Genomic DNA, 144,179 nt, shown 5'->3' with positions numbered 1-144,179 from the left:
AAGACGGGCAGTGGGGTGTGGTTAGACTCAGCTGTAGAGTGGGTGGAGCGGGGGTGTGGCTCAGGGAACAGTGCCAGAATGATGTCTAATCAGTCTCAGCTGGGGCTGAGGGTTAATCAGCCTCAGCTTGGGTTAATCGGTTTGTCTCTTCTCAATAAAGAGCAGGAGGGACTGAGAGGCGAGAGGAAAGAGCGAGGAGCGTCACCGAGCCTGTATGTGTGTTTGTTGATAATAAAAGCATTTTGGAACTACCTCAAGCTGTGTGCTGCCTCTGTGCAAGTCCGGGACTCACCGGGTAACAGGGAAACCTGTTACACATATATGTTGTTGATCATCTTTATAATTAAATGTATGAGTTGCATTATCAGTGCAGCACAAGAAAACACACACACACACAAATCATATCTATATTCTCAGAAATGCTTGATTGTGTGTGTATGTACAATTTTTTTTTTTCACAGTTTTTTTGTGTTGTTTTTTGTGTTTTGTCACCACTTGTGAGACTCCAGTTGTGCCATTCCCCCCTTCCATCCTTGCTCCCAGTTGCTCATGATTTTATTTATTGCTTTATAAACACACACACACACACACATTATGGCCTCAACAGAATAGTTGTCAAAGAGGAACTTGATTACTTCATTCTTAGCACACAACCTGGTCATTACTTAGCCAGTTTCCAACCGTTTAGTGCTTTTATTCAACAGAATCAATATTACAAATGACCTTATGGTTATTAAATCACTTTGTATTAAGTCACAATACATAAATGCAAAAATAAACTTTTAGGTTGTACAAATTTTCTATTATATAAGCTCTGTGTTCTTTGGCCTGATGTTTTTAGTCCAGTATGTATGCCTCTCACTCAGAGCAGCTCTTCTCATTTCTACTTGACACACTTTAAGCTACGGTTGCAAGGAATATGGCGAGCTGTGAGTATGTGTTTACTTGCCATACCTGTGCGTATATCAACTTGTAGATATATAGGCCTCGGACTCGTTTACACATATACCGAGATCCCTTCTCTGTTATCTTTCCCAACCGTTCTGCACACACCCAACACCTCGTTACAGGGGGCCTCTGGAACTGTCATCAGCTGACCGCAAGGAAGACTTCATTTCTGGCTTTGCTATCGGGCAATCGCTTGACTTCCTGGCTCTCACTTGGTTCACACCAGACAACACATCTACCTATGTTGCTATCTCCTTTGCCTTCTCCTTCAGCCACACAACCAGACCCACTGGTATAGGATTACTCATCTCACCCAAATGGTGTTTTTCTCTCTACCCGCTTCCACTTTTTACCCCACTGACTTTTGAGTTTCATGCTGTGACTCATCCGGTTCAACTTCCTACTGATGTCTACAGGAAAGCACCCAAGAGTGCATGTCTATGTGTGTGTGGAATAGGGTTGGGTTGGCTGAAAAAGGAGGGGAAGGAAGGGGAATACAAAAAGCAGTGTAGAGACCCCCGTAGAGGAATATAAGTACGGCAGAGGACATGGGCACAGAAGAGGAATGAAGCAGAGAAGAGCAAAGGATGAAAGAGGAGATGAAGAGAGATTATGCAAACAATCCATAGATTCTTACCGTGTGTGCTTGTTGGACAAAAAGAAGCTCAGGCTGGGCCAGTTGATAAAGTTTCAACTCCTGCTCCAACACTGTCTATGCTGTCGTTTACAGCCATCGGTGTCTCAAAGATGTTAAAAAAATTCACTGGAAAAGATCAAAGTTCAATACAATAATGTTTATTGTTTAAACAAATAATTAAACCCTGGCATTGTTGGAGCAACACTGTCTTATGTAGTTGTTCCCTCCGAGGCCAACGCTAGTCCTTTTTTAAAACTCCTCCTTCTGCGGTGGAGATATGTTTTGGCATTACTTGTGGTTCCACCCACTATACTTCTCAAATATTACAAAATAAAAATAAAAACAAGGTGGGTGAGTTTCACTGCCTGCCTGGCATTGTTGGAGCAACACTGTCTTATATAGTTTTTCCGTCCCAGACTAAAGCTAGTGTAAAAGTTCAGAGAATCTCGAGCTGCCTGGTGCTTAGAAGAAGAAGCTCCGAAACCAGAGATATATAATAATCATTATTTAATCATAACAAACAAGAGTCATCAGTATACATACATGGTCCTGGCCCGGACGCGCTCACGTGATTCCGGGCTGACTTAGGCAGCAGTTTCTGTCTGGCGTCATCCCAAAACCAAACCATATACATTGCTTTTAAAGTCCAACAGCATTGCTATCATTGCCAAATGTATTGTAATATCTACAAAGTAACACCAAATGTTTAGTATGCCAGCATTAAAAGCAGTTTTCCCTAAACAGTTATTTCACCTAGGTCCTAAAATGGCCTTGTGTAATTAGATACAGTATATTATCATAAATAAAATATAGCTCTGTGAACATGTAGATCAATTCACTGATGGACAAACTAACTTGTTGCTTTGTCTTTAGGCTTTCTCTTCCCTTTTCTCTTCCTCCCTGCCTGGACAACATGCAACATGAATGTACTGTTTTTACTTCATATGCATTTACTGTAGTTAATGCAATACCTTATTTCAACTGAAACACCTTATCATGTTGCTTCACTATATTTTAATCATATACTTATAGTTCATACATGTGTAAATAGGCTATGCATTTACTGAATTAAAATAATTTCAGCTTACCTGTTTGTGTGTATGTGGGCGTGTCCCATATCCATGTATGTACGTGCTGATCTGGAGACAGTTTGGTAGAATTTGGGTATAAATAAATTATTTCATTTAAAATATGGATTTTTATTTAAAGATATTCATGTAATTTGCATGTGTCGTATCTTTTAAACGGCTGTGATGTTGAAGAATGAGGATGAAGGAATCTCCGCGGACACTGTTCTTTTCCGTTATAATAGAGTTTATTACAGAGAGGAATCACAGGTCAGGACGAGCGTCTAGATCGCTCGGAGAAGCTTCTCGGCCAAATGGAAGATCTGACTTGAGACGTCACGGCAGCTCAGTTATATAGGCCGCAAACTGGAGACCGTCGCCCAGGGGCCCCCAATCTGAACACGTCCCTTCCAGACAATGGGAGGAGTACCATATTCGGACATAGCAGCGGAGGTCACACCGAGGCCTCTTAACAGGTGCCCTCCGGCCACAGGGACAGACCCCTCTCCAACAGGTCAAAGGGCATTCTTTTTAGGGACCACTGACCAGAAACACATGTGCATTGGTATGTGGGAAATCGATCTTTTAAGGCAGCTGAGAATACACCACACATGCAAAATAGGTCTACCCGAACCAGCGGACAAAAAATTCAACCCGCCCTAACACTTCAAAAGTAGCCCAATTCCGCGGGAAAACCGCGGACCTTGCAGCACTGCACCTGAGGGTTAGTTCCATTCGCCAGTTCAAAGAATGCCTCCAATCGATAAGCTAGCGGGGTCAAAGCTCACACTTCCGGTCAAGGACAGGAAGTTCCCCTTCAGAATAAAACCTATTATCCTGCCTTCAGAATAAAAGCAACATCTCAGGTTTCAATCGACATCCCTTTTAACTATTGTCTAAACAATAAAACATCATTCATTCTCATGCATCATACAATTAATCATTACATTTGTCATCAACAAACAGAATAATAAAACAGTGATCTCCTCTTATGCTTTATAATACATTCCTCAGAATATTCCTCAAATTAATTATCATAACTTTCTTTATGTATTAATTTAAAACATAACATCTCTTATCTACATGTGCAAGTGTAAATAAAATCCACTACAACTCAACACTAGTCCTTTTTTTAAACTCCTCCTTCTGCGGTGGAGATATGTTTTGGCATTACTTGTGGTTCCACCCACTTACTTCATACTTTACATATCCAAATATCCAGTTTCACTGACAGTTCACATGCCTTTGTTAAACACATTTGATAGTGCTGCCCAGGCGAAATAAATAATACTTTTTTTGTATTTAAAATATACTGACATTTTAAATATACTATCAAATAATTGTACTTTCTGCAAATATATAAAAAGTATACAAAAGTCACGCTTTCACCTATTATAGAAATTCGTTATTGAGCCAGTTGTTTCAACAGTTTCCAACCGTTTAGTGCTTTTATTCAACAGAATCAATATTACAAATTACCTTTTGGTTATTAAATCACTTCGTATTAAGTCACAATACATACATGCAATATCAACTTTTAGGTTGTACTGTCTTTTCTATTATATAATCTCTGTGTTCTTTGGCCTGATCTTTTTAGTCCAGTGTGTATGCATCTCACTCAAGGCAGCTCTTCTGGGATCTCAGCTCTACTTGACACACTTTAAGCTACGGTTGGAGTGCATACACACACACATCGTATCTATATTCTCAAAAAAGCAATATTTGAGTGTAATTAGTAAGTAAACTTATTCATGCTATTATTTTAATATATTAATTGTATTATTATTTTGGAATGTGTTTAAAGGTATTCTTTTAAATTATTATTGATTATGTGTATTAGAATGATGCACCGATAGCCCCTTTGTAACCTTTCCAATTGTTTAAATGATCAGTCTTAGTATTACTAGATCTCAGTGTCACGGGAGAACAGGGTTAGGACCCAAGAGCAGACCACAGGAGACAGGATAGGGATAAGGAACTTTATTCCGTAAGGTTGGCACAGCTAATCACAGTGTGAGTCCCGAGGCACAACACCGGAGGCAGGCGAGTCGCGGCGTGAGTCCCGAGGATCGACGTCGGAGGTTGGCACAGCTAATCACGGTGTGAGTCCCGAGGCACAACACCGGAGGCAGGCAGAAGAGAGCAGGTACTCTGCGAACAAGGAGAGAGAGAGTTACCGAGCGTAACGAGCCAGTGGACAATCTCATGGAGCGGCAGTGGGAACTACCGGGGCAGAAGACGTAACAGACTGACAACCCAGGCCTGCACGACCAGGGTTGATATGGAGCCGGTGACGATCCAAACGGGAACAGCTGTGCACCACTCGGGGGAGTGGCCACGGGCAGCGTCTGGGAGGTACACACCCACACAACGAGCACAAGGCAAAAACACAAACAGGGGATGACAGACACATGAGGTAAGGAGACTTGGGAGAACAGAGGTAAACACACACTGGGTCAGACAGGGATCCTGACACTCAGTGCTGCATTCGACACAGTCGACCATAACATACTGCTAGACAGACTAAAAGTCTGGGTAGGACTCTCTGGCGCAGCACTTAACTGGTTTGAATCCTACTTGAAGGACCGACAATACTTGTTGTCTGTAGCTAATTACCAGTGGTGTATAAAGTACCCCAAAACAATACTTGAGTACAAGTAAAGATGCCTTACTGGAAAATGACTCCAGTAAAACTGAAAGTTACCTATGAGACTACTTGAGTAAAAGTCTTAAAGTTTCTGATATTAAATGTTCTTAAGTATTGAAAGTAAAAGTACAAGTAAATGCTGTTAATAAAAAAGCAAAGGGTCAGAATTTTGAGAATTAGAAGGGCCTTAAGTGCTGTCGCCACCATGACCAAGGACAAGGAAATAATTGGGTTGGCGGTGATCCATCCAGGAACAACAATGTTCAACATAATATATTGTACGTAAGTATACTTTTGCATCTACATAATAATTTTCAGAAAAGCAATATGACACTATGAAGGAGTTGTAACAGTGCGTTTATAAGTATGCTCATTCCGACTAGTGGATGTAGAGGGCAATGCATAATGTTGTGTTCAGTAAAAAATATCAACTTGATGTATCAGGTCAGTGTTTTGAGAAAGACACCTGTCTTGTAAACTCCTATGGGCCTGATTTGAACACAATAGGCAAAGGTTTTGCTCAAGCTGAATGTGCAATTGGGCGACTGCTACGATCATAACTCGATCTGAACATACACAAAATGACTCAAATATCAAGCATGATCAATACTAAAGCAGCACAGAAAGTAACAACCGAGCCATTACTTGAAACTGACAACTGTCCTGTCCATTTTTGTGCTGAAGACTAGTCTTGTGATGCTAAATAGACTTTCACAGGCCGCTGAGGCAGTGTTACGCCCGGCCTAGGGGAGCCGGAACGTAGCATACGGACAGGTCTCCCCACCTCCCAAATTAGGACCAATGCTGCAGTTTGTAAGGTACAAAAGTAGTTGATTGTGTCATAATTTCTTCAGGGTGAGCATGTCCCAAAATAACAAACAAAAGAATCTGCGCAAGTCACCTAACTTTCCTAGACCACAAAAGAAAGTACAGGTGTCTTACCAATCTCCTTACCCGAAAAACAGGAGAAAACAGGGTCAAACAAATAGGGCTTCTCACCCTATCTAACCCCACCACCCAAGAACAAGTGTTGTGCAGCAAGGCCCTGTTCGAAGCTGGGGAGAGAGAGCTGGCCCCCACAGGTTCCCTCTTAAAGAACTGCCGTAAAATCACCTGCAATTAGAAGAAGGCACAAGGCAAGGCACAAAACAAAGCAAAACATGTCATAGCATTATTATTATTATTCATAGCATGAATATTATTTGATTTACGATAGCTAGCAAACGTTAGCCTAACATACACCATGTATAGCTAAATTAGAAGATCAGACACATGTCTCCCTATCCCGCCAGAAATGTACTCCAATCTGGTGTTGGTCTTTGTCACCACTGTTTGTTGCTGGAGTAGCAGGTGCTTCCATTTCTGCTTCCATCAGGAAATCAGTCATCAACTCATGTAGTCGCTCGCTAGCTAAGTTAGCATCCTGGGCATCACTTGGAATAAAAGAGCAGCTTGTTTGCAATTGCACAATAACGTGATTAACCAATTATTTCACTTGCAAGCTAGGACCACTGATTCGTCAAACCTGCTCGCTTGGAGTATGCGTTCCATCATACTCCCCGACGTTGGTCTCATGATAAAAGATTTTCTAAAGATAGATTTGATTTTGTAGCGAGTCACAAAGGTTTCAGGAGAAATATATCCAAGTAAAATGATCAGTTTTCTTTGCAAAATGTAGTGAAGTAAATGTGAAAGTCAACAGAAATACAATAGTAAAGTACAGATATCTAAAAAAACGGCTTAAGTACAGTAACAAAGTATTTCTACTTCGTTACTATACACCACTGCTAATTACACATCAGAGATGACGTGGTGTTCCCCAAGGTTCAATACTGGGGCCTCTTCTGTTCAACATCTACATGCTTCCACTGGCTCAGATTACGAAGAAACAAAGTGTGTTATCATAATTATGCAGACAACGCACAAATCTATATAACTATTTCACTAGGGGACTATACTCCCATACTTGCACTGGATGTGCCAGAATGTTCTTCAATTAAATAAAGATAAAACAGAAGTAATTGTTTTTGGTCCCAAGGACGAACAATTGAAAGTCAGCGCTCAGCTTCCATCACTGATGTTAAAAACCACAAACCAAGCCAGAAATCTAGGTATAGTTATAGATTCAGACCTCAACATGAACAGTCATATCAGGACAATTACAAAATCAGCCTACTATCACCTGAAGAATATATCAAGGATTAGAGGATTTATGTCTCAACAGGATTTTGGAGAAACTTTGTAATAGTGTTGTTGTGATGACGTCACCAAGGTGCTCACGGACTCGTAGGTAAGAGAACAATAAAGATGGACGCACTGCGCCCGAAGAGTCAATCTGGTATTAAGTGTTTTACTTAAACAACTCACTGTCAGTACACACATAAAATACTACAGTCCATGCATTTATCTTCAGTAGACTTGATTACTGTAACGGTGTGTTTACAGGCCTCTGTAAAAGGTCAATCAGGGAACTGCAGCTGATTCAGAACGCTGCAGCTCGAGTACTCCAAGAAAGTGGATCAAGTAGACCAAGAAAGTGGATCACATCACTCCAGTTCTGAGGTCTTTGCACTGGCTTCCTGTCCAACAAATAATTTACTTTAAAATCCTGCTGCTGGTTTATAAAGCATGAATGGTTTAGGGCCTAAATACATTTGTGATCTGCTGCTACCTTATGAACCATCCCGACCCCTTAGGTTGTCTGGGACTGGTCTACTTTCTGTTACAAGCATCAGAACTAAACATGGAGAAGCAGCATTCAGTTTTTCTGCTCCACATATCTGGAACAAGGACCTGAAAAGCTGAGACCCTCAGCTCGTTTAAATCCAGACTGAAGACTTTTCTGTTTGCTGTTGCCTTTAATCTCACTACTGTATTTTATTTATTTAACTGCACTGCAACGTTTATTGTATTTCTTGCTTTTTTTAAATTGTTTTAATGAATGTTCTTAATTGTTTTTAAATCTTGTTTTATTTTGCATTTTGTTTTGATGCTTTTAATGGTTTTATGTGAAGCACTTTGAATTGCATTAATGTTGATGAGTTTTAATGCTTTTACTATCAAACTAATCTTTAAGTTGATCTTCAAGTTTTAAGAAAATAGTAACAGGCAGGTACTAATGGCTGAAAAGGTGCAAGCGTAAGCCAGAGCTCATTACATTAGACCTACCCTTATTACAAAACACACAAATGTCATCTTTCTTTTCCCTTTTTCTACTAAAAACAACAAACATATTTTCTGAATTGTTCTCTTTGTGTTGACACAAACTATCCAAACAGTGTTTTGTTCCTATTTCCTGTATTTCAAGTTGCATGTCTCTCCTGTTGTTTGGCAACAAAGCTAAATCTATTTTAGCCGGGCGCTATAAAGGGAAGCAGCACATGAAGCTTCTGTAGAGACTGTTACACTAGGAAGGCTAGCTGGATGCAGTCGTGCTAATGCCGTATTGTGCTTTCCATCCTTGCTTTTTAAATCAACGGGGACAGATCCAGCATTGACAGATATGGGAGTAAGGGACATAAAGCACTTGTCGGAAAAATTAAGGAAATTAAGAACACCAGGACACACATGGATAAATCCGTCAAGCAGCCAAATTAGGCAACGTGAACGTCGCTACTCAGCTGGACAACGGACACAGGATTGCTATGAAAAAACACAATGAGGAAGTGGATAAAAACAGGCACACTTTAACCCTAACAAGGTTCATAGGGGCATCTTAATATATAAACATGTTCTATTAGATTATATATATATATATATATATATATATATATATATATATATATATATATATGATATATATCATATGATATTTATATTTTATAATATATTTATGATATTTACATTATATGATATTTATGATATTTATATTGTATATTATATTTACATTATATGGTATTTATATATCATATTAAACAGAATATTATTATAATATATATATATATATATATATATATATATATACTGAATTGTATGAATAAGATCCTTATTATGTCAGTGTTGGAATAAATGTTAAATATTTAACTAGTAGTAATGCGTGTTTGATACTTTTTTTTGCATTGAGCCGCAAGGCAGTGATATTGAGTATATTCATGTGGTGCAAAGTAACTTTACTTACACAAGTACAATTTTGAGGTACTTTACCTGAGTATACTTAATACTTCAGAAGTAAATAATGTACTTAATTTTCTCTACTACATTTCAATAAGGAGAGACTTAGACTTAGAATTTAACAACAATTTATTACAATTGCATCACATTTGAATAGTGCACTCCATCCTGAAAATAGGATAATCAAGGAGTAGTGATGCTGAGCTCTGATAAGGCAGAATCCTCCCTGGAGTCCAGACACTGGTGGTGGTGTTGAAGAAGAGAGTTGCTGAAATCCGATGAAGAATTAGGAGCAGGACTGATGCTGATTGGAAGGTGTCTGGGGTGGAGGAGGGTCGCAACTGTTTTGAGCTGAAATGACAACTGACAGCAGCATAGAGGATAATCTATTTCAAAGCTCCAACAGCAAAATGCTGTATTAACAATCTAACCATTTCAAATCTAATAATTTAAATCAGTCACACATTTCTCTGTAGAGCGAGTGCTTTTGCATATGATACTTGAAGTTTATTTTTGATGTTGATACTTCAGTACTTTTCATTAAATCTGAGTTTGAATTCAGGACTTATTTTACTTTGTGGTGCCTCTAGGTAAAGTTTAAGGACAACCAGTATACAAAATAATCAGTTTAACAAAAGCATTTGACTGTTCTCTCATACACAAAGAAAATCATGCACCTCAGAAAAGCCTGGAATACTTTTAAAGAAAAATATTTTGATTATGTTCATGTTTTTAAATGATATGTTGTTAAATTAGGAGGTTAGTTATAGTTGTTACAGTTAAAGTTGTTTAGATGTATTAAAGAAGAATTAGAACACAGCTTCTGCTAATATCTGCAGTTCAAAACATAACAAAACAGCAATAAATCTGAGCCTACAGAGATTCAGAATACAGTCTGCTACTGGGGATGTTTTTGAGATACATTCAAAGCCTCTCCCTCCATATCACTCCTGGAGATACTCATCCTCTCTGGAAGTTAATAAAGCAAAGTCAGGACAAAATGTTGTTTGCAGGACGTACACAGAGTCCGCTCCACACCGGGGAAGCGTCGCCCTGCTGCGGATTGTGTTGGCCCTGGACCCAGCTGATGCCAACGGCTCCCAGGACGATACTCGCCACACCGAGGCCCACCTCCACCACGGACAGCAGGAGCAGGCTCCACAGGATCTTGCGGCTGGAGCACATCCTGCCCCGGGCATCTCTCCAACTCCAGCAGGAGGAGGACAGGGGGCGAGAAGGGGAGTCCGCTTCCCGGTGCTCCGAGGGCGGCGTCAAATCAGACAGACAAGCTTAAATACAATGCAATACAATAAAATGACAAAATAAGCCAGAAATTGATTTGAAGCATGTGCAACACCTCAACCCTTCACGGAGTATGGGGCCAGAAACGTAATAGATATCACTGGATTGGGATGATAAAACCACAAGCAACTGCAAAGTAGCCACATGCAGCTTTTACAGATCAGGACTGCTGTTACGCCCCCTGACTTAACCCCGCCCCCCTCTTCCCAGAAGAGGACTGTCTATCTGGTTCAGGTCTGGCACGCCTAGAGCACCGCCACCTGAGAGAAACCACTCAATCAGTGGGCTGGATATAACGTTATATACTCCCAGATCCAGTGCTCCCCTCTCTCGTTTCCTCTCCGAGCTGTGAACGGTCGGACTTGTTGTGTTATGGTGCCTGAGTGCAGGCTACCGTTTACATCTTTTTGGGGGAAGCTGTAGTGGTTCTCTGTCATTTTTTATTTTCTGTTTTCTCCTGTTTTGTGGCTAGACAGGGAGCTCAGTGATGTTTTTCTTTTTGCTATGGTAGGCCAGTTTGCTCTTATGTTCTAGTTAGTGTGGAGGTTTTCGTTTATTGTTTTGGCCGTAGAGACCCTGATGCCTTTTGCTTCCGTTTTAGTAGTTTTACCTTTTGTTCATCCTTATGGTTTGTTCACACCAAATACTTTACTCGTGTCAGTTTACTCGCCAGACAAGTTGTGTTAATTTCCATCTTTCGCAACCATTAGGTTGTGTGGCTTGTCTCCATAAAACAGTTATCATTTCCGCCATCCACCACGGAAGAAATAACCACTAGTTCTGCTTTATACTTGTTGTGGACATCCCATAAACGTCGGAACATCTAACGCCCTTGTGTCTGGGTTCATAACATCATCCCTAGGCAGGCCCGGGGTGGGTAATCGGGAGAATCGGGAGAGTTCCGGGTGGGCCGCTTCACTTCTGGGCCGGTCGAGAATTTTATTTGTTGACATTTGTCACGTTAGTTCATCTTCTCTTAAAGTGGGCTACACATGTTCCGCATTCTGACACCGCAGCCTCTGCATGGGTTGTACTATGCGAGGAAGTTCACCCCTCCCAAATAGAGTTGGTTCGGTCCATCATGGAACCAACCAACTCTATTTTGGAGGGGAGAACTTCCTCGCATGGTACAACCGGTGTACCATGCGAGGACATTCTCCCATCCCAAATAGAGTTGGTTCGGTCCGTAGCCTGTCTTTTCCAAAAAGTTGTGGGCCGGCCCGACCGCAGCGATACGCGCCAGGGAGGATGGACGGGAGGAAGAGGGCAGGAGGGGCTAAAAAAGCCAGGTTGAAAAAAAGAAAGGCATTGGAGGAGGATGCTGCCAAATGTGCCAAGCTTACTGATTTATTTTCAAGAGGACAAACACAAGTGGCAACTGGTAAAGAGAGACAAAGGCCTAATGATTAGCAACGTAACTATTCGGCTAACGTTGTAGCCTTGATAGCGTTGTAGCGTTGTCAACCTATTCCCAAGCAAAATATTAAATTGAATTAAAATATTAGCCTTTTTATATCACCCAAAATATGGCAATCCATAGACTTTGCATATACTATGTAAATATTGATATATAATATTGATATTGATATTGAAGTATGCAGTAATATGACTTCGGAGCAGCAGATAAGACTGTCTCCTGCTGAAAATGATGAGCCCGACATTTGCAATGAGGAGGCCATGACTACAGGGACAGGTAGAGAGGATAACAGAGGAAACAATATGAATTAAAGTTATATATTGTAAGAAAGAGCACTATATGACAGTACTTGATGAACCAATATGTATTGTTTGCTCGGAAGTGGGTGTAGTAAAGGAGTAAATCACCACTATATAATACTCATGCAGAAAATTTATAATTATTTATTTCTGCTTTTGTTAAGTTATCAACCTATCCTTGTGGAATATTTTTTGTTAACTTCTCATCTTAAGTGGATTATTATTGTGGTATTTAACCTTTACATTATTTGTTGGACCATTGTATTAATTTAAAAAAAATACAGGATAGTAAGAGCTGAACTGTTGCTTCATTTATCCAATTTCCACTACCATGGAAAAAGTGGGCTGGTCTTGAGCCTGAAATTCCCGGGCTGAAAAGTGGCCCCACTCCGGCCCTGTCCCTAGGCTCACACAGCTCAGTGAATTTCACCGACTACGTCTCAATAATTTCCGCTCCCAGTGCTACTAGAGCAGCAGCAGCCCAGGCGGGCGGAGCATCTCAATGCTGATTGGCTTTAAGTTTCTCCAAAGTTTAAATATTTCACTATCGCGCCGCCCGGCGAAATTCGCAACCATTCGCGTTTGTGCATTGACTTTGCATGGGATATACTCGTGCGAAAAATTCGAAACGCGTTTCGTGTGAACGCCCCATTAAACTGTCAATAAATGATATTTATTGCTGCTTATGTATTTCACCCGCTTTATTGTTTTCCTTCCTTGTGCCACCTTTGCCGTGGTTCTTTTTTATACACGTATATTATGCCCTGTGTACCCCTAGGCACCCTCGATGGGTCGGAATATAAGTGGGGCCTAGTACGGGATTATGGCTGTTTAGTGTGGAATGCTTTGTGAACAATCAGACCTTTAGAACAGTTTGACAGCAATAGGAAAGATGACCTATTTGCAATTGTTGCACATTATGACATTCCTCTATCTAGGTCTTTGATTAAACAGTTAAAATATATAGTTGATGGGGGGGGGGGGGAGTGTTTCCCTAGCAGGTTCAGAGCAGCAGATGACTGAGGCAGCTTCTACAAGGATGACATACGTAGTAGGTACCCCTGAGGATGTATCGTGGCCCCATGCTTGAAAAAAAAACATTGAAAGAAAAACACCTATCAATGCCACGGTTTGAGCCATTCTCGATTCATCTATTTGCAATGAACAAACAGGGAACAACTGTTAAGAGGACCTCTGTGAGTGAGAGATGATTACATGACAGGGTTATGAAAGAAAGTGTATAGGAGGTTATCAAAATTGTGACATTAATAACATTAACAAAATCAGCCTACCAGCACCTCTAAAGCTCACCAATTTGTAGACATGCTAGCTATTTCTCCCTTTTTCCATTCTTTAAGCTAAGCTAACTGTCTACTACAGAGACAATACATTCCCAAACTAAAACAATTCCATGGCTTTATAGTCGATCACAACTACTTAAAACAGAATACAGTGTGCAGAATCCTCAAGTATCTATCTGCATGCGTGAGCCGCTATCAAATTATGTTCTTAATGCTGTTTTCTAAAGTACCACTCATAAAGGTCGTGAACTACATGGTAATCCTTGTCTCTTGACATGTGGTCACAGGCGAGGCAGATTGGATGAATGAATTCATTCTTGGTTGACAGCAGATGAGGGGTGGCTGTGAAGAACTTCCTCCACTCAAAGTAACGTGCGTACGCCTCGTCATTCATGTTCAGCAGAAAGTCTGCCAGTGACTTTGCATCAGGGAAATCATTTATGTGAATGAAGGCTTCGGCAGGAAGGAACTGCTCGTAGTTTTCTCTTGGCGGACCCAAAACTACTGGGACCGTCCCTGCCACCAGGGGCCCGTTAACCTTCTCTGTGATGTAGTCTCTGTGGATTGAGTTCTCAAATGAGAGGTAAAACTTACAGCTAGCAATGGTGGCATAATAGTCATCATAACTCAAACGGTGCCCTGTATAGGCTGTACCAAACAGTTGGATCTTGATGTGTTTGGATAGTTCACGATAATATCGTTCTCTCACACCTGTTCCAGTTCCAGGGTTTTTGTTACTAACAATCCAGCACACTAGTTTGTCTTTCTTGGGCAGAACAAAGTCATCTTTATTTTCTGTCTTTCTGATCGTGAGCTCATTCCTCACGGTGATGTCAGCATCTCTTCTATAGCTCAGCGTTAAGTTGAACAGGTTGTTCAGACTCGGTGTCCTCCATGTGTTCGTCGGCGATTCCACATGGAACCAAATCCACTTCTGAAAAGCTGGACGGGGGTCCTTCGGCATTGTATGCAAAGACCGCTGTATATTTTTCTGGTAGAAAATGACTCCCTCTGCTTTACTGTAGAGAGATCTATTATCTGTCAGAACACAGCTATCAATGTGGAAGTATGTTGAGCAGACATTGAAATCAAACTTAATACCGAGAGGCCAGAACCACACCAGAACTATGGGCTTTTCATGTGGATGCTTGACCTGATGATATTCCTCTTGAGATAATGTAGTGGGGCAAACAGGAGAGGGAGGCTCAAAATACAAAGCAAATGCCAGAATGGAGCCTATGAGGCAAATAGCGGCTGTATTTCTTAAGCACAATGTTTTCTTGGAAGCCGGTGTCGTCATCTGTAGAAGTAGAGAATGAAGCATACAATTAGATAACTACCTCAGGAGTTGCAGCAAATGGAGTTAAAGATCATCCATCCAAAAGATTAACAACTGTGGAAAAACAAACAGCATTAATCTTGTTGCCAAGTTGAAGGTAAAAGCTTCTGCAGGCTGATTTCATCTAGCATTCATAGCTATACCTACAGAAAATAATGAGCAGAAAAGGACACCTGTTGCTGGCTTTGTAGGAAAACGCCCCGCACCTCCCATTGTGCATTTCAGCATGAAACATCAATTCAAAGCTGAAAGTTCTGTATTTTAATCTTATCAAACAATTAATTCTAACAATTATTCAGCATTTCAAATAACCTTTTAAAGCAACATGTAACCCTCTGATATATTGTTGTCTTGTTTCGATTAGCTCAGGTCAAGCAGCAAGTTGTATAGCCAATCCTGTACTGCCAACACAGATAAATATCCGAGTTAGATCGGGTTACTTCATGTTGACATTTGCATTCCATTCTGCTGGACGGCAGGGTAAATGTGACTGAGGGTACATCCGCAGTCTCTTAATTGCATCCCTGTTTAATAAACTTTTAGGTTGTACTAATTTTTCAATTACATACGCTCTGTGTTCTTTGGCCTGATCATTTTAGTCCAGTATGTATGCCTCTCACTCAGGGCAGCCCTTCTGAAATCTCAGCTCTAATTGACACACTTTAAGCTACGGTTGAAGGGTGTATGGCGAGCTGGTCAGCAATTGCCACCCTGAATTTCAAACACACACACACACACACACACTGCTTTGCTGTTAAAAATGAGTTTGGATTATTCATCACTGATTACCTTTTTTCTTTCTTTTTTTCTTTCTTTTTCTTTCTGTCAAGAAGTGAGAGTAAGAGGTTGTATTTCACTTCCTACTGATGTCTACAGGAAAGCGCCCGACAGAGCTTGTATAGACAAGCTCTGTCGGGCGCTTTCCTGTAGACATCAATAGTTGTGGAATAAGATTGACTGAAAAAAGGAGAGGAAGGAAGGGGAATTTAAAAAAATCAGTGTAGAGACAACGGTAGAGGAATAGAAAGATGACAAGAGGAAGAAGAGAATGAAGCATAGAAGAGCAAATAATGAAAGAGGAGGAGGAGACAAAGATATTATGCAAACAATCCATAGATTCTTACCGTGTGTGCTTGTTGGACAAAAAGAAGCTCAGGCTGGGCCAGTTGATAAAGTCTCAACTCCTGCTCCAACACAATGTTTATTACTTAAGCAAATAATCAAACCCAGACATTGTTGGAGCAACACTGTCCTTTAGAGTTTAGTCCTTTTTTAAGACTCCTACTATTGTGGTTCCACCCACTATTTATACTTCTCAAATACTAAAAATAAATACAAAAACAAGTTGGGTGAGTTTCACTGCCTGCCTTGTAATTAACATGCCTTTGTTAACCCTTGTGTGGTGTTCATATTTTTGTTATTCAGCCATTGATTGTAGTTCTGGTGGACCCGCTGCATTTTTATTAATTCACACACAATTTTATATTAAAATACTCAACAGATGTTACATCACTTTATTTTTATAAAATACAATAAAAAAAGCAATGCTCCCTGCCACAGATTCACCCATCCCTGTGTAGTGTTCTTATGACTACCACATTCTTGCCATTCTTTGGCACGTCAATAAAAGCTGTGAAGAGTTGACCGACCTGTTCTGTGTAGTCAGCAGTTGGGGAGGGACCTCAGACTGTTTTTTCCAGATTGTTCCTACCATGATCAGCTTCCTCTTTAGGAGCTCCTGTCCCAGCTTTTGCGAGTTAAACAAATTGACGGAGTAAAGGTACACAAAACATGCAATGCACACTTTCTATATAAGTATAGGCCCAGACAGGAGGACAGAGTAAAGGTACACAGGACCTAAAATTCCCAAACTCTTATGAGTCCTATGAGTCCAAACATCCTGTATGTAATATACACGTTTTTTTTTGATGAACAATTTAAAACGGATCACATAGACCCGCAATCCCGACCACCGGTGACTCTGTGAGAATCATTTTCTTTGACTTCTCCAGTGCATCCAACCACTGCTGCTGAGTGAGAAGCTGTGGGTGGTGGGGGTCAACGCGTCCACTGTTTCCTGGATCACTGACTACATCACAGGCAGACCACAAGTTTGTCCGACTTGGCCGTGTGCTGTCTGAAACGGTGGTCAGTGATGTTGGAGCCCGGCTCCATCAATGGTGGCAAACAGGACTATCTGGAAAAGGTGGTGGAGAGGAGGACACTGAAGAAATTATTGTCATTATTGGATACCCCGGATCACCCTCTTCACCACCTACTACAAGGACAAATACAGGAGAACATTCCTGCCAACTGCAATAAGACTGTACAATAAATCACCTCTGGCCAGATCCTCCTCAAATTGAACAACATCAATAACCCTTGCACTGCTTCACTTTATATACGTTCTATACACTTTGCATTTTAATTTTATTTATTGTTAACTTTTCCTTTTATTATTTAAATTATTAAATGTAATATGCCCTGCTATTTTATTTTATTGTATATATTGTAAACATGCTTGCTGCTGCAACAAAGACATTTCCCCCTGGGGATGAATAAAGTATATCTAATCTAATAATCTAATCTAATCATACGTCTTTATACGAGTATCCACTCCTCTCTTTCTAGTAAACCAGATTGCTTTAGATTTCCCCACCGAAAACTTTAATCCCCATGCATAAGACCATCATTCTACTTCATTCACAGCCTTGTACCTTCCCTTTAATATGGTCTATGCTCTTCCCCCTCTTCCACAATGCTCCATCATCGGCAAATAGGGATCGTCCCATATCAACCTGAACTCGAAATCCACTTTGATGAGGTGTTGTCAATCTCCTGGTCTCCATATAAAAAGTGAATCTGTCTGTTATCATTCTCTCCATAATTTTACCCACATGGGATGTTAGTGCTATGGCTATAATTTGTTGGGTTTGATGAGTCTTTGCCTGGTTTCCTGGTTGGGATAATCACAGCCTTGTTCCATGAACTAGATCCCCACTTCCCAAACTTTATTATAAAATGATAACTATATTGCCATTGCTAACCTACCTAAATGCTTCAGCATTATATAACATATTTCAAATCCTTGCCTGGTGATGTCAAACCGGCTCTTTCTATCGCTCTTTTAACCTCTTCCAAGGTAAATGGTGTATCCATTGGACTGATAGTGTCTCTTCTTTGCAGAATACCAGAATGAGCTGACCGTGTCCTTTCCCTTCCTTTCTTACCTTCTGCTGTCAGGTTGGACGAGCTGTGGATTTCTGTTAATGCTTTTGCCATCATCTCTGCTCTCTCCCCATCTGTCGCTGCTGTTTCCTCCCCTTTCTTCAATACTAGATACTGCCATACTCTTCTTATTCCTCTCATGCTTCTAATCATCCCCCAAATCTCTCCCACATGTATTAATCTCCCAATTCTGCTACAGTAAATCTGCCAGCTTTCTCTTTATGCTCTTGTTGTGTATGATTGTGTGTAAAAGCTTGAACCCTTTAAGCATCGAGCAATAATTTAAGCATGAATGAAACCAATATTTAACTGGCACCAGGGGCATCTAGCAGACCAAATTACTCTGTGCTTCTTAACGTCTAATGGACAAACACATTTAGTCACAAGACAAACAAACAAAAGCTTGAGTCTTTACTATATCCTTCATATATGTGAGCCACAACTTCCATTTAGTAATTAATATAAGATAAACAACAACCAGTATAAAAAATAATCAGTTTAATAGGCTAATTTGACCAAAAGCATTTTACTGTGCTCTCACACACACTAAGAAAATCATGCACCATAGAAAAGCCTGGAATACTTTTAAAGAAAATGTTTTGATTATTTTCATGTTTTTAAATGATATGTTGTTGAATTTGGAGGTTAGTTATAGTTGTTACAGTTTTAGATGTATTATTAAAGCCTGTATATGAAACTCACTTTATTAAAGAAATGAATTAGAACACAGCTTCTGCTAATATCTGCAGTGCAAAACATAACAAAACAGCAATAAATCTGAGCCTACAGAGATTCAGAATACAGTCTGCTACTGGGGATGTTTTTGAGATACATTCAACGCTGGATAAGTAACATTGTCCCCCTGAGTTGTATCTGTGCCTCTCCCTCCACATCACTCCTGGAGATATGCATCCTCTCTGGAAGTTAATAAAGCAAAGTCAGGACAAAATGTTGTTTGCAGGACGTACACAGAGTCCGCTCCACACCGGGGAAGCGTCGCCCTGATGTTGCGTCTTGTGTTGGCCCCGGACCCAGCTGATGCCACACCGAGGCCCACCTCCACCACGGACAGCAGGAGCAGGCTCCACAGGATCTTGCGGCTGGAGCACATCCTGCCCCGGGCATCTCTCCAACTCCAGCAGGAGGAGGAGAGGGGTTGTTTTGGCCGTAGAGACTCTGATGCCTTTTGCTTCCGTTTTAGTAGTTTTACCTTTTGTTTGATAATCTATTTCAAAGCTCCATCAGCAAAATGCTGTATTAACAATCTCTCTCTGCTCTGGTCCAACATTTCATGGACCCGGGGTTGGTAACCAGTGCCCAGATTCCAGTGGAGACTCTAGCAAGCCCGCTAGTGGTCAATGCCCTGGATGGCAGCTTCCTGGCCAGGGTCACCGCTTCAGCTGATCCTGTCCGGGAACCACAGAGAGAGACTCCGGTTCTATGTCTTTTCATCTCCTCAAAACCCTCTAGTTCTGGGCCACCCATGGCTCACCACCCATAACCCACAAATCAACTGGGGAGCGGGTAGGATTTCTTCCTGGAGCCCCTACTGTCATGCCAGCTGCCTGAGATCTGCACTACCCCCTGGGGAACCTCATGCCTCCTTCCGACCTCACCTCCGTTCCCTCCGCCTACCACGACATCGGGGAGGTTTTCAGCAAGTCGCAGGCTCTCTCCTTGCCGCCTCACCGTCCCTACGACTGCGCTATTGACCTCCAAACTGGCGCGTCATTCCCTTCCAGTCGGTTGTACAACCTGTCCAGACCAGAGAAGGTCTCCATGGAGGAGTACATATCGCAATCCTTGAAGGCTGGAATAATTCGGCCCTCCTCGTCACCACTCGGAGCTGGGTTCTTCTTTGTCGCGAAAGAAGGACAAGACTCTCCGGCCCTGCATTGACTATCGGGGGCTGAATAGCATCACCACCCGGAACAAATCCCCCCTGCCACTGATCAACTCAGCGTTTGAACCTCTGGCTGGGGCCACGATCTTCACCAAGCTCGACCTCCGCAACGCGTACCACCTGGTGCGGATCCGGCCGGGGGACGAGTGGAAGACGGGGTTCAACACCCCCCTCGGCCACTTCGAGTATCTGGTCATGCCATTTGGACTCACTAACGCCCCTGCTGTGTTCCAGGCGTTGGTGAATGACGTTCGCTGCAATTTCTTGAATCGTTTTGTGTTCATTTACCTTGATGACATTCTCATCTATTCCGCAGATCTTCTGGAGCACCAGCGTCATGTGCGAATGGTCCTCCAACGCCTACTGGAGAACAAGCTGTTTGTTAAGGCAGAGAAATGTGAGTTCCACGTAACCTCTGTTCGGTTCCTGGTGTTCATCATTGAGACGGGGCAGGTGAGGGCTGATCCGGAGAAGGTCAAGGCGGTAACGGAGTGGCCGACCCCCGCCTCTAGGAAACAGCTACAGCAGTTCTTGGGGTTTGCTAACTTCTATCGCCGTTTTATCAGGAACTACAGCAAGCTTGCAGCCCCCCTCACGAGACTCACCTCCACCAAGACCAGGTTCTCATGGACGCCGGAAGCCAGTCTGGCATTTGGACTCCTTAAGGAGCGGTTCAGCTCCGCCCCCATCCTGATCCAGCCCGATGACACCCGACAGTTCGTCGTCGAGGTGGATGCCTCGGACACAGGCGTGGGGGCTATCCTGTCACAGCGCTCGAACTCTGACTCCAAGCTTCGCCCTTGCGCATACTTTTCGCGCCGCTTGACCCCAGCGGAGGGGAATTACGATGTCGGAAACCGGGAGCTGTTGGCTATTAAATTAGCTTTGGAGGAGTGGAGACACTGGCTGGAGGGGTCCGCTCATCCGTTCGTGGTCTGGACAGACCATACAAATTTGGAGTATATTCGGACGGCCAAGAGGTTAAACTCTCGCCAAGCGCGGTGGTCGCTATTCTTTGGACGTTTCGACTTCTCTGTCCAGGGAACAAGAATACCAAGCCCGACGCTCTCTCTCGCCAGTTCTCACCCGAGGACCACTTCCCCTGTCCTGGTACCATTCTCCCGGCAACCTGTTTGGCAGCTTCTCTCACGTGGGAGATTGAGGCGGTGGTGCAAGATGCTCTCCGGACCCTGCCAGACCCCGGTGGCGGGCCTCCCGGCCGTCTCATTATTCCCCCACCTGCACGTTCCCAAGTGCTCCAATGGGCTCATAACTCCCGTTTCTCCTGTCACCCAGGCATCAGGCGCACCATCAACATGCTCCGGCGGACCTTTTGGTGGAAGTCGCTGGAGGCGGACACCAGAGAATATGTCCTGGCCTGCTCTACCTGTTCCCGCAACAAGTCGTCACATCGACCCTCGTCCGGGCTGCTGCAACCACTCCCGGTGCCACATCGTCCCTGGTCTCACATCGCCTTGGACTTTGTCACAGGCCTGCCACCCTCACAGGGGAACACGGTCATCGTCACGGTGGTAGACCGCTTTTCCAAAGCTGCCCACTTCCTCGCGCTGCCCAAGCTTCCCTCTGCCCGGGAGACGGCGGATATGGTGGTCAACCATGTGTTCCGGTTGCATAGGATTCCGGCGGACATCGTGTCGGACCGTGGTCCCCAATTCACTTCCCAGGTCTGGAGAGCCTTCGGCCAGGCTCTGGGCGCAACAATTAGCCTGTCCTCCGGATTTAACCCCCAGTCTAACGGGCAGACTGAGAGGCTAAACCAGGAGCTCGAGGCCTCCCTCCGCTGCATGGCCGCATCAAACCCTTCTAGCAGTACTTACCTGTCCTGGATAAAGTACGCCCACAACTCCCTTACTTCTTCGGCCACTGGTCACTCGCCATTCGAGGTCTCTCTGGGATACCAGCCCCCCTGTTCCCTGCTCAGGAGGCGGAGACAGCCGTTCCCTCGGTGCAGCTCCACATCCGTCGCTGTAGGAGGATGTGGAAGGATACCAGAGCCGCTCTTCTCCGTACGGCGGAGCAAAATAAACGGGTGGCAGATCGGCGCCGCATTCCGGCTCCTTCCTACCAGGTCGGTCAACGGGTGTGGCTCTCGGCGAAGGATATCCCGCTAAAGACCGAATCCCGGAAGCTGTCCCCCCGGTTCATCGGCCCATTTGAGATCCAGGCCATTATTAATCCATCTGCGGTTCGACTGAAACTCCCCTCATCTTTGAAGGTCCATCCGACATTCCATGTCTCTTTGATCCACCAGTACTCTGTGCCCTCCGGCCATACCCCTTCCGCCCGCCCGACTCATCAACGGGGGCCCGGTTCACACGGTCAGGAGACTTGTGGATGCTCGCCGGTGGGGGCGGGGCTTCCAATTCCTTGTAGACTGGGAGGGATACAGTCCAGAGGAACGCTCATGGGTGCCCCGTTCGAGAATCGTGGACCCCACTCTAATCCAGGATTTTCGGCGGCTACATCCGGAGAAGATGGGCAGGGCGGCGGGAGGCGCCCGTTGAGGGGGGGTACTGTCAGGATCCCTGTCTGACCCATTGTGTGTTTACCTCTGTTCTCCCAAGTCTCCTTACCTCATGTGTCTGTCATCCCCTGTTTGTGTTTTTGCCTTGTGCTCGTTGTGTGGGTGTGTACCTTCAGACGCTGCCCGTGGCCACTCCCCCGAGTGGTGCACAGCTGTTCCCGTTTGGATCATCACCGGCTCCATATCAACCCTGGTCGTGCAGGCCTGGGTTGTCAGTCTGTTACGTCTTCTGCCCCGGTAGTTCCCACTGCCTCTCCATGAGATTGTCCACTGGCTCGTTACGCTTGGTAACTCTCTCTCTCCTTGTTCGCAGAGTACCTGCTCTCTTCTGCCTGCCTCCGGTGTTGTGCCTCGGGACTCACACCGTGATTAGCTGTACCAACCTCCGACGTCGATCCTCGGGACTCACGCCGCGACCCGCCTGCCTCCGGTGTTGTGCCTCGGGACTCACACCGTGATTAGCTGTGCCTACCTCCGACGTCGATCCTCGGGACTCACGTCGGAATTGCTAAAACATCCTTACGGAATAAAGTTCCTTATCCCTATCCTGTCTCCTGTGGTCTGCTCTTGGGTCCTAACCCTGTTCTCCCGTGACACATGGAACCAAATCCACTTGAGCAGACATTGAAATCAAACTTAATACCGAGAGGCCAGAACCACACCAGAACTATGGGCTTTTCATGTGGATGCTTGACCTGATGATATTCCTCTTGAGATAATGTAGTGGGGCAAACAGGAGATGGAGGCTCAAAATACAAAGCAAATGCCAGAATGGAGCCAATGAGGCAAATAGCGGCTGTAATTCTTAAGCACAATGTTTTCTTGGAAGCCGGTGTCGTCATCTGTAGAAGTAGAGAATGAAGCATACAATTAGATAACTACCTCAGGAGTTGCAGCAAATGGAGTTAAAGATCATCCATCCAAAAGATTAACAACTGTGGAAAAATAAACAGCATTAATCTTGTTGCCAAGTTGAAGGTAAAAGCTTCTGCAGGCTGATTTCATCTAGCATTCATAGCTATACCTACAGAAAATAATGAGCAGAAAAGGACACCTGTTGCTGGCTTTGTAGGAAAACGCCCCGCACCTCCCATTGTGCATTTCAGCATGAAACATCAATTCAAAGCTGAAAGTTCTGTATTTTAATCTTATCAAACAATTAATTCTAACAATTATTCAGCATTTCAAATAACCTTTTAAAGCAACATGTAACCCTCTGATATATTGTTGTCTTGTTTCGATTAGCTCAGGTCAAGCAGCAAGTTGTATAGCCAATCCCGTACTGCCAACACAGATAAATATCCGAGTTAGATCGGGTTACTTCCTGTTGACATTTGCATTCCATTCTGCTGGACGGCAGGGTAAATGTGACTGAGGGTACATCCGCAGTCTCTTAATTGCATCCCTGTTTCCCTCAGTTGGGTCTTAGTCCTTCCAACCAGAGATACATAGAGAGATGCAAGGAAACCATGCGAGAGAGGAAATATGTTTTAAGAGAAATGAGATGTCCTTTCCTCTAAAGCAAGCGTGTCAAGTTCATTTTCACACTGGGCCACATCAGCATTGTGGTTGCCCTCAAAGGGCCGGTTGAACTAACACTAACTACTCCCTCAAATTTTTTTATATAACTCTCTTTGCATTTGACTTTTTATTCAAGTGTACAAATATGTTGCATGCATTTCTATAAATGTAAAATTATATGTAAGCAAATGTATATGTTATTAAATAAATAATGATGCCGCATGCCATGCCCCCCTCGACATGACAATTCCAAGAGAAAGAAAGAAAGCCCACAAGAGGCTGAGGAAATATATCCAGAAACCCAGGAGGGACCCACCAAAGAGCAGAGGATGATGCTGATGGAAGTACTCAAGCTGAGAAACAACGCAGCAAGAGATAAACAGAAGGAAAAAGGATGGTTCACGTCAGCCTGTAACGGAAATCTACAGAACCAGTGAAGCCATAGTGGAGGCGAGAATGCTACTGCATGGCATGGCAATTAATGAAGCCAACAACGCACGCAAGTGCCCAGAGGTGAAGACCCCGCTGGAAGGAGAAACACCCCCTCTGCCATCGGTCCCAGTTCCCAGTTTTTTCCATTGAATGGTATATTTGACACTGAACTAGTTCATCTTTATCTCAGTGAGTGTCCAAAAGAGCATAAAATATCACTATGATCCTGAAATTCTGTCTCTTGTGTTATCATATACTGAATGAAGCAAAACTACAGAGCAAAATCACACTCTGATTGAACCATCTATGAACTGTCAGAAACAATGGATATCAGGGGCCCCAAGAAAAATTTGCACACATTCACAATTGTGACACTTCCCTTGGGGCTTAGCCCCCCCTTTCTTGGAATCCTACAAACGCCCCTGCCTGCTCACATACCTTTAGCATGCACTGCTAGGAAGCTTGTGCGATTTCTTCAGCCAGAATGAAGCTTGCTTTCACAGCAGCAGCATTTCTGGCTGTATATTCTGCAGCGATTGCAGTCTGCCTTTTAATTCTTGGACAGTTTATGTTTTAGCAAGGGTCAGAAGGCAGAAGTTGAAGCGGCTCCAGAGTCCTGAGTGTTTCTCTGTTGCCAGCACTCCACTTCCCTTAGTGGACTGAAAAGGAGACTTCACACTGGGCACAAAGCTGCCCCTTCCTATCATCTCTACATCGTCCCATGTTGTCTCCATAGCACCCATGCCATAACCATTGTTCTACCATATTATCGTCCCTGTTGGAAGTGTGCAGTCTCACATTTCCTCAGTGTGCAAAAAAAAAAAAGAGAAACAAATGCTATTGTCACTCACACATTCTCAGTCACACTGAACAATTTTCTAGCATTAACTTTGTATATGATTTGCATTATCAGTGCAGCACAAGAAAACAAACACACACACACACACACACACACACATCTTATCTATATTCTCAGAAAAGGTTGATAGTGTGGGTATGTACAATTTTGAGTTTTTTAGTGTTTTGAGTCCCACTTCCCACCTCTCTCCCACAATACTCCAGATGGTGGGTGACCACCCCCCCCCCCCCCCCCCCCCCCCCCCCTGTGAGACTCCAGTTGTGCCATTCCCATCTCCCTCACATCCTTGCTCACCGTTGCTCATGATTGTATTCATTGCTTTAGACACACAGACATATTGGGATTACATTAATGAATTACTCTTATTCTCTTTTGTTGCACTTGTCGTAGCTTGGTGAGTGTGGTGGTTGTTGGCTCTCCGCTGCTATGTGTTGTGAAACACCATGCACCATACACTATGCACCATACACCATGCACCATGCACCATGCAAAACGCAAGACATAGCTAAAATAAAACAAGTGCACAAGAATTTGGTGAAGAACATAAATAATCACACACATACTGCGTTGTGATTACATTTATGGTTTATGGTTTTTTGCCTGCTCGGAGAGACGGACAGCGTTGTGGTGCATGAAAGCTTCACGAGTAAAAACACCTGTGACCTCTGGCTTAAAAAGAAGGATCAGGCTCAATATTGCTTAATACCGATCAGTTATTAATGCCTTTATTTACCCCTGATACCGATCTTTGAGATTGGATCAACGTCCATAAACAATAATGAAGCTGTATTGTTCTAAGACTGTATGCAAATACAAAATGAATGCTTAGTTAAAATCTACAAAATAGTTTCACTTTGTTATTTTTAAACCTTTGCCTTTGCTTTGTTGAAAATAAGCCTTCTCCCAGTTTAACGTTCTGCTGGAGACAGCAGCAGGTTTTTCTCCAGAATTATTCTGTATGTTGCTGCATTCATTTTAACCTCTAACTTCAGAGCGTTCATAGATCTGCTGCAGAAAAGCATGCCGCATAACACTGCCAGGACCAGACATTTAGTAAGATGGTGGAAAAGATCCATGTTGGTCTCACCAGACCATGGAAACTTTTTCCACTATTTTTTACAGGTATTTGCTCAATGGCCATATTTTTGAGGATTGCTGTAGACACTTTTTTTCCCCAATTCATCCTCTTGAGTGACTTGACAATTTGGCCCTTTTCAAAAGCACTTTGGAAACATAAAATATGTTACATCACAGGAGGAAAAACACAGGTGAGAATGTCTGCTGTGAAAAAGGCAAGCAGTTGACTACTTTATCAATGCTGTCATTTCACATTAATTTTGTATTTGAGTTGAATAATATTTGAGTCTATGAGTTTATGCCCAGGGCAAAGACTGCAACATGACAGTAGAAGAGATGTATTATGCTGACTGGTATATTGTGACAGTTGAACTAATAATTGCACAGGTGTGAGGAAGTTGAATTTATATTTTTATAAAGTTTTTGTACTGTTTATGTATTGGTGAGTGAATAGGTGTCCCTGTTTGAACCATTTAGGTCAGATAATCATCAAACACTTCATTCACATCATTAATTCAGTTTGGCAAAGTGTAATGCACGGAAGTAGTTGTCCAACGGTCGTTGCTGCTGTTGGTTTAAACAAAACCTGACTTAATAAACTTTTAGGTTGTACTAATTTTTCAATTACATAAGCTCTGTGTTCTTTGGCCTGATCATTTTAGTCCAGTATGTATGCCTCTCACTCAGGGCAGCCCTTCTGAAATCTCAGCTCTAATTGACACACTTTAAGCTACGGTTGTCTATGCTGTCATTTACAGCTATCGGTGTCTCAAAGATGTTAAAAGATCAGAGTTCAATACAATAATGTTTATTGTTTAAGCAAACAATTAAACCCAGACATTGTTGGAGCAACACTGTCTTATATAGTTTTTTTCCATCTGAGGCCAAAGCTAGTCCTCTTTTAAGACTCCTCCTTATGAGGTGGAGATACGTTTTGCATTATTTGTGGTTCATATTTTACATATAAAAATAAAAAACAGGTTGGTGAGTTTCACTGACCGTTCACATGCCTTTGTTAAACACATTTGATAGTGCTGCCCAGGCGAAAAAATATATATACTTTTTGTATTTAAAATATACTGACATTTTAATTAGTAAATTGCAAATATACTATCAAATAATTGTACTTTCTGCAAATATAAAAAAGTATACAAAAAGTGAAAGTTATGTGCAATTACTTAAATGTACTTCTTTAAACTTTGTTTTCAAACTTATTTTTTTGTATATTTCAAAATGTATGCTCTAAATTCCCATTGAAACAATGAATTTAAAGCACATTTTTTAAATATATTTTAAATATACCACATTTTGTGTATATTATATTTTAAAACACACACAAATCATATCTATATTCTCAGAAAATCTTGATAGTGTGTGTATGTACAATTTTGAGTTTTTTTGCGACCACCCCACTTGTGAGACTCTAGTTGTGCCATTCCCCCCTCCCTCACATCCTTGCTCCCAGTTGCTCATGATTTTATTAATTGCTTTAGGTTCTCACACACACACACACACACATTATGGCCTCAACATAATAGTTGTCAAAGAGGAACTTAATTACGTCATTCTTAGCACACAACCTGGCCGTTATTGAGCCAGTTGTTTCAACAGTTTACAACCGATTAGTGCTTTTATTCAACAGAATCAATATTACAAATTACCTTTTGGTTATTAAATCACTTCATATTAAGTCACAATACATAAATGCAAAATCCACTTTTAGGTTTTACTATTATTTCTATTATATAATCTCTGTGTTCTTTGGCCTGATCTTTTTAGTCCAGTGTGTATGCTTCTCACTCAAGGCAGCTCTTCTGGGATCTCAGCTCTACTTGACACACTTTAAGCTACGGTTGGAGTGCATACACACACAAATCATATCTATATTCTCAGAAAAGCAATATTTGAGTGTGATTATTAAGTTAACTTATTCATGTTATTATTTCAATATATTAATGGTATTATTATTTTGGAATGTGTTTAAAGGTATTACTGTGAATATGCACCAAAAGCACATTTAAAAAATATATATTTTGATATCTTGCTGTTTTAGTATATCTTATTCATGCTTATATTTCAGTACATTATGTGTACATTTCTTGAGAACCTTTTTAATTATGATTGATTATGTATATTAGAATGATGCACCGATAGCGCCTTTGTAACCTTTCCAATTGTTTAAATGAACAAAATTCTATTAAGTACACAAATAGCTACACTGTAAAATGTAATTGATGAACTTACTTTAAAAAAAATATAGTGAGCTTAACTCATTTCTGCTTTCTTTGTTGACCATACTTAAATAAACTTGGTAAAGAATACATTCTGGTGAGTAAAGTTATTAAACTTATCTCAAGTGACCTTTATTTAAAAGAATGAAAAATTATCGGCCAAATTTCAAACCTCCCATTTTTAAGTAAAATAATGGGAAAAGTGGTTTTTCAACAGCTGAACAACTTCTTGGCCGAAAATAACAGTTTTGATGTCTTCCAATCTGGCTTTCGTCAGCACCACAGTACTGATACTGCTCTTGTTAAGGTTTTCAACGACATCCACTTAAACACAGACAGTGGCAGAACTTCAGTCTTAGTATTACTAGATCTCAGTGCTGCATTCGACAGTCGACCATGACATACTGCTACTGGTTTGAATCCTACTTGAAGGACCGACAATACTTTTTGTCTGTAGCTAATTCACATCAGAGCTGACGAGTATGACATGTGGTATTCCCTAAGTTCAATACTGGGGCCTCTTCTGTTCAACATACATGCTTCCACTGGCTCAGATTATAAGGAAACAAAGTGTGTTATCATAATTATGCAGACGACACACAAATCCATATAACTATATCACCAGGGGACTATAATCCCATACATGCACTGGATGTGCCAGATTAAATAAATGAAATAAAGATAAAACAGAAGTAATTGTTTTTGGTCCTAAGGAGGAACGATTGAAAGTCAGCGCTCAGCTTCAATCGCTGATGTTAAAAAACACAAACCAAGCCAGAAATCTAGGTGTAGTTATGGATTCAGACCTCAACCTGAACCGTCATATCAAGACAATTACCAAATCATCTTATTATCACCTGACAAATATATCAAGGATTAGAGGATTTATGTCTCAACAGGATTTGGAGAAACTTGTTTTAGCTTCAGTAGACTTGACTACTGTAACGGTGTGTTTACAGGCCTCTGTAAAAAGTCAATCCGGAAGCTACAGCTGATTCAGAACGCTGCAGCTCAAGTACTCCATAAGACCAAGAAAGTGGATCACATTACTCCAGTTTTGAGGTATTTGCACTGGCTTCCTGTCCAACAAAGAATTGACTTTAAATTTTTCGATTTCTGAAAATGAACTATCCCTGGAATCGTTAAAGCCAATATAATCGAGCTTTAAAATGCAAAAGAAGATTGACAGCACTTTGAGCCAATAGGCTTTAGATAGGCGTCGTCATTGGTGAAGTGTATGATCCTCTCAACTTCCACAATAATTTGAATGACACAGGATGTCAGTTTAACATGAATCATTGAGGATATAATTGGATGTGATTGGTTGAAAATGAGGGCGACATCTGATTGGCTACACCATGTTGAAAAAAACGCATTTGAGAATCCAGCCACAGCAGGGGAGTCTCAAAAAACACACACAAACATGTGGAGCGATCCACAAACAAATGCGGTGCGATCCACAAACAAATACATACAAATCCACAAACAAATATAAAAATCCACATAGAAATGCAGAAATATATTTGTGATTTTTCTTTTACAATTATATATATCGTAATTTATTTTTGTGTGCATTGGAATATATTTGTGAATCATTGTGTGTGCATTTGTGAGTCTAATTTATTTGTAAATCCTTTTGTGTGCATTTGTAAATCAAATATATTTGTGAATTGTTCTGTGCGCATTTGTGAATCTTTGTGTTTGCATTTGTGACTCTCTGTGTGCATTTGCTGATCTGACCCCATATGACTCCGCTACAGACATCTGAGAGCTTGAAACATGCCAATGTCCAATACTGTTAGTGGTTACAGAAATCATGATTTAAAGTGAATCTCTAAAGTGAATGACTTTTGTTTTCAAAGTGCCACCACAAGAGGGCCCTGTCACACAGCCAGAGCCTGTCAATATCCACAATAAGACTATTAGTGCAACAGAAGCTCCATCTCCATCTAGTGGTTGAATGTCTCATCTTAAATCAATTATTGTATGTTTAAATTAAAGGAATGTATTCATACATTCCTTTAATTTAAAAAAAAAAGGGTTATCAAGCGGAATTAGATGTGATGTGGTTTTTGCTTCAAGGCTGCAACTAGCAATACGTTTAATAATAAAATTAAAGAAGATCTGTGAGCCCATATGAGTTCTTAAATGTTGTGTTTTGCACAGGTTGAAACACATTCAAATATATTCCATTTACAATAATATAAAACAAAGAAAAGCAGCAAATCCGCACATTTGAGAATCCAGACGTAGAGAAACTGATACATTGTTGGTTATTGTCAGATATTTCTGAAACAAATTTGCCTGCCCAAAAATACACAAAACATCACAATGCTACAAACAAAACTGGAGGTCCATTTAATACATTTGGGATTCATTGCTTTCTTTCACAGGGAGAATCTCTTGGAGAACTGTATAAAGGTAAAACTAGATCCACATCGACCAGCTCAAACAGCAAAATGCTGTATTAACAATCTAATCACGTCAAATATAATAATTTAAATCAGTGAGAAGGGTTATTTTTTCTTTAGAACGAGTGTACTTTTGATGATACTTTTCATTAAATCTGAGTTTGAATGCAGAACTTGTTCTTGTAAGGTGGTTTTACATTGTTGTATTGGTAGTTTGGAGTACTTCTTCCACCAATGAGTGCAGTTCATTCTTGGTCATTAAAACATTTTTCTGAGTGCATAGTGAGAAATAAACTGAGCTTGGGTATTATTTGTACAGTATGAAGCAGATGGGAGGCTGATTTAGCTGAAAATCATGAGTGTGTGCGTTCACTCCAAAGGTGAAAAGTTTGCCTTGATGTTTTCATTCTCCACCTCCGAGCCCCGACCACAGCAGCAGCCCACTGAATAACACAGAAACTAGTTCACCCAGGAAGGAAACTCCCTGCTTTCCCAAATGACGTCAGTCCAAAGTCCACTACAGCAGCTGTGTGTTTGTGTGAATGTTTTAATTAGAAATATGGAGGAAATAGGGGGACTGAGTCAATAGACACACATTAGCTGGCTCCCTCAAGTGTACCGCGAAAAAATCAAAGGCTGACATTCACAGTTTCAATAAAAACAATCCCTCCTCTCTTTTTTTCTCACAGCAGATCCTCGAGTATTTGTAGCTCTCCTTCCCGTTTGAAGAAGATCAAGGAACTGCTGGATATGTGAACTATACATGAGTAGTAAGGATGATACATCCATGAATGACGCATAAGGAAGGGAAGGGACACACACCATCAACCCTATAGGACATGCTGTTGCCTCCTGTTACACTTATGAAATGCAAAGTTTTTAGTTTTAAGAGGCTTAAGAGTTTCTTAAGCGGGGGTGAAAATGTTGGAAAGACAGAGATGTAGGAAAAATATTCTCCAAATGCTTAATGACAGTTAGTTAATGAAATGCAACAAATTAGAGCGTGCAGGGATAATGTTTGTGGTCAATCTCAATTATAGATGCGCTCACATTTCCTAACGCTATAACACTAGAAATTAAAGTGATCACAACCCTTAAGATATTTGGCAACTGGAGAAATGCAACTGTGTTTGCTGGTTTACAGATTTAGATGCAAACGGCGCTACGTGTGTAGACTGGCCAGCAATCACATTCATTTGGTAGAACGTTACTCTAAGCAAATTATACATTGCATTCAATTTACAGACATTCAAAACAGAATAGAATAGATAAAATCCAGAAAAAGAGCCTGCTTCTGATTGCTAGGAGAAGGAAGAGGCCTATTGTGGGAAGTAGAAGTGGGGCAAGGACTTTCCTTGGTGTTGATTTGAACGGAGGGGATTTGAGTTGCAGCTCTGCCACTTAGTGGCATTAGTTCACATCACATAAGGAGATTAGCATAGTTGAAAGAGTAACTTAAGTAATGATTAATAAAGTAAAACTACTGAAAAAAGGAAATCATGCATAGATATCTGTGGGCAGAGGCACTCCTACCTTATGAACTATGCAAACTGACCTGACATTTCTTATCAGCCAGTAAGAAATGCTTTTGAACTTGCGATCTGCATCATTAAAAACTAGCTTTGAAAAAAATGTGAAACTCTGAGACTGCTATCTTTGACGATACTCAGGTTATTGTTGCCAGTGTCCTTGGCATAAGCTAGCTTTCATGTGAATTAACTGGAATGCCTTCTGGGAAGGAAGAAGGAAAAGGGATGGGAAGTGAACTAGAAAAGTGATGCTGATGATAATTTAATGAATTTCCCCAATCAAACATTAACAGTGACACCGCTGTCTAACAATCAAAAACTTGATGGTCAGATATGAGTTGGTCATAGATTTATTTCCTTGCATCTTTAACAAGGCAACAAAATATGTATCCTTCTCTTCTACCATTACTGATTATTTTCTTTTTGTTTACATTAATTACATAATTTAGCTTGTGTCCAAATTACCACAATACACACTGTAACCACCTATTACTGCTGGTCTAATCTGTAATTGTGTTGCATTCGGGGAATACTTCATGGCCCTGAGTTAGAAGTGGAAAAAATGGCTACATTGAGGTAACATTTATCATCTGCATCAGAACTCCCTTGCTGCATTGATAGCGGGTGAATTACCTAGAAATCAGAGTGCTGGGCCATCACACACCGCTCAGTTGTGTCAGGGAAATATAAGCTGGGTGGAGGTTCAGAGAAGCCGGTGGTGAAGTGGGTGTGTATGTGTGGAATGGACTGCAAACTGAACCACAGGATGGTATATCATTGTTCCTCCTCCCTGTTGGAACCATGCAGTCCAAAATGTGTTATTCCCCTGAATATAGACACTGTGGCTAGAAGTCCTTGAGACCAGTGACCTCTCTCCCTCCCTCGCTCTCTCTTTCATTCTCGTGGTGAGGCTGGCACTGAGCCGGAGAGCAGCTCTGTGGGCCATGATAGAATTACAGTTGCAAAGTGCACAGCAGCTGGCACTAGGGATGTGGGAGAGAAAAACAGGGACTCTCCAAGACTCCCTAGTGTGCTGAAAAGGTCGCAATGAGAAGAATAGATAACCAGGCTTTCTTCTTGTATTTCACTTTCACATTTCAAGGACAAATGACTGAGTGTTTCTGAAATGTGCCACAAAGGTTACAGTAATAGGTGGTCATCCTACATGGTTTCAATGGGGGAGGAATGCAGAGTGTTTAAAGGAAGATTTGGCTATTTAATTTAACTCTATGTATAAGGGCGACTGTGGGTCAGTGGTTAGCAGGTCCGAATGTAACATGATTGTAAGTTGCTTTGGATAAAAGTGTCAGCTAAATGAAATGTAATGTAAATGTAATGTAATGTTCATATTTGGATTGTCAAAATGTGTTCAGATGTCTTTCAGTAGAATGTTTACATTCCAAAGCAATCTCATAGAAACTTTTGTTGAAATGGCAATAAAGTCGGCTTTGGAAAGATCTTTTTTTCTGAAAGAGGTGTGCTCTGCCACCTAAAGTTCAGTTCACTCATCACAACGAGCCCATGACAACAGTTGTAGGGCTGTCCTCAACAAAAGACATTCTTGGTCAAAGAATCACAGAGAATCACCACTTTAAATGTTGTGTTCACCAGAGACGTGCTGATAAGTTTCTTATAAATAAGGATGCATGAAAGAAAAGCATAAAACGTCTAAAAGTCGTATTTAATTTTTCCCGACCAAGACCAAAGAGGTGAAGTGGCACTCACGGAGTTCCACAAGGTTCTGTGCTTGGACCAATTTTATTGACCTTTATATATGGTTCCTTTGGGCAACATTATCAGGAAACACTCCATAAACTTTCATTGTTATGCAGATGATACTCAATTATATCTATCGATCAAACCAGAGGAGACCAACCAGCTCGCTAAACTTCAAGAATGTCTTAAAGACATAAAAACATGTATGACCTGCAACTTCCTTATATTAAACTCAGACAAAACTGAAGTTATTTTACTCGGCCCTGAACACCTCATAGATCAATTATCTGGTGATGTGGTTTCTGTAGATGTCATTGCCCTGGCATCCAACACCACTGTAAAGAATCTCGGTGTTATCTTTGACCGAGACTTGTCCTTTAACTCCCACGTTAAGCAAATCTCAAGGATTGCATTTTTTATTCTACGTAACATTTCAAAAATCAGGCACATCTTGTCTCAAAAAGATGCAGAAAAACTGGTTCACGCCTTTGTTACTTCTAGACTAGATTACTGCAACTCCTTATTATCAGGCTGCTCTAATAAGTCTCTTAAGTCCCTCCAGTTGATCCAGAATGCTGCAGCTCGTGTACTCACAACAACTAAGAAAATAGATCACATTACTCCTGTATTAGCTGCTCTGCACTGGCTCCCTGTAAAATCAAGAATAACATTTAAAATTCTTCTCCTCACCTACAAAGCCTTGATTGGTGATGCACCATCATATCTTAAGGAACGTGTAGTACCATATTTCCCCACTAGAGAGCTGCGCTCACTAAATGCGGGGCTACTTGTGGTTCCTAGAGTCCTAAAAATTAGGATGGGAGCCAGAACCTTCAGTTATCAAGCTCCTCTTTTATGGAACAAGCTTCCACTTTCAGTCCGGGAGGCAGACACAGTCACCTCATTCAAGAATAGACTTAAGACTTTCCTCTTTAATAGTGCTTATAGTTAGGGCTGAATCAGGTTTGCCCTGGCCCATCCCCTAGATATGCTGCTATAGGCTTATAGGCTGCTGGGGGATGTTTTAGGATACACTGAGCACCTATCTCCTCTTCTCTCTCTACTTATGGATACATTTACATCTCTCCACTGCACCTTACTAACTCCCCGGAGTCTTTGTGACTTCACATCTCATAGAGTCCATTGGAACTGGCTGTGTCTGATGCCTCCTGCCTGGTGAGCCGACTTCCTGCCATGGCCCCTGCTGATGCGCCTCGCACACCCTCCTCTCTACCCCCTTCTGTTTCATGGATTAGAGGTCCATTCATACATTGTCATATTCATTGAATGTGTTTATGTAACTCTGTAATGCTGTTCATTCTGTACACATGACATCTATTGCTTCTGTCCATCTGGGGAGAGGGATCCTCCTCTGTTGCTCTCCTGAAGGTTTCTTCCCCTTTTTCACCGTGAAAGGTTATTTTTGGGGAGTTTTTCCTGATCCGATGTGAGGTCCTGGGACAGGGACAGGGGCGGACTGGCCATCGGGGATACCAGGGAAACCCCCGGTAGGCCGACGTGGGTTGGGCCGACCCACCTCCATCACCAACCGGCCCCCCCTCTGACATCGCCGGCCCGGACTACATTCTATGCTTCGTAGAACACGTTAAATTTACTCTAATACCTAAAGTCTGTAATCACTGACTGACATTTATACTGCTCCTGGCGACCTGTATTCACACTCACGGTTTGGATGTTGCTTGAAATGTTCAGGTTAGCTGGCCAATCACAGGGAAGCAGCGTGCTGGTTGGGAGGGTTGAGCCCTGTGATTGGGGGAGTAGGGTGGTAGGCGGGAGGTGTACCAACAAAGTGACTGTGTTGTGTTGTTGTTATGACGAGAGTGAGCGAAGCAACGTGAGCTAGTTAGCGATTCAGGTTAGCCACTGTTAGCGAAGTACCTTCGCTACTGTGAGCTCCTGTGAACCGGCAAGCTAAAGAAACCAACGTCTGCGAGTCGTTCCTGTGGACGTTAGAGTATCATGTAGCCAATATGTGTCAAGACTAAGAGGCTCAGACGCACAGACTGATGTATCCGGGCATTTTTCAAAATAAAACATGCGTGGGTACATATTTCCTTTTCAAAATAAAACGTCTTAAAATATATCAAGAACAGGCTCAGGAGCTCACTCTCTCAACAGCACCTGGAGGCTTTTGTGTTGATGGCTACTCAGACAGATGTTTTGCAGATGCTGGGCAGTGAGAAAATCTTGTTGCAGAAAACAGTGTTGCAGAAAAGAGTGAGCTGCTGCAAAAACTACTCATGGAGTGAAGTAATAATAACACATGAGTATACTGATATTGTTTGTTACTTCCATGTGACTATAATGCACTTGGGCCGGCAGAGTTAGTTTAGGTTCTGTTTGTTAACTTATTGTTTTGTTATGCACCTTCAACACCCATACACACACATACACACAATCACACACCAAGCATGCAACACCACTGATACCACTGATGTTCACACCCCATCGTATGTTCTGTTCTACAATATAGTTAATACTAATCCTACCCTCTGATTCCAGTTTCTTTATTGTGTGGTCTTTCTCTGCTGACATGCATTCCTTAAAGCTCTGTAGTTACAGTATAACCATCTGATACTAGCCCAGAGTTAAGCATATTCATCTAGCAAACTATACCGTGTAGTGTTACAATAGCCAGTATCATTTTATTCCATTTGTCCATCCAGGCAAATAGGTGGAGCCAAATGTTATAAAAAACAAAACATATATGATTTCTTTGTAATCGTCCAAAATAATGTTAAGTGTATGGGTATATTTACAAGTGGGGCAACGCGTCGTGTATTGAGTAGGCCGGTCTGACAGGAATTCCCGGGCCACTTTTTTCCCCCCAGTCCGCCCCTGGACAGGGATGTCGTATGTGTACAGAATGTAAAGCCCTCTGAGGCAAATTTGTAATTTGTGATATTGGGCTATACAAAACAAACTGAATTGAATTGAATTTAAAGTGCTGGAGTACCGTTTAACTGAGGGTCCACTTATTAGTGTTCTGCATAGCTTGCAACTCAGTCTTGTGGTCTTTCGCAGTTTGCTCAGTTGTCATCAATAGACATCATTTATAAACGTGGTCACATTATAACAGGTGATCATTACTCCTATCTCTGTTTAAAGATGAATATGAATATTGTCCTGTCTCTTTCTTTAGTCATCAGCTGGCATTTGGTCAATGATCTTTGATGCTTGACAGTCAATGATTTTTCTATTTTGTTTTGGTGTTCACAGAGAGCTGATTATCTCCGTTATCTGTGTTTGCTCATCTCTTGTTCAGATATACTGTTTTACCAATGTAGTGTTCCCCACAGATGTCACGTGTCTTTAGGTTTGTGGTAAGAGTTGGCTTCTTGTGACTGAAAGACACAGCCAATACTGGAAGTCCCACATGCGTGACTAAGGTCATGTGATAACTAAAGAAGAGATTGCTTGTGGCCTGGCAACTCCAGACCAACAAGAGCCTGGCACAATGTTGTTGTTTTGTGTATGGATGAAAGAAGCAAGATACAAAGTGTTCATTAGTGAGCATTAGAGGTGCTGGTAAGTGGATTTTGTTATCTAAGGATCAAGCCATAATAATTATTTCCCTCTGTTTCCAGTTTTTTTGCTAGTTAGACAGTTAAGAATCTAACTCTCTACATGAAAACGAATTAGCATATTTCCCCGAGCTATTTCCCTGAGATAAACCTGAAGTGTTTCAAACTAATTTCATGAGATCCTGAAAAGAATCAAGTCCTTTAGGAGACTAGTCATTGAAATTGAATTTTCTCCAAACTAAAAGGCAGTACAAACTAAATAAAAATAGGTCACTGTGGTCTTGGAGTGTCTGTTATGTTCTGACAAGTCAGGCTCGTGGTTGAGTGAAGCGTAGGTGTCTGCATGTTTCTGTGCGTGCATGCATGACCACAAGGCCAATGATGTTCAACGTAAATGTCAGCACTGACCGGTAAGAACCACGGGGTTTCCTTGGTTATGCTCTGTACGCAGCAAACGGATGTTTTCCGGAATTCAAGTGTGTTCCATTATTCCAACCATGAAACCGCAAAGGAAATATTTGATCCTGTTTGTTCCCATTCTCTGATATACATCTAAATTCAAACATCTTAAACGTGTTTTTCCATACATAAAATACGGCCAGGGCATAACTTTTCAAGTTTCTCATAATGGCCGACAGTTAAACAAATGTAAAACATTTGTAAGTAAAACATAAACGCGTGTCATGTTTGTAGTCCTCAGGAAAGTTGTAGATGGAGAAGGAAGTTGGACAAGTTGCATGAATGTTTTTGTAACAGTAAGTTACAGGGTGTATGGTATATTGTGGTCTCCATATGGAAAAACACTAGGATGAGAGAGTCTGGAATTTTTTATTTATTATGATTGTATTAAAGTAACCCTGACATTTTGTGTTGATATTTATAAATTATACCTAAAAAGAGGTTACACTACTGTCAGTGTTGCTCTCACTGCCACTTATTATTTCACTGATATAATGACTGAATGTTTTTCAGTAAAGCACAAAAACATCTAGATTCAACACAGACAACTTAAGTCAGTGCTCAGAGGTCTTGTGACTTTTGCTATCAGCCTCAAGTTCAATCTTTTGTATCCAATGTATAATCTTTAGCAGTATTTTCATGTTTGGAATGATTGAGTTATGTACTTTTATGGTATACATCTCATAGAAACCACTAGGCCACAATATGCCAACGATTATTAATCATCTAACATTACATTTTAAGGTGAACAGACACTCTATGAATGTGTTCCAGTTCAACACATTATATTGATAAAGCCTTTATTGTTAATGTAATTTAAAAATGTAATTGTCTTGAATTTGCTGAACGAGTATCTACATACAGTACCTTGCAGTATTTTGCACATTTGCTCTCCTCATTTATGTTTCTCTGTAGATGCACCGTTCTGCACTGAAGGTCAACAAATACATTATTCATAAAGAACAGATGCACATTTATTTCCCAAAAGATAAACAACCAGCACAGCAACACACCATGTTTTTTTTTGTTTTTTTAGATAAGGAGCACACATCTTACTTTATATGCAAGAGAGAACATGTTCACTGTTGTTGTCACTGTAGATTTATCCACCACAACAAAACAAAACAAACGCTGAAATGTTCTGACATGTTCCTTCGTTATGATAGACATGGGCATAGTCTATTTTGAGTTGACCTAATAATAGCATTATGGTACCAAATATAATCACTTGGGCATACAATCTGCAGGTAAACATCCCCAATAAATGCTAGAGATGCATTGGATTTTTTTTTTTTCAGTTCCAATCCGATTTCAATACCTGAATTTGGATAGCTGCTAATATAATATAGTACAATAAATTATAGATTTATATTATTTAGATTTATAGAATTAAAAAGAAATATATTAGAATTATATATATCATATATCAGAGCTCTTTTTTCATTAAATGTATTCCAAAGCAATGTATTTGAACACTATGTTAAGTAGGTGAGTGTAAATTGCCATTGCAACTCCTTTAATATTTTGAAAGACTTGAACAAACCAAGTACACAGAAATTATAAAAGACTATATTTCTATCCATGAGTTCAAACGTAATTTAGGAGAGGAATGGCACATTTAAAACTCCTTCATAAGGTTTTCAAAGTGAATATTTGATTTATAGTGCAAGAACTGTGTAGGTAAATAAATGTCTAAACCATCAAAAAAAAAACTGAAATAAGTTAGAAACAACAATGTGCGTGACATGTGCTTCTTAAGTCTGCTTGTTACAAAATGGTGTGTGCTGTCCAGACCAGATGTTTTTATACACGCAAATCCATTTTGATCAATGTGTCAGACCTTGAATAGAGGAAGAGGTGAGCAGTTTTGGTTACCATGCAGAGTTAGACATCAGCTGGAATAGCGATATGACAAGCTTGATTATTAATACCTGCTTAAAATAGTCAAAGTGTAATGGTAAATGGTAAAAGCATCTGAACAGGATTAGCTCCATTGGTGGTTTCAAACTATTCTCTTGCTGATTTGGGTTTCCAGCTAACTCATTGGCTTCTCTTTTGCAGCGTTTAACAAGCCGCAAGACCATCACTGAGATAAAACAAACGGCAGCCCGGCCGGTTGAGTTAGTTAGGAAGACCGTTACAATAAAAATAATACTAATGTGTTGTTCATGTTTATCTCCTGTTCTGAGTTTGGAGCTGCCACTTGACCTCCATGCTAAAGACTTTAGTGTAGCTAACTAACACCATCGTTATTACATATTTGATACAAGGACCCCCCTCCCCCCCACACCTATCAACCTCTGTGACTCCCTCGTCGAAGCCGTCGAGTCCTTCCGCTTCTGGGCTAAGCCGTAACCCGGGAGCTCAAATTGGATTGGATCTGTCCCATAAGTGCACAATGTACTACTGTTTGAGCAAATTAGCTACAAACTACAGATCCCAGCTGCAAATTGTTAAGCCTATTTTATGAAAGATATTTCTGTGACCCATTTTAAGAGATTTACATTTTCAATAACAAATAAGTGTCACGAAAGTCAGAAAGAGAAAATTGCAACTTATCCCATGATGACATTTTCCTCAATCAAAGATTTACTCATCATATCAGCTTAGATCTCAAAGTCACACAAACATTTGACCTCATCTTTAAAGTCAAGACATTAATCTAGAACAGTATTTGAAGAATAAGAATCACAAACAGATTACCACCTCACTAAGGTTTCCTACGCTTTGGGGATATAGTCCACACAACAACCGGTAGATTGTTGTCACTGTGACATTTAAAATAGTGAAGTGGTGACAACAGAAACACGAGGACTCAGACCAGACAATGTGACTATCTGTAATAATTTGTCCCTAACTATTACCTCAACTATTTCAGTTCTACGTTGAGTTTCCACGGAGGACAATCTTTAAATCTAATTTATAAATACACACAAGCAACAAAAACAGGAACGTAGAGAGTTCCTCTGTGCTATGTTTGCACTTTCATGATGTCATAAAGTGAAATGTCTATGTCTGTGGTTAGAGAATGAATAATAATTATAGTCAAATTAAAATCTCTATTACCTCATTCCTGATTTGGGATGCGCAGTTCAGAGGTCCCGCTTAAACTGGGAGGTAAATGTACTGCATGTGGGAGGGAAACTCTGCTTTGGGGGAATTCACTAAATGCCAGTTTTACATATAGCATGGCAGGGGAACTCAGATTGATGTGTTTATAACTAGATCATGATGAAATGCACTTCTTTAGGAGATGGAATTATAGCTTTCAATAAATGACATTGTGACACAAAGAAAAGTTTGAAACTTGGACATGTACACAACATGAACTCCACACCGACTGCAGCCACTCACACACTTATTACAGCAAAGGAGAGACTGCAGTTTTTACACACCGCGAAGATCGTAGACGTTGAGGTTAGTGCAGCCAGTGTGTCGTACTTACCTGAAGTCCGCCGTAATCTGCTCCTCCTTCAACTTCTCTAGGCCTAATAAAAAGGTCCCAGCGCTCCTCAAATTTGTGACGTTTCGAGCTGATTGAGGCTCAATGGAGATAAATTCCTTGGTGAACGTAGAAGTTTCCGCTGAAGGCCCCAGCATGTTAGCATGTCAGCATGTTAGCATGTCAGCATGTTAGCATGTCAGCATGTCAGCATGTCAGCATATCAGCATGTCAGCATGTTAGCATGTCAGCATTTCAGCATGTCAGCATTTCAGCATGTCAGCATGTCAGCATGTCAGCATGTCAGCATGTCAGCTAGACCCAGCGTGCCACAGCTCCCAAACATAGTGGTGGCAAGGTAGTCCTTAAAATCTGTCATTAATGAAGATAGATCGGCCTACAACTTTTATTAACTATGTCAATGTACAACAATGTTAATTATATTCACAACCCACGGTGATTCTTCTTTCCAGGTCCCTGCACTCCTGCGACCTGCAGATTCTTCTCTGCTTCAGCTGCTGGTTTATCTCCTTTTATTATGTTCAATCACACAGTTCATCACTTTCTGACTTTTATTTTGACTATGTAACGGATACGACTTGAAATGTAGAGAAGTAGTCTACAGCAGGTGTGATACATCCAGGCTTAGAAGACTAGTTAAAGTAAATCTATATTTTAAAAATGAATACTACCAATGTACAAGTGGGCATAAACAAACATACTTCCACCGTTGTGCATTGGGAATCCCCACTAGTTCCCACATGATATTGGACTCCTACTGTGTGTGGTAGAAAGGAAAATGTTTGAGATACACTTCCAAGAGTACAATCTGTGAGATGACTCAACTGTTGAAGGGGCAATTTGGAAAGAAGGTTGTGCAGGTGTGAGAGGGGGAGTTGTGGTTCGAATGTGGACAGGAAGATTGTCTGTGTTTGTGTGTGGTTGGAGGGTGATGAGACCAGACCAGCGTGATGGAAAGCCCAGCCGACTGCTAACACAAACACACCACGGGAGAGAAAGAGAAAGTGGGTGGAGGGGTCAGGGAGGTTAAAAAGGTGGGGGAGGAATGAAAGAGAAGAAGAGTGTTTTATGTCAGCTTTACAAAGATGACAGTTGTCCTTAAGATGCTGATGTTGACCAGTATTGACAGGGTCGAGGGAGTGTTTACATTAAAGTCCATTATCAAGTTTGCTCAATAGGGTACAGATCCTGTCCCCCCCCCCCCCCTCCCCCCCCCCCCCGTCCCCCCGTCCCCCCGTCCCCCCCTCTCCCTTGAGTGGAGGGACTTGGAACCTGCACTTTAGGGACATTTCACACACTTAAAAAACAGCGTGGTGTGTGTTTGCGTCATTACCATAATTGAGAGTGACTGGTAAGAGGGCACGGACGGGGAGGTGTTGGCACTCCCCCTCCAAAATAAATCCTGTTTGACAAATTATGTGGATGAAGAGAAGATGCGTGGCTGGCTTAGCCCCAGGCCCCTGAACAACAGATGGGGTTAAACAGACTCAATACAGGACTTGTGTGAGTGTGTGTACTTACTATTGTGCATTGGTTGGCACACTCACAATCACTGTTTACACTGCATGCCAAGGAAAATATATCCACTTTATGTGTAAGACCTCTGCCGGAGACAAGCGTTTCATGCCAAAGATGGTAGGCTATTGTGCCTTTTGCGCAGATCTGTTTTCCTCCAGCTTAAAATATTGAGTTGTTTAGTAAGTCTTTGGCTGGTGCTCAGCGGAGCAGCCGGCGAGGCGAGGTTACTCAATGTCATTGGAATCTGTGCACAATGGACTCAAACCCCCTCCTCCTCCTTAGCACTAGCCTGTGAACCCCTCTCTGCTAGAGCTCTGGCTTTATCCCCCCCCCCCCCCCCCCCCCTTTACCCCATCATCAACACACAGTTAAGGTCCCCACAAACAGGAGCCCTCAGTATTGAATGGCTCCCTGTAGAAGCAATATAAACATCAGTGTGTTCACTACAAGGCCATGGATCACTTGGAATGCACCCCACCACAACTCCTTGTAGTAAACACTTTATGTCTCTCTTCCTTTTCTCTCTCTCCTTATTTGTCTCTCTCTCTCTCTCTCTTTCTCTCTCTCTCTCTCTCTCTCTCTCTCTCTCTCTCTCTCTCTCTCGCTCTCTCTCTCTCTCTCTCTCTCTCTCTCTCAGAGAGGAAGAGAGAGAGAGAGAGAGAGAGAGAGAGAGAGAGAGAGAGAGAGAGAGAGAGAGAGAGAGCGTCGTTTCCATGGTACCGCCTGCCTGAGTCAGTCCAGCGGTTAAAACACGGTCACTCTCTTGGCTTTCGTGTGGGATGTTCAGTCAGCATGTTGTTGCGCACCGGCTAAACGCTGCGCTGGTACTCGTGCGGACAACTCAGTTCCGCTCCGCTCCGTCCCGGGATGAGACTTCGCCATCAGCCGTGAATCGAGGACCATAGTGGAAGCACGCGGGGATACGTTTGCACACCTGCGGCCGGATGGAAATAGATGGAGGGACTTGCGCCGCAGCCGCCGTCGCCGCACTCGATCGATTACTCCACCTCCGCTCGTGGTCCACGGGGGAACGCGCGTGTAAGCTGATTTAACCCTGGTGATGTGAATACCTCTCCGGGATTAGAAGGTTATTGGGTGAACGACAATGCCCCGCGAATCGGTCCGGCACTCCCGGCTATTGTTCGTTCGGCTGTGGACGCATGGTGCCCGGTCTCCCCGGGTTCATCTCCAGTAGCTGTACATCCTCCTGTGCCCCCCTCGCTGCTTCGCTCCGGTCGTCCCCCCCCGGTGTGGATAGGATAATATGACTTCCTGGTTCCGTACATACGGCAGCGTCCCTCTGTGTCTCCTGCTGTGCTGCGTGGTTGTTGCTGTCAACTCAGAATCCTCCAGCGCCGGTGAGTGGAGGCTCATTAGGGCCAATTACCTACATCACAACCCAGCCATTAGCCTGCCTCTTGTGTCATGTCAAGACATCGGCTCCCGTGCTGTGCTCTCCGCAGGGCGCAGATGGGTTCCCAAATGTTTCATGTGAGCAAGCCACTTTATGAATGATATTCCCACGCAGCTTTCATGGGGGAAGACTATGGACCTTTATAGCAGACAGACATATACCTATTCATTTGTGAAGGGAAACCTCTAAAGCCACAACCACAAACAGTTGCATTTGTCACAGTGTCTCTCCATCAAAACTTATAATTTGTGTTGCATTCACACGATTAGTCCTCGCTGTGCGTCTGTGTGTGTGGGTGTGGGAAATGATCCCTTGCACCACTCCAACATCTCAAGCACCTGTTCCCACACTCACAGCCATTTCCCCACAACATGGCTTGCTGATGGGTATTAGAATCACATGAGATGCTAAGTGGTGGCTCCGTCATCAGAAGTGTGTATGAGATCTCTCCATAAGGGCTCGACTGCATCGCTAATGAGTGTTTTATATGCTAAACATACTCTCCTCTTCATCTCATGTCTCCTCCGTCTCTCTCTCTCTTTTTCTCATTCTCTCTCTTTCTCTATTTCTCTCTCGTTCTCTCTCTCTCTTTGCAGGTGACAGTGTGTGTTGGTCTCCTAGTGTCACTTCTTGTGCAGAGTGCATCAGACGTGGACCACAGTGTGCCTGGTGCTTCCAGGAGGTAGGAATGTACATACAAAATGCATGTTGGAGTGTGACATGGAGGGGGAAAAGGTGAATGTGGCAGCATTCCTCAGATGACACACACAGGAGCGTTGATGCCATCCACAGATGCGAATATAATGTGTATGTGTGGGCTTAGTGGGCTGCTCTATGACCTGTGTGCATGTTTGAGTGTGTCTGTGTGTGTGTGTGTGTGTGTGTGAATGTTTCCATGTGTGCTTTCTCATGCCGCAGCAGAGAAACAGACCCTTTCTATCCATTTGTTTAGTCTAGGCGCTCACATATATCACTTCACTTTTTCTCAAAGTTTGCAGTTTGTGTTTGTCCGTATCTGCTTTCTGGGTGTCAGTCTGTCTTGTAAAGAGTTCATCCCGAATCAACCTTAAGAAACTGTAAAGCCTTCCAGCACCACACCAGTCACAAAATACACGCGCACACACACACGCACACAAATTGTACCATCTAGACCAGACTGTCAACATGTGTGTGTTTACAGACTTCAGGTGCTTTCTCACCCATGTGAGGCCGAATCTTAACTGACATACTTAAATGGGGCTGGGCTCGCTGGTGTGTGAAAGCATTCAAACGCCACATTTCTAACCTCCTACACATACACACACAAAAAACGTCATACTTGGACAAGCACTGAATAATAAGTGCAGTGCTTGTAAACATGCATTTAGTTTCAGGAGAAGAGGCCAACTCTGTCAAGAAAGTCCGGGGAAGTCACCATGCAACTTTCTGGTATTCAAATTATAGCGACAGGGACATGGTCACACAATCAGCTGCAGTTGTTTATTGTAGACTGTTTTGCTTATCTGCCACAGTATTTCTGTTTTAAAAGTAGCAGTAACGTCAATTAATTGCCCCATTCCTTATTTGCGTGATCTATTTGGTTGATCGAGGCGTGATCATCAGACTCATTCCAATCAGGCCCATGATGTGCTGTGAATACACGTATTTAATGATCACATTTATTTTTTTCAGTGAGTCATGTGTTTGTGAGCATGTTTCTCACCGAGGAAAGTACCAAAGGTCACTAATCCACTCCAAAGCTGCAATGCATGACGCTGTTGTACTGTACTGTACTGTGGGAGGCAGCGGAGTGGTTAGATACAGCAACATGTATTAAATGAAGCCATGATTAAATAATATACTGAAAAAGAAAAAAAAGCCAATTGCAGCCTTTACTCTTTTCTATCAGAGTTGCTACTTTTATTTAGCTCTGTGATCAGATTTGGAGATATTAGATCTCAACACAAACAGGACACTTCTTCCTGATAGACTAAACTGATGAGTAACTTCAGAATCACATAATTATATGGTAATAGTTATCATGTCAGTATAGGCGTATACCTACATCACAGATCAATACAAACATCATCAAAATGACTGAAACGAAACCAAGGCGAATTATTATTTTTGAAACTGGTTTAAAAAATACCATGTGTGAAATGAACCAGCATGTTTCGTCACATTTACCATACAGCAAAATCAGGAGGTGGGTGAGATAACTAGTGCATTACACACTGTACTCTGGTGTGTTTGTGTGTGTACTTTTATATTTGTGAATGGATGTAGTCGGCAAGGTTAGAAGAGGAATGGAGGGTAAATAAGGACTACAGGATATATTTGGCAGCATTAGTGCATCTTGCCCACCGGGTCACAGAGGATAATGTGATGTTCAACTTGACCCACTTTATTGCGTCACTTGTTCTCATTACTGAAATGCGATTATCGTGATACCATCTTAAAATACGTCTTAGTTGTACAACTGTAAGCTTTTTCTCCTGTGTCTTGTTTATAATTTATTTGTGTTGGGAAAACTGCAAATAAAATATATTGAAAGAAGGACAGTTTTCAAAAGTCACCATTTCCCTTCTTGACCTTGTGTGACCTCTAGGACTTTCTGGATGGGGCGGTGACGAGCCAGCGCTGCGACCTGCCAGTGAAGCTGTTTAGAAGAGGCTGTGAATGGGAGTTCATGGAGCAGTCAGAGATCACGGTGGAGGTCGACGCCACTGTCAGCAGCACACAAGTGTCCCCACAAGACATCAGCATCACCCTCAGACCAGGTAGACAAAGGGCGACTCTGAGTGTAAAATGGTGTATCTCTGATTTGCACTGTTTTCTTATGGTCTAAGTGTGTGACGAAGCAGCTGAGGTAAAGTTTTTAATGTGTGTGTCTGCCTAGGTTCAGAGACCAGCGTCGTAGTGGCTGTGAAGCAGCTGGAGCGTTATCCAGTAGATCTGTACTACCTGGTTGATGTATCAGCATCTATGCAGGAAAACCTTGATCATGTAGGTGTTCATCAGTGCTGGAGCTTTCCACTATTTGTTTCTAAATGAAAGACTGTATTTCCAAAGGTTTAAACTAAATTATTGTTCATCACAAACATTTTTTGGGGGGTGACTTTGGCTCAGGGTCATCCTGCAATCAGAGGATCAGTGGAATACATGGAATAACATGGAATACACTGCAGAAATGTCAGAGCTCAGACTCATTTATTTAAATGTTGTAACATATTTGAATGAATCTCTTTGAAGAAAGAAAGTGTTTTCTTCTCTTGACCTTTATCTTATTCTGTCTCACCCTGTCTCACCTCTCCATGCTTTTCAACTTCTCCCCCTCGCCGTCCTTTACTCGCCCTCGGCCTTCCCATTCTGTGTCCATCTACCTCGGCATGTTTTCTGTGGTCCAGTTGAAGACAGTGGGTGTGGCGCTGTCTCTTCGTATGACGGAGCACTCCTCGGACCTCTGGCTGGGTTTCGGCTCGTTTGTGGACAAACCTGTTTCCCCTTACATCAATGTCCACCCCTCCAAGATCAACAACCCCTGCAGGTAAGACAGACCATTTGATGGTTTGATTATTGATTGCTACAAAAGAAAAGTAGTGTTAATGCACTCTATATAGCTCATTTTGTGAATGTTCTTGCTATGTATAAAATAGTGTGTCCTTAGCTAACGTTTTCTTCTTTTATTGAGACAAGAAAAGTGGTATTTAAAAATACATACAAGCAAGCTGCTCCCATTAGTTGCTCCCATTGTGACTGAGAGACTCGGCAGTTGTTAGGGGGCAACTTTGTTGTGACAATAAGCTGTGCTGTGAGACAGACTTTTGACATGAATTTGTCCTGAGATTACGTTCCTTGAATGTTGCAATTAAAAAACCTTCTTTGCCGTCTCCGCCTCTCACCAGTGATTATGAGATCCGCTGTCGTCCAGCCCACGGCTTCCACCACGTCCTGAGTATGACCGGTAATATGAGCGAGTTCACGCGTGTCATCAAGCGCCAGCGCATCTCCGGAAACATGGACACACCTGAGGGAGGACTGGATGCTATGCTGCAAGCTGCTGTCTGCCAGGTGTGTATATACAGGAGCTGGAAAGTCAGGTTCACAAGAGCGACTTGTGTGTGCAACAAAGAGAAACAGAGTTAGCTAAACATTTGTTATGGTTGGTCATTTTATGTTTCCTTGAGAATCTAGGAAATGTTCATAAAAATGAGGCATTAACCCAAATTTGGTTGTAAGACTGCACGCTGGTGAAAGAAGCATTTATTCTGGGAGAATGGTGGCACTCTGACTCCGCATTGGATATTACCACTGGAATCCCACTAAGTAATGACACCACTGCTGGGGTATGGCAGACACACACACACACACACACACACACACACACACACACACACACACACACACACACATACACACATAGAGCTGCAGGAGGGCTGTGAATCACACCTTGCAGGGGGCCCTGAGTAACCAGCCTGCAGGGAAACACCATGGTGATCATCACTTTAGAAATAGACTCTCCATTATATCCTACTTATGAACTCACTGGGTTTCCTTAAATACACATGTGCACACACATACTCACATAAACCCATTTCTCACACTATCTATGACAAGTCACTGACATCAAGAGGGAGTCTATGACTGGTGGAGGAACTGCTGCTGTGTTTCCTTTAGCAGGGCATTACAGAAAAAGCTGATCACCACGGGAACTAAGTTAGCGCAGATGATTCAAATGTTTGAATTCTGTAAAAAATATAAGGCATGCACATTATTTCCAGTCTGTGTAAATTGAGTTGAGTCATGATGTAAAGGGGTACAAATGAGAGAATCTATAAAACTACACAGAATACACATGGTTTAATCACATTACACAATGTCCTGACTCCTCTCCGTCTCTCCTTTAGAGATCTGTGGGTTGGCGACCGGAGGCCAAGCGCCTGCTGCTCCTGATGACCGACCAGCCGTCTCACCTCGCCCTGGACAGTCGGCTGGCAGGGATTGTGACGCCACATGACGGCCTGTGTCACCTGGAAAACAATGTCTACACAGGAAGCACTAGGATGGTGAGAGCAGAAGGAAACGCATGTTGGGAAGACAGACTTAGAAGAGCTGAACCTTGAAATTAAATTAATTTGTGTACAGATTAAACAAACAAGATATACTGTGTTAATTTGTGAATTTTATTGACATATTGTATTACCTTTGGCTGGCTGTTTTCAGTCTCTGTGCTAAGCTGCTGCTGACAGTAGCTTCATATTTACTGTATAGAGAAATCATCTTTGTAGCTTGGGAATAAAACAAATATGTTTATTTCCCTAAATGTCAAACTACATGCAGGAAAACAGCATTTAGTCTGATGGCGGTCTTCTTTTCAGGACCATCCCAGTGTGGGTCAGTTGTCTGATAAGCTGCTTGAAAACCATATATACTCCATCTTCGCTGTGGAGAAGCAGCAGTACCAGTGGTACAAGGTAATCTCTTCCACACATGTGCACACAACTGCATACATTATATAAGTGGAAGAACAAATGTTGCCACACCGTTTTTAGGCTAGAGAGGCTTCCGTAAGGGGGAATCTATATGAATGTACCTTCTTCTCCCTTTTCTTTTTTAGGAGTTGGTACGTTTCCTACCTGGCTCCTACCTGGGAAAGTTAGGCCTCTTCCAGGCCCCAAACCTTATAGAGCTGGTTGTGGACGCATACAAGGTAAAGAGCACTCACTTTCTCTGCAATCTATTTGTCATTTGTGTCCTCCCTCTGTATATTATTCATCCTTTAGACAACAACAAGAATAAGGACAGGGACATGTGAAAAGTTGGAGAGACGAGAGCAGCAGCACAGCGTGAGCTGAATATCTGAGCCCACACAGCATCAGTTCAGAAGTATTTGTCCGCTGATCTGCTGACGCAACATGAACTCAGCTCAGAGCACTAAAAGCACATTCCTGTTTGCAGCAAAATAAATAGCCTGAAAATAAGTGATGCTACAGAAAGTGTGTACTTGTATATTCATCCAGGAGACTTAGGTTTAGAAGTGCACAAAAAGAACAGGCACAAACTGTAAGAACTTAAATTCTTAAGTTGGAGATGATTGGAGAGGTTTTTGATCACCGAAGTCCGAAAGAAACAGAGAAACATGGATGAGAACAGGAGGTTAAGGAAGGGTAAGGCGTGTGTGTGTGTGTGTGTGTGTGTGTGTGTGTGTGTGTGTGTGTGTGTGTGTGTGTGTGTGTGTGTGTGTGCGTGCGTGTGTGTGTGTGATACTAAGGGTTTTTTCAGTTGGAAGCAGTCTAAACTATAATCTGGCCTCAGGCAGAGTGCTCTATTGTTTGCTTCAAGAATCTGCCAAATCCAAAAATCCGGGTGCACAGCCATGCAAACGTGCAAACACCCACACACACACACACACACACACACACACACACACATGCATACACAAGCAGCAGAGCCGAACAGAAGCTGGCATTATAATAGCTATCAGATCCCCACGGAAACCATAAGTCCTAATCATGGACGAATACAAAGATGCTATTTTTGGCCCCATTTTGTTTCCCCCCTGTATTTTACAAAGAAAGAAAGAAAGGAGGGCATTCTGGGGACATGTGACAACTTTGATTAATCACACTTCTCCCTCTTTGTATCTCTTCCTCCCTCATTACCGTTCACTCACACAGATTATATTCATTAAATCTTAAAACTGTCACGCTTTTTCCCACTCTCTTTTGTCGTAACCCACATTCCCTTGCAACCAGCATAATACATTGAATTCCTTGATATCAGGCAGTAAAGTTAATGTCTCTTCTTATCTGTCTCCGCATGCCATCCAGAGGTTGTTGTCAGAGGTGTCCGTATCAGTGTCAGTGGAGGACAAGGCAGTCAGCAGGTACTGGGTGTCTGTGTCTCCTCTCTGTCCCAATGGATCCACGGCAAAGGACCAGAGTTGCTCGGGGGTGCAGCCTGGACAGATGGTAAACACACAAGCGTACCTTCAGCTAAACAACAAAAGCAAAGTTCATATATGGTTAAAACAATGCTAATAATTTAGCTAAATATTACTTGCTTTTATAAGAAAATCCTTGATTTAAGCTCTGGGATATGCCATAGGAAATGTATTGGTTGTATTGGATTACTTTGACACATACAAACACACTCACACACGTCACTGAGAGCTAAAGATTTGGTGAACAATCAAAACAAGAGTTGAGCGGATTACAGGCTGTGGGTTTAACAGGAAAACATTGCCATGTGATTCTGTGACATATTTGTCCTAACATTCTTACCTTGCCCAATATGAGAGACATTAAGCAAACAAATAGGACATTTATACATCCACTGTTTTCATACCTGTTACATTTATCCAGAAAGAACCATTTTAAATAGTCTGCATCTCTTCAGTTGAGCTTTTCTGCTGCAGTAGTATTGCAGTAGACTACTTTAAAGAAAAGTTAAACTATAACAAACAAAGAACCCCCCTTTTGGTACTAATTATAACATTTTCATTACATTTGGACATTTTCTTCCTGTTCACTCCCTAAACTGCAGATAAGACTCCGCTTCCCAGTAACCTTTTGGGGCTCTTAACTTTATTCCAAGATACTTAATGATTGCTCTATAGTTACTTCATTGTGCTAATAAATCCAGCCCTTTAATCCATGGGTGGATTAAAGTGAATTATGGAAAGTACCCACATTTACCAGAATGTTATTCCAGTAAAAGACCTGCCTGTAAAAAACAGAATTATGAATATGAAGCGTCACTCTTAGAATCCAGTTCCTGGTTCTGGATGTTGGATAAGTAACCAGGAAGTATTTAAGTCTCATCAAAGATTGCCAACATTATACTAAAAAAGGTGGCTCATTTTAGATTCACAGACTTTCATGGGGAAAAATAGTTTTTTACAGCCAGCTGCATACAGTATATCTGGATCTGTGGAGGATCTCTAAAGCAACAGCAGACACTTGAGAAAGAAATGGTTGTTGAATAGTCAATGATTAATTTGTTTTGTTGGTTTACCAGCCACGGCAGCATCGCAATTGTGCCAGATTCAGTCAGAAAACTTAAAAAATGTGTAGTTGAGCTCTAAATTAACATCAAGTTTGAAGATGGATGTGGTCCTAACAAGGGTGCCAGAAAATAGTTTTTAATTTGTCTTGCCTTACTTTAATAGTTGTCACAATTTACCCTTTCTATACAACATAGAAAGCTATTTCTATTGATTATTTTCTTCACAAATTTAATTTTCAGTATGTCAAGACTTGGTGATTGCAGGCTGTATTTAGGCACAGCAGTGGTCATAAAGTAAAATATTGGACACATTTAAATTTTGACGGAAAGTCAGGGGATCACAAAGGTGTTCTATTAATGTCTGTACCACATGTCATGGCAATCCATCCAATAGATGTTGAGATATGTCAGTCTTGACCAAAGTGGTGATTAACCTTTTGTTCTTCTCATGCAGGTTTACTTCAATATCACTATCAGAATGCACTCTTGTCCTGAGGATGCTGAAGATGAAGATGTAACAGTATTGGTTCGACCTGTGGGATATAACGAATCCACTGTCATTAGGATCCACTCAAAATGCGGCTGCAGTTGTGGACCAACGAGGCGCTGCAATGACGCCAGCCAATGCAGAGGAAGCTCCTATCAGGAGCAGAGGCCGGATCACAGACTAATTATGGACTCAAACTGGAATTGCAAAGCGGATGGGTCTGATGTGGACTGCAGTGGTCGGGGAGTGTGTGGTTGTGGGAGGTGTCTGTGTGAGCAGACCAGGCTTGGCACAGTATATGGGAAATACTGCGAGATAGATGACTTCTCCTGCTCGTACGAAGGGGGACTGCTATGTGGAGGTAAACTTAAAAATTCTGTATAATGAACATCTAGTTCCTAAAAAAAATTCAGACTGCAATTTTTCTGTTCGGTCCCGTCTCTATCTGTCTTTCTCAGGGCGTGGTGTGTGTGTGTCAGGTGAGTGTGTGTGTGAGGACGACTGGACTGGTGATAGCTGTGGTTGTCCTGTCTCCAAGGCAACCTGCCAATCAGCCAACGGCTTGCTGTGCAGCGGGCGGGGCAGATGTGTGTGTGGCATGTGTGTGTGTGACGACCCCTGGCCCTCCGGAGACTTCTGTGAGAGATGTCCTGCTTGCCAAAGCACCTGCCAATCATACTGGTACGTGTCGTTTTGTATTGATGGGAGCTTCTACTGAACTATTTGTAGCTGTAGTTGAAGCTGACGCTGTTGAACTCTCTCTCTCTCTCAGGAAGTGTGTGGACTGCCACTTGTCTCACGGCCTCACACAAAAAGAGGCTGGACATTGCAACAACACATGTGCACCCCAGGTGGGCTACATGGATGTTGTGTCAGGTACAGCTGCTCTGAAGGCATTTTTCCACACAAGCTTTGCACCATTTGTAGTTTGGAGGATCTGAGGAATCAGATTACAGACTATGATGCATTTGAATTGTGTTTAATTCAACTGTCTGGGCTTCCTTCTTCAATATTCAGCCTCCCGTTTGCCTTTTGAATTAGAACTGAAAGAGTAACTTAACACAAGGTCAGAGAGTTTGTTGTAAATGTAGGTCAATATCGTGAGTCACCGGTTTGAACCAGTACAAGACACATTCTGGTGAATTAAAAAGAAGTAACCAGTGCCAACGCTGTCACAGTGTGAATGATAGCATCACCCTACGGTGCTAAATCCAACTTATATTGCATTAGTAATAAGCATAATTATCTAAATAATATAATGTGTGTCAGCAAAAACAAGATATCAGCTGTTGTTTAGTTGCTCTTTAAAGCTGTATTAATTGATTATTTGTGCACGCTTGTGGGCAGCACAACATGTAAACACTAACATATTAAGCCAAACAAGTTGTCAATCATTCCTATTTACAAATACAGCACACACACCCAGAGCAACATTGGCATTGATCTTGAGTCGTGTTTCTGACTCCAATATTTCTTCACCCTGAAGCTCTGTTTTGCTCTCCACCAACTCGTGAACAACATATTTGGCTTTAATGCTCCATTATGTTGACTAGCACGTCCCTAACTGCGTGTGTCTGCTGTTTGGTGCTGGACAGGTTGTATACAGTGGGTTAACGGAAAATGGGTTAAAAAGAAAAACAAAACAGTGAGCTAAATGAGCCAAGAAAAGGTGCAGTAAGGGCAATTGTAGAGTTGGGTGACAGTTTTGTGGATTTGTTATTACCAGGGATACGTTTCACATTACACATGGTAATTTGATCCCTTGTTATAGAAGTATAGAAATATTGATTGATGCAGATTTTAGGTGAAAACTAAAGAGCTTTAAAACACAGCAGATTTCTGGTAATGCTACTCTCCCTAAGTCTTTTGTTTTCAGTAATCCTGGAGGATTTTCACTTGGTCTTGGAGTTTAATATGTCTGGACTGAATAACTTCTTACTTCAACTCTCTATATATTTTCAGGCCAAGCAGGGGAGATGTGGATTCAGTGTATGTACATCAGTAATGACAGCTGTCGCTATCGGTTTCAAACAAGCTCACAGTCTGGTCAGACTCAGCTTCACATTAGCACAAGACCAGGTATAATGTCAACACACACACACATACACACATCTCACACATACACACATGCCTTCATTCGAGGTCACTTCCGTTGCTACCATTGCTGTTCTACTGCACCCTGATGTATTTGAGTCAGCAAGCCTGCTGTCAGTTTTACAGCTGTATTTTACATTTCCCCTCAGTTCCCAGTGCTCCTTCTTAATTTCCACACACACATACAAATGCGCACACATGCACACCCACACACACACACACACACACACACACACACACACACACACACACACACACTATAAAAGCCACTAATTCACACATAACCTGAGTTACACACACACACATTATTGCACATTCAAGTATTACAGTTCATCCCCGCCTTCCCGTTTTTGGAACAGCACCGTTCATTGTGTGTCCCCTCTCTTATCCCCTCCCCCCAACGGGACACTCTCTTCCGGCTCACGCCCACTCCTCCCGGGTCCAGCAGGAGCCAGGTCTCCATGGTAACCCTGTTACAAAATGTCATAGCACTCTTTGGGCTCTTTGTGTAGCGCGATGAGGCCGTCATCCACACATGCTCCCCAGCAGATTCACAGCCAGCTGACTGTTCAGTGCAGCAACACTGGCACAGCTGCCACTGACCGAGCCGTATAAGTGTGTGTGTTTGTTTGTATGGAAAGTAATGAAGTATATTACTCAAGCATAACTTTGAGGTATTTACATTTTGCATGAGTATTTCCATTTCAACTTTTTTCTTACCCATGATAAAGAAAGGCATGTGTGTGTCCACAGAGTGTGCCAGCAACAGCCGGCTGGTAGGGACATTCCTGAGTGTGTGTGCTCTGACAGTGCTGTGCGGGCTGGTGGTGGTGGCCGTGTCCCGGCTGCTGCTCCAGAAGAGAGGCTTGTCACCAGGGGGCGCTACTCAGGACAGACCGTATCACTGCACTGGAAAGGTTCGCTCTCTAAACTCAAGTATGCTTGAGGCACTCATCAGCACAGCGGGGTTTTGATTGAGATGTCTCTGGAGACTTCAGAAGTATTAGGGACCCTTTAATTCTACAGGACATGTTTGTTCCTGTGTTCTGTCCGCTTTAACTTGGAGTAAGAATTCTGCTGTCAGAGGTACAGCTGTATTTTACATTTACTCTCAACTCCCTGCTCGCCATCTACAGTGTCCAGATGTAAGACTTCACAATGATGTACAGCACCTTTGAGAAGAAGAAAACAATGGAAATTACAACAGCGGAGCTTTCTGGAGATATGTATGCCTAAACTGGTGTGAACGCGTTTGGAAACCTCTTGTTTATCGTTCACAACAGATCATACATTAGCTGGGGGTTTTGTAAGTATGTAAACCTGAACATACTTCCTCAAAGACTACATGATATAAAAAATGATTACTCTCCACTTTTTGAGTTGAACATTTATGAAATCCACCGAAAACCAGCTGCTATTTGATATGTCTTTACTAGTGTCATGGACAACACCACAATCTATTAAAACAGTTCTATAAAGTATTCTATGATAACTTTACCCATATAAAGGATTACATTTCAGGATATATTAGCATATGCAATTAATTTGATCTCTCGTGTCCAAACATCTATAGCAATACACCACTTAACTGTGTTCAACACTAAATTGAGTATCATGTTTTGGTTTGAGTGTGTCCGTGTATTTCCAGGATGCATGCATGTGTGAGTGTGTGTGCGTGTGTGTGTGTGTGTGTATCCAGGATGCATGCATGTGTGTGTGAGTGTGTGTGTGTGTGTGTATATCCAGGATGCATGCATGCATGTGTGAGTGTGTGTGTATATCCAGGATGCATGCATGTGTGTGTGAGTGTGTGTGTATATCCATGATGCATGCATGTGTGTGAGTGTGTGTGTGTGTGTATATCCAGGATGCATGCATGCGTGAGTGTGTGTGTGTGTATCCAGGATGCATGCATGCAAGTGTGTGTGTATATCCAGGATGCATGCATGTGTGAGTGTGTGTGTGTGTATATCCAGGATGCATGCATGTGTGTGTGTGTGTGTGAGTGTGTGTGTGTGTGTGTGTATCCAGGATGCATGCATGCATGAGTGTGTGTGCGTGTATATCCAGGATGTATGTGTGCGTGATGCTATTACTGACGGCATCTTTTTCACTATTCAGGACCTGTCATTCATCCCAACCACCAATGAGAAGACGGTTACCTACAGGAGGGACCGTCCACCTGACCGCCCTATGGAGATGCACATCCAGGTTCCCAAGATGCCCCTCGGTGACCCCTGGCAGTGCTAGGTCAAGGTCGGAAGAAAGTCAGTAGAGACATAAAGAAGAAGAGTCAAGTAAAGACTTCTTTTCTGTCTCTAAATCTTCAACCAGCTGCACATGGAGACTGATAATGATGAACTAAACTATGAAATTCCATGGGATCACATTTGTTAAATGAACTGACCAAACTCCCATCGAATGTGTGACTAATGAGGCCAGTATCCTGGGAAAGCGAGATGAAACAAAGAGCACATGTCCCCCACCCCCTCTTCCTCTGCAGCAGCAGGGAGGCTGCTTCTTCCACAGGGTGATCATTCCTCGCTTGTTAGCCAAGCAGCATATACTGCTCTAAGTGTGTGTGTGTGTGTGTGTGTGTGTGTGTGTGTGTGTGTGTGTGTGTGTGTGTGTGTGTGTGTGTGTGTGTGTGTGTGTGTGTGCGTGTGTGTGTGTGTGTGTGTGTGTGTAAGAGAGAGAGAGAGTGTGTTTGGCAGGTAGGTGCATTTATGCTCTACACAGGCTTTCTATTTATGATTTTATATGTTTCTGCGATTATGTGACACTACAAATCTCCAAGTGAACTATCTCCCCGCTGTCTTAGTCTGCCCTCCTGTGGCCAGCTTGAGGTACAACATCGTGTCTCCAATAATACTGTCAACACATTACTGACCTCAGCTGTACTGCCTCAGGATTTAAGTCACAAAGCACACCAATGACGCTGTATGCCTCTTTTTATATTTCATCTGTGGCATACCTTGTATTTGCTTTTTGTTAACCGATCAACTGCATTGCAAATTATTGTTACTTTATGGCATTTCTCTATTATGATACATTAGGATATAGTTTCATGTGTTATTGATAATCTGGTTAGACTTGCACTAGAACAGTCGTTTGCATTATACTACTGAAAACTGTGGGGTCTGCTGTGATGGTGGGTTTAAATGATTGGTTTGTTATATATTGGGCATTAGAAGGCGACTACACATTAAGTTTATTTAAAGCTATGTAACAAATCCACAACACTGGAATAACAATGAACTGAAAAATCCAATTTAAAAAAAATGCAACATACTGACAATTAATGGCAACAGCGTCATCAAACTCTTGTGCATGTGGCCTCTCTAACAGAGACATACCTGTGACTGCTGATCAACCCAGTGCCATTACTGAAGAGTTTAGACTCAACAAATCAGCTCTGGAGGTACTGAGATCAGAGGTGGAATTATAGCCCTCATGCTATAATTGAGTGCTGGTTGCATCTTGTAAGACTTTCGCTTGCCCAATCCTGTTTACAGCAAACGCTGCTCTCTTTTACTGTAAGTCAGGAACGCTAATTATTATTTATTGTGATTTATCAGTTTTTTTTATTTGTAATGTTGTGCTATTTTATGATAAGGCTACCTGTTTTACAGGAAGTGAGTACTGTTTGTGTTTATGAAGAGTGGTCTCTATCTCTAAACATGAGACTAATTCAGCAATAAGGTTATAATCATCTCATCTAACCGGACACTGAGTTCGGAATAACAACAGCACTTTTCTGTGTAGTTTTGCTGTCAATTAATGTGACTAGTTGTTTGGCATTAATGTTTTCATCACAATAAAATGTGCAAGATTTTTTAAATCATTTCTCGAGTAATTTAGCTTTTCTGTAACAACAGATTGTATATAAAGTAGTGGTTATTAATTAGTGTGGTGAAACGTGACCATATGTATTATATATATAAGGCAGTAACTATCAGATTTAACAACAAGCCTATATTTTTAAATGAATACAGAGTCAATGTTTTCAGATAAATTGAACGTACAGCTTTGTGCAGATCCTGAAAATATGTATTTTTTGAGATGTAACAAAATGTACACAACATCAAGGTGTGACCAACGCATGTGGTCCAAAAAAAACTGGTGACTGTATAAACTGAACACTAGGTGGAGTTGCTCACTATGAGATTAGTGTTACTGAAAACTGTAAATATTATAGATATAATTATGAACATTGTTTCTTCAACATTGCAGTTCAGACTTGAAGTCTTGTCAGCCTCAGTTATACTTATATATGAAATATGACCTGTCTGACAATGTCTGATATAAGACCAAAAATCAATTAATCAAATCAACAGTCAGTTTTAGAAATACGCTGAATGGATCAACTTCAGGATCCTGAAATATAAATGATTGAGTAGTTTGATTAATTCGAGCAGTTAATTTATGTGTATGTGTTCCCTGGTTTTTAGTAAAGTTAGTTATTAGATATTAGTTATATGCTGTTTATGTATGTTTTTTGTATTTCTCAGACAGAAATATGTTATTTACTGCAGTAAATAACATATTTCTGAACAGGTTTAACGAGCAACGATATATGTCCCAAATGGTTCTGTTTTATTGAGTTATAAATTATAATCATGGCTTACAAGAAAAGGAAAATCATAACAATTTACTTACATAATTGAAAACGATATGGCATTACCTTAAATTAAAATTAATTAATGAAAAATGAAAAGGCGCGTTTATGGCAAGAAATAACCCAAATACTGATATGACAGGCCACTTGTTTTGGGAATAAATTAAGCGCATATAACGTCTTCAAATAAAACAAGTCTGATAAGCTGTAGAGTACAACTTTATTTTTTTAAGAAGGCTACAAATAAGATGAGGTAAGGACACAGAGTTCATCCACAGCTGAAGTTCATCATAAAGTGCCATTTCAATGTTTAAGTGTCCAAGACAACACACTCCATACAGGCTGATATATAGTGTTATCAAACGCCCACGTGTTGCTTTGTAAATTATTTCACGGCCCTCTGTCCCTCGGCGGTTTGGACAGTCTGACGCACCTGTACCCCGGGAGACTGGCTCGGGCTACCGGTGAGGCTATTGTCCGTGTCGCTGCTCCCTTTACCGAGTCCCGGTTCCGCGCCATCCTCTGAGCCCTCCGCGCTGTGCGTCCTCGCGTGCTTGTTGAGGTGGTCGGAGCGCATAAACCGTTTGTGGCAAGTTGAGCACTCGAATCGCTTCTCCCCGGTGTGCGTGCGTAAATGCCGCTGGAGCTCGTCGGAGCGCGTGAAGCGTTTCCCGCAGAAGAGCCAGTTGCAGACGAATGGCCTCTCCCCGGTGTGCCAGCGCAGGTGAGCCTTCAGGTGAGAGGTCTTGCCGTAAACCTTACCACAACCCGGGATGTGGCAGCTGTGCAAGCCCCTCCGCCGCGGACTCGTGCCCCCCTGGCCAAGGCTCTCCGCCTCCTGGCAGTTCGGACAGTCGCACGTGGCTCTGCCGGAGTAGCGCCTTGAGGAGGAGCGGGAGGATGCGGGCAGAGAAACCACGGGGGTTCCTGTCAGGACAGGTGCCCCCGTCGTTGTAGACTCTGCATAGGGAGCATGCACAGGTGGCCTAAAGCCGTCAAACAGGTGCTGAGTGGCGGGGTGCAGGTGCTGAGAGGCCCCGGGGCTGAAGGCGGAGCTGTAGTCAGTGCTGTAGCCGTTCAGAGGAGAGGGTAACCCGGCCGGGGTCTGTGTGTCCACCCAGCTGTTCCCCATGTCCCACCAAGCAGCAGACCCGTTACTGACATCTCCAACTGGCTTGAACCATGATTCGTAGGGATGCGCGTGCATCCTCGGATAAATTCCGGCTATGCTTTCCACCGAGGACGGGAATTTGGTCAGAAACATAGACCGCTGTGTGTGCGAAGGATCGGGAGCACAGTTTTCTGATGGCACGGAGGTCTGGTACATCGAAATGTCATTTCCAAAAGGTGAGTTGGCAGTGGTCACTGAGAAAGCGCTAGAGGTCTCCGTCAAACCCGTCCCGTTACTCCTGGAGGGAACCCCGAGAGGGGTGAAGCAAGCCCCAAGGTTGCTGGTACCCGGGGCGCCTCGCTTCCACGGGTGAAACCCCTTCACGTATCCCGGAACACCGTCGGAAAGACCAGGGGAGCACGAGGGGCTGGACTCACCGATTCTGCTGCAGGTGGCAGCCAACATTGCCAGCGGTGTGCTTCCGAGCCGGGGCTCCTCCTGTGGAGAACACACAGACATTTAGGCCGCAACTCCAGTCATGGCCAAACATGGTGTGCGTAAAGACGCGCACAAGAGTAGATGCGTCTAGTGTTAGTCACTCGATCTGCGTAACATGTTTAGTCTCGCAGATTAAAGATTACAGTCATGTGAATTAATAATGTGGCATAGTTTACGTTTTACCAACCGTGCGCCTCTGGCCTCATAATACAAATAACAGTTAAAATGGATATAAATGTTATACTTCACTTCACCGTCATTAGATTAATGACATTATAAAACTGTTTATATGTGTCTGTTCCTCTTCCTTTTAAAATAATTTACACTTCACTTTAATTTACTTTCACTTCACGATCAGTAAAAACAACAAACTGAAGAATGAAAATAACTGCTGTCGGGTATAGACCAGTGATATTATCAGTGGAATATTACTGGTTAATAAAGCGACCCATACCGGACTGAAATGGTTAACGTGAGAAGTTAAATGGGTTCCCGGAATACCACAAAAAACACTGAGCCATTTAAGGAAATGATAACAACATATAATCAATGCTTTAGAGATAACTCGGATAAAGATGTACAGAGAGAAGCAAACTTACCCCCAGCAGTGTAGCAGCCATGGTCTGTGCTGTGTGTTGTGTGTGCTCGCAGCGACTAAACGTGAGGAGTCTGCGTTTCCTCTCCGACTGCTTCAGTAGTTGTGACTTCTTCGGTCTTTGAAGTGCCGCGGAGAGTCCGAGGACCAATCAGAGACCGGCTCAGACTGTCACGAAACATCAGGTCGTCGTAAATTTGAAAAGTGAGGTCCCGCGACTCCAGCGTGCTCCAAACTGCAGAGGGAGAATATGAAAAGAAAACATGAATAAATTCAGTTTGACTACACACCAGTAACACTAACTCACTCCTTTTACTTCAAACAGCCATGTGACTGAGCTTGTACAGGTGTCACAATGTGTTATTACACATGGTAGCAGTATTAATTAGCAGTTATCCAGTGTTTGTTTATTAAATCTAGTATTTTTGTATTTATACAGAGCTCAAACATTAAAATGCTCCATTAGAAACAAGGAAAAGTGAGAGGGGGGTGATGCCCCCACAAGACCATGGAGACCCAGATCACAGTGGTAACCAATTCAATTTCAAATTTGAACACTTTTTGTGAATAATACCTCAAATTTAACCCCCCAAAAAGAGAATTGAAAACCACAAAAGCAACAGCACTTTGTGGACAGTGTAGACAAGCACCTATTGGTATGTTAGGTAAGGTTAACCTTGAATGTTTCAGACAGGAAGCCTTTGTTTCAGCTAGCCTGATGTTTTTACTGATGTTGTGAAGCCATACAGAGGGAGAGGCTGATGAATGAGAGGCAGGCCCGGTCCATCCCATCCTGTCCCTGGGGCGTGTCAGCCCTGGGGCAGGGAGGGGAGGACACCACCACTGCCTCCACAATTTCATCTCATTCAACACAAAACAAATGTTGTCTTTATCTTCTTTTTTTTAAACACCTCTTCCTGTGCTTTCCTCAATTCTATAGATCATTTAAATACTTGTCCTGCATGGCTCAGACTTAAGCTGTATGCACTGTGAGGGAGAGCTTGAATGTAAACAGGTACATATGTATTCCTATACTTAAATTATGGGTGATTGACCATTATGATGACGCACTAGAAATAACCCAGAATGATCTTCAGCTTCTTAATTTATGAGCAAAGCCACAGAGGGCGCATTTCATTTTAATTTCAAATTTAATAAAACAGCAGGATTTAATCCATTTCCTTCATTTGTTTGGTATTAACTGCTTCCCTGCCCTTTTTTTTCATCTCTCTTGTTCTATCAACCTGAATGAAGTCCGCTGGACACACATAGACGGTAAAGTTAATCACATTCCTCATCCACTCAACCCCCCAACACGTGCACACACACATCGTTTACACTGGGTGATTGATAGTGCGCAAGCTTAATTTTGGTGATGCTTTGCAAAGACACATTTCACTCCATCAGCAACATTTTACACTATTCTTTAAAAATGTTGTAGGAAACCATTTGAAAAATGTATAAAGATGGGTAAGAGTGGGTCATTATGTTGAAAACACATGGAGGTACCTCTAATGTCTGATGTACTGTATATACAAATACACATGTTAATAAGGTGCAGGTTATTTTAATAAGTTCACCTTTGTTTGTGAGCATTAAAAGTGGCGATTGCCTCAGAAAGTTAAACCAAGAGAGCTGTGCTTTGAGATAGCCATGACTATACTGAAGCTAAAAGTATATGTACTTATTATCGTGTTTTTTATAGATATTATTCATGGCCATGTTGTTCCACATGGCCAAATGAGGCATTAGTTAAATCAAATTATGATGGAGAAAAAACAACAGCAACTAAACACCTTTTAAAGCTATTTAAAACTATTTTAACAAGTGGAATGCGTCTGATTTGCTGTGGCTATACCTTTAAATCTACATGATCGAATGTATTAAGGTGTAAATTAATCTATTGTATTTATTTCAATATTAATTTAACAATGGAGGGATATAGACACATATATTATGAGATATAGACTATAAGCAATCAAAACAAGCTGAAGATCATTTAGTTTAGAAGATGCTGAATTTTCCACTAGAATTATGTGAATGATATCCAACTGCAAACTTCAGTATCTGCATGTTGTTGTTCAGCCTGTGAAGGTATAAAATGAGGCCATGACAACCTTTTTATCTGACATGTAGATGTTGCCTTTGTGATGTCCACTGCAGTTATATGTTTCCATACAATTGATTTCCGAGATTTCTCTGGGATTCTTTGAAAACATGGCCTATTAAGAATATATTTGGGTGTCATTTTTGGTAGGCCGCGCACACTAATACACACGTCCCATAGGACCATTCAAAATCACAGGTTCCCACGCTGGCCCTTGCTTTCCCCCACAGCCTGAGGCATGGCCGTATGCACAGGTGGAGTTTACAGTAGGCCATCTTGCCGTCCTCACGAGCCACCCAAACAGCTGTCCCTCTTTTAAATGCATTCTTTTCCCACACTGAAAGTGTGTGTGTGTGTGTGTGTGTGTGTGTGTGTGTGTGTGTGTGTGTGTGTGTGTGTGTGTGCGTGTGTGTGTGTGTGTGTGTTAAAGGCCCCCAATGAAACCCTGTCTGAGCCCCAACCTGTTCCTTTAGCGATGATAATGACCACATTATCACGCGCCATCGGACGTCAACAAAAAAAGATTGTCGTGTGCTTTCCAATCACTTTGTGTGCACTGAGGCAGAAAAAGCAGAGAGAAAAGAGTGAAATAAAGATCTGGCACTTCTCGGGGAGAGGGATGGGTGAAGTATTTTATTCCTCCTTGGTGTTTTCCTCAACTCCTCTTTTGTTGGCGGAGTATAGTCACAGTGATCCAGAGGGCAGGGCGGCCATCTTGGTCAGCTGCCCTGCTGGGACAATTAGCAGGAGAATCAGAGTCAAAAGACCAGCTGCGAAACATGACACAAAAAAATAGTCATTACAGTCAGTCATTTGTATAAAACAAAGGAAGAAAAAAACAAAAACAATAACATGGTGCATTTGTGACACTGATGTTGGTGCTTAATGTGAAGATTGACACTGCTCAAACTTCCAAGTGATTTAAAAAACTGTTTTCATGCCGTCTAAATCGACTGAAACATCCCCTTCTCTCTCCTCAGCTTTGTTGCATCTCATTTCCCTTTTTTGTTTTTCAAATGTTAAATGAATATCATGAGGCCTGTGATCTTTGGTTGCCAGAAATGTTGGTGATCTAAGAACACACTCAACCAAAATCTATTTATCTTTTAATGACTTGCTAATCCACTCGGATAGTGGCTGCTGTACATCTGTGTCTTTACAGATGTGCATATGTGTGAAATGTAATGTGCACTTTTGTTTAAATGTTCATTTCACATTTTATTAAGCTGTCTAATACATTGTATGTTTCTGTTGTATGTGAAGTGTCATTAGGAATAGCAGGTACAGGTTCATGACAAGAGAGATGATATTGTGAATATTAAATTGGACTGAAATTAATTATCACATTTGTTATTATCATGTCTAATAACAGTGTTTACTTACTTTTGAAAACAGACACAGACATCATAAAATATGACCACAGTATTAAAAGGGCCAGAGGAGAACACGTTTTGTCTGTTTATTTTCAATTTATCCTTGCCACAGAGGAGTATCTCAGATTGACCCATATTTATCTTTCGATGCACTTTAAAGTCAACCCGTATAACAAATTGAGAGAGGAAAAAGTCATCCAGGTGAGCCGTGTGCCAGGATGTGCCTGAAGCAGCTCCTCCCCGGCTTCCTGTAATTACTGCATGGAGAGGGCACGTCCGCCGTCTGTCAGCGCGGCGCTGATGGAAGACTGTGGCAGTGGAGCAGGGAAAACGTGTTTGAGTTGCTGTGATGAAAACTTTCACATAAGCAATTTACAAGATCCCATTTCATCGCACTTACAATAAAGGATCAATAAGCCACTTTTATCTACTGCAAACACATAAACTCCCTCTCTGTCTTTTGCTGTATGCATCTTGTGAACACTGTCTTGCACGTTCTCACATCAAATAAGCTTTTCTGCGCGCACGCAGAAACACACGCACACACACACGCACAAATGCACACACACACACACACACGCAGGGGTCAGAAAGAGCATCTCTCATCAGTCTATCTATGCAGCAGACTGAGGGAATCCTGGCCAATGTAATTACACTGTTGAAGCACTTCATTCACATTCATGTATACAGAACATCTACATACACCAGTAGACACGCGCATTCATGAAATGAAGGGGGGGGGAGAGGTGGAGGAGGATGGATTCATGGGTGAGTGGAGGAGAGGCCTGTGTTTGTTAGGCACAAGTTTGGGCTGAAGGTGAATTGAAATTGTACTTCATGAGTAGCATCTCTCTTTGTTCCAAGCACGCACACGCACACACACACACACACACACGCACACACACTTAGGGTTGATGGATGCCCAGGGTTTGTTAAGTCATACATCACAGAGGTCATTTAAGCTGCCAACACATCTGCTGTCTCTGCCCTCAGAAAGAGAGGAAGAGGTGGAGAGAGTGGAAAGATTTATAAAGGCAAGGGGGAGAATTATGCAGGGTGAGAGAGAATGAGACTGTGATTAGTAACTGGAGTGGATGAATAGTGCGCACACACACACACACGCGCACACACACACGCACACACACACACACACACGCACACACACACACACACACACACACACACACTCGCACTGTAAAATGGTATCTTTGCCGAAGCTGCTTGCGCTTGTTTCTTCGCTCTACCATCAACTTTTGTCCTGTCTCTGTTAACTACTGACAATAAAGTTGCTGATTCATGGCGAGCAGCCTTTCTGCTCGCCAACACATTAACGAGATGCGTCTGAAGGAAGAAGGTTCTCATTGATTTCTTCAAATGTTGTTGACGTTTGTTAGGTGGCTTTATCTCTGATGTTTCAAACGGAGCGTGTTGATTGCAGATCAATAGCTTTTAGCTCACGCTGACTTACATAACTGCCTCTTTGACAGTGTCTCCTCTGTTACTCAACCTGCAGCTGCCTTTAGGTCTCTACCGAAATAAGGAATATTCTACTTTACTTCATGAAATAGATGAGAAAGAGGGAACGCAAATCAAGACTCTGGCTTTACATTTTACTCTTTCAAAGTTCAGAATAAAGTATAGAATAAAAACTCAAAAGGTCCAGAAATTGCAAATAAAAGTTATTTAGTGTATGTATGTGAATGAAGCATTATGTCGGAAAGTTTAACTCATTTTGATGCTGGCTAGCTAGCTAGCTTGCCAATTCCACCGTGCTTTTCATGCCTATTTGAGGTAATGCAGTGAAGACTTTCAAATCAATCTGCACTCAAGCCATGAAACTAGAATGTAACTGTCAGAAATCCATGCAGACTTGTGGTGCAGTGGGACAGGTTTGACAACTCAAGCAACTTTCTGTTAGGTTATTGTTATACCTAACAGAAAAGAATGGAAACCAATTATTGTATAGCATGATAAGATAAGTAGATCAAAAAGTCTCTAACTGTAAAACAGGCATTGGTCCACAAGATCATTAATTACACTTAATATGTGGTTTCATGTGCTTACTCTTTTTGAGTACTAAGAAAACTAATACTTGTATTGTGAAGCACTTTGTTACATTGTGCTCTTAAGATGGAGCTATTTAAATAAACATACTTATTTAGTCAAATTTGTCAAGAAAACGTTTGGTGTATTTCAGGAGGTAACTATCCAATGTTATTGGTGAGAAATAAAACAATGGCACTAATGGTATTTAAATTAAATGTTAGCATCAGGACAACTAGGCCAATGGAAAGTTGTTTGGGATCCTTTTTCGTGACTCACAAATTAAATGCATCCATGTGACTATGCAACTGTCAGGTGACGTGGTATTAAACAATGTCTTATTAAAGAGTGAAAAGAGACATACAGGGTGGAGGGAGGGAAGATTGATGAGTCAAACAAGCACAGGTCTCTAAACTATGAAACCGGTATTGTCTGTGTCCCAGTGTTGAGTTATTGTGAAGATACGTTTGTGAGGATTTTCCTACATTCTAATTGTTGCCTAAACCAGACATTACATTGTTTCTTTGGTGTTGGCGCGTAATATGAACCTGTTTTGTGCCAACACCACAAAATGCGTCAGTTCTTTGTTTTACTAAAAGGAGCTCTTCTTCTCCTGTTCAACATGGATTAACAGAGGAACCAGTAGCACTTTAGCATGGAGCAAGTGGTGAGTGTGTAGGGGTTAACATGATAAGTAGGAGCGGATGTGGCATTTAAAGTCTGTTATTATGGTCTATTTTCGACAGCTGGTTCTGACACACAAATTGAGACTCATCCAACAAACACACACATCACCACTTATGAATTGCACACGCTCCAATAGCACCGTGTTTTGTGCACCAGGGAGGAAGGTAGATGTGAGGGAGAGAAGAAGAAGAAGATGAGGAGCGGGGGATGAAGACATAAGAACAGAAAGGCCGGTGATGCAACACATGCCCATGTTTTGATTTCTTTAATCTCTTTTAAAGCTTGGGTAAGATTGTTTTAACCTGGTAATGTTCTTCAGCATCAACCAGGGAAGACTCTGATAAACTAACTGGCTCTAACTCTCTCTTTGATTAAATCTTTCTCTGACCGTGATCTCTGTTCTCTTCACCAATAACACTGTTCATCCCTCTTTTCACACACACTCACACAGACACAAACGCACACACACACAAGGAGATTAATTTACTCTTGTTCATTTTTCAAGTTCTACGTCTTCTCTGCGTATAATGTGTGGTCGAATGTGTGTGTGTGTGTGTGTGTGTGTGTGTGTGTGTGTGTGTGTGTGTGTGACCGTTGATTGATGTGCAGAAGCCCAGGAGCATAATCATACACTTCCAGACGTCATTTTTCACTTTCAATGTTGATGGATAGACTTGATGCATCTGATCACTGCTACCTCAGCGTGGGGGGTCTAGGTCATCTCTGAGGTGTGTGTGAGTGTGTGTGTGTGTGTGTGTGTCTCTCTCATTGGCTAGCAGTCCATCTGTCTGTCTGAGGCCAGTAGTGATTGAGTAGACTCCCCCATTCCACCAGAAGGCCTGTTTGTGGGGTCTCTTCTCCCTTTGCTACTCTGAGGACAACCAGCCATGACAGCCAACTGTGTGTGGATGTGAGTGTGTTTGTGTTATTTTTAAAGGAAAAATACACTATTTTACTCACCCCCTCTGTTGTCGAGATTTGGGGAAGGTATCATCCTGCAAGAGCATTGAAGTTGTTCCAAATAAAAATTCCCCAAAAGGTAAACTAAGACTCCTGGAGTCCCTGTAGCTGTTGTGTCTTGTTTCAACAGTTCAACTACTTTTAAACTGAAACTTCAGCTGCTTTAAGTGCACAAAATTAGCTCCAGCGTGTCCACTACCCAACTGCTTTCAGCACCTACAAGTCAACAGGCTTATCATACAACAGTTCAAGTTTTCTTGGTGCTTTCCCTTCAACAGAAATGTCAGTGATTAACCTATTATTGGCATTTCAACAATTCTTACACTTTGATTGACAACTTCCTTTGTGGGATCAATAAAGTTATATAACATGACATTAGAAATTAAAAAAAGATTTAAAATATTTACACTATTTCAAACAAGGAATCAAATCTTCAGACATTTGAAAAGGGTTCTTCAGAAAATGACGCCTTTATGTGTACTTACTTCTTAATATGTAGTGTGTGAATAGGGTTACCATGACTTATTCTATGTGGACCAAAGCACCCAGCCATGCACATACATATGCATGCAAATAGATAATAACACACACACATGCACACACACACACATGCACGCACGCACACACTCACACACACACACACACACACACACACACACACACACACACACACACACACACACACACACACACACACACCATTCATGCTGTGTTCCTGGTTAACTAGCGCTCCTCCCACTCATTGCGCTTCACCTCGCCACAATGCCAGCCATAAAATTCAGGGGTTGAGGGAGCAGAAGAAGAGTGGGGGTTAAGAAAAGCACAGAGAGATGGCTTGATGTTAAATTGACTGGAAAAAAGCTGCTTGCTTTTTCATGCTAATTGCTGTGCAACAAATTGTTAATTTATTCCACAAAGAACTGCAAAACACCCCCAGATTTGACTGAAAATGGGTGCACTACAAAACAAGCTTAAATCAAACTTAATTTTTTTTTACACTATCACCATCTCTGCACACACAAATTCTACTTAACGTGGTCATCAATTGGGATAGGGTGTTTAGAGGCATGAAACAGATTTAGAGAAAAGAACGCAGGTCAATACACATCCTTCAGGTTCTCCCTCGCTCTCATACACACAATGACACACTCCCTTGGACCAGGTTCAGGTGGTTTTGAGGTGATTTCATGGTTGCCGTTTTATTGATGGTTCCCGTCAAACATGAAACGTTTCTTTTCCCACCTAACCGCACACACATGCACTGCCTCTGGGCTGTCATTCAGGACATACACAGACAGCAAGTAACAAGGGGTTGGCGTCAGCTCTACCAGGCCTGCAAGTCATGTCAAGTCATGCACTGAACTACACACACACACACACACACACACACACACACGCACACACAAATATACACACTTATCTTGGATCTTTATGGTGTGCTGCACCCTCCACTTAGCACTGCTGTAAAGGTCTTCCTGAATTCGTACAAGAGAGCCATCTTCAAAGAAGTCCATGCACGCTCACACAAACACACACCGAAGAGCCACACAGACTTCTAAGCGGACTTAATCATTTCACATTTGGCTTCAAAGAGACTATTTAAACACATGCTTGCTCACTGTCTGAAAGCACAGCATGGGTCCCGTCCTCTTTAATAGTGTTTCAATTCAGCTTAATTCTGCGTCTTTGAGTTCAGCTGCATTTGGGGAGTGAAGTGATAACAGAGAAACAGCTGAGATAATGGAGAGCACATGTTCTTTTCAATGCATTTCTCAATAACAAGCACCCCTCATTAATAAAGAGGGAAGTTGTTACTGTCTAAACTATACAATACATCACTAGGATCTTGTGATTCTTGCAGAATACAGCTGATCGGAAAAAAAATTCACAACATCCAATTTGAAAGTTGGAATATGCATTTTACTGCCTTGTTTGCCAACACCGTAACAATCACTATACTTTTACCAACTTTATTTAAAACTCAACTTAAAGTGTGATTCATGGGGCCACGGTTTAACTCAGAGTTCAGTCTCAGTTCAAGGTGTTGCTCCTATCTCTCCCATAATGCTACATCTTACAGCATCTCATCTCCTGTCCTAAGGAGCTCTTTGTCTTGACCTTTGAACCTCTGAGGTCAGATACCTCTGGAGGCTGACTGCAGGTTGACTTTTCCCCTCTCTATGTGCACATGTAATGTCTCCAACGTTATCTGTGTATGTGCGGTTTGATGAGGGAAGTTACCTGACCTGTTGTATGAACACTCAGATGTGCAAAATGCATAGGCACATGCACCTAGCGGAAAGGATGAATGCATGTAGTAAATACCTGCAGTTGTCGCCACGAACACATTCTGCAGATTCTAGTGATTCAGATTCTGTCTTTGAAGGTGTCTTCTGAATCGCAGGACTTGTAATTATGTTGAGCTCTCGGCCTCACTGGTGTTTGAACAAAGCTGTCGTGTTTGCACGCACACTGGTGAAAAAGCAGCAATTTAACATGTCAGTGACCAATGTTGGTCATTCAGATTATCGCTTAGTATTTAATATTTCCCAGTCACTTGTAACTCGCTGTATATTTAAAAGAGTTGAGTCTTAATGTCGACTGATTTACATGCACGTATGGAGGGTAGTCTGCCAAAACATTTCCTGATTGATTTATGATCCATAGAATGACAGAGAAATATGTCTGCCACATACTGCTACTCCCTAGTCAATGAGATTATTTGGTCTGACTGTGCACCAGTAGCGTGCACCCGGATACAATAAGATTAAAGTGAGGGTCTGCACGTGCAGCCATCTTCTTGTTATCTGTTTTGTACTTTATTACTTTACTTTATTATTATTACTATAATCACTTTTTGTTGGACGAGAGAGAAACGTACTTTCAGATCTTCTGTATGTTTGCACAAATGGAAGAAGTGACAATAAAGCTGACTTTGACTTTTGATAAGAGGGTTAAAATATGGGAACTTACATTTTTTTAACTTCAGCATTTTTTTAAGTACCTGATATTTTTTGAGTACCTGTTATTATGGCATACAGTATATCTGTGTGGCAGATTGAACCCAAAGATATTGAGTATTGATTAATCAATTACCTATTAACGGTTTACCGGATTGCAGCTTTAAGGAACAATATCCAGCACATGTTCACAGGTAAGAGTCCAGTTTAAATGCCAAAAAGTGCATTTATTGATGCATTTCAATCAAGCAATATTGAATAGTCATCTTGTGAACATATCAACTGGGCACAAAGTTATTTGTCTTCTCAATCAATGCACTGTATAAATGTAATACTTTAGAATTTCATTAAAATGCAGAAGCTAAAAGCACAAGCCTGTTTTTATTTAAAATCTAGCTCTATGTATCATAATAATAATAATAATAACTTTATTTATATAGCACCTTTAAAAACAGGGTTTACAAAGTGCTCTACATAGAATCATATCCTTATTTCCTGTAATCCATTTACATGCAGCCTATCTTTGCTTTTAAGATTGAAAATGCCTTTTAAGAAACTTTCATATATATATATATATATATATATATATATATATTTCCAATTAATCTACCCCCTGGACTCAAACTACTCATGTCTTCAGATTGTCCCTGCATGGATTTTGATCTGTTGAATGGCATCTTCTGAGAGTCAAATGTAACAAGTTGTAAGATGGGTGATGGGTGAAAGAAAGACGAGTTTATCTTTCTCTATCTATCTTAAGAGTTTTACTCTCAGTGAGAGTCGATGCTCAGCCTTTGTGATGTTGTTCAGCCCTGATTGACCGTTTCTCTGTTGGTATCGATGACAACAGCGGTTACACATTCTGCTCTGCACTGCACTGATTTTCTGTGTAATTGTATTGTGAGAGAATTTGAGTTTGGACTGGCACTCCCCTCTCTCTTTCTCTTCTCTCTCTCTCTCTCTCTCTCTAACACAGACTTTCTCTCTCTCTCTCTCTCAGTCACACACAAACACTCATTTTCAAGCATTAATGGATTATTATGCCAGACAATTAAACCGTTTTGGACACTGAAAGAATCTGTCAAATTTGTTTCCAGATGACACACACACAAACTCACAGAATACACAGCTGATACACTCTACGAAATCATACTGTTGCATGTGCGCTATAAAAATGTAAAACATCCAACTACAGAGAGAAACAAAATCCCGTTGACAAAGGTGTGGGTTAGAGACATGTCCCACCCACACCCTGAACTGGCACCATGCCCACTGAGACACCGGTTGTTTTCCACTTGATCCAGACTTCAGGAAGCATCAAACAACTATCATTACAGTCAGATGCCGCCAACTTTCACAGAGCTTTATGCCAGTCCAGTCCAGTTGACAATCATGTTTCCAGTAATAATGTATTTATTTTTTATCACACAAGGATTCATCTTCCTCAAGTTACCGCACTCAAACATCATAGATAGAAACAATGTAAATGTACAGCTTCCAGATAATCCAAAAGTGTCTGTGTGTGCACATACCAGTAGGAAGTCATGACGATGAGCAATAGCAAATACAATGACATCACCTGTTCTCGTTCAGATTTACTGGCACTAAAGGATGAGTACAGAATGACTATCTACTGTATCTATTTATCTATCTATAATAACCGCTTGTAGCTTGTTAGAGGAAAATGTGAAACATGTCTGTTATCACCTGTCAACAAGTTCTCCAGATGTGCACACGCACATGCACTTGCATGCACGCACACACACACACACACACACTTTATGAACAACAGAGGCAGCTGCCAAAAGCTGAACTCATGCCAGAAGTCATAAATCTGTCCATCTTAACTTAACCTTTAGGAAAGGGAGACATTCTGACGCCAAGGCCCCGTTGTGACAAACACACACCTACGCATACGAGTGCACAAAGAAAACCATAACTGCATGCAAGCATGTACTGACTCACATATGCCATATAGGTGCACCATTTCAACTTCACATTCCTGTCCACGTAATCGTAATTAATATACTCACAAGACGTATATGGAAGTGACATGGACAATGCCATTACCTCCAGGATGCAAATCAAATCCATCAGAGTTTTAAATGATGCCTCTTTTTATGTCTGGATAATTACTTTGAAAACGTTTGACTGGGCACAAAGCAAATTCCAGATTTGATCAATATTCATGTCAACATTGTAGAACATGCAAACATTATTTGCACAAAAATGTTGTCGACTCAAAACATTTAGAATGCTCATTTCTGGGTTCATTTGATTTGTGCTTATCTGTTCATTCACATTCTCAGACATTGACCTGCAGATTTTTTTTGCTGCTCAGTAGTTTTGACATTAATTTATTTCAAAACCAACTGTATCAGGCTGTATTGAAGTCATGTATAGGTCTATTTTTATTTTTATGAACATAATGGAGCAACAGCTTCTTATTCATGTCTCTATTCTAAAGTCATTGTAATGTTAGGCTTTTTAAAAACCAAGCTTGCCTTAACTTGGAATACAGGAAGAGTTCTTCATCAAGCTTAAATCGAGTTAATGCATATACTCATCTATTATCCTTCTTTTTTTTTTTAAAGATGCAAGGTCAGCAGGGAAATTGACTAAAAGTAGGCCACATTAACTCAAATACGTATGTACAATTGTGTTACACACATATACAGTATATGTCTATATATAGATATATAGACATATATATATATATATATATATATATATATATATATATATATATATATACATATATACAGTGGCGGCTGGCCACTAGAGGGTCACAGGGCCTGGCCCCACCCACCTTGAGCCACAAAAAAAAATGTATACAAAAAATATAATTATAATATTTATAAATTATACAAATTGTCAATATTTGTGTTTTGGAAATATGTAATATAACCAGTAATATTTGTAAAATATGATATCTGCACAAAATGAATGCTTTTCCTGCACTTCCTACACGTCCTCTCCACCTGTCTGCATGTCTCAGCTGAGCTGGGGCCGAATCGTTTTGGCCCAGAAGAGACGGGTCTAAGAAGCAGTTTAGCCAATTACTGATTAAAGATATAAATGAGTGATAAACAATTTAGCCAATCAGCGTCCTTAAATAGATTCAGCTTTGGGCCAAATTCATCTGGCCCAAAAGTTCTCGTCAGGCGCTATTTTAATGGCCAGTGCGAGCTCGAGCACTTCTCTCCCAAGAAGACCCGACCTGCTAAAATCTCTCCTCCAAGACCCCTTTGAGAGAAGAACTTGGGGGGAGAAACTACAGGTAGAACAGCTGCGCCCAGTTCAACCTCACAAGAAGACAACAGACTGGCTGAAAGGGACCGGTACACCCGGAAGGTTTCGTTAGCTGGATGCTGTCGTGCTAATGACATATTTTGCTTTATAAATCAACGGGGACAGATCCAGCATGGACAGTTACGGGAGTAAGGGACATGAAGCACTTAAGAGAACATGAGAACACCAGGACACACATAGATAACTCCATCAAGCAGCCATATTGGGCAAAGTGAACGTTGCTACCAGCTGGACGACGGACACAGGATTGAGGTGACACACAATGAGGTGAATAAAAACAGGCACACTTTAACCCTAGCAAGGTTCATAGGGGCATCTTAATATATAAATATGTTCTATTATATTATATATATATATATATGTGATTTATATTATCAATATTTATATTTTATAATATATTTATGATATTTATATTATATGGTATTTATATATCTTATTATACTGAATATTATTATATGATATATTAATATACTGAATTGTATGAATAAGATGTCCTTATTATGTCAGTGTTGGAATAAATGTTAAATATTTAACGTAGAAATGTGTGTGTGTGTGTGTGTGTGTGTGTGTATATGTATCCTATTTTAGTTGAGTATTTTAATTTTATAATAATAATAATTTTATAATAATAATAAGTGTATTTATATTCCACTTCAAACACAGACAAAGGTCACAAAGTGCTGTACAGGGGTCGCGAAACCAAAAACAAAGCATAAAACAAACCAAAGTGACCATAACAGGTGAGAAAGCATAATAAAATACATATTAAAAGATGGCGCTTTAAAATACACAAACTCAAAACAGATAAAAAGCAAGACGTAGAGCATGTCTCCAACCAAACGCCAGTGTGAACAGGTAAGTCTTTAATTGGTTTCTAAACAAGGTCACAGAATCAGCCAACCGTACGGGAGCAGGCAGAGCATTCCAAAGCTTTGGTGCTACTGCCTCGAAAGCTCGGTCTCCACGGGTCTTAAGGCGAGTGTGTGGGACGGACAAAAGATGTAACTGGTTAGACCTGAGATGGCGGGCTGGTGAATATGGGCAAAGCAGTTCAGTAAAATATGAAGGATTCTGTCCGTGTAGTGCCTTGTAAGTGAGGCTGAGGATTTTAAAGTGAATCCTATATTCTACAGGGAGCCAGTGAAGAGATCTGAGTATGGGCCTGATGTGTCTATTTGTCCTCGTCAGTATTCTGGCAGCAGCATTCTGGATTACTTGCAACCGGTTAATCGCTGTTTTACTGAGTGAGGTAAAAAGTGCATTACAATAATCAATACGAGAAAAGATGAATGATCATCTCTAGTTCAGCTGTTGATAGTACAGATCTTAGTTTGCTAATGTTTCTTAGTTGGATGAAACACGATCTGGACAGCTGCTTACCGTGGGGGTCAAACAACAAGGAGTTGTCAAATATTACCCAGATTATGCAGGTTGTGGTGGACAGCAGAGGAGAGTGGATCAGGTGCAATAACCAGAACCTCTTATTTGCATTCAGTTGTAAACAATTTACTGCTGTCCAGTCCTTAATAGCATTGACACAATCAAGGAGCATATTAACCTGATATGATACAGATACTTTACTTAAGACTTAATCTTAATAAAACTTGTAAAATATGAATGTTATGTTATGTATAAATATGTATTGTATACTACCTAACATATATACAAATGTAAAGCATTTTACTACAAGGATTACTTTTCACATGCTTACATATTATTGCTAATAATGCAATGTAATATATAACAACTTTTAATTTGAAAACTTATAGAGTAAACAGTCTAGGTTTCTATTTTCATATTTGACATTTTTTATATACCACTTTTTATTTATGTATCGGGTTATTTATATTTTAACCAAATGTCCCCTCTGGGGATCAATACAGCTTTATCTTATCTTTTCTTATGTTCGTAACGATAACGCCCCCATGTCTGGTGCATGGCGTCATCTAGCGGCAGTAGCTGGAAAACAAGTATTACTTTCACTTTCTTCACATTGAAGGGATATCCGTTTATAGTTCAGCTTTTGCTGATCCTAAATTTATCTTATCATTTGTAGGGCCCCAATGACTTTTGATAGCATTAGGATCCCTAAAAGTTGAATGTAAGTTAATTGAGGATTAATGACAACGACAAACAATTCCACTTTTACAATATTTAAAGATTGGTTGGAAAAGAGCTTCTTGTATGTGTGGCATAGTTATCTATAACAGATGACGGCCTCCTCTCTTACCACCACCACCACCACCATTACCACCCCTTCTTCAGACAAAACCTCGTTGCCTGGCAACATCCTGCCGAGTGGCCCAGGGGGCGGGACCAACGCACTTGGCTTCCGCAGTAATTACAGTGCATGTGCGTGTGTTTCTGGGCCATTCCAGGCGTGTGTGTGCGCGTGTGTGTGTGCGCGCGCGCGTGTGTGTTTTGGCTTTGAACTCACACTTAGAATACTAGCAGTCTCATGACCAAAAAGATAGTACAGACCTTGAGTATTATCAGGCCTGCAGCCATTTTTAATAGTTATTTGGGCTGTGATGAGGAAAAAGGTCAGATTTTAAACTATTAAAGTTTATGTTGTGGTATGATTAAACTCATCGTTGTGAGACCACAAAATAAATCGATACATGTTGGTGTACTTTCTGCATCAAGTTCCATGTTAGATAAGAGCCTCGAGAGGTTGAAATCATAAATGTGGAACGCAAACGCTAAATAAATCTTGAAGTCTATATCAATGAACAGCTTTTAGTATTCTCCTGACTTCTTTAAATGACTGGGTGCATCTTAGAGACACAGTGCCACTATGGCAGAGTATTGCTCTGGCTGACAGCCTATCAGCCTAAATATTTCCCTTGTGTGCCGTAGGCATATCCTCAGTTGGCTGCCTGCTAATGATGTTTTCTGCTTGGTGAACCGAGGCTTTGACTCCACTTGGCTTAAGTCACGCCTTGCTCGTGGAGGGCTTCTCTGAAGGAGAGGACAAACAGGTCAGGAGAAAGCCCTCCCCAGGACCATATAGGCCTGCGACGTCAACATGTAGCTGTGTTTGCTGGGATGAATTTAACATACATATACATTTCCATCTGGGGATTGAAAGAGTTTCTGGCGCGTAGATGAGGCCATGACTTACACACTGTGCGATTGCTGCTAGTGCAAACAAATAAAAGCAGTTAAGTTCTCTGCTTTTCTTCACTCCAAATGCATTCGTTGAATGGTAGTAGTCCTTTTGTAAGTCAAATATTACTTTATAAATAGTCCGTTTACATGATATACAAGGAAGAAAAAGCAGTACATCTTCATATTTGAGAGGGTGGGAACATTTAGCATTTGTGCATCGTAAATAACTTCAATTATGAATCATTGATCAAAATAGTTGAGACTGCATTTGTGAATAACTGACTTGTGATATATGACAAGGAGGAAGTCCATCCAAAGGATATACTTTACGCATTTTATTAAACTATGGTCAACATAAAACCAAAGAATAGAGTGGGTCGATCAGCAATGAAAGCAATGAAAGCCTCAGGGCCGGGGTGAGCCTAATCAACGACCCTTCCACTGTCTGCTGAGGTTGGCCAGGAAACCCCAGACGGTAAGAGGGGGCCATGTGTTAATGTCCTTTCAATAAGGACAATTAGTAGGCCAATTGTTTCATCCCTAAATCAGGCAAATTACTGTAAAGTACTGTTTTCTCCCTATAAGATGTAATAATTTCAGCACAGAGGCAAAATAGTGACATTATTCACAATGTTCTTTCCATAGTTGATCAAAACTAAATGTCACTTCAGTTCCTCAGCTTGAGCTTCTCCTTTACTAACCAGAGCTGTCATCTTGTGACACCAGTGTAGAGTGGAAACACACGCCTCTCTTTCCAGTTCGCCCAACCCCCCATAACACAGAAATCCCCGCCCTTCCCTCTCGCTCTCACACCAACGTGACTACCAACACCGACGCCCCGGAGCATCATGGGAGCTGTAGTCTCCGCCGCCCAATAAAGCCCAAGAAGGCGAGGCTTCACCAAAATACAACTCCCATCTAGACCCTCGCACGCCGAGCCCCGTCGACCAATCTGAATAAGTGGGAGGAGCGCGTCCGCCCACAAAAGCCACAGCTATCTCCCCGTATCTTCCCCTTAAAAAAAATCAATTGTGCACGAAAAAAGGGGAATAGGCGTAAAATACAAACACTGGTGACGGTTTGTTTTCGGTGCACGAAGGACGGCGACGAGGCGTCCCCGCGTCGTGCGGCGAGAGAAACAGCGGCGACAGGCAGGAGCAGCGAAGAGGGTGTTGTCCTGATGCTTAAATGGAAGTGGGTGGGCCTCTACGGTCACACACTGACAACTTCTCTCTGGATATTATTCTGACAAGCGCCAATTTGCTCGTTTATGGACTGGCTATCCGGTGAAAGAGACATACGACGGGGCTGCGAGGGGGCCGACGGGCCGGTGACGTTCAACGTGTTCTCCGTTATCTCCGTTATTCGGCGCAGCTTGATTGTGCCTGCGCTTGGCACCGCCCTTCCTGGCCAGTGGGTGGTTTCGTCAAACGGGCAGATCCGCCGCGGCCCAGTGCCGAACATATAGGCCGTCCCTCCGCCTCTATACCCGGCCGGCCTTCTCCTCTCCCTCTCGGTATATTAATGCGTTATGAGTGGTAGGTACCCTCCCCCCTCTCCGTCTCCACCCCCCTCTCTCTCTCTCTCTCTCTGACAGATAGGAGGCTCCCGGTATCTTTGACATTAATGATGAGGTTACTGGTTTCTCCTTTACCTTTATTGACCACCTTTGTTGTTATCTGCTATATTATCAGATTTCATTTTGGCAACTTAGTGTCTATATGAGTGTGCCTCATCCTGGGACTTTGTACTACTTAGAAATACTCATATTTTAACTGGAGAATTTCTTACATTTGTTCTTCTCTTTTTTGACAGACTCTAGGAAGGAATCATCTGGAACTGAAGGGGGGAAAGCATCTAAGAAGGGGAAAAGTTCTGGATTGCAGGTAAAATAAATGAAATAAAGAGTTTATTACTTTGTGCCTTGCCCATTAGGCCAAACATGTACTCCCTCCCTCCCAGCCAGCCAGCCTGACACCTCTGGGGGCGTTTCTCTGGTGAATTCCACTTCCTGCTTCTGTGCAGTCCTGCTGAGAGCCAGACCAGAGCTTGTTGAATAGGCTTATATGGCTGTCACACTTCAGCCACAGTACTTTTGAATTGTCCATTTGAATTAAGGTCAAATAGATTTAATTCTGCATGTGGATTTATTATAAAGACCTGCAGCGTTGGTATGTGGCTTTACAACACGTGGAACCTCCTTTTTTATCTGCTTTTCATAGGTTGTGTATTTTTTAGATATTTCAACGAGGCAGTTATTCTTAAGTGTTTCATCTGTTGTTAAGCGTGTATGACAAGCAGTGTTGCTGTGTTATTCCACACTGTTGTACTTGTTACAGAACCTAGGCTTTTTCCGAGGTGTATAGCATAAGAAAATTGCCTGCGACCTAGTTTCTTTGAAAGGGAGGAGAGAGAGAGAAGGCGGCATTTTCTTCCAGTGTTCTCAGAAAAGAGAAATGTGGTTCTCACACGCCCACCCACTCACTTCCTGTAATACCGCCCACTTCCACTGACAGCTCTCTCTCTCTCTCTCTCTCTCTCTCTCTCTCTCTCTCTCTCTCTCTCTCTCTCTCTCTCTCATCCTTATTTCAAATGTGTTAATTGTGTGAGCGCATAATGATACCTGCCCATCCTTTCCCTTTGGCTTTTCTTTTATTTACATGGTGTACTTTCTTGTGTGTGTACGTATGCTCTTGCTTCCCCTTCTTCCCTCGTCACTCCTGTTTAACCGTTACTCTCTCGGCCCCACCCCACCCAACAATCCATCCTTTCCCCCACCCCGTCTCCTTCAGGATTCCTCGCAGCCCTCTCCGTTGGCTCTGCTAGCAGCCACCTGCAGTAAGATCGGAGGGCAGGGGGGAACCGAGGGGGCCCAGGCTCAGGTGGGGGCCCAGCAGTTCCAGGTGCAGGCTGGTCAGATCCAGCTGCAGCAAGGTCAGCTCCAGGGTCAGATAGTGTTGGACACAGGTGGAGGTCAGACCCTGGTGCCCCAGCAGCTGGAACTGGTCCCAGCTCAGTTCACGGGGAACGGCTGGCAGATTATTACAGCAGCACCTACTATGGCCAAAGAGAACCCCAATCAGCCTGTTGCTGTGACAGTGGCCACCACCATGGCTAATGACAGCTCACCAGGTGGACGCAAGGTGAAGAAAGTGGGGGAAGCAGTGGGTTTGAGCACATTTGTTTTTGTTTGCCAACTTTTGTGACCTTAACTGTATCACTGCTCCTTTCCTGTTGGGCAGGTGAAGCCATTGGGTGGGATCAACAGTATTGCAGCCAATCAGCAGCAGTTCCAGATCATCCAGGTTCAGAACCTGCCCAATGCTGGGGGCGGGGTCCAGTATCAGGTCATCCCTCACCTGCAGACTGCAGACGGGCAGCAGATCCACATCAGCCCAGCTCAGACAGCCTCCATCGGGACTGTACAGGAGCAGGTCCAGCTCATCCAGACCCAGAGCTCTGGCCAGACCCAGGCTATCCTCCAGCAAGCCAACCAGCAAGCCATCCTGACAAGTACAGCCAATCAGACGGTCCCACTGCAGATCCGCCATGCACAGTCGTTCCCACTGCAGCTGCAGACTCTGCAGGGCTCCCAGACTCCTGTTATGACCACAGTACCCATAAACATTGGTGGCATGACCCTGGCTTTGCCAGTGATAAATAATGTTGGAGGCGGCGGGGCCGTCCAGCTTATCCAATCAGCAGATGGCACATTCTCTGTTGCCAACGGCAACCAGCTGATGACAACAACAGTGTCTGGGGCAACAACTGGCTCGACGGCAGTAGCCGAAGGTGACAGCGTGTCCGATGTGACGCATGTGGTATCTGTTGGATCAGAGAGTGGACCAGCTGACACCCAAGTGCAGTGCAGCGAGGCCGACTCTCAAAGCCAGAACCAGGCCAATGGGCTACAGAACCAGATCGATACAGCAGGAACCATTCAGCAAGTGATAGTGGGCCAAATGGGGCACCAGTTTGTGCAACAGATCCAGCTGCAGCCTCAGAGTCAGGGTCAGGTGCAACAGCAACCTCAGCACATTCAGACCCTACAGCTGGCCCCAGGACAGACCCTGCAGCCCATCCAGGCCTTTCAGAACTCAGCCCAGGTCCTCATCCGTACACCAACCCTGTCCCCATCTGGGCAAATCACCTGGCAGACACTGCAGCTGCCCGGAGGAGTCTCCCTGCAGGGCGGCCTCGGGGCAGCCATGCCACAGCAGCTGACGCTGGCTCCTGTGGCCGGTGGGACGACAATGGGGAGTGGAGGTCTGGTCTCCCTGAGTGGCGCTCCCCTGACGCTGAGCACAGCCCAGATCAACCCGGGGTCTGGGGTACAGACGGTCAGCATCGCAGGGCTGGGCACTGCTGGTGTTCAGGTGCAGGGTGTTCCCCTCACTATTACTGGTCTACAGGGTAAGACCGTAATAAGAGTCTCTTTGTGAATGTGTAGTGATTATTCCATAACTGATCCATTAATTAACAGAAACAAAAATGATCTCCAGTATTGTGGTACAATCGCATACATTAACAATTCAAAGTTGACCTACAGTATACGAGGATGTCCTGTTCGCCCATTAACGCTTTACTCCATTTTGGATCTTGTTTTTTCAGCTTTCTCTATTGTCATATTTTCTTCAGACAACCCGACAGACAATACAACTTGTTTTTGATAAACAGGTTTACACATTTTGTCAATTTTAATCACCTTTCAGGTCAACCACAGGGTCAAGATGGGGTCAAAGTTCAGTCGTCTCCAGTGACAGTAACTGTCGGCAACGTGGCTTCAGGCTCATCGATGAGTCCAGACCAGCTGGGCTCAGTACAAAGTTCTTCGGACCAGGAGGGACCGCCCAGCAAGAGGCTTCGTCGTGTCGCCTGCTCTTGTCCAAACTGCAGGGATGGAGAGGGAAGGTACGAACACATTAGAAACACATGCAACAATTAGGCATGACAAATTAGAAAAAACAATCTACAACAATGTGTACCCAAACTCATGTTTACATTTTTATCATTCCAAAATGAGTGATGACTGGGATGTCATGGTGGGACAACTGGTTTGACAGATGGCCAGAACACAATGTAGCATGTATCCTACAGGGAGAGATCTGACCTTTTCACCACCCAACACTTCACTTGCCTGCACTCAGAAATACACCGAGAATATTTAGAGACCGGTCAAATGTATTCAGCTTCGTTAAAATAATCATGAATCCATTTGTTAAAAGTCAGACTAATTCCCTTACAGAAGTTAACTTCATAAAACAGAGCTTGTTTACTGAACATATATCTTAGCTTTGGGTGGGGAGATTACTTCTGCGACCTCTAGACACAGTGCGGACTAGCTGTGTTCCCATTTGTTTCAAGTCCTAAAAGCTTTTATGTAACACACACGCACATGAACACACACACAGCTCACTCCTAACTTTGTGTGTGTTTGTAGAAATAGTGGTGACCCCACAAAGAAGAAGCAGCACATCTGCCACATGGAGGGCTGTGGGAAGGTTTACGGCAAGACGTCTCACCTGAGGGCTCACCTACGCTGGCACACCGGCGAGAGGCCGTTCGTCTGTAACTGGATCTTCTGTGGCAAGAGATTCACCAGGAGCGACGAGCTGCAGAGACACCGGAGAACACACACTGGTAGGACAAACACGTACGGGATGTAGACTGGGGCTGTGGGTCACCCTGGTCCCGTTGGAAGGTCTTGGGGTGATAGCAACTTGAATTTGAATCCAGTAATTAATGCAAACTAGCGCTGCAACTGATAATGCATCAACAATTCATCTTAAGTGTATACATTTTTTTTAGATTAAAAGGCAACTTCCCAGAACTCAATATGGCGTTTTCAAATGTTTCAACAAAACCAGATAAAAAGTAGCAAATCATTTAATTTCTTCACAAGTTTTGCTTGAGAGAATTTTTCTGTCGACTGACTAGTTGTTTCAGCTTTAATTCTAACTCCCTTATTAACAATATAATTATTCTTTTCCACATAATTCAACATGTTGCCCAACAGCTATACATGTATTTAGTTGTTTCAGAGAAGACACCAGCCAGAGTAGATTTTGAGAGGTTGCTGTAGAAAAGCCAGATGTCCTTTTTCTGATTTATTTTGTCTTCTCCCCTCTAGGAGAAAAGCGTTTTGAGTGTCCCGAATGCTCCAAGCGCTTCATGCGCAGCGACCACCTCTCCAAGCACATCAAGACCCACCAGAACAAGAAAGCCGGCGCTGCGGTGGCAATCATCACCACTGATGACATGGAGGAAGATGCCCCTGAAGGCATGGACGCCTCCCCACAGATTGTCGCTGTGGCAACCCTCTCACGTGACTCTGACCCCGCTACACCCACCACATCTAATCACATGGAGGAAGAGGATGAGGAGGAAGGGGGGGAGTTTCAATAGGCAGCCGACTCCTGTTTCTTTGCTGAAGGCTGACTTCCTGTTTTTTTGGGAGTCTTTGCAGGGACTGTAGGGGGTGGCTAGTTTTTCTTTTTACTTTTAATTTGACATCATTTTAAAAATGTTGTTCTCTCATGAAAAAGGGACTCAAGAGACGGGATCATGCGATGAACAGAAAAAGAAAAATATAAACATCACAATCTAAAAATAACTAACACATATAATAACAAAAATTTAGCCTAAACATATGAAAGATTAGTTTGGCATTTATCAAATGAATCTATATTAATTCCATTCGCAGTGGGGAAAGGAATGTAAGTAGTGTCTAGATTAGCACAAGATTAGCCTGCTGAATCTAAAACCATCCAACATGGAGGGACATTTTCTGAATTGCAACAGAATCTAACTCTATGCACAAAGTTATGTTCCTGTTTCATACGTCGGACTGTGCTGAGAGTCAATCATGGTACAGGACTGTTGCAGAGCAGCGATAGAGCAGGTGCAGTCTGGGATGGTCTGTGTGTGTGTGTGTGTGTGTGTGTGTTTGACCTGTATGAACGAGTGTGTGTCTGAATTCTCATGCTGTCACCGAGAGGATCTACCTAATTTGAGTTTTATTCATGGTTCAGGTTTAGTCCTTAGATCAGATTCAGGTGTTGATTCTTCCGAGACCAGTCAACGGATAAACTGTTATTGAAGAAAGAAGAGGGGAATTCAAAAAATAAAATAAATAAAAAAGAGTAGAGAAAAAAGCACATATAAAAAGATTTCTAAATAATGCATTCCTATTGAGGCACAGTGGCCATTAAACAAGAAGGTTTCTATATAGAAAAACAATCTAGCTTTCTACAACTTTGTTTGTGTAGTGAAAGCAATACTATAATGACAATCCTAGTGAAACCATGTTTACATTGTCAGGGGAAGTTTTCTCTGTTGGTAAAACAAGCCAGATTAGTGAGAATAAGTGAAAGCAGTGCTGTCGTCAAAACAAATCCAGTTGCTTTGCAGATACCACAAGGTGGCTTTAACATCACAGCTGCAGTCTATCCAATGCCAGTTTGTAATTTTTATATAATAGATTTCCATCAGATGGTACCTGGTAGATGGGCAGTTTTGTTGGACAGCGGCACAGTAACTGATGTGGCTTTTTGCTCTCTGTGCTCTGGTGTCGACCCCTCTGCACCTCCAACCCTGCTACGTAACCGATGTGCCACAATTGCCTTAACACAAGCTGTCGTACAGCGGGAACCTCAGTTAGCTGGATGGAGAACGAGGGGCGCTCTCCTGCATTAAAAGGGGATGAGACGGACCGCATAGCACAGAGAGGTAAAGAGCGACAGGGCGATGAGAGCTGTGGGTGGGAGAGGGTCGGGCTACTTAGCTATGTGGATATTATGAGACGTTTTCTGGTGGTGTTTCTCTGTGTGTTAGTTCAGTGCGTACATTCTTTTGAAATTAAAAGATACTTTTATTTTATAGAATTCATCAGTTCCCCTCACAGTATGTTGACACACAGGACCCCACTGTGTACGGCTAATTTATTATTTATCTTTGAGTTGTACTATTTGCCTTTTGCTGGACTTGTATTTGTGTGCGTTGTTTCTGAGGTTGTGTACAGCATGTTTTAGTTTTTTGCCGTAGTGCTGCTTCTCTCGTTTAATCTTTGTGCTCCGGTTTTCTTTTTCTACGTCTGACCATTGCTGTTCATTTTTTTCTCTTTGCGCCATAACGTGTTTTTTCGGAGGAAAATAAATAACAAAAGAAGAAAGCAAAAAAGTTACTATTCTTTAAAGTTGAAAAGGTTGATACCAAACAAATTTAGATGTTTTTGGTAATATTTTGTGTGACAACCAACTTTTATTTTCTTTGATATTTTGTAGTGACATCTCATTTGTAAATCTTTTTCTAAAAGATGTTTGTTCGTCTCCATAACATTTGATAATGGGTTTTTGCCAGATTAGCCTCAAAGGCCCCAGTTTATTGATATTTTTAAAACTGGTTTGTACAAACGTGTTATGTCAAGAAAAAAGGAAAAAGGACAACTTCAAGCAGAAAAGATGCTTTGCCTGCATAACACTTGACAATAAAGTGATTAAAACAGTCTGAGATTCCACGTTGATGATCTGGTATTTGTGTTCACCAATAGAAAACAGTCCCAAAGAAACACAGCAGAGCCCAAACTATATCTACACAATGGTACACTTTGACTTCACCACACATACATTTCTATAACTTCTGCCACCCAATTATTACTGGGTAATCTCCCAGTTGTGTTGCAACAGCAGTGATGTCTGCATTTCCTTTAGAAACAATCACCAAAATGATGCTGGGAAGATCGAACCTGTGACTATTCAGTTACTCAAGAACACACAGATTCTTTGACCTATTGAGTTATTTTGTGTGTGTGTTTGTGTGTGTGTGTGTGTGAGAGCATATAATGAGCCAATAAACCGTCTACTTCAGAAAACACTCAGAGTGTAACTCTGCTACGATCAAAGTGTGACTTCTGGGGGTTCACCAGCAGGTCACTCTTGCCTGCCAGTATACAAAAAGAATCAAGTAGTAGGCAGCTCACGCAAACCTTTTGACATCTCACTCCTTTGAAGCACTTCATATATATCTACAACCTCTCTCTGCACCCTCGGGTGATTTTGTGGAGTTGTGAAGGTAAAGAATAAGTTTAATGTAGTGAACTTTCAAAATGTACAACATTAACAAGGACATATTTTGATTACACTGGCATGAAACCTTTTACAGGACCGGTCTGCAGATCTGTATCACCAGTGTGAACATCCACTCACATGGATAGTTCGTATGTACTGAAAAACGGAGACTAAAGATAGATAATTAAGACACCATTGATTAGATAAACGTTTCTCAGTCACATGGAGGATATTCACATGTAGATTCAGTGACCTCAGGTTGACCTCCGACTGTGCTGTGACCCCTGCCTACCTGGTCAGGAGCAACAGTTGACCTAGACCTGACCCCCCCCCCCCCCCCCCCCCCCCCCCCCCCCACACACACACACACAGTGTACAATAATGTTAGCCTGGCAAATCATTTATACAATGCCATTCTTTATTAGAATTTACAATGGACTGAGAACAACAACAATGCTGTAAAGTTAGCAACTTTTTAAAAAAGTAGTTGGTATATAAAAAGGTTATTTTTGCATCCATACCATACATTTGTTCTATTTAAAATTAACAGTGGGAATATTGAAAGGAAATTATACAACTCAAAGGGAGTGTCTTAAAAACAACAAACATGTCCCTTCATCTTATGAAGCCTTAAACCAGGAGATATAAAACATATTAACAGTGTGTGCGCCTTGTTAAGGTAAAATAAAAAGACAACATATTCATGCTTTTGTTTCTCTAGTTAAATATAAAAAGTTGCTCTAAACCTAAATATGTACATTAGAATGAGTTCTAGGGTATTAGCTGTACGAACAGGTTCTCCTCCCCGTTCTTCTCTCTGGACTCTACTGCAGATCCCTCTGAATGCTGCAATGGAGACAAAACAAAACATGAGCTGCGGTCACAATAGTTCTGCAACTAATCATTAGTCATTATTGACCTGAAAGTATTTTTTCCAACTAATCAATAAACACTTTAGTCTTAAATATCAGATCAATTAAAAAACACCCATTGCAATTTCTCAGAGCCCAAAGTAACGTCCTAACATTTGACACAAACCCAAAAGGTTTATTCATCAAATCCTCCCTGTTTATATTGGATATTAATTTAAGTCTAATTGTTTAAATGACTAGTCATCACTTTAATTTGTCTAGTGAGGCCTTTTTAGAAACTGTGCACTCAAAAAACAATCTGTAGAATTGGCTTAATTTAGTATATTTTTATTTTCCTAATTCCATGCGCAGTGCAGTAGCACAGACATTTCCCAACAGTTAGTTTACACTGACTGCACATATGTTCTTGATTAGATTCCTAAAATGTTCACATCATGGCACTTTTAGGGAAATCCCATCCAGGTCTGTAACAATGAGAATGAAGTGACGTACCTCTCCAGATACCCATGGACATTGTCGTGGCCGTTGTAGCGGGCCAATCCCACCAGGATGCCGGTAGCACAGCGGCCCTCCTTCTTACGACACAGACTGCAGTTACACATCTCTCGGCAGATGGGGCACGACCACGTCTACGGAGAAAATGTCCAGATTTAACAACACTGTTGTTACCCTCTTGCACAAGTGAACCCCTGTTGAGGTGTTATGTCCCGTCCAACAATCCATTTTCATGTTGTTTATCCAGGGCAGCAGGCTGAGGAGGGTATTCCAGATGTTCCTCTCTGCAGCTCCCAGGCCAGAGAGTCCTACCAACACGAAGGAGTAGTGACTCTACTTCCTTCAACACTCAAGTCTCAAACATTTTCAAATCTCCTGCTTTTGCTACTTCTGGGAACATATATGATTTTCAGACGCAAGCAAACATGCTTGCATCTGAAAAGTGATTAATACATTCTGCAGAATTTTGCCAGAAATTAAGTGGACGTTTCTGTAGGTGGTGCTCTTTGCTTTGTTCAGCTATGGCTCACAGCTCTTCTGTTGAATACTCAGTTCAGCTTTTGATCAAAACTGTAAACTGAATCCAATATGTTTCCAACGAGATTCAGGGTGTTTGAAAATATGAAAAGTTCAGTAGAACTGAAAATGTATTTATCCTTTCGGATTCTCCTTTTAAAAACATATTTTAAAAATCCTAACAGCAAGGTGAAAAAAACCCCCACAAACATTAAGAATATTATCTTATTGTGTAAAGATAAAGGTTAATATACATTTTAGAGGAATACTCTTTGAAACACCAAACGCATCAAGATAGCATAACAACATATAATAAAGTGCTGTAATTATATTGAATGCAACTTTGTTGCAAATTGTATTCTAGCCTGCTACATATTATTTAATTTGAATTGTCCCGTAAGAACCAGCAATAGCTTTTCATATAAAGTAACTGGATCCAAAAACAAGACAAACAGGTTTTTAATCTGCTTTTAATTTAAGATTTAATGGGCTTTGTTTTTCTTCTGACGACACCCACATTCATCTCAAGTTTAGTCCAAAGTGAGAGAAATGAAGAGTTAACGTGTGTGATCGCACTGACCGGGTCTAGCAGCACATCGCGTACTTCCTCTCCGTAGCGGTTCTTCAGGCATGGCCCGCAGAACTGACCTTTGCCCCCCACACAGAAACCGCTGCGACACACTGTCTTGGTGTCCAGCGTCTTCTGTCTGCACTGGTGACACGAGCTGCCCTGAAATAATGAATGACAGCCAGTTAAGAAACGCACTAAACCTGACAGTACAATGCAGTACCAAGGCCATTAAATGGGTAAAAGCCTGAGGTGACTCACATTCTCTTTGTCCCAGATCTTGTCTTTCGCACGGCACGCTATGTTGTCCAGGTCTTCTTGGGTGATGTCGTCAACTGACCTTACCTCAAAGTGGCTCCTCCTGGAGCTGTGGCTCCTCCTCCTTTTATTTTTCTTACCAACATCCTCGTCCACCTGCCCAATCACAACCGACAGATTGCAGATAATAATAATGGTTTTGTTTTGATTTTATTTGTAGAATGCCTGCTGGGAATAAAGTTGACTATATAACCGATTGTAATTGTGAATTTCAAATGTACAAATTACTTCACGGAAAATATTCTTTGGGCTGGGCAATTACATTGTTTAATTGAGCACAGTGGTGGACGAAGTACTCAGATAATTTACTTAAGTAGCACAATGTAAAAATAATCTGTTACAATTAAAAGTCCTGCATCCAAAATGTTACTTAAGTAAAAGTACAAAAGTTTTAGCATTAAAAGTACTCATTATACAGAATGGCCCATTTCAGAACAATATATATCCATCCATCCATCCATTTTCAATACCGCTTATCCTCATTAGGGTCGCGGGGGCACTGGAGCCTATCCCAGCTGACATAGGGCGAAGGCAGGGGACACCCTGGACAGGCCGCCAGTCCATCGAGGGCAACAATATATATATATATATATATATATATATATATATATATATATATATATATATTACAGTATATCGTACCCTCTAGGGAGATCTGGGGGCATGCGGTGAAGAGTGAAGTGTGTGTTGCATATTGTACCTCCACCAGTCTCCTGATGTCTACAGTCCGGGGATTTCTGATGCTGAGTGGCTCGCTCTTCTCCTCCACTGCAAAGTTCTCAGGAGGACGAGCCTTACGAGACGGGTTCCTCCTCTCTGACCCAATCTCTGGTTCAAACTTGCGTTTCCGTGCCGTCCCTTTCTCTGATGCCCGCTTCTTCTTCTGCGTAAATAAATCAAAGACAGTGTTTACAAATCTGTCTCTTTAAAAACACAAAACAGTAAATTGTATTATAGGGTTTGTAAAGCTTTTCAAGATAATGTTGTTCTCCCTTTTAAATCTAATATTGTAACACTCTTTAATCTATTTTTTTGCAATTGCATATGAAGTAAGAATGTATAAATGTTTTCGTTAGCCAGTCAGTTGCCATTAAAACAATAGCCTTGCATGTGGCTAAAACTGAGAGCAGAAAAAAAAAATTCTTTCGGCGCCCATGTCAGTCGATCTAGCTCTGATTCGCTCTGCGTCTTGTGTGAGTCGCCAGGAGACATCAAACAAATAGGGCGTTGGGATAGTTTCTTTTAAAATATTAAAATATTTTTGGGGTTTACATGAGTGATTGTGTAGATGAAACAGTCATGTATTTTTCAAGGAGCGTATTCAAGTTCAAGCATATTCCTAACCTTAAAAAAAAAAAAAGCAAACATTTCCCAAACATAAAAGCCTTGAACCCTGGTATTAAAAAAACAAAACAAAAACATTTAAAATGTGTTTGATTAAGTTTGTGTACTTGAAGATTGCACCATGTCTCAGTAAACTCAAACGCCATGGCCCTCCTTTCAACCCGGTTTAACATACAAGATGATCTGATGAGTTAATATTGATTACTTCTAGTTATTTAGTTTCACTTAATCACAAACATATTTGAACATTATTGTAATAGTTGCTTTCACTTTTCTTCATGTCTCAAATTAAAAATAGGAACTCTTTTTAAATTGTATAAAAGGTTTAATTCTAGCATTGTTTGTGTCCTGTGTATTTCTCCTTGTTACATGTGGTGTATTTTGTAGGGATGTCGGGAAGGGTATTGTGGATTAGCTGAGGCTGTAATTGCTATGGTATGTCGCATTTGTCCCTGGTATACACAACATAAAACAACACATAAATAATCACTATTTTACGCAAACACGTTGAAACCTAAATAAACATGTGGTCTTTTTCAATAAAAAATTGACACACAGATTGAGTTTGAATGAACTCACTGTAAATCTCTTTGAACTAAACAGTCTGCAACCAAAGTCTATGGTTGTGCGAAACTGGTGCGGGTGAGTATACTCACTTGAGGGGTGGTGGGCAGGCTCAAGTCAGCCATGGTGCTCAGATCAGCAAACAGCTTAGCTAGCTGAAAGACAACAGCAGAGAAGAGTAAAATACATGTAATAAAGGAAGGATGAATAGCATTTTAGTACACAGATCACACAGTTTGTCACAATATGGAGAAAACACCAACGTTTGTAAGGGTTCATTACCATGGCCTTGTTTTCCTGGATGTTCTTGTCTCGTTTCTGTAGGCTCTGAGACTCCTCTTTGTCTTTGTCTTTTTCCTCCTCCTCTTCCTCCTCCTCCTCCTCCTCTTTTTCATCCTGTTGCTGCTGCTTCATCCTTTGCCTTCCTCTGGTTCTTGGTAAAGGAGGAGTTTCTTTGACTGGCTTTTTGACATTTTTCTCTTTTAGTTCCTGTTTGGCGGTAGACAGTCTTTTGACGGGAAACCTGAGGAAAACGATTAATATAGGAATCAACACATTATATATATATATATATATATATATATATATATATATATATATATATATATATATATATATATATATATATATATATATATATATATGTTTTTGACATGGTCTCTTTGGCAATATAATGAGTACAGTAGAAAGTAGCAATAGGGTGCCCCATTAACCTTTTATATTTTTGATAAATGCCTCTTTATTTCTGCCTGATGAGGATTTGAGACATCAAATGTGACACAAATAAATAACCTCACGAGTAGTTACAGCGGTACCCGCAATAAGAGGCGAGCGTTCACTTCGCTTTGCCTGTTCAAGACCAAAAACTTTTTGAAGCCTTGCAACTAGTGAACAGAATTTACTATATTTGGACTGCAGAAGAGTGACGCCGTGGTAGAGATGCTGTTTACGGCCCTGGCTGAGACCTGTCAATCACAAGTAGCCACGCCCCCTAAAGCATACCCTGCATTATCGTCTATTTTAATCTAAATGGGAGTAAAAGTTACAAAATAAACATCATGCTGTTTTGAAGAAAACTTGAAACTGCTGACTCATAAACTCATGTTTACAATGTTCACTGAGATAAGTGAGTTTGAATCATGTTTGGGTGGCCAGAATGTAAGTTTAAGGCACTTCCTCATTGATTTCACATTTCAGAACCGGAGGTTGCCTTCTGTTAAAGACACATTATGTAGGTTTATGTTGCATTTTGTAGTGCAAATACATCAGACTATTTGTGTATGCTAGCAGCACTTATGGATATTATACATAAACAAACACATGGATGTAGGTCTTCCAACATACTGCGATTCAGCGATCATCATTACGTTAAAGAAAAGTGAAAAAAAAAACTAGCCGCTGGCTTATTTACCAATTGACTGACACAGACACACACCTGAGGGCAACTAAAAGACTCCTTCTCTTTCGTGGGGGGGCATCCTCGCCATCAGAGTAGAAGCCTGTGTCCACGTCGCTGTCTGAATCCACCAGCTGGAGAAAACCAGAGAGAATAAAAAGCATTTAATCTGTAGTTTGTTTGACAGCTAATTTAACGTGTGTTCTATATTTTGTTTGTTGTGTAGCTCTTTTATGATGATTTTAGTGTCTGTCAAGTGTCTTTTGAAAAGCGCTATATAAATAAAATGTATTATTATTAATAATACAGTTCATACCGTGGTCTTTTTTTGTCGTTTGGTAAAAGATCTCCTCTCCTCTTCTTCCTCCTCCTCCTCACTGAAACCTTCAAACTCCTCCTCACTGTCTGACTGGCTGAACAGACGAGCCAGCTCAGCAGTGATAAACTTGGATTTGAAACACGGAGCCTGTTGGCAGACAAATTAACAATCACATTAAACTTGGTTTGGTGGAATAGATGAGAGGGCGTTTTTGACTTGTTTTTCTATGAGTGGGTCCCTGTTTAGTTTCTTTCGTGACACGGTACACAGTCCTGCCACGGGTGTCACACTATTCCACTAATCAACAGGTAACGGTAACAAGCCAATATATACTGCAATGCAAAGACAGGAGAGAAGACGCCATAGTAGAAAACATGGATGTAATACTGGCTAAAAAATAATCGGCTGAGCAAATGTTTTAAGAGGAAGAATAGCACTCATCTCGTTAGAGCTCAAGGATACACAGTGAGTAAAACTGACTTTCACCAAGAAGGAAAGGAACAGACACCTAAACTTTATATACATTGGCTATACTTCCTCATAGTGTAGGGTCCCAAAGACCCCAATGTGGCGTTTGGAATAAATAAGTAATTAAAAATTAATTATGACCTTATTAAAACCAAATATGCATCATAAGGGTTTCGAAGTGGGACCCCATCCACTATATGGGGCATATTGGATGACGGTAATCATATACAGAAAATATATCACATCACATAGTTATTTCACAAAATTAGGAAATATTTTGAGCTATATTATATATGGTTAATGCATGTATATGAATATATAATTAAGATACTGTCTACACCATCACAGCAGCGGTCTAAGGACCAGAACATGTTTAATTTTGAGTAGCAGGCTTTATGAGCAAGTCATCAGTTCAAAAATCATCTTAATAAGCAATTGCAATACATTTGTATTAGGTAAAATAGAGCCATGCTGTGTCTGGTCCATTTGTTGATATCTGCTGAACAACCCAGGGGTGTTGACCTCTGAACCTCCCAAGAGGAGGGCGACACAGATTGGACCCACCTACGCAGCTGCTTGACAGAACACTGAACGTGCACTCTTTGACTTTGAGCATCAGGTTACAGTTCAATAGATCACCTGAACATCGATGTAAAGTAGCTCACGTGCAGGCTAGCTGGCCAAACCAGGGCAAAACAAAGAGTAGAGAGGATTAGCAAATAGCGTTCAAGACATAACTAACAGAATGGGAGGGTTTCTGGGTTACAGGACTAAACAGCAGAAAAACGAAGGAGAAAGACATGAATGTATCAATGGGCCAGCTAGATTCAGGCCAAGGCAACAACGTTAACTTAACAAGTGTGTTCATTTTGACTCGCTGTGACTTTTCTTCAACAAAAAAACAACATGCTCGCGCTACATTTAAGCGACCATTTTTCTGCCGCTTACCTTTGACGTGAGGGTCATTTTTTTAATCTCCGTTTATCTGCAAATTTCCGTTCAACAGGAACTTTTGTCTTGTAGCACGAAACCCAACGAGTAGCAGTGGGTTTAAAAATTAACCACGAGAGAATACTAGTCGTTGCCAAAGTAGGGGTTTCGTTATTGTTGGCCTTATACATTAGTGAGTAGTTAAGTCCAACAGTTTGAACTTAGAGGCTCCACTAACAGACATAGGATGTAAGATAGCCCTTGCTACCTTACATTTTTCAATAAAGAGGTTTCTATCTGTGTTTAGAAGTAGTCTCTCTTCACAGTCCCCCCCACACTGGCAATGGTGCAGTCCACCCGTTCGCGCGAAAAAGTCAAATGGGCGTGGTAATCTATGAGAACATGAGGAGAATCAAGTAAGGGCCTAATAATCAGGGTATTATAGAAAACTACAGGGATTTTGCCGTTGGGTCTGTTGGTTTCTTTGTGTCTGCCATTGAGTTGTAGACACAAATTATTTAGTATTATTCCTGAGGACTCACTGGTACCTTCCTGGCTAAATAAAGGCTGCATAAAATAAACATAAACAGGCTTTTAGCATTGGGGAAATATAACTATGTATGTAAATTCCATTTTGAGTTTGGTTACTTGTACCTTTATTTCAATTTATGCTCTTATTATACAACATTACAGAGGCAACGCATTATCACCACCACTGACTTTCAGGCATGGCCTAATCTTTTGAGAGGATTTTCTGCTGGTGGAATTTAAAAAAATTAGTTTTTGATGGAGTTTCCTGGAATATATACCATATGTTGTATTTGGCCAGGCTCAGTAACTTTACTCCTTCCTTCTTCACAGAGCAAGAATTACTTCAGTACATGTTTTAGTCTGGAACATTGTATTGAACAAATTTGATAATAAGTGAGCTTCAGAGTTATAGGCCTATTTTGTTTTCGTTGGACAGGCTAGCCATTTCCCCTGTTCCTAGTCTTTAGGCTAAGCTCAGATAAATGCATTTCTACCGCCAATTTGTAAAACAGAAATACAGATAATGTAGCTAAAACCAGGGGAAGGGAGCAAAGGTCTATGACATGATTATTTGTTTAAAGCCTGGCTACAACCCAAATACATGGGTCAATTGTATTCATTTCCAAGAGTGACAATTACACACCACCTGCATCCCCGCCTATGCATTCTGTTTGTCTCACCACCTTCATTACTACATTCATTACTGTTGTTTAGTTGTCAGAAGCCTGCTGGGTAAAATACACGTCAGGATGACTGCGAAATAATAGGGGTTAGCAGCGTCAGGAAACCAACGCTGACCAGACTTCCTCTCCACACACACACGCACACACACACACACACACACACACACACACACACACACACACACACACACACACACAAAGGGAGTGTTTACCGCCTGGTATCATAGTTCATGCCAGCTGGAATCAGCACCGATGAGACAGGCAAACAGTTTACACATTGCAAAACTGTTCTGCCTTTCCCTCCACTGCAAACTCTTTAGCTTAAAGTCCACAATTAGTCTTTCAAATTGAAATGGTCTCCTCTCCATCCTTTCCTCCTTCTCTCATTTCCTCTCACTGTTCCCCTCTTGTTATGCCCTTCTCCCTCAATAACTTTCATCCTGTTTTTTTTTTTTCAAGGATGTATAGTTTAAACTTTTAATACTGTTTTGTTTTATCTGCTTTTAATAGTCAGGGATTATGTGCAGTTTACTGGTATCGAATGAATTCCCAATAACTCTTCAATGAAATATAACTGTCAAGGCATAAGTGGTTGTTCACCTTTTTTTAAAGAATGTGTTCAACTTTGTGTTTTATGTATACTTTTTGAGGAAATATTGTTGGTCCCTCTTCCAACAAAAGAAAATAATCATACACTTTTTATGAAATGGTGAACAAATGATAAATGTGGGATCCCACTTTTAGACTTGTTCACCTGTACTCATTGCTGGATGCAATCTTTGCTATTTCTGTTTCCTCAGCTCCTCTTCTAGCACTCCTTCTTCTCCCCATGACTGACTCACCCAGACTGGATCTGACACATGCCCATATTTATTTTTCAGAGGAAAATCATCCCTTTACCATCTCATTGTATGGTGTTCAGAGTAGATTATGGAGCAGAGATGTGGTCAGTGATGTGGTTTCTCCCTTGGTCACTTCTGCTGTAGGCTGAAACAGTGTTAATTATACTGTCATGTCTAGACAGTTACAGTTAAGGTAGTTCATGTGATACTGTATGTTCAGAAAGTCCCAATTCAGAGGGGTTCATTATTAGTGCTCAGGTCAACATGTAGGTAACGTAGAAATTAGAAATATTTGGAAAAATGTCCAACATTTATGATAATGAAGGTTATTGAAATGACTTCTGAACACAGCAGTCATGTAGTGTGACAGCTCGGGGTTTTGGTAGTTAAGAAAGGCAGGAGTGTTAGAAGGGAATGATCCCGGGGGGAAAGGAAACAGGGTACAGTCAGGTCAATCAAACAGTGAGAATAAATAACTCTGATTGCATACATTAGAGCGACAAACTATGTGCCGTGATCACCACAACAATCTGGCACGAGATGTGTGAAGAGCCGCGGTTTAACTCGTGGAGAGGTGACGAGCTGGGCTCAGGGAACAGGGATCCAGGCTGACGGCAGGTCAGGAACGACACACACAAACACAGAGAGACCAACAGGGGACACGGCAGGAGAGGCAAAGGCAGAGAAACACAAGAAAACTATGCTGAGGCACTCCCCAAGATCAAAATGATGTCAAACAAGTACTCTATTTGAAATGATAAGACCATGTGCTTCATGAATGTGTGTATGTTGAATGCAGCTCAAGCTTATTTGATATGCTTCAGAGGATGTCTGCACTGTTGGTGTGATATCAATGGTCAAAGACATGTTCACTTGTACACAACCATACAGTATCTGAACATAAGCCAAAGAAAGACAAGCTCACCCATAGATGTCACATAAAACCTATCATTTATTATTTTTCAGTCAAATGTTGACATAGTAAAACGCAGCTTTAGAAAAGACATGTGGCTTCAGCTGTCAGAAGGTTGAGGGGACACGAGGGGAGACGTATTGCTTTGTGACTGACTAATTTTTCATTTACAACTGATAAATAATAACAACATACCAAACATGGGCATATATTTACACATCAACAATATTACAATAGTACAAAGCCTTCAATGTATCCTCTCTAAGCATTGTGAACTTTGTGTGTTTTGTTTTAACATGCAAACAGGTTTTAAACAACATTTCTTTAAAAAAACGTAACTTTACAGTCATGACTACGGCCGATAAAACACTAAATACACCTTTTTGTTGGTTTCCTGTCCGCTGCAGCATTCGACACCAGAGGAACGAGAAGAGCGTCATCACACCAACGTGCTCTTCTACTGCTCTCAAGTGACCACAAAACATAACTACAAGTACTTTTACATTCCAGCGTTGCAGCTTCAAACCACAAACGTGTTGTCTCATCGAGAATGAACTGACACATTTATGAATCTCTGAACATGGCACATGAATTTTTGTCACCTCGAAAATACATAAATAAACAATATATTACAATAAATAAGTAATAAAGCACAAGTATACTGCTCTTTAAACACAATGAGCAGAGGTGTATGTGTGCATGTGTGTGTCATCTACAGGTAAATAGTAAAAATAACTACAACAAGGCATTTCTATGACACTGAATATGAACAGACCATGGCTCATATTTCTCCGCTTTAGCAGTCAAAGAATCTTCAAAATGAAACGACGCAACTTCCAAACAATGAAATCAAGTCAACGCCCTCAAGAGTTTTGCTGCTACAGGACAGCCTTACTTGGTCTGTTGGCTACTGTTAGCACAATTTAGACAGCAAAAGTTAAATAGTCTCCCTTTAAAGGGGGAATCTACCTATTTTATTTTTTCTTATAATCTTCAATGGTTTATGAAATATTTGTGGATATGAGTAACTCCTGGAGAGAAACAATCTCAAGATTCACATGTAACACTTAATCCTACATCCGCATACATTTAAATACTTAAATTGCCCAAGAAATCTTTCAAGTAAGTTTTCAATGTATTAATCAATGTGGGTGACCATCAGACGTGTCAGTGACAATAGGTCTGTTTTTAAAGCACAGGGACTAAGATGCTCATAACACACAAATCATAGTTAGACGTGAGTCTCGAGATCGTCTCTGATATTTTTCTGACAACGAACCAAAAGATGTTTTTGGCGCTAAAGATGTTTGGGAGTTCCCGGTCCTCCCGTGTCCATTTGATTCATTAAGATCTGCAGAAGAGAGACAATATGTGCCCTGAAAGGCTTAGTGCTGAAATGATGACATTTGTGGCAACAACATTACTACTGTATTGCACTTTGGCCCTGTGAGTTATAACCATCCAAACAATGCAGGACATGCACTGCTACAGAACATTTAAGAGTTATTAGCCTTTGGATGTTACCACAGCAGAAATGTACCACTGGAGTGACTGGCTATGCATGAACATACACTGTACAGGGCAAGGACAAAATAACACTAAAACACTAAAAAGGTCAGTCAGATGTGATGTTGTGGTTTTAGAAGGTGCGTCTTCAATTTGTATGTATGTATTGTCACTCAAATATGATTTCTGAACGATTCTCCTCATTCCATGCTGCATTTCTTTCCCGGTGACGACAGACTGAGATTAGCAACAAGACAAGACGAGTCCCTCAGTGATTTTAATTACAAATAGAAGCTGTTTTTAAGGATATGTTTGGTTCAGAAAGGATGCTAAGAGTGAAATTGTTGGGTGAACCAAAGCTGAGAGAGAGCGAGAAGGTTTTACTATACCGGCCTGTGCCCTTGTGCTTCCATTATTCTGTCCACACCCTGTGTTGGTTTTACCAGACAGTTTACACAAGGCAACTTCTGATTGAAGGGTATTTTCAGTAAGAATGAATAAAGAAATCTCCTCACGAACATGATTTTCTTGAATAAAGCTTTGTCCTAGCAAAGGTCTGTGGCGCTTAACTTAAAAAAAAGAAGAAGAAAAATAGCTCTGTGATGGGGCTATGTTTCCATAGCAACCCAATGAGAGTGTGATACCATCACATACCTTGAAACCAGTCATTGTAATGTCAGAAAGCATCTTTGCGAGCAGTCTTATCTGTTTTACATGATCGCAGATCAGACGTCATATCAGGGCTCAACCAAGAAAATCTAATTCTGTGGTAAAAAAAAAAAAGAGATCTACAGTTTATCTATGCTGCAGGACTCGTTGTGACATTTGGCACTGAAAAATATATAGGTCCATATTATATACAATGTAAAATGATCCTTATCTAAAAACATTATAGAGAAGAGCGCATGAGGAGTGTCAAACAGGACTCTAAAACGTAAAGGAGAACCAAAAACCATTCACTACTCATCCAAAGTTTATGAACTCTGGCATGTTCAGGACCGTTTGAGTGTTTCCAACATCAGTCAGTCAATAAAAACCTCTCACAAAGCCTCCTTCACATGCCAGACACTGTTGACGTTGCACCTTTTGTCCCTCACTGAGGCTGCACATTTTCAGGCAAAAACCTCAGTGAGAAAAAGGGAAAAAGATGTCAGTATGTTAACGTGTTGTACTGCTCCGGCCCTGGTTGCTGCTTGCTTTACATAATATGCTACAACACAATAACCAGAAAAAAGCTCCACATCATACGCCTAAACAACTATGGCATGTATCCTGGATATGCATGCATCTTGAGGCAGGTATGTGATATGCAGATGAAATTATATGAGACCAGTGATGGGGAAGATTGTGGCCATTAGGTAATAAACACATTTAACTCGTCTACAGATTGTTCGGTGTTTGTAACTGAGGAAAAGGCTGTTATGTCCTTGTTGGCCTCCAGGGGGCTGTACGAGACTTGAAAAACAGAAATAAAGAAACATTCCACCTGTGAAACAGGCTCATAAATAACCAAAAAACTATCACAATAACAAAACTATTCAGTCCAATAGATACTGTACAAACTAATTATACAAACTCTTATTCTCTTCGTCTCCATTTGGCACCCTCCGTCTTGCTGCTGCATCTCCTCCCAAAGCATGTAGGGACTTAAATCTTTTAACCATATCTCCTTTATAAAGACATGATCAGGGTTATAAAGCCTTTAGGGAACCGGTCTTCATGGGTCTACATGGCACCTTACAGTCCACTTGGCACCCCAGCTGGTGGTGTGACTTCGTTGCAGTGTATGTGTCAGTGTGGGGAAACGCGTTCTCCATGTCACACACACTCGGTGCTAGCGTTTCCACTGTGTCCAGTGTGTTTGCTTTTGTGCGTCTGTGAGGGTTTGTGTGCGTCTGTCTTTAAGCGCGTGGCTCGAGCTTGTGCGACAGCTCGAAAAGCGTCTGTTGATTGTCGATAATGTGCAGGTAATGAACGCTCGCCCTCACCTCCGCACTGTCGACCCCGATTACCTCGTTGCCTAAGAGACACAAAACACGCACACAAAACACGCACATTAGTCCCACAACAGAGTTATTCACTGCAGGAGAACACACACACTCACACACATTTGGTACAAACACAGACTGTATTATGGCCATATAAAGAGCATAAAAGAAAAGTCTGGAAATGGTTGCTTAGAAACTGTAAGAGAGGACTGAGTGGTACAGGTGCAGTACACACACTCAGCGATAGGTGGCGTCAGATTCCTCACAATGAATTGATCCGAGCGACAATACTCAATTCAAAATTAACAGTTTTTCACAACAGGAAGGAGCCTGGAGAGCCCCAGGCTCAGCCTTTCTAGTAATTTGTGATGTTCGGATCATTTCACCAACAGAATTCCAGGGGGAAGACTCACCTGGCTGGTCGCTTTGGCAGTGGCGAATCATTCTCACTGTGTCTGCGATCATATGCTGTTGGTTTAAGAGAGGACATGTTCACTTATCCTTGCAGCTCTATTTACTATCAATATAAATAACATCTCAGAAGTTTTTAATAAAAAAATAGACCAACATGCTACCTCAGCTTTTACCTACTGACCCTTTGACCTTATTGTGCATACTGTAAACATGCAACAGTAATTGAGGTGCATTGAGGTGAAAGTTAGCAGAGAAAACATGGAACCATAGCATAACAGAGCTCGGTCTCTGTAAATTTCCCATATGTAGATCAATCAATTAACTCGTTGATCTGTAACAGCACTCTGACTTCTCCATCATTGGTCACTGTCTCTTGCAGCATACCTAACAAATGTACTTCTTTTGCACTAATGTGAAATATGCTTTTTATCAGACAGAACTGATTAGCTAGCCATTGATTTTGTTTTGATTGCTTTCTCCTCCTAATACCCAGGAGTGATTTGAGTTAAAGTTGGCAGCATTTAAAGCAACCCATGTCTGTTCATTAAAACAAATAACGCAGTGATCCCTTTGCCTGGTGACTGGCCACATAATACACATACCAAGGCTTCCCTGGAATTTTCAATGCACACTCCATTGGGTAAAATGTGTGTTCAACTTGTGGCTATCAAACTTCCATCTGTGTCTTTCCTGCTGTGCAGCGGTGACTTTTTTTCCTCACGCATCAGCAACAGATAATGGCCTTTTGTTTTATCAATAAAAACAAAATTAAAACTTATTTTACGCGACAATATGCTCTGATTAATCACTGTGAAGCAAACATGTGATGAGAGCAGCTGTGGCTCAGTAGGTAGAGATGGTCGTCCCCTAATCACTAGGTTGGCAGTTAGATCCCCAGTCCACATCTCAAAGTACCCTTGGGCAAGACACTGAACTGCAAATTACTCCCGCTGGTTAAGCCATCATCTTTGCATCTTAGCATGCTGCCATCTATGTGTGTGAATGGGTGAATTAAAGGAAAACTGCAACAGAGAGCTATAAATGACTGCATCTACTATTAATGTGATCAATCAGTCATCTGTTGATGCAACTTGTCTTGTTATGAATGTAGTTACTAGATCACAATTTAAACAATCGCTTCACTCATCTAATTTCAATGATCTTTTAAAATCATTTTAATATGTGGCCTTATCTGTGTGACTTAAAAAACCTTTTTGACTTTAAAAAAATACTCAACTTACCAGCTTCTCAAAGTTGACCAGGTTGTCGTGGAAGGTCTTATTTCCCTCATGGATGAATGTGATATCTAGAAGCAGAGAACAAGTGTTTCATCATTGGTTCATTCAACAAAAGCAATTAAGTGTCTATGTGTGTGTGTGTGTGTGTGTGTGTGTGTGTGTGTGTGTGTGGAGGGGTTAGAGATTATACCTTTCAGGAGAAGAGGCATGAAAGGGATCTTGGGAGGCTTCATCTTCTTGAAGGCTTCCCTATAGGCTTTGTGGTTCAGAGATGGATCCTGAAGAAATATGAGAGGAAGACAAAGAAAGATAGAAAACAGAGAAAAAGGGAAGCATTGGAAAAGGAGAGATTATGAAGTCAAAAAAAGAGGAACATATTTCTAGTTTTGCATCTATTTTCATCTCTGTTGATTAAGTCTCACCGTGATGAGCTCCAACTCTGAGAAAAGCTTCTTGAACTTCCCCGGACATTTCTGAAAGAAGGGGTTTGATCAGCATCCAGTTTAAAGCCCTTGGATAAATACACTAAACGCAGCAATGCAAACACTTACCTCCCAGGTTTGGTTGAGTCGGCTTACAGATGCTGTGTTTAAACCCATGATGATGGCAAATGCAGAGTTCAAATTTCTTTGGGCTTTACAACTACAGACACACACATGTAAAACAAATACATCACAGTGCATAGACATCTTAATGTGTTTGATACATGCACTTTTATTTGTGCATATTTCTGAGAGGGAGTATCTGTGTGATCTTACTGAGCTGCGATCTTGATGAATTTCTTAAGCAGCTGTACTCTCTTGTTGAGTGACACACACATGAGCACCTCCGACATGACCCACTGCTGGACCTCATTACAGCGCTGCAGCAGCACTGAGAGCGCTGCCGTGTGGCCGGTACCGGGAACGCGGCTGAGGGTGTAGTAAGCGAGCTCTTGCTGCATGTGGATGGAGGGGAGAGTGTGAGTGAAAGACATCAAGCTTTTTAGAGGAACGGCCAAAAATATCTGTTCCCATTTTCAGAGCCCAAGGTGACATCTTGATATTGCTTGTTTTGTCTAACCGACAGTCAAAAACTCCCCAAACAATCCATTTACAATCATAAAAAACTAAGAAAAGAAGCATTTGAGAATGGAAAAACACTGTCTAGATTTCCTAAATATACTGCAACATCCACATTATGCTGTAATATGCAGCCTATGTCTCTTCATCTGTGCTATGCTTCAGCATTTTCACAACAAATATTCAGCTGCTGAGCTGCAAGAAGACTTTCTGTATTCATGATCCAAGTATTGTAGAGCATTTGCATCTTTAATGCTTATGTACTAGAAATCTCTGCCATGAATAGGAATTAACTATAAATGATGTACACACACCACATGCATATATTTGTGTGTGTGTTTGTATACCTCGTGGATGGATTTGAAGAGGCTCCAGTCCAGGTGTGTGAGAGCAGCTGCCACATCCCAGGTGTTAATACCTAGGAGTCTCACCGGCCTCTTGCTTAGCTCAGCACTGTCCGTTAAAGGAGGCTGCACACACAAAGGAAAGTTAAGCTAGCACATAGAAAGACACACAAATACAGTATATACTGTACGCACACACAGGAGCTGTCTATTCACAGTAATAGTGCTATCAATAAGCAATAGCAACAACATGTCCACTTCATAATAACCTACCGGACAATGAGCCTGTGGGGGGAAAGAAACAATATAGCACAAAGCCATTAGAGCAAATGCCTCCTGCGTCTCTACAAGCAGAACTGAAAGCTGAGAGGGGAGCGGTGATTCCTCCAGCACAATTCTTCTCTACAGCTCTGGTCACAAGTCACAGTATTAACTAAACGTCGGCATGTGTAAGCCTGACAATAGACTATTAACTCAGCAGATAATAAGATAAACAAAACTGTATATTGCCTACCAGCCGATGAGTGGGACAGTAAATAGGTCAAATGTAGAGCATCTACTGGTTTGTTAATAACAGGCTGCTAAATATACCTATCCCAAAAAAACTAAATCCCTTGAACTGCAGTTCCTAAAATGCCCAATATTGCAAAACTATTTAAGAATACACAGCTGAAGCTCCACTGTGAAAAACATGGCATTACAAAATAACACTTTGCCCTGATACAGCACTTTCAAATCCTGCTGTCACGGTTGGGCAACAACAAAATAATTGTGGCTCACACCTTTTCTCTCCTATTGAGTTAATAACAATCGCCTGGCTTAAGTCTTTCCGGCTTGCTCATAATGCATGACTCATCGTAACACTGTGAAATATGTCAGTTGGGGATTTAGAATATTCATTTTCATGCCTGATTTAGTCAGAAGAAGACACTATCAAAGGCAGCAAATGCCCAAATAATCACATATTTGAGAGGTCGTGGTTGTCTTTAAACCTGCAATTTGCATCTTTAGTCTCTATGAATGCTTATGAAAAATTGAGATTGAGTGTTACATAAAGACAAAAGCACAAACATACCAGAATCTCAGTGAGATCCCTGCGACAGGCCACAAGCTTTCCCTGTGGGGTCAGAGACTCTGAATACACACAGTCACTGGGCTGTAACACCCTCCGCTCTGCAGAGACAAAGGAGAGAGAGAGAATATGATAACAATTTAGAGCCGAGAGGGTTGGACAGTGACTCCCTACACGGGGTACTTGCACTTTTGCAGTTTCCAAGGGCTACGTGGAAGGATTATGGAGTAGCTCAACTAATAGAAGAAAGCCAAGTAGTGGATAAAGGAATAAAATTGCTAACTCAAATTAAAAAATAATAATAATTAACTACAACTGACAGTAACTTAACAACGGTTGAAATAGTTAAAAGTATTGGATAAATGGTTAATATAGTAGATAGCTAATTGCAATGGTTGAAATAACTAAAGGTCATGTAGAAATGGTTTTAATAGACAGAGGTAGTAGATGAACTGTTAAAATAGCAGACGTAAAGTAATCAATAAGTAGTTGATGCGTACACTTTCTACAACCCCAAGGTACGAATGTAAACTTGACTAAACCGACAAAAACATTTTCATGCATTTCTTTGTGTTTGTGTGTGTACCTCCAGTGTGCGACTTCACAGCAAGCACCATGTCTTCTTCTGCTCTGTCCATCTTCAGACCCACAATTCTTAGCAGCTCGTGGGCCTCCAGTGAAGGATGTGTGTGGACACTCAGGTAGGAGTCAGCGCTCACATGCACGCAACAAATGACTGAAAGATATATAGAAATGGTCGTAGGTCAGTGAATGCACTGTTCATATTCTGTAAATGTATTTATTCAACACTTAAAATGGCTAAAACAGAAACACTGAAATACTGTAAAGTCATAATGAAGCAGATGCTGAGAAGAAACTCAAGTATTTACAGAGAGAGACTTGAGTTCATTTTTGTCAAGTATTCAAGCAAAACAATTACAACAAAACACGCTGTATTTAAGCAATTTTCATGTGTGCAGTGAAATTAAAACTCACAGTCTAACATTATGCATAATTATGGACAGTAATGAGCAGTGTGTTTTTGTGTTGCGTACAAGTGTGTTTGTTACTCACCCTCTCGAGTATCAGTCGGTGGACTTCTGACTTGCAAACTGTTTTCCTTCAAACTCAACTGCTGATACATTTGTTTACTCTGACAGAGAGAAGAAGAAACATGGAGATGTATAATGCTGTATTTCTAGTTTATTGAGTAGAGTGATGCGCTGATAACATCTGTATCAACACTCATACATTTAATTATTACAGTTAGGCTTCTACAGGCTGAAATAGGGCAGAAATAACCCAGTACCAAGTCATATCAAAACTTCTCCAGTCAAACAATACCTGCAATTGATCCTTTTTGATCTAGAAAAAAAATACTATTTGTGTGGTTTTACTCAAAGCCAAGTCATGCCTGAATGACTCATTCAAATGCTGGTATTGGTACTTAACATAGACTGACATAATCAGGAACTGGTTACTTGACTGGTTTGGAAAAGATTACTCTAACAATACAATTATATTTTTATTTATACAATTAAAGAATTTGAAAGTTAAAGATTTGAGGTTATATCAGTCAATTGCAGCTAGCAGAGTCAAGCACCATGGATGTAGTACATATTCCCTCAAATCCACCTCCCCCCCCCCCCCCCCCCCCCCCTCTCTCTCTCTCTCTTACCTTTTGGCTTGGAGGACAGTCATCGACAGTACTACAAGAAAGAAATAAGCAAGTGAGGAGGGATGCAGGTAGGCATGGAAAAACAAAAACAAAAACACACACACACAGACAGTGACAGGCAGTCATATTCGATACAGAGAACAAAATCCTTGTGCAGAGACAAACACACTTACTGTCTGCGACGCAGAAGTTTCTGGAACTCCTGGAGGTCTTTCTCCAGTGTGGGGAACTCATACAGATCTTCTAAAACACACCTGTACAAGGTCTAAGAGAGAGTGGGAGAGAAAAAACAATCAAGTTGACACTTTCTTCTGGTTTGATAGTTGAATATGTGTGTTTGGTGCATCCAGCTGCAAAGTGGCAGCAGGAAATAGCATTGAAACTTCTCCAAAGGTTCAGTCTCTAACCATCATTGTACACTGGCTTACAACACAGCTGTAGAATGGCACATACATTTTATAATATCAGAATATATCCTTTGTCAATGCTTTGAGAATGGTAAATTAAGTTCCTTTCATCTTAATTAGTTGTAGAGTGGAAGAATGAATCTCAAAGTTAAAATCTAAATATGTACTGATAACGGAAATGAGTAAGAAAATGTGTTTATTTGTAATTTAGGTGAAGCAACCTTTCCTAATGAAAGGTAAGTCAAAAGGTTTAATTTCATATAGCGTCAACAACATCACATAAACAATACCGTCACTGAATCAAGGACACGAAGGACAAAGAGATAAAGTATGAAATACAACAAAATGGCATGGCAGTAACATCACAGTCTGTGCAGCTCTTTACTGAGTACCATCAAGTGTAAATGATGCTGCGTAGGCCGGTTACATCAGACACGTTCTCTACCTTGCACTTAAATGGGTGACGAAGCACACTCTGTGTCTTTGTGTAGAGAATAAGTAAGTAGCATGAAAAGCTCAGGAGGCAGCGACAGTGAAAACTTGCAAGGCTTCACACAAACACACACACACACACAAACACACGCACGCACACACACACACACACACACACAAACACACGCAAACACACACACACACACACACACACACACACACACACACACCTGCTTATCGTTGTAATTGACCCACCGTAGCCTCCCATCCCAATTCCCCTCTCATTCCTGTTACTAGGCAACTATCACCTGGGTTACGCACTCCATATAAGATTATTATACCCATGCCAACCCTTGCACTTTGGTTTCCAAGGCAACCCGGCACTGAGCCGCTGCCAGGTTATGGAGGGACAAGTGATTGGTGAGTGTGTGCGCTTGTTGTGGTTGAACGTGTGGACGATTACACACGTGATGGTGTTGTGTGTGTGTGTGTGTGTGTGTGTGTTTCTCTTCTAGTGTCACGGTTGTCACGGGGATTCAAATCCAATTCAGCCAAACATGTGAAAATAAAGCGGGAACAAAGTTGATACAAGCAGCAATTGCATTTGTATTTCCAGATCCCCATTTTTCATTTTCTCCTTCTTGTAGGTACATTTCCTCCTTCTACTACTCTACTCGTATTTGTTGTGAGAAAGATGAAAATAAAATCAGTATGTTTTTCAATGTCTATGACGTCCTGTGAGGATAGATACTGTATTACGTACAATTAATGATAGAATAATTAACTTTTGTATTCATTACTTATGTGTATAATTATGGTTTGTTATCTTATATTCTACTTTGTCATGAGTAATAGCCCTTATTCTTCATGCACTATGAAGGTGCTTGTATTAGTTTTCTTTGTCAGGAGGATGAAATAAAAAACATCAACTAGGTTCTCCTGTGGGAGAAAGCTGAACACATTTCAGTTTAACAGGAAATGCAGCAAACAAAAGGATCAGACAAAAACACATGCACACTTTTCAGCTCTCTTTCTCTCTCCACAAAATGCTTGATGTCCTGTCGGCAGAAAGACAACCCCATATATGAACCAGATGGAGAGACAAATGAGGATGAATGAGGTTTTTTATGTTCTTGAGTGTGAAAGGCCACCAGAGGATCAAACTAATTATATTGTTTGAATACAAGAGACAGAGTGAAAAGAATAAAAAAACAGATGTGGTGATGAAGGTGAGTAGGGCCGTACCTTCATGAAGCTCCTGACGTGCTCCTCTTCCTTCAGGCAGTCCTTGTAGAGCCTGCTCAGTGGGAGACTAGCTGCAGTACTTTACGCTTCCTGAAGAGGGCATCTCTGCCCTCCTCCCTGGCCCCCTGCAGCGAGCACTGCTATAGGTGAGAGTGGTCAAGGAGACAATGAAGAACAGTGTGGCGCAGTCTGAAAGGATTAGTGTGTGTGTGTGTGTGTGTGTGTGTGTGTGTGTGTGTGTATGTATGTGTGTGTGTGTGTGTGATCATGCAAGGGTATTTTCCAGTAAGGATATTGTCCTAGCAGAGCCTGACAGAGGTCATTGGTGGACATGAACACCAGGTAAGTCAACAGGAAGTCATCCAGCAGTGTTTCATGAAACAAGGAAACATACCATCAGTCACTTCCAAAGCCTTGCAGAATTAAAATGTAAAAAGTATGTTTTAGTTTCCTCCTTTGTCCCTTTTTTCAGTCTACATGAAAAGAGTGCAGACTAATCAGTGTGTCCTCTATGTATCAGCTCCATTACAAATAGACTTTATAGAACTTTAAGAATCCTTCCCATTTTCAACTAAAGTAGCTTTAAAGTAGTGGCAATGAATAATTCATTACCAATGGATTCAAATAACTATGTCATTTGAACAGTGCTGCTGATAGACAAAGTTAATAGCTGGTGAGCATAGTGGATTTTAACAGCTAAAAAGACAGATATTTCCCTCAGGAGACAAAAATCAGAGCTAAAAGAAGAGTGAAAATCATAACGATTGTTTGCGTCTGTTGGATGTGTAAATATGTAAATCTTTGCAATGACATTCGTCATATAACCCTAAAAAGATGATTTGTATTTTATGGCGACGCCATAATTCCATACACATTTTCCATCTACACCCACACAGTCAAGATAAAAGGTGAGTTTTTTTTAATAGTTTTTTATAAATTACTATTAGCCCTATAAGATGCTTTCCCCAAAAAATTGTGTGCGTGTGTGTGTGTGTGTGTGAGAGAGAGACTCAGCAGGTGTTCAATGGGTAAGAACCAAACATAAACAGCCCTCGTGGCAGATGGGTAATGAGCCATTTTTGGTGTGAGGTAGCTGTGATGTGTGTGCATGTGTGTGTGTGGTGTCAAACTCTTTCTCTGGGCAAATGTGTGACCCAAATATGGCTCTGCTGGGCAGAGAGCAAAGAAATCAATTATAGAAGACTGAGCGACGGCTGCGGCATTAATATTTGATCAACTGTCTTCTCTTAAGAAATAAAAATACAACTTTTCTCAAGACATTTTATCACTTTTGCTGTAGCACTCTTTGTTGATCGGCTATCAGTCTTTTATTCTGACTTTCACTCTCTCCATCAAACTCTCCTTGTCCAACCCCCCTCTGCCTACATCCCCATTTCCCCTCAGCGTTTACATTTTCTCCCCCTGTTACTCCCCTACTACGCTTTCTCAGCTCTCTGTGATGATAAATATCCATTTTTATCTTCAACATATGCCCTCTACGTTTGCCCGCTGGCACTCACAAAGTCAAACCAATGCACTCATAGACACAGCGGTACACACAGACACACACAGCACCCTGATGAATAACTCATTCAGTTCTGACCTTGGGGTCTTTATCTCTTGTGAGAGAGAAAGGAAAAAGAGAGAAAATGTGCGCATGCTGAACTAATCGCAGTTATCTGCTGCTGTGTTTTTTGTTGTGTGTGTGTGTTTTTTCTGTGTGCTTGTAAAAGAGTGGTTGGGGTAATCGCGCTCTCCCTCTCTCTGTGGAAGCATGTTCGAGCCTGTTCAACATGCTGCACAGCTAAGCCCACTAAAACAGCACACTGATGTTCAGCACCACCCCAGAGGGCCTGCACACGCACCCACACACACACACACACACACACACACACACACACACACACACACACACACACACACCCGTATTCAGTGCAAATATACCAAAAGATACACACAGATAGAGACACAAAGGCAGCCAAACATGCACATGCACTCTTAATCTACATCCCTGCGTCTGCCTCAGAAAAAGTGGGTCTTTTCTCTTTTGGGTGAATAAATATCAGGCGGTTCTCCACCACAAAGGCCATCTCAGTTTTCTCTCTCTCTCTCTGTCTCTCTCTCTCGCCCTCTTTCTTCCTTTGCTTCCTGCAATTCAGTGAGATGGCTCCCTGTGGACTGCTGGGAACTGGTGGTGCTGAGGAGTTGACACATAAAGACGCCTTGTCTTAAAAGGGAGAGAGACGTTTTGATCAAATACAGGTTGGGATCCAGATGTCTCTGTGTGATACAAGTATTACTTTACTGGACATGGGCTCCATGGTGATAGTGAATTGTATTTATTTTGATCCGGTGGACAAATATGTCAAGATTCATCAGTTTGTATTTTCTTCAACTGAGCAGGATGATAAAAATGTGTTTTGTGACATCACGATGACCTTGACCTTTACTCACCGAAATCTAATAAAGTCATCCAGACAAAAGCAATGTTAACAGGGTTGTCAATGTCTTTTACACAGCTTTCTAATATTTTACATCCTAAACGATTACTACTACTTTTAATGTGGTCTTTGTGCTAACTCACTGCTATAAAACAAATGACAAAACATTTCCAGATAACTGCTGCACTGCTAAAGAACCCAGTAGCGTTAAGGTAGACTGTCACTTGAGAATTGAAAATGAGATATGACAGTTAACAGCCCACTGAAATTGCAGCATAAATGCCTCCAGCCCCTCAAGGGAATCGTTTCACAAACTCATTAGAGCATTTAACCTCCTGAATGTTGCTCATATTTACAGAATTGTAGGCAATGACTTGGCTGAATGCACACACAGAGAGAGAGAAACAGCACGATCAATGGGAAGTGTATACCTCCAAAAGTCAAGGCTGTGTTGAAACTTGTTGTTTGGCAACTCAAATTCCTTGGAATGAGAGGGCGGGGAATTCCTTTGTTTTAAACAAACCTTTCGACAAACATCATGGCTTCTTTATTTATATGACAAACTAACTATTGTTTTACTATTATATATTATATATGTTTTTATGGAAGCACACACACATTGTTTGTACAGATGCGCTCTAACACACGTGTGTTTACCAAACATGTTAGAGAAACTTACCGCTCTCCCTACTCTCTGGCGCCCCTCTTTGGTCGTCCAACCGCAGGTCACTCAGCAGATGCTCCAAGATCTTGAGCGGTGTCCCCGACACCACCACATACCTGTAATACGAAGAGTTGCAACAATCATCCTCACTAGAGCACCAGGAACGACCACTTCCATCCCTCCATCCTTCCTCCCTCTCTTCCTCCTTAATCTCCTCCGCATCGTCGTCGTCATCGATGTAGCGAAAATGGGGAACATCAAATGTACAGATTTCTGAACTGCTACCATCTTCATCGTCATTGCTATCCACATCATCTTCCTCCTCATCTTCATCATGTATGTCCTCCTCTGCCTCTGCAAGCGTAGCTAGCTCGGTAGTCATCTTCATATCTAAACACTTCCAGATGATCCGCCCTCATCTGAGCTTTGCATACCCAGGAGAGTGCTCTCCTGTGGGGTAAACTGCCTTGCAGTGTGCCCCTGTCAGCTGAGAGCTCCGGAGATTAAAATCCTCCCTCAGCTTGTAGCACTCGGAGGGAACTGATTGCTACTGAAGATGCTGAGCACTGTATACACGCAGACATACACACACACACTTAACCTGCCTGTCACTGACACTCCCTGCATTGTGCCTTAGGTCTTGGCACACACTGGCCTAAAAAACACAAACACAGACACCGCACAAAGAAATTTACTTGGGGACAAATCTTTTGTACAGGCACAAACACACGTACACACACAAACGGCCCTAAATGCACACACTGATTTGTGGAAGGAAGTAAACCAGTCTTGGTGTCATCTTTGTTTCCCTTTCAGCTGAAAACAAAAAAGCCATTCTCTTCTTCCTGCTCTGTGCCAGTAGCTAAAGCATACATTATCTATCTCCACCCCCTCCCTCCCCCCAACACACACACAGTGTTGACAGCACTACTGATATTGTGCATGTACGTACGAGAGTGTGTGGTTACAACTTGAGATCCCAAAGTATGAAAACTAACAACAATAGGGAGGAGTACTATGATTATGTTTTTGTTGCAACTGTTAGTTTAGAGGGCTCTTATTATGTAGGAGTAGGTACTGACCTCTTGTCGCAATCCTCCTCTCTGGCTCCGCCCCCTGACGACGTGGGTGAAGGCCGGTCTGACGGCGACGTCACTGACGATGTCACTCTCCGCAACACCAGCACATCCCGTCCTCTCTCCTTCAGACAAACCCTCCCCACCGCCTCCTGAGGGCGAAAGAGAGAGCGAGAAAGAGAGAGAGACAGACATGTCACAAAGTGAAACAAAACTGTTGGAAGGCGATTTAAGGGAGTGAAGTTGGATGTTTTTTCCAACGGTAGATACTTTCAGCCTCGACACGCGAAACAATTGATGCAATGCATCATTAGTCCTCCCCAAAACTTTACATATAGGAAGAGAACAGAATACCAGTGTGTCCAGCTGAGGCGACCGACATATAAGCCGGTACCGCTATTAAAGGGCCTATTTATAGGTATTGTTTTTTGTGTATATGATGCCTAAGATGCCAAAGATATAATTGTGGTAATCTATAAACTTAAATTTAAGAAAAAACTGGTGCAAGCACCTAAAAGCACCTTTCATATTCATCCATGAAAACTGTCCTTTTCAATACATAGCATATACTATCTTGGTCACAATTATATTATTATTGAACAAGTTTAAGAGATCATAATAGGACTTCTTTTTGTTGGTATAATGCCTTTGTGAAATACATTTGATCTAATAATGTTGACATTGTCTGGTCCTATAATATCCAGTATCAAACAGGCTCTTGTGTCCAGAACCTTTCATTTAAAGATTAAAAAATTTCTCCTACACATACACACATGCAGCACACACCCAATAACTCCCCAGTCCACACATGTAGGCACAGAGTATGTTGCTAACATCACAGGGAAGTATTGCATGTCCTGCCTGCAGAAGCTATGCAATTGTGCAAGAAATAACAACGGGTCCATCTAGGGATGTAAGCTGGCACTTGAAATGATGACCTGCTCCAAAAATGAACAGCAACTTGATCTGTGACTCAGGCACGAACCCACACGCGCGCACACACACACACACACACACACACACACACACACACACACACACACACACACACGCACACACCTGCAGTGAGAGTAGAACTAAGCTAAAGATGGACAAAGGAGCACAAAGATAAACAGCCTGAGGAGAGGAGAGAAAAAGGAGAGGAAAGAGGGAGATCAAAGACAGAAGACAGGAGCAGGAGGAGAAATAAAAAGGCAATGCTGTCACAGCCGAAGGGATCGAGCTACAATCACAACTGACAGAGCTTTCTGTGCAGGGCTGTCTGTCTGTGGCACTGGGTCTTCCTTTAATAAACACACTACAGATACATTACGTAAGACTTCACACGGTTGTGTTTAGTCGTGCATCAACCTTTCAATGCCACAATTAGATTACACAGCTTGTTAAAATCATCTGAAGCTTGAAAAAAGTCCCAGGGTTCATAGAAAGTGCCAACACTACAGTAATCAATAACTGTGATTTTAGACATCATGGAGCCCACACTGAGTGCTACTAATGAAGTCACTGATACCTCTGTAACACACACAAAAAGATTCAATAGACAGGCCCACATAAACAAGCAAACACACACACGCACACAAATACACACGCTCTGTATCTCTGTGATCGTCTGATGAAAGGAGTTGTCTGATCACAGCAGGTGAGGTCTTACTTGGGTCAGACAAAACAATTTGCCCAAAGTGCTGTGTGTGTTTGTGTGTGTGTGTGTGTGTCAGATTTTCTCCCACAACATTCATCTGATTAAATACAGTAGGATTTAAACGTATTTTTTTGTTGTGCCATAGGCTCATACATGTTTATTGAACAAATTCTATATCCATAGTATTTGAAAGTACTTTGGACCTTTGTTTTTCCAGTTGTGTAACCCTTTGAGGTAAATGTGTTATTCTGAGCTACATATATGAAGTCAGGCTTTAGCACCATGTTAACTGTCCATGTTTACATTACAACTAAAGGATAATGATAATGTAACACTAACAACTGCAACACAGATTATTATTCATTTATTTTGACACGTTATAATGATTCATTGTCGGTGCGTTCAGGTAATTCATAGTTTAAAAATAACTTGCCCACTACTGCAGCAGGGCAATAGAGAAAAAGGAAACTAGAGGTGTTGCATGCAGCACAATGTCTTGTTCAGAGCATCTTAAACTTTGGTATGATAACAGGAATTTCTTTTAAGATTCCATATAGCAGATTTTTTTTGAATGTCTTTATAATTAATTGCTCAGTCCTCATATCCAGCTATCATTAACTTAAGAGAACCCACTTATCCGATTATCACTGCATGCTGTGTGTCATAACGTACAGGATACAAAAGGCTAACAGCTAACCAGAGTGAACCCACCCGAGGACGAAAGTGTACTTTCAAAGAATCATTGCCATTTCCCATCGCATTATGCTGAAATGAAATGTCCTCAAGAATTACAAAAACAGAGATGCAGACAGTTGATAAACATGCCAGTGACCGCTGATGGAAAGAGATCTGTCACTGCAAGCAATTCATTACAATTTGTGCTGGCACCCAAACCGCACCCAGTGGTCCAGATGTGATATGAAGATTATAAGAGTTCTGTGGCTAAGTGGTCTAAAGAGGACACATGGCATTAGACCACATTCCCAGGGTTCAAATATAAATCCAGATGCTTTATCACGAGTCTTCCCCAATATGTTTATGACCTTTCTGAGAGAAAGAGAGAGAGAGAGAGAGAGAGAGAGAAATGGAGATGATGTGACTAATCAGAACTACTATAAAAACAAAAAGAAGAGAGTGTTGTGTGTTCCTGATACAGTAAGTAGCAAATTGTAGATTTTTCGGATAACAGTCACACTTTTTACTCAGATGCCAAGAAAAAAACACTTTGAGCCAAGAACAGAGGAAGTCAACACATATACACACACTGGAGATCAAACACACACAACCACACACACACCCACACACACACACATACATACATACATACATACATACATACATACATACATAATCTGGTGTAGAGTTGTGTGCAAACAGCAGCTCCTAGGATAAACATTAATTTAGCCTGAGAAAGAATGCAAGGCATGAAAAGTAAAAATACACAAAGTAGGCACTTGGACACTGTGGAGAGAAGAGAGAGAGAAAACAAGAAAAGAAAGCAAGATGAAAGGCAAGAGACCGAGGCAGAAAGTGAGAGATACGGAGGAGTGCTGTGAAAAGTAAGAAATACAAGAGCAGAGTGAGACGCTGTTTGAATCCAATGGGTTCTAGCCAAAAGGGCCAATATCCATCAGCTAGAAAGTCAATTACTTATCTTTGAGAAAAAGAGAATCTTACAAGAACTGATTGATTTGTTTCAATTAAAAGGCAAAACAAGTACATGAAATTGTCTATTGTGTAGTACAGCCTATAATGGTTTAAAACTAGTGGGTACAGCTTGAGTGGACTTAACCTCTGCAGACAGAATTTCAGGATGCCTAAACGCACTTCCAAACGGTCATGCCACTAATGTACAAACCTCCATAACTGCCTCTGGGAAAGTCAGTTCTTGCAGCCGTCATTTGTTCTCAGCTAACAGGTGTGTCTGTCCCTTTCCTTCCATTTCCTCCCATCCCTTCCTTCAATTCAACCATCTGTACTTCCACATCGTCTACACCCTTCCCTCCTCACTGTCTCCTTATTTAGTGTTCTCTCCTCACAACGCTAAAGCCAAGTCTCTCTCTTTCTCTTTCTCCGTCTCTGAATGGTCCAACGTTATGCTCTAGAGGTTAGAGATTTGGGGAGAGAAAATAGAGACCAGAGGACAGGACATGCGCTTGCTGTCCCTTACGGGTCATGAACTGCATACACACACACACAAAATATGACGTATTGCAAAGAGGAAAGGTGGGCCTCACGGAAAGCCTAAAGGAAGCACTCTCTGTTCCCTTTGTGTTCCTGTGTGTGTGTGTGTGTGTGTGTGTGTGTGTGTGTGTGTGTGTGTGTGTGTGTGTGTGTGTGTGTGTGTGTGTGTGTCATGCACCATGCCATATCTGTGTTGTGATAGCTCGGGGACTGATTCCTGAAAATAATTGATAAGAATAAGAAAACACAATGCTTTTCCTTCTCCACAACGATTAGAAAGTAACACAAGCTACCAGACATGCCTGCGTGTGTGTGTGTATACGTGTCTCTGTGTGTGTGTGTGTGTGTGTGTGTGTGTGTGTGTGTGTGTGTGTGTGTGTGTGTGTGTGTGCGTGCGTGTGTGTGTTTGTGTGTGGGTGTGTCATACATGCTGTGACCTTGTATAATCCTGTGGTGCAGGTTGACCTCTTGTAAACTCTGAGGAATCAAATGAGTACGAATGCAAAACTGAAGTGACTAGAAGGCAGAGATGCACCCGATGCACTGTACTGACACATGAGTTACATCTCTATGGAAACAGCCCACACCAGTTTGTCAGAGCATGTCTGTCATGGAAAAAAGTAGAGTAAAAAAAAAAATCACCATGACAACCCAGTAAAAGGAGATTAGTCTTTGTTGGGAATCGAGCTGGTTGATAGGTTTTGGTTTCTGCCATATTTTGCTGCCTGAGCTGGACAATGAGCACATTAAAATGATAATCGCACTTGTTACATATCCTCTTTCATTTGTGGTACATTACTGAAAAACATCATGGCAATGCACACCTTAGACATTATTATAGATTAGATAAGAGCCTCTTATTGAGCCCATCAGCCTGCAAGAATCATTTGATTAATTTCCTTTTCCACTTTTATTGTAACCACTGGCACCCTCTGTGAATATAAGTGCTGCTTACTGCAACATGATTTTTAAATTATACAACAGCCTAACATTAACGATATGTTAAACATGATGAATAGATAAGATCAGGAGAATGAAGCGGCAGAATAATGAGTTCCTTTTGAAGGATAAGATATTTTTGGGATGTGCTGAAATACACCTGCGGTGATGTTGTTGGGTTTGTTTTATTTTGTTGGGTCTTTTTGTCTTGTCATTTCCTGTTTTATTTTGAAATAGTAACTCTCCTCTCGTTTCAGGTCACTTACCCTTGCTCATGTGTCACCAGTCTGATTTTCTTCCCTGATTCCTGATTGTGTCTACCTGTTTCTCTACTTCCCTCATGTGTACTTATAGTCGGCGTCTTCCCTTGTCCTGTGCCAGTGTGTTCGTTCCCTCTAGCCCTGCCATAGTACCAAGCCTTGAATACCAAGCCATCGCGTTCCGGTTCATTGGATTCCTCCAAGAGAGTGATTTTGATTTTGTAAGTTTTTGTATCCTAGATTTAGGTTATTTGTTAAAGTTTTCATAGTCTTTTGTTTCCTCCGTAAGGAGTGATTTTGGTTTAGATAATCTTTCGTAGTGCCTCCAGTTTTTAAGAGTGTTTTGGATAATCTTTTATAGCCATGCTTTTTCCTTTTTATTTATTGGAGAGTCAGTCTTACTAATAAAGACAACTTTACCTGGAAAACCCTGCATTTGTGTCCTGTGTTCTGCCCGGACGTGACACAGAAGAGACATGTGTGACCCGACTGAAGGATCTTTGAACTACATGGCTGTTGCATCATTAACCTCCGAACATGAATGTATGAATGCTGTTCCCAACATTGACCTCAAATCGTTCTTTAAATAAAGTTAAAGAAAACCCCTCACTCTACAACAATAGTACAAAGTATTCTTTGAAGCTTAATTTCTATATTTAAACCCCAAAACACTACAATTTGTCATGCATAATTTCATACACAGATTCCTGAAATTTGGGACAACATATTTATGTTGGCAAACTTCATGATCTGAACCATCAACTAAGCCACACACCATAATGATTGAGCAGTAAATATCAATGTAAGTTCACTGAACATCAATAGGCTTAAGAGCCTTAAATGAAAAATACTAACATTCTTACTAAGGAAAAGTCTTATCCTGATAACCTTTATCCTTGTGTAACTTACATCATTTTGAGAGGCCTTGAAATTACACTGCATATATTATTAAAGTGGACAAATTGTTTGATAAATTAAAAGGCTCAGTTTGTGGTGTTTGAAAAGAAGTCTAGTTGAACCCATTACTGCTTTAACAACACCATAAATATGTATCTGTAGTTTCAAACAGAAGCAACGCTGTTATAAAATATGAAATGTTTCTACTTTTTTATAAAAGCAATGGAAGCGAAATCATAATGCACTCCCCAAGGCTGCGTTTCAGTCAAACTCGGCAAGTTGATGAGATAATGTATATGTGATAGATTTCTCAAGCACATGCATCGTGATGTAGGGAATCAGACTGCATTCGCTTCATTTCCTGCCCTCAGGTGCACTGTGGAGCAGGATTATACAGTACAACGCTTCTCCAACACCCCACTCATTATGTGCACCCACTGACTCAGCCTGCCACCGCGGCGGCAGTGCATGAACACACACACACACACACACACACACACACACGCTCCCACACATGATTATAAGCTCTATCCAGCAAACACACACACACACACACACACACAGTGAACACAGACACACTGCTTTACAGACTGTAAAAAGGGTATGAGATCACATTGCACTAAGCCATTATTAACACCCACATTAGACGAGCTAGAAAGCCGGTGGTTATTTAATCTAAAGTGATATGAATGAGGAGAAGTTCAGTGTGTGCATGTGCAACGATATCTTCAGTTTGCGTGTTTGTTGGTGCATGTCAGTGCGCAGATGTTTCCTTAAGTACTCGGACAATGTGCAGAAGTGAGCAGACACGCTATAAACGTGTGTACTTGTGAGTCTGTCCTTTAGATTGACAGCAACACAAATCAGGGTGGTACTGATGAAGATATACTCACATGATCCCTGACCCTGAACACATGAGTAAGTCAGGCCTGAATTGTGTATGTTTGTGTGTGTGTGTGAGTGTGTGTGTGTGTGTCTCTGTGTGTGTGTGCTTAAAAGTGGCGACAATAATGACAGCATTTACGACATGATGACGTGCAGTACTCTCTACTCATACTAACCATATAGCCACATCTTGACCAATGACTTTGCAGGGCAACATCAGTCCTTTGGAGAATATGTGTATGATATTAATGACTCCCGACTCACCGCCTGGTTCCTGTCCGGCAGCCGGTAGTTGTGGTTCTGCAGCAGCCGACAGCCATCCTTGGCCAGCCGCTGAACGGCCTCCAGCCCCAGCCGGCTGGTCAGCTCCTCGCGGCCGCACACAGTTCCCATTCCTCCTCCTCCCCCGCTGCTGCCGCCACCGCTGCCACCGCCACCCCGCAGTGCACACACCCCGCTCAGCTGCAACACAGGTGGCATGAACACATATCTCAACCCGCAGTCCCAAGACATGGTGGAGGCAGTCACAAAGTGGTTGTGGGACGCAGGTCAAGAAAGTTTAGTGTTTTTGTCCAAGGGAGACTGAAAGCAGTTTGGGCATAATCCAAGAACTTGCAACAAGTTTTTCCTTTGCCCCTGTAAGCCCATGTGAGGAGAATGAGATGAAATGGTAATCCTATGTCTGTCTTGTCCTCACTCTAATTCTTCCTGATATCATATTCCTTTTATCTATTATAGTTGGTAATTCCCTTTCTCTATTGCACTTCTCTCTTTGTCTCAGTCTGACTGCTCCGTGTCAGAGTATCTGGAGGAGAAAGAGTGAGCGTGTGTGATTAGTAGCATAAGTGGGCGGGAGTGTGTCTGTGTGGGAAGAGTGTGTGCTGTGTGTGTGTGTGTGTGGTGTCTCTCAGTCGATGTAGATAGGAAGTGTGTAAATGTGAGTATCTGACAGTGATGTCTTAAAAAAGGGAACGAGAAACCCAGAGCAGCAGACACTAAAACCTAAAGACACGGAGAGAAAGAAAGACAGACAGAAAAATATAACAGACAGAGAATAAAAAGAGCTGCAGGACAATGGATAAACTAATGGCGTTGTCCTTCGAAGTGACAGAAAACATGTGTGTGTGTGTGTGTGTGCGCTCTCTAAGGTGCTGCTAGTAGGATGGTTATCACCGGTGGCAGCCAGCCTGAGCTGTTTGTTTTCCTTGGAGAAGGGAGAAGGAGGGGTATTTCATTTGGCTCAGAGTGAACCCTTCCTGTGAGCTCAACTATCCCACGGTGCCATGCTCTAACAGAGGGTAACACACACACACACTAGGTCAGAGCCACAGCCCCCTGTCCCCTACTGCTTCCTGTTAACCTGTGTTCAACGTCCTGTCCCGGACACAGAACACACCAAGATAAACCCGTCTGTGTCCAATTGTTTGTATTGTGTGTCTGTCTCCATCTATCTCCCTTTATCTTCCACTGTATCCTTGATTTTTATTTGGTCTCTTGTGTTTGATATCTATGACATGCTAAATGGCTGTGATAAAAGATGTATTGACATTTAAAAGGAAAGACCATTAATGTCATGTACAGCCACAAAGCAACTATTACCACATCTAAATAAGCTGCAAACACATTCCAATATACTCCAATATTTATTAAAGAAATGTCAAAAGAATTACTCTAAACTATATAATAAACTCGAAAACATATGTGTGCTTATTTTTTGTACACTTCTGGCCTATAATCATAAAACAAACTATAATTTTAAAGGAGAAAATCACTCTTCAGTTGCACTCCAAAGTTGTACTGTATCTGTAATTGTGTTTGAACAGACTCTCTTTTTCCTGTTCTCCTCTTCTCTCCTCATCTCTGGTGTAATCAGAGAATTCATTATTAATGGAGAAAAAGAGGTTTCTGCTGTAAAGAGATGGGACCAGTGAGCAAACAGGCTTCCTCTGCACTCCTTTCTGACCTCATTTTCTACATTCAGCCACCTCATAGAGGCGCGCACACACATGCACACACAACTTGCACTCAGTGACCTTTACCAGAGAGCAAGGTAGTCAGAACAAGCCAAGTTATTATGGATGTCCAAAGCTAATCTGTGTTGGAGAGGAGATGTGTCGGTCACATTGAGTCTGGTCCTTCTCCAGCCCTTTGTTTATAGCAATCTGGTTACGTTGGCTGTCAAAAGGCTTCACTGTGCCCTATTCAAACACAACCTCTTCCAAGCTAGCTGTGGAGCAGCATGTAAAAGAAATACCATCCCGCTCTGTTAAATCATGCTATTCACAAGGACAGCATGCGTGTGCTGGCACTGGTTGAAAACAACAACCACTGTGCATGTATTTCAGCAACGTTTTATAGGCATCTGGAGAAGAGCTTTATGCTCGAAACGTCTATTGGTGGCAATTAAATATACGTTTATGTCCATGCATATCTTGTGTGTCGTCTTTATGCAACTTCCACGTTTTATAGGCTTGGCGAAGCAGACAAGAGTTACCGCACATGAGCAAAGCAATGTGCAGCTGTCGACAGGGAACAGAAGAAACAAGTATTTCAGCCTCCTAAAAGAAAGGCCCACCTAAAACAATCAATATCACCTTAAATGGTCGCTATATTTATAATATTTTACTTTACTCTGCCAGGAGATGGGGAACTGAAGCCTTTGTGTGCTCTTGCCAAAGCCACCTGAAAATTATTATAATTTGTAAAATGATGGGGTAAAATCCATTTTGCTGACGTTCCTGCCCACAGTTCATTGCTTTGCTGCGGTGGGGGTTGCTTCTCTAACTGGGGTGCGTCTACTGTAGTAATACCCTGACTATGGATGAGTACCTCATATAATCCCACTTCAAAAGATCCAAACTATCCCAACAATTCCAAACATTACTATCTCCACTGCTATTGTACTAAATTATAAGCTTTATTTAATACTTGGGGGTATCAGGAATATTTCTACGCTAAATTGGATTTACTTTACTATTACTATATTGTAGGTCTACTTAAAAAGATTATTCACTGTCCAGATGACCCAGGAACATAAATATTGGATTGGAAATGAAGGATCAGGGGTTGTGGACAAAATAAAATAAAATAATGACGTTATTTTGTATATGGTAAGTTGGAGTATGCTTTTATATGTGTGTGTGTGTGTGTGTGTGTGTGTGTGTTACCGGGCTGCTCTCCTCGCTGAGTGTCTGTGGTTCCTGTTGGCTCGTCTCCGTCGTTTCAGAGTCCTGCTCTGACACTGCAACCAAACCACAAGCATAATCAAGTTATGTATGACAGATATCATGATGCTACTTTTGTCACTCCATGTTCTCTCTTTTTAAATAAAAAACACACCAACAACAACTTCTCATGAAAGTACACACACTCATGCTAAACGTACACTTACAAGCTTTGCGAGTCTTTCGGGCAAGAGCAGCAGCCAACTCACATTGTACCTGTTGGAGAAAGACGTGTCAAATGATAATATGCAAAAATGTACAAGCTATAAATGATCAATTAAACACACTCTAATGAAGCAGCACTATGATGCTGTATCTACCAATCTCCAGACACACGTGAACACACTGACCGTAGAAGTGAGCCTTTCAAGAGCTTTCATCTGGAGAATCTCACTGCAGATGTCCCTGTTGCCTTCAGAGTCCTCCTCTGACCTTGGGTACAAACACACACAGACACACACACACAGACACACACACACACACACACACACACACACACACACACACACACACACACACACACACACACACACACACAGCTTTAATGACATGTGCATTAAGAACTTTGGTTCTCTCTACGCTGCCCCCTGGTATCACCAGAAAAGAACTACAGCCTATAAGCACACGTACGTCTAAGCTGGATGTTGTTACCTGAGAACATTTCTTCAGCGAGTCTGTAGTCAAATTGACTTCAATGGATAGAAGCCACTTTTTTTATTCCCACCCTTTGTCTGAGGAAAAACTTGTATCAAAATAAAAGAGATCTTACAGAACCCAGTGGTTCCTTACTGGTTCCTCAGAGACCAAACCAGTAGTAAATCTGATTGCAAAAAGAATTAAAAGATGAGGGGGATATATAATGATAAATGGTTGTTAAATATTGTAGTAAGCATCTTTAATGTAATGCAACATAATTAGATCTGAACATTTAGTAAATTATTTAAACTTAAATGACCTGTTTACATCATTGAATAAGTAAGTGTACCAAAAAACGTAACTTTGGGTTTCGGGAAATGTGATCTAACATGTTATGCGATTAATTGAAAATACAACCAACACATCTAACATTGCAGCTTTAGACGTGATAAATATATTTCTGTGTGAATGTTTTTCTACTGCTTTATTTTCCTCAGTTTCTAGTTCTTCACTGCTCACATGTCTTTGTATGGAGCATCTTCCTCTGCAACCCCCCTCTCTCTTTCATGTGGTTTCTTTTAAAATAGCTCCCAGATACACCCTTCTATTGATGTTAGTGTGTGTGTGTGTTTGTGTGTCGTTTTCTGTGTGTGTATGTGAGTGTGTGTGTGTGTGTGTGAGTGTGTGTGTGTGAATGTGTTGACAATGAATGCGTTGTGAGTTGTTTAAACAGGTAGTTGTTTTGGGGTAAACACCATGCGTTATTCCCACAGCAATAATACGAGGTTCTAGAGAGTGGCAGACTGCACCCGAGGGCATATATCTAATATGTTCTCTTACAAAACCACTGTTTAGATTGGTCTCCCACACACTGCCTCACCCCCACACAAAAGACACACACGCTATTTCTCAAGCATGCACACACAAATTCACACACATCAATTTGCATACAATTTGGATTTTATCAACAGATCCCAGTGGCACGAGTAAGAATTGTGAAGGAAAGAAGATGAAGCACCGCGGACTGCGAGTGTATACGTGTGTGTGTGTGTGTGTTCACTTTAATCTGATAAGGGAATGATAGATGCAGAAGCGGGGGAGATGGTGATAACATGTAGCCCACAGCCTGACACTTCAGCTATTGGCTCTGACACGGATGGAGGGAGAGGGAGGCAGGTAGACCAATAGATGCCTTAAGGAGTGTGAAAATACCATATTTTTACTGTCGCAATAAAAACGATATCTTCCCACTGATGCTAAAACATCTCAAAGAGGGCAAGTTATCACGTTGTCAATGCGGTTTAATGCTGGGGAATCCTATCTTTTGTTGTCCATTGGTGGATTGTGAGATGGACGAAGTCTAGTCTCATCATGCTACAGTGATTCTCATCAGGGTCATTAGGTTTCTTTAGCCGCCATTCGTTTGGCAATTTGGTGACTCACCGTGACCCGGAATATACCAGAGCTGGAGGAGAGGCACAGTGGGAGGTGTGTCACCAATCATTAAGCAGCGCAGAACAGTATTGAAAGAGAATTATTGTGATGAGTGCCTACAAAGGCTGCTAGTTGGAGTCATGTTCGGGGATTTACCAGAACAGATCCCAGTTAAACTAACCTATTTGAACTAGATTCCTGAAGCAAGAAAAATGCAAATACATACTCTAGTCTACTGCAAATGCACATGTGGTTGTGATCTAAATGTAACGTGTGACGTTTTATGCAACTGATATACTGTACAGAAAAAGAATGAAATCAGTGCATTGAGTTTAGTGTGCGAGACAGTGATCAGTTCACACTCAGACAATCTAAACTTGACATGGACTTAACTTTAAATGAACAAATGTGGATTTGCTACAGGGGTAGTGTGCAGGACATCTTTTCATAGTTAAACTTTAATGCCCTCTCCTTACACCGCTCTTCTAAAAAGCACTATATATGCAAGTTTTGCCCTTACTGTATTGTGAGACATAGAGGAACAGAGAGAATCAGACAGCCATACTTTCTTGCCAATAAAGCTCAGTAAATTGAAAAAGAATTGCATTCAGATGGAGACAGGAGGAGAGGGAGAGGGAGAGGAGAGACAGTTATCATTCAGAAGATTCTTGCAGTGAACAATGAACAATAAACTAATCAACTTGAGACACGCTGGCAGTGTTGACACAAACTGAATAATGACACTCATGCAGAAACATCTTCTACACCTGATGCGGAGGAGATAACCCATTTAATTAGACGCGCGTGTTGTTGTTCGGCTTCACTAAAGTAGAAATCACCAGCAGGAGGCCTAACAGTCAGCTATGTTGCCCTATCAAGTCATCAGTATAAATGTAATGCTTGCCTCATTAGATTAAACTACAGAAAGAGACGGGGAGGCATAATTCAGGAGGAGCATGAGCATCAGTTACACACGGCAGCGCTTACAATCGTGATGCAGCACCTTCAAAAATAGTGCATTCCTACAATTTGTTAACAACACAGGTTAAGAACGTGCGCACTTTCTTTGAAGATAAGAGGCATACATAAAATCTGACATATTTATAACAGCATTGGTTAACATTTCATTATTGGCTCAGCGACCCAAGAAAAACAAGAAGCCGTAAGCGTGGTTGGTGGTTAAACAAACATTTCGGGCAGGTTTAGACAGTGCACACTGCCAGGATTTTATTTAAATTACTGCATTGTATTAGCCCTCTGGTAATGCGGTCTCCTTTTTACAATTTCAACAACAGGAATCAAGAATCAGCATTAACCAATGGATTATTGTAATAACCAATGCATCGTAAAGTCTTTTTGGAAGCAGCTACATCAGGAGTTTCCCCCCAAAGCTACAAAGAGTCGAGGGAGAAGGGAGGGTGCCTGCAGAGAAATTATGCGCCAGTCAAAGAGAGACATAGAAAGCAGCCGGGATAAAGTGACAGACGAGTGAGAATGTTGAATGCATAATATCATCTGTGTCTAATCTGTGAAAATAAAACAGCAGCAATTTTTCAGATGTCGCTTTGATTAAAAACCTACAAAATATACATCCCTTCATATGACTGACTGAGAATACATGAACAAAACACAACATGATACATTCATGCAGACTCCTCAGGTTTGTCAATTCAATAACCACCATCTCTTCCACCCATTCCTCTGCACGCTTGGGTGGAGTGCCACTAACTGCATGGCTTGCACGATATAGAAAGTAACATACCGGTGCGTACAGAATGTTACATGAGATTCATATTAGTAAGTATGACATTCAATTCCCCTCGCTGTTCTGCTCTCTCCCTGGTGTCTATAAACACACTTTTTGAAGTGATGAATGTGTTGACGTGTGCTCTTGTTCCTTTGCTCTCCATATATACGCTATATTTTTCGTTACCCGTCTCCATCTCTTTCTCTGAGTGACAGATTGAGTTCAGTGGCAGCCTCAGCAGGAATCTCACACACAGGAGCAGAAAAGCTGGGAACCCTAGCTGACACCACTCTGCATGTGTGTGTGTGTGTGTGTGTGTGTGTGTGTGTGTGTGTGTGTGTGTGTGTGTGTTCACATCATGAGTCATTTGTGCATTAGATTTAGGATTTAAAACACTGAATAAAAATTAAGTTTCGAGCTGGGATTTGGGGATGATCTTTGGAGAAAGTGTGTATGTGTGAGCGTGCACGTCCACACTTCCACCAAATCAAACCCTTTGACTTGTCACTTTTCATATAAAAACATCACAGACAAATGACCTCAATCATATATCAAAATGGGAACACTGTCACTTTGACTTATATCTTTTTTTAGAGCAACTAGCTTCAAGTTCAGGTCGATGGAGATCATCAACGGAGTCACGCTCACCATTAACTATGCTCAACATTCTGCAACAGTTTAACATGCCGGCTCTAATAACAGGGACCCAGTAACAACAGTGAAAACCACTAACCACTAAATCCATCCATATGTTCATCTATTTGAGTTGTCACTATTTATGTAAAAATTCAAACAACCAATCAGATTTAGGAAAATATTGCATATTCGACATGTTACAATCTCTCTCCAAATGTAGTGTACAGTGCAATGTTGTTAAAACAAAATGATGGAAATATATTTATAATATAATATTTATATCAATATTCATATTACTGTGTACGCTTGTATTTAGCTGCTGTTTTACCTTGTCATCAACATCAATCACCGTTATCAATCAGCAATCAGGTATTATTGCACACTTACGGGCTGTTGGCTCCGCCTCCAGAGCGAAACTGGATGTACGGGGCAAGTTGAAGGAGGAGCCTAACCGCCTCTGGCCACTCCCCCTCATTGGAGCGAAAGTCACAGGAGGCGGAGTCACACTCCTCAAAGCTGAACTGGTAATAAGAGTTGGAATCTGAAAACATCACCCGCTGGTCTACTGGAGAAAGAATAGACACAGAGAAAGAAAAGTGAGAAGTAGCAGCTTCGTATATCCCTTTTATCATTTAACGGTGATCATTTGTGAGTAATTTAAGAAATGGGGTCTTCATCAGGTGTGTGGGCAACAACAGATAATAATACCTGATGAAGGTACACTGTTTATAAAGAGGTCATTACAGGAACATCTACACTTTTCATAATCAATAAGTGAAGAATGATGCATGAGTGCAAATGTACATAGATGTACACAGTGTATGAAGACGTAAGTATTCATCATTCACATTCACAAGACTTAAAGTCTTCAAGTTGTTGATCTTTGTACCCACAAAGAAGAGATATGAATTTGTTAAGCAATACCCAATACTATTCAACCCAATTCAACAGCCATTTAAAACTGGGTCAGATTTATTTTATTCATTACATCTTTATACATTTAAATTTAAATATTTAAATTGATGTATTCATTTAAATATTACATATTTAATTTAATATAATTACATTTTTATTTTTATTTTGAATTTGTGTAAAGATTTGAGCCAGGAGAAGCAATGCTTCGTGCATTACTTGTATTTATATTGGTGCAGTGAAATTGGAGTCATTTAAATACATAGATACATTTAAAATAAATGATGAAAACCATACGTTGGTGGTTTATAGCAGACTTGTTTTAGTTCTAGAGAAAGAATAGAGACATTGTGGACAACAAACATCTGGATAAACTCTTTGTATCCATTATGGAAGATTAGCTAGACAGAAGAACTGCACCTGAGCAAATGTCCAAAAGCAGGCAGCTTCAAGGTGATCCGGTTTGCTCTTTATTCAAAGAAACACTAACAAGCATTAAATAGTATGCCCTCTTTACAATGAAGTGCAGTGAACTCATCGCTTGAAATTAACTGATGAGCTGTAGCCAATGTCACTGGAAGGTGACTATGCATTTTGAGGCATACTGCAACCTCCAGTTATGTTAGTGTGTTTGTGAATGCGTGTGTGTTTGTGTGTTTGTTGTTTTTACCAGATAGCAGGACTCCCAGTTCCAGCAGCACCTGCCAGATGCGCACAGCAGTGGTCCGGCAGCGCACGTACAAACACTGCTCACACAGCCACTGCACCAGCTCCACACCCACGTAGCTGCGCCTGTTAGAATACACATTTCCAGCACACAAGCACATTGTTATGATAAACACACACACACACACACACACAACTTCCCTCAGCACAAAGCTTGTCTTTTTTTATTTAATCAATATCCATTGATTAATCATTAGTTCTCCCTAAGCCTTTTCCTTTGAATACATTGAATACTTTCCGTCTGCTTTCCCCAAGGATAAACTACTTGTGCGTGTGCATGTGTGTGTGTGTGTGTGTTTGTGTGGGTATGTGCGATGACTGTTAAGAGTACCTATTTATATTTGTGTCCAGATGTTCACATGGTCTTTGCATGCATCTGTATTCATTGTATGTACAGTATATTGCATGAGAGTGCATGTATTCCTGGAGCATCTTGTGCTCTGCTATAAAATGTCTACGTCACGCTTCGTCTTACTGCATAAACAACTTGACTGGCCAATCAGAACAGGGCTCAACAGTGACTGGCGAGTCAGAGTACATGCTTAGCCAGATACATCAATTCATCTCTGCACACAGACAGACACACAAACACAGAGACAAGTGTACCGTATGATTCTGGCCAGGTGTATCTTGTCTTTAGCCGGGTATGGTCCATGAGAGACGAAGGCATTCCTCACAGCGCGACCAGCACATGGAAAACTCTGGGAACATGACTGACGCACACAGAGAAGCATTTGTTTCAGAATCTGAACACAAAAAAAAATGAACAAATGCGAGGAAAATGACAAAAACTCGTATCTCAACATTATTTCTGAGACTGCAGAGAGGTAGTGTGGCTACATGCTGTCATTGACAAGGATAGCTCCATCTCTTTCCCCCTGAGGATTGAAACATTGACTGTGTCTACACACGATGAAAGAATCCCACTATTGACGCTAAGGTATAGACCGTATTACAATCAGGCTGTTTAAAAGGGCTGCTTGTTCGGTTTCATTCATAATCACAGTTACATGTGACAGACGAGGCTCCATGCACATTATGTTACAACATGAGAGACTTCCTCATGGAAGCATATTTTGCAGGAGACTGCACTCATTATAACTTATATATTAGGATGGTATGCATGGGATAAATGTATTGCAACGGGATGTTTGTGGAGTTCATTAGTGATCATAGTCCCATGCAAATCTGCCATGTTCATAATTTGTCAAGTAAAAATTCCCCCACACAATATTGTACTGTATTTCGCCAAACAGAGAGGTCATGTGATAATATAAGTCCTATGCAAAATCAGCATATTGTGCTCTCTTTTTTTTCTTGCAAGGTTTTTTGTTTACTCCAATGCCTTTTTGCCACTTTCCCAGTCGAGAATTGTGGAGGCTGCGTTGGCAATTATATACAACAAGTTTAAACAGCATTTTGACTGCAAACTCAGGGGGCTCATTTTGCTACACAGCATGGAGACCAACAGTTGTACGAGGCATAATGTCAGTAAATCTGAGTGCAATACATACATTGCTTGTCCCGCGCAAATGAGCTGTACAAAACATAGACCTGAGGGGTTATTTCTATATTACATGCGTTCCCCTGGTAATATCGTAGTCCTGCTCAAATATGGCTGACGGGTGGGTCTCTATTTTTGTTTAGCACATACAAAAGGAAGCACCTGCAACCCCTAAAGCACATAGTTGACACAATGCACATTTTTGCAGATGGTTTTGCACTTTTCCCGACGGTTTGTAACATAATGTGCCAAGAGACACTGTGTTTTGGGAATAAACATTGACTGTAAACATAATCACTGGGTTTGTCTTATCAGGAAACATTAAAGTTATGTTTCGGTACTGATTTGTCATTGTCATATTCAAAGTATTGCAGACAAATCCAGTTTAATTCATTGAATTTTTACCTGGACTCATTTTTGCAATAATCTTGCTGGAAAGGTGCTCGTAGGCAAGGCGTTGTACCAGCGTCACACTGCTTTATGTAATATCAGGATATAAACCTTTTCTTTGAGGCAAGATATGAAAAAGAATAATGCGGAGCAACAAACAACCAAGCAGACGTAAAGAGTTTTTGGCATACGGGTAACAGCAGTGCACAAAAATAAGCAGCATCCAAGCTTCCATGATGTTTTTTCTTTTTGGTTCTTCAGCTCATGTTTTCTATGTTCAAAGATAAATATTCTCCAGTGAGATATGTAAGCCCTAAGGCCGTGTCAAAGTTATAGTGATGCATGTCATGTGACTCTCCCTGAGAATGTGTGTGTGTGTAGTTGGTGAAACTAGCTTGTAAAAAGCCCACACTAATATCACCACTGATGTCACCTGTATTGGGGTTAAACAAACACACCTCTGTGTGTGTGTGTGTGTGTGTGTGTGTGTGTGTGTGTGTGTGTGTGTGTGTGTGTGTGTGTTCCCTTACCTTGTGTACTGTAGGTCCAGTGCTCGGTCCGGGGATAGTGTCAGGTGATTGCTATTGAAACACAATACACACAAGCTGTCAGAGCCAACATACAATGACACACACACACACACACTGTAAATACATTGAACAAACAAGACACTAAAATGAGAAAGACCAGTTTCACCATTAGTCAGGTTTTGTTTAAACCAACAGCAGCAACAACCTTTGAACAACTACTTCCCTGCATTACACTTTGCCAAACTGAATTAATGATAAAGTGTTTGATGATTATCTGACCTAAATGCTTTAAACAGGGACACCTATTCACTCAAGCACTCACCAATACATAACCAGTACAACAACTGTAATAAATTCAACTTCCTCACACCTGTGCAATTAGTTCAACTGTCACAATATACCAGTCAGCATAATACATCTCTTCTATTGTCATGTTGCAGTCTTTGCCCTGGGCATCGTCACCTCCACTTCCCCCATCAGGAAATAAACTTGTAATCTTTTTGGATTATCATGGTGCCAGAGGAGCGTGATGACATCGTTTCAACACAGCTAATGTCGTAAAACAGATTCAAATTGATTGTCAGTGTTCGATCACAAAGATTTCACTGCAGTGTAATACGACGTGATCCAATTGAGTAACACCTCGTCTTAGTTTATCTGCTGATGATTTAAAAGCTTGCTTCATATGTTTCATAGCACCATTTTCAAACTCAGTTAATAATTCTTGAAGATAAACTCATAGACTCCAATATTATTCAACTCAAATACAAAATTAATGTGAAATGACAGCATTGATAAAGTAGTGATGTTGTACCAGCTTAAATTGAACTACAGTACTTAACATCTAAAAATCTGGCACGTAGGGAAAACTTTACAGTGTCTCAAAAATATTGAACTCTCTTTAATGTTTTATTGTTTTACAACACTGATCCACTGTGGCTTCAAGAGGTTTTATGACACTGATCAACGAACAAAGACCCTTTGAAGTCAAAGTGAACAATCCAAATTAAATCAACATAAAGCAAAGAATGACTGTGTGCATGAATATTTACCACCTTCACACTGACACACCTTATCACAGGTTAAATGGAGAGATCACTTCTGTGTAATCAAGGTGTGACAAAGAGTTTAGGTTGAATGCACCTGTATCTGCAGTTTCCAATAGCTGGCTAGTCAACTGCTTGCCTTTTTCACAGCAGACATTCTCACCCATCAGTAGTAGACAAAACACAGGTGCTAACACCATTAATGGAGCTCTGATATATTCAAGAGCCCCAGTGAGCCTTGACAGCAGCACCATAAAACAGAGGCAGCTCCATGGAATTCAGTCATCATTAATTATGTTATTTACACTTGTGTTTTTCCTCCTGTGACGTGACGTTTTTAAATAAATCTTTGCTTTTGAAAAGTGCCAAATTGTCAAGGCGAGACCAACATGGATCTTTTCCACCATCTTACTAAATGTCTGGTCCTGGCAGTGTTATGCGGCATGCTTTTCTGCAGCAGACCTATGAACCCTCTGAAGTTAGAGGTTAAAATGAATGCAGCAACATACAGAATAATCCTGGAGAAAAACCTGCTGCTGTCTCCAGCAGAACGTTAAACTGGGAGAAGGCTTATTTTCAACAAAGCAAAGGCAAAGGTTTAAAAATAACAAAGTGAAACTATTTTGTAGATTTTAACTAAGCATTAATTTTGTATTTGCATACAGTCTTAGAACAATACAGCTTCATTATTGTTTATGGACGTTGATCCAATCTCAAAGATCGGTATCAGGGGCAAATAAAGGCATTAATAACTGATCGGTATTAAGCAATATTGAGACTGATCCTTCTTTTTAAGCCAGAGGTCACAGGTGTTTTTACTCATGAAGCTTTCATGCACCACAACGCTGTCCGTTTCTCCGAGCAGGCAAAACACCATAAACCATAGATGTAAGCAAAACGCAGTATGTGTGTGTTTATTTATGTTCTTCACCAAATTTTTGTGCACTTGTTTTATTTTAGCTATGTCTTGCATTTTGCATGGTGCATGGTGCATGGTGTATGGTGCATGGTGCATGGTGCATGGTGTTTCACAACACATAGCAGCGGAGAGCCAACAACCACCACACTCAGCAAGTCGCGACAAGTGCAACAAAAGAGAATAATTCATTGCACTTCATTCAGGTAATGCCGACAAAAGCTGCACCAAAATGAATGAGGGAACACTCTTTTAACAAACATGAAGGAACAGCTTGGATGCAAGCCATCCATCCATCCATCCATTTTCAATACCGCTTATCCTCATTAGGGTCGCGGGGGGATGCAAGCCATTGTTTTCTTATTGCAATGCAGAGCTATTCAACTGCCAAGCAAGAACCTTCTGCAATAGTAGTGCAACCGGTCTGTGAGCTCAGTAAGTTTTTTAAGGGAAGCTGAGCCTGTGCTAGAAGTCTTTGTCGTCCTTTCGCCCGATGACGAAGAGTGAGATATACGGAGAGATCAAATGATGGAACAAATAAAAAGCACCAAAGCAACAGCGGAAGATGAATGTAGATGAGGAAATATAAATAAGTTGACGCGCAAGAGGAGAAAGAAGAGAGGGAGGCTGAACAAATCCCAACAGTCTATGAATACATAACAGGGGATATGAGCATGACAGATGGAGCGGGAGAGAGACGAGGCAGTGAAATCATTTTAATCGTAATTGTAAAAAAGAGAAGAGGTGAGTGAGACAAAGGCAGAGAGGGAGAGGAACGCAGGCCTTTGAGTTGCAAGAAAATGAAAAAGATGATTATAGAGATGCAGAGCAGTGCGTGTGATCCTCATTCGAGCGATGATACTGTCTGGGATGTCACACCCGACTCACACACAGATGCAAGCGAGCATACACACATGCACACAAACCTAATTAAAAAAAAGTAACTGTTTCACAGCACTCCTCTAAAACTCTCCACAATATAAAACACATACACATATTTGCTTTGTTGCAGAAAGTTAAAGCAGAAATTGATATCACTCTCATATGCTAGGCATAAAGACTGGAAACAGTGAGCGTGGCTCTGTCCAAATCAACCTACTAGCACAAGACAAGAAGTGTGAAAGTGCCATCTTGGTTTCAGGAAATTATAAACATGGCTCTCAACATTGTAAAACAAATTGTAAACAATGTACTGAATCGTTATTCATTAAAATAATGGTATTCAATACCCGATGCAGCTATTTAAGTCAGTAACAGAGCAATACCCGAATATAGGCACATCTCTCGAAAGTAACCATCAGTTGCAGCACTAATATTATCATTTAAAATGAGAGATCACAGAAAAAGCTGGGGGTGACAGAAAGTCCAAGAGCACATTTCTTTCCCATTTGCAATAAAACGCACGGCTGGAGTTTCTCATTATTCCACACTGGAGAACATTTTCAAGAGCTGAGTTTGTGGCTGTGAAAAACACCAGCTCGGGGAGGACGTTCTCTGAGATATCAGTAAAGATGAGAGCTTTTTTCTGTGTTTGTGTGTGTGACGACATGCAGTGTTTGGACTGGGGGTTAAGTAGAGCACACCAGCCAGGCAAGCACACAGACTAAATACATTTTTACTGACTCTCGCTCCTTCTTTCTCTCTTTAGTCTTGGTCGCTCTATCTCATCTTTCTATCTCTTTGTCTCCCGGTCTGGTGAACACAATTCTCTTGAGAGGTCTTTGTTTCTCCACCATCATCGCTCTTCACAAACATGCGTCAAGACACACCATCTCCAGGGGAGTTTCATTCATACTGTATCACACGACGAAAGACATGTCTGCCGGCCACGTTTCTGCGAGTCTCATCGTCTGTGCTTTATTTTTTTTCTCACAAACATGCGCTCCTCCATCACCGGGTATACTACTGTTGTCACTACACCGGAGGCCGAAAGAGAGCGACAGAGGAGAAGAGAGGATGAATGAGGAGGAATGAGAGCTATAAAGCGAGAGCACATGCTGACATGCTTATCTGCGTGATGACTTCAAAGTGCGCTGAGAGAGAGCAGCAGAGAGTGAGGTCATTATCTGCAAGAAATGGATTACACTCAGATTAGATTGCTGAGCAGTGAAGAGGCGTAGGACGGTATGCTTGCAAGCGTCCTCACCCACACACACACACTTTGTATTCACACTAAGCTCCTGTCGACTCCTCGAATGATTCGTCATACAGGGACATCAAAATGGAGACATCAAAGCAGCTACGGCTCAATGGACACACGCAAATAGGCAAACACTCACACACAATAAAGCTGTTAAGAAACCCACCTGCCAGACAACGCCTACCTGACCTTTGGCTTACATCACGTCAGTGATTGATGCATACTTATTGATAACAGATCATTTCAGGAGTTATCGATCAACTGAAAATAAATCAGTGTAGTGGCAGTATCTCCACTGAACATTTGCTGGTTAGAAAACTGAGTATTTAAGCATTTTGGTAAGTTATTAATGATTGCTGCAAACAAATTGTCTTTGTTCTTTTGTTTTCTTTCATGTATTATTAGCATTTGCTAATTCTGAATATACTTCATTGCTTTATTGTGTATTTTTTTCTTTTATCTATAAACTTAATTTAAGTTGTTCAGAAAGTTTGGAAGTATATTAGCATACTTCTCACTCTGCTAATCCAGTCAGATGGTTCTATGTGTGTAGGTTTATACATGAGAGTGTTTGAATGTGTATGTTGAACATCTATCTCTCTCTCTCTCTCTTTATCCACCCCTCACTTGCCTTTTCATCTTTCTTATCTCAATGCATAATGCAGTTACGGATGTGAAATATTGCTGGCAGACATAAAAAACACATCACAAGCCACTGTTTTGCTGGATGTATAATGCAGAAATGAGATAATCTTCAGACGAATATCATCAACTATGCTCCAAGACAGTGTTCATAAAGTCTTCCAGCTTACATTATGACTGTAATAATCTCATTTTACAGCCTGAATGATACGGTTGAGCAACGAACTGTACAGTGCTTGTGTGCCAAGGTAGCATTAGTCTCTGTTTGTGTTCACATTTCAGTCCACTAGAAGCTGTAACTTCACAAATAACAGTCACATTAAGTGTTACTTACAATACTCATCCAAATGTCATTTAGAAATGTTAATTCTGATATCATCTGGAGGCAGCAATACAAGGTCCAGTGTGTAGTCAGATAAAAAAAATGGCATGATTACAGCGGATGCACCAAGATTCTTCATGAGTCTGTAAATTGCTCTACTACATTTCCTCACCAGTGGGCTTCTACTCGTATGATTTACTCTGACGTGAAGTACACAGCACATATGTATCCGTAAGGGACTCTGACCATTAAGTGGCTCTCAAATCTGAGCATTGGAGCTGAGGAAAGAAAACTAGCCACGTTCTCACGGTGTAAACCTCTTCAGCGTGGCTACTGTACATTAGCACCTTTCAGAACTAAACGTGGAGAAGCAGCGTTCAGTTTTTCTGCTCCACATATCTGGAACAAAGTCCCTGAAAGCTGCAGGTCTTCTGACACCCTCAACTCCTTTAAATCCAGTTTGAAGACTTTTCTGTTGGCTGGTGCCTTTAATTGAACAGATTCAAGGATATCTATCAATTTCTGCATCTCACTACTGCATTGTATTTGTTTTAACTGCATTGCAACTTTTATTCTATTTCTTGCTTTATGACTGTTTTAAATGTTTTAATGAATGTTCTTAATGGGTTTTTTAAATCGTGTTTTCTTTTGCATTGTGTTTTGATGCTTTTAATGGTTTTATGTGAAGCCCTTGTTGATATGTGCTATACAAATAAACTTGCCTTTCCTTGCCCTGTGTACTAAAAGTCAAAAAGTAATTTCCTTTAAAGGAGCAATACCAGAGCAAGTCACAACAGAGAATAGTGTAAGACAATATTCTCAAAGGTTAGGCTGCTGCAGGCTGGAACCAAAGGCGACAGATGGCTGAGTGCAACACAACAGTTTCAATTCACTTCATCAGCTGTCGGTGAACATCAAATAAACACACAAAGTAATGTGAAAACCTGCTTATGTCAGATGTTTGGCACTTTGACAAAGCTCCAAATATAAAAATAAAAACGCCCAATATTCTGCATGGAACAACAACCAAAAAGGTGTGCCGGTGTTCAGGTGTGCACCTCTAGAGAAGATGCTGTGATTTGAGATTGGGTCACCGTTTTCTTTTTTTGCGCATTTCCAATTAATAAAAACAAGAGTGTTTCTGTTTGAGTGTGTGTGCCCCAGGTGAAGCAAAGCCAACTGCCAGTGTCTGAAGAGAACCAGTCTGCACAGAACAGCCATACCTTTACACTGCTTACCCACGCCTCATCACCCACACATGCACACCCACGCATGCACACGTGCACACTAAGTTAGATGAAGATGCAAGAAGGAACATTCTAAATTGTTATACATCTACAGTGTTCCCTCCTTTTTACTATTTCGAGTGTTGATCCTGCTTCTTACGTGATTGGTGTAACTTTTTGACACATCTGTAATAGTCAATAGGAATCTAATCTATTCCTTATGGTTTCATTATAATGTTTTTAGTGTGGTCTCAATTTAGACTTTCATATTTGCATATTCTGTTCTGCGGTTCACTATAGGATTACCTATGGTTAGTTTGTTAATCGTATTAATCAGACAGGTAACAAGAACACTGAGCAGCCTCAAAATGTTATCCCTTTTAACATCACTTAAAATAACAAATTGCAACACGACATAAACTGCTCACCTCCTCAGCCCAAAGTGGCTTTTCATCACAAATGTTGCATATATTTAGCACATTTGGCACCAGTGGGACTGTGTTGGCACTCTGTCCCTGATTCCCACAGAGTCAATCAGGGACACATTTTCTCCTGTCTGCCACCGATGATGATGAAGATGAGCAGAGCTGACACTGCGAGCAGATATTTTGGCTTGTCAGGTGAGTTTGTTCCACATCTCCGAGTCACACACATTTATTTACCGCTTACTAGACCAATTGTCACAAAACAGAACCAGAGGACCTACGAGATGTCTATTTTTGATGATAGATCTACACGTTTGCCCCATTTGGACTGGAAGATTTGTTTTATTACAGAATAGAGATGAAACAATTTGTATAACAAATAACATTCCAAATGTGAGAATGTTCAGCATTTCTCTGTTATATATCAGTTTGAACTGAATATCTTGGAGTTGTGGATGGTGGGTTAAAAAAAAAAGACATTTGAAGGTAGGCATCACCTTGAGATTTCATAACTTGGGTTTTCACCGTTTTTACATATTTATAAACAAAACAGAGCCTAATTGAAAAAATTTTTAAAACAGATTCAGACAATCAGAATGTTTTAGTGTAGGCCTATGTATGTTAATGTTTGGGGGTGAGTGTGTGTGGTGTGGTGTGTGTGTGTGTGTGTGTGTGTGTGTGTGTGGAGGGGGGGTAGTAGTGTTGCCTTGACTACCAGAGTGTGAAGGTATGGTGTCCAACAGCAAATCTAGTTATTATGGATGTAGCACGCGAGCACACACGCGCGCGCGCGCACACACACACACACAGCCTCTGCGACAGTAATGCTCGTAACAAAATGAAAACACCTGAGTCGTGACGGGGTTACGAAACAAGCCTCGCGGCACAGAGCGGTGTCGGCGAACCTCGCGGTTGAAAAGGTAAAAACCCGCCCGCCGTTGCTGGTGTTGCTCAAGCACAACACACGGAAGGACGGACAGTCAGTCAGCGGTCGGTTTGAAATACTCACGCTCTTCTTCCGCAGGTGCAGCCCGTGCTTGAGTAACCCTGGCAGATCCCGGATCTTGTGTTTCAACTGAGCCTGGTCCCGTGCGCTCCGGTTCCATCGCAAGCCCGCGAGCAAGCCGTCCTCTGCGGGCTCCGAGTCCTCCATGGCTCCTTTCCGTCTCCTGTCTGTCCTCGAGCTGCCGCCCGCCACCGCTCCGGGTGTCTACGGTATCCTCACAAGGCGCACCGCCGCCCGTGCTCGTTCGCCATATTCCGCCTCGCGCTCACACGCAGCGACCTGCATCTGCAACCGAACCGCGCGCAGCTCGAACGACCTACTGAATGAAAGCCGCAGCACGCGACGTTGCTGCTCCACCCAATGGCTCACGCGCCCTAGTCCTCAGTAGGCGCCTGCCAGGTCGATGTGTGTGTGCGCGCGCGCGTGTGTGTGTGTGGGGGGGGGGGGGGGGGAGATCACTGGTGCATAGAAACATTGCATCACTTCCACTTTTTCATTCTCTGACCAGTCCGACAAAAGAAAAGCGCGAGACGTGTCATAAGTTGTAAAACTGGTAACACTTCTAAAGATTGGGGGGAAGGCACTCGGTAGAGCTACGTCACCACATTACCTGGCTCAAATTTCGAAAGGTAAACAAAGAGTGCATGTCTGTGTGTGGGAGGATGTATGTGCTGAATGGCAAAGCTGTGTTTTACACCGGCTGTGTGAGAGTGATGTGGAGTCTAACCTGAGGCAGAAAAGAGGTGAGCTGAAACATGAGCGGGTCTCAACCCTCCACCCTGAGGTGTTGAAGATGAAACATCTCCTATATGTGGTTCCCCACCCGACACATTTTCATAATGCATCAGACGGTACTTTGAACTTCTTTCCTCTTCTTTTAGAAGCAGTGTTTGTTTGCATAACATGCTTAAACAGGTTTAAACTACCTCATTGTGTGCCTCCATGTTTTAACCTGACCGGAAAAAGAGAATGTATCCATCATGATAGAAAACCAAATCGTTCTTATTTTGGATCTGTATCTAACATTTAAAAAGGTGCACAATTGCATTATAAAAATAAGCTCTGCAACAGGCAAATCAATATGGGATTATAAGAAGTTCACTGAATGATTTGAAAAAACTGCTCCTTTGGGAAGTTGAAGAAAGGGCAATCAATTTGATTAAAGACAAGAAATGAAGATGGTCTGAGAAAGAAAATTAATTGAAATTCTGTAGGTCCAAGAGGATCCAGAAGACATAAATCTGAGCAGTGTTCAGCTTGAGTGCAGTGATTGTATCATGATTTGTAATCTAGGATAATTGGCCCCTTTCAGGGACTCCGATTATACCAACAACATAGCTGTCAGATGTAATGGGCCGGCATACATACTGTTTCACATCTGAATAACCCACACACACACACACATGAGGAAAAACTCTTCATTTTGGTTTAGAACAAAAGCAAACTGTAATACATCATCCATTTATTAATAATAATAATAATGTACTTTTATTAACCCCACAGTGGGGAAATTCTTCTCTGCATTTGACCCATCCTTAGTTATTAAGGAGCAGTGGGTTCAGTGTCCTGCTCAAGGAAACTTCGACATGCGACTATGGGGAGAGCGGGGATCAAACCGGGTACCTTGTGGTTACGGGACGACCACTCTCCCCATGAGCTACAGCCAATTCCAAATGTAGATGGCAAATGCAAGTTTGTTGCCGGATCCAGACATAAATTAGGGAAAGAAACAGTTATGTGGATAATAACGGAGACAGACAAGTATTACTTTTTCTTTATTGATCTCGATACTTTAGTTGTCAGTGTCAACTTTCCTATGACGATATTGTTATTACACACTAACGTCATCTGGAAGTCCATACAATGCATGCAGGTAAGGATGCACCAAGTGTCCCTCTCCACTGACCACTTTGTATTAGTGTTTAGTGTTCAACACAACAAAGCTGTTGTCACTGATATATATTGTTGGGCATTAGACCTTCAATCAGATATATTTTTTTGTTGCCATGCAGTATTTCCCAAAACATATAGAAAAGCATGTCAGCCAGCGGCAGCTTCTGTATTATGCGATTGGCTCTAGGTACATGGAAAGGAAAGTAGCAGAGAGGCAATGAGGGAGCACCAGGTATGACAGGCGATGCTGAACATGGCAAAGGGGAGGAGCAAGGCAGATAAATTAAGCCTAATGTCGTGGGCTCAGTTTTAATGCCTGAGGGAAAATACTGGTGTCATAAAACTAGACGACCTGGAACGGGCGTGGATGAGGGGCCCAATTTGAAAAATCTTGTCCCACTGTTCATGATTCCAAATAACTGGCCTGGCCTCATGTATGCTATCATCTAGCAAAGTGATATAAGAGAGCGAAACCCAGTTACTGAGAGCCCAAGCCCATCGGTTCGTATCAGATCATCGTTCAGATAGCTGCCTGAGATTTGGTGGACAGCGCTGAAGAAGAAGCCGTGAAACTACGGTCAGCTGTGAGTGGGGAGATATTGGTGTTGAGGGAGGTGCTGCCAAAGATGCCACTGAAGATTTTGCATTCATTAAAATAAACGAAGCCATTGGACATTTGTCATGGCACAGTTCACATGTGTCACGTTTGTTCAAGACTGAGAAGCATTCTTTCTCCAGAGAAGTCCAGAAGCTGATTTTCAAAGGACTTCAGTCCAGAGTTAGTGTAAAGCATGTGACAAGTAACTTCAATAAAACTCAAGTAAATCTGAAGAAAGCCACAGTATTTTTCTTTAGACTCATAGCACAAGCAGACGCCTGAAAGTGAAAGAAGAAGAAAAGACGGAAAACACTCTGTGTTTGCGGAATTGCTGAAGAAGCAAAAGAAGAGGAGGGGACTTTGGGCTTTCATGTGCCGAGTCCGGGAGATGATGAAATATGCTGCTCTGCGGTCTCTGGGGACCACGGAGACCCGTTGCAGATTCACACACACACACACACACACATGCACATATTATGCACACACAGCTAAATCAAATACACCTGAAAGTACAGCATTCGTATGAAAGAGCCCTACATAACTGCCTGGCCAAAGCCAGGATAGAAAAAGAGAGAGAGAGAGAGTGACAGAGATAGTAAACCAATTACCATAGGGCTGGAGAAAGCCTTTCATCTTAGAAATGTCACCACACACACAAATATACACACTTCTGCCTCTCTCCTGCATACAAATACAGTATCCACACACTCTTGGTCAGACATCTCTCTTTATCACTCACTCACACACATATTCAGAGCTCTCTCTTCAAACAAATGCACTCTTGATTAAATATTGAAGAGTGCCTGTGGCAAACTGAGCAGAGATACAATTCCTCTCTTCTGGAGCTCTGTGTCCATATAGGAAGAAGAAGAAGACAAAGCAGCAAAGGAGGGGAGAGAGAGGAAGAGACAAGGACACGTGGCCTGAGAAAAGAAACCAGCTGGGCAGCAATACAAGAAACTGAGAGCAGACGAGCAGAATCTGGAGGAAAACAAAAGTGAGGAGAGGACTGCCATACTAAAATGAACGAGGAACGATAACGCAACATGACGTATAAGGTTAGTTATAAAAGAACAGAAGCAAAGCTCCGACCATGAAAGAGCTGTACTGCCATGTGCCCTTTTCAGTGACTGCCCTTTATTGCATAACAGACGTTACAGAAATACTTTCTT

The 144,179-nt window shown here is 41.6% G+C and overlaps 6 protein-coding genes across 8 annotated transcripts; 2 read left to right on the top strand and 4 right to left on the bottom strand.

The window, feature by feature from the left end:
• Nucleotides 1-13,783: 13,783 nt before the first annotated feature.
• Nucleotides 13,784-16,332, bottom strand: LOC117739505 (4-galactosyl-N-acetylglucosaminide 3-alpha-L-fucosyltransferase 9-like). The gene is made up of 2 exons (XM_034545952.1): nucleotides 16,192-16,332; nucleotides 13,784-15,028 (listed from the first exon to the last, which is right to left on the bottom strand). The coding sequence occupies exon 2, from the start codon at nucleotides 15,026-15,028 to the stop codon at nucleotides 13,937-13,939; it is 1,092 nt and encodes a 363-aa protein (XP_034401843.1). The 5' UTR covers nucleotides 16,192-16,332; the 3' UTR covers nucleotides 13,784-13,936.
• Nucleotides 16,333-37,987: 21,655 nt separating this feature from the next.
• Nucleotides 37,988-59,329, top strand: itgb8 (integrin, beta 8). 3 transcript variants are annotated; one of them, XM_034546026.1, is made up of 16 exons: nucleotides 37,988-38,068; nucleotides 45,515-45,600; nucleotides 47,506-47,677; nucleotides 47,797-47,903; nucleotides 48,305-48,444; nucleotides 48,803-48,968; nucleotides 49,805-49,963; nucleotides 50,276-50,371; nucleotides 50,515-50,607; nucleotides 51,728-51,868; nucleotides 53,359-53,752; nucleotides 53,850-54,072; nucleotides 54,164-54,267; nucleotides 55,354-55,470; nucleotides 56,239-56,402; nucleotides 57,607-59,328. In XM_034546026.1, the coding sequence occupies exons 3-16, from the start codon at nucleotides 47,587-47,589 to the stop codon at nucleotides 57,733-57,735; spliced, it is 2,124 nt and encodes a 707-aa protein (XP_034401917.1). In that variant the 5' UTR covers nucleotides 37,988-38,068; nucleotides 45,515-45,600; nucleotides 47,506-47,586; the 3' UTR covers nucleotides 57,736-59,328. The 3 variants fall into 3 exon arrangements, with proteins under 3 accessions (XP_034401917.1, XP_034401916.1, XP_034401918.1); XM_034546025.1 differs by lacking the exon at nucleotides 37,988-38,068 and adding an exon at nucleotides 44,234-44,862 and having other exon boundaries at nucleotides 57,607-59,329; XM_034546027.1 differs by lacking the exons at nucleotides 37,988-38,068; nucleotides 57,607-59,328 and adding an exon at nucleotides 44,292-44,862 and having other exon boundaries at nucleotides 54,164-54,242; nucleotides 56,239-56,367.
• Nucleotides 59,330-60,488: 1,159 nt separating this feature from the next.
• On the bottom strand, nucleotides 60,489-62,384 carry sp8a (sp8 transcription factor a). Its single transcript, XM_034546028.1, has 2 exons — nucleotides 62,312-62,384; nucleotides 60,489-61,712 (listed from the first exon to the last, which is right to left on the bottom strand). Exons 1-2 carry the CDS (start codon nucleotides 62,330-62,332, stop codon nucleotides 60,489-60,491), a joined length of 1,245 nt encoding a protein of 414 aa, XP_034401919.1. The 5' UTR covers nucleotides 62,333-62,384.
• A 17,431-nt stretch (nucleotides 62,385-79,815) lies between these two features.
• sp4 (sp4 transcription factor) lies at nucleotides 79,816-87,363 on the top strand. The gene is made up of 7 exons (XM_034545154.1): nucleotides 79,816-80,398; nucleotides 80,676-80,746; nucleotides 81,653-82,003; nucleotides 82,103-83,273; nucleotides 83,573-83,771; nucleotides 84,301-84,500; nucleotides 84,991-87,363. Exons 1-7 carry the CDS (start codon nucleotides 80,392-80,394, stop codon nucleotides 85,263-85,265), a joined length of 2,274 nt encoding a protein of 757 aa, XP_034401045.1. The 5' UTR covers nucleotides 79,816-80,391; the 3' UTR covers nucleotides 85,266-87,363.
• Nucleotides 87,364-88,322: 959 nt separating this feature from the next.
• cdca7b (cell division cycle associated 7b) lies at nucleotides 88,323-96,040 on the bottom strand. The gene is made up of 10 exons (XM_034545067.1): nucleotides 95,734-96,040; nucleotides 94,315-94,464; nucleotides 94,038-94,132; nucleotides 92,885-93,125; nucleotides 92,695-92,757; nucleotides 91,395-91,577; nucleotides 90,638-90,790; nucleotides 90,389-90,538; nucleotides 89,290-89,426; nucleotides 88,323-88,771 (listed from the first exon to the last, which is right to left on the bottom strand). Exons 1-10 carry the CDS (start codon nucleotides 95,749-95,751, stop codon nucleotides 88,750-88,752), a joined length of 1,212 nt encoding a protein of 403 aa, XP_034400958.1. The 5' UTR covers nucleotides 95,752-96,040; the 3' UTR covers nucleotides 88,323-88,749.
• A 2,663-nt stretch (nucleotides 96,041-98,703) lies between these two features.
• On the bottom strand, nucleotides 98,704-140,901 carry rapgef5a (Rap guanine nucleotide exchange factor (GEF) 5a). The gene is given in 28 exon segments (XM_034545786.1): nucleotides 98,704-102,210; nucleotides 102,592-102,646; nucleotides 103,834-103,898; nucleotides 104,021-104,108; nucleotides 104,253-104,303; nucleotides 104,382-104,472; nucleotides 104,589-104,767; nucleotides 105,239-105,361; nucleotides 106,311-106,408; nucleotides 106,894-107,043; nucleotides 107,382-107,460; nucleotides 107,986-108,016; nucleotides 108,159-108,250; nucleotides 110,070-110,128; nucleotides 110,131-110,191; nucleotides 110,194-110,215; nucleotides 110,365-110,443; nucleotides 113,190-113,290; nucleotides 114,257-114,402; nucleotides 121,319-121,516; nucleotides 124,222-124,295; nucleotides 124,446-124,494; nucleotides 124,629-124,710; nucleotides 129,119-129,296; nucleotides 130,314-130,435; nucleotides 130,976-131,082; nucleotides 132,794-132,844; nucleotides 140,520-140,901. Coding segments are annotated over 28 exon segments (2,694 nt in total). The 5' UTR covers nucleotides 140,664-140,901; the 3' UTR covers nucleotides 98,704-102,091.
• Nucleotides 140,902-144,179: the final 3,278 nt, after the last annotated feature.

This window comes from Cyclopterus lumpus, chromosome 11, assembly GCF_009769545.1.
Source record: "Cyclopterus lumpus isolate fCycLum1 chromosome 11, fCycLum1.pri, whole genome shotgun sequence".
Lineage (NCBI taxonomy): Eukaryota > Metazoa > Chordata > Actinopteri > Perciformes > Cyclopteridae > Cyclopterus > Cyclopterus lumpus.
This window is presented reverse-complemented; position numbering and strand designations above follow the sequence as displayed.

Coding starts and splice junctions, on each gene's coding strand:
- LOC117739505 (XM_034545952.1), bottom strand. CDS start 15,028: ATGACGACACCGGCTTCCAAGAAAACATTGTGCTTAAGAAATACAGCC.
- itgb8 (XM_034546025.1), top strand. CDS start 44,769: ATGACTTCCTGGTTCCGTACATACGGCAGCGTCCCTCTGTGTCTCCTG. Junction 47,678..47,796: donor CAGCATCACCCTCAGACCAG/GTAGACAAAGGG, acceptor GTGTCTGCCTAG/GTTCAGAGACCAGCGTCGTA. Junction 54,073..54,163: donor AGCACCTGCCAATCATACTG/GTACGTGTCGTT, acceptor TCTCTCTCTCAG/GAAGTGTGTGGACTGCCACT.
- sp8a (XM_034546028.1), bottom strand. CDS start 62,332: ATGGCTGCTACACTGCTGGGG. Junction 61,713..62,311: donor TGGCTGCTACACTGCTGGGG/GTAAGTTTGCTT, acceptor TGTTCTCCACAG/GAGGAGCCCCGGCTCGGAAG.
- sp4 (XM_034545154.1), top strand. Junction 83,772..84,300: donor TGCAGGGATGGAGAGGGAAG/GTACGAACACAT, acceptor GTGTGTTTGTAG/AAATAGTGGTGACCCCACAA. Junction 84,501..84,990: donor ACACCGGAGAACACACACTG/GTAGGACAAACA, acceptor TCTCCCCTCTAG/GAGAAAAGCGTTTTGAGTGT.
- cdca7b (XM_034545067.1), bottom strand. Junction 90,791..91,394: donor ACATCAGGAGACTGGTGGAG/GTACAATATGCA, acceptor GTGATTGGGCAG/GTGGACGAGGATGTTGGTAA. Junction 90,539..90,637: donor AGATCTGGGACAAAGAGAAT/GTGAGTCACCTC, acceptor TCATTATTTCAG/GGCAGCTCGTGTCACCAGTG.